At 52.3% G+C, this 114,582-nt stretch overlaps 9 protein-coding genes across 27 annotated transcripts; 6 read left to right on the top strand and 3 right to left on the bottom strand.

The window, feature by feature from the left end:
• The first annotated feature begins 2,120 nt into the window (after window positions 1-2,120).
• On the top strand, window positions 2,121-38,544 carry SEMA4B (semaphorin 4B). 3 transcript variants are annotated; one of them, XM_088657470.1, is made up of 16 exons: window positions 2,121-2,528; window positions 3,938-4,044; window positions 11,997-12,290; window positions 27,552-27,712; window positions 28,556-28,618; window positions 28,798-28,896; window positions 29,788-29,899; window positions 30,173-30,289; window positions 31,026-31,186; window positions 32,443-32,621; window positions 33,085-33,235; window positions 33,454-33,667; window positions 35,408-35,523; window positions 36,042-36,208; window positions 36,343-36,428; window positions 36,852-38,544. In XM_088657470.1, exons 3-16 carry the CDS (start codon window positions 12,197-12,199, stop codon window positions 37,637-37,639), a joined length of 2,508 nt encoding a protein of 835 aa, XP_088513596.1. In that variant the 5' UTR covers window positions 2,121-2,528; window positions 3,938-4,044; window positions 11,997-12,196; the 3' UTR covers window positions 37,640-38,544. The 3 variants fall into 3 exon arrangements, with proteins under 3 accessions (XP_088513596.1, XP_088513595.1, XP_034986343.3); XM_088657469.1 differs by lacking the exons at window positions 2,121-2,528; window positions 3,938-4,044 and adding an exon at window positions 11,388-11,610; XM_035130452.3 differs by lacking the exons at window positions 2,121-2,528; window positions 3,938-4,044 and adding an exon at window positions 11,542-11,649.
• Window positions 38,545-38,898: 354 nt separating this feature from the next.
• Window positions 38,899-43,369, bottom strand: CIB1 (calcium and integrin binding 1). Of its 2 annotated transcripts, none has more exons than XM_035130457.3 (7): window positions 43,305-43,369; window positions 42,996-43,030; window positions 42,257-42,359; window positions 41,314-41,467; window positions 40,185-40,303; window positions 39,949-40,037; window positions 38,899-39,753 (listed from the first exon to the last, which is right to left on the bottom strand). In XM_035130457.3, exons 1-7 carry the CDS (start codon window positions 43,353-43,355, stop codon window positions 39,732-39,734), a joined length of 573 nt encoding a protein of 190 aa, XP_034986348.1. In that variant the 5' UTR covers window positions 43,356-43,369; the 3' UTR covers window positions 38,899-39,731. The 2 variants fall into 2 exon arrangements, with proteins under 2 accessions (XP_034986348.1, XP_088513608.1); XM_088657482.1 differs by having other exon boundaries at window positions 40,185-40,393.
• Window positions 43,370-43,475: 106 nt separating this feature from the next.
• GDPGP1 (GDP-D-glucose phosphorylase 1) lies at window positions 43,476-47,031 on the top strand. Of its 3 annotated transcripts, none has more exons than XM_035130455.3 (3): window positions 43,499-43,638; window positions 43,730-43,897; window positions 45,681-47,031. In XM_035130455.3, exon 3 carries the CDS (start codon window positions 45,729-45,731, stop codon window positions 46,890-46,892), a length of 1,164 nt encoding a protein of 387 aa, XP_034986346.1. In that variant the 5' UTR covers window positions 43,499-43,638; window positions 43,730-43,897; window positions 45,681-45,728; the 3' UTR covers window positions 46,893-47,031. The 3 variants fall into 3 exon arrangements, with proteins under 3 accessions (XP_034986344.1, XP_034986346.1, XP_088513605.1); XM_088657479.1 differs by having other exon boundaries at window positions 43,730-43,842; XM_035130453.3 differs by lacking the exon at window positions 43,730-43,897 and having other exon boundaries at window positions 43,476-43,638.
• A 1,983-nt stretch (window positions 47,032-49,014) lies between these two features.
• On the top strand, window positions 49,015-60,060 carry TTLL13 (tubulin tyrosine ligase like 13). 7 transcript variants are annotated; one of them, XM_035130458.3, is made up of 16 exons: window positions 49,015-49,211; window positions 51,206-51,505; window positions 51,768-51,808; window positions 52,174-52,292; window positions 53,148-53,278; window positions 53,492-53,648; window positions 53,829-53,972; window positions 54,329-54,414; window positions 54,878-55,103; window positions 56,016-56,200; window positions 56,704-56,892; window positions 57,011-57,182; window positions 57,880-58,080; window positions 58,521-58,887; window positions 59,259-59,496; window positions 59,604-60,060. In XM_035130458.3, the coding sequence occupies exons 2-16, from the start codon at window positions 51,219-51,221 to the stop codon at window positions 59,614-59,616; spliced, it is 2,556 nt and encodes an 851-aa protein (XP_034986349.3). In that variant the 5' UTR covers window positions 49,015-49,211; window positions 51,206-51,218; the 3' UTR covers window positions 59,617-60,060. The 7 variants fall into 7 exon arrangements, 6 of the variants coding, with proteins under 6 accessions (XP_034986349.3, XP_060138468.2, XP_088513597.1 ...); XR_015946940.1 differs by having other exon boundaries at window positions 49,069-49,211; window positions 58,597-58,887; XM_060282487.2 differs by having other exon boundaries at window positions 49,133-49,211; window positions 51,737-51,808.
• A 1,471-nt stretch (window positions 60,061-61,531) lies between these two features.
• On the top strand, window positions 61,532-64,587 carry NGRN (neugrin, neurite outgrowth associated). The gene is made up of 3 exons (XM_035130463.3): window positions 61,532-61,779; window positions 61,869-61,979; window positions 62,167-64,587. The coding sequence occupies exons 1-3, from the start codon at window positions 61,664-61,666 to the stop codon at window positions 62,669-62,671; spliced, it is 732 nt and encodes a 243-aa protein (XP_034986354.1). The 5' UTR covers window positions 61,532-61,663; the 3' UTR covers window positions 62,672-64,587.
• Window positions 64,588-65,984: 1,397 nt separating this feature from the next.
• Window positions 65,985-77,979, top strand: LOC118092444 (vacuolar protein sorting-associated protein 33B). 3 transcript variants are annotated; one of them, XM_088657478.1, is made up of 25 exons: window positions 65,985-66,215; window positions 66,436-66,491; window positions 66,716-66,811; window positions 69,105-69,185; window positions 69,605-69,666; window positions 69,875-69,924; window positions 70,600-70,667; window positions 71,218-71,263; window positions 71,811-71,905; window positions 72,069-72,173; window positions 72,501-72,597; window positions 73,068-73,145; window positions 73,329-73,402; window positions 73,596-73,682; window positions 73,770-73,860; window positions 74,240-74,314; window positions 74,977-75,041; window positions 75,254-75,308; window positions 75,401-75,447; window positions 75,642-75,774; window positions 75,945-76,018; window positions 76,103-76,204; window positions 76,333-76,408; window positions 76,954-77,070; window positions 77,472-77,979. In XM_088657478.1, the coding sequence occupies exons 1-25, from the start codon at window positions 66,101-66,103 to the stop codon at window positions 77,549-77,551; spliced, it is 2,025 nt and encodes a 674-aa protein (XP_088513604.1). In that variant the 5' UTR covers window positions 65,985-66,100; the 3' UTR covers window positions 77,552-77,979. The 3 variants fall into 3 exon arrangements, with proteins under 3 accessions (XP_088513604.1, XP_034986355.3, XP_034986352.2); XM_035130461.3 differs by lacking the exons at window positions 65,985-66,215; window positions 66,436-66,491; window positions 66,716-66,811 and adding an exon at window positions 68,867-69,010; XM_035130464.3 differs by lacking the exons at window positions 69,105-69,185; window positions 69,605-69,666; window positions 69,875-69,924; ... (17 more) ...; window positions 76,954-77,070; window positions 77,472-77,979 and adding an exon at window positions 67,487-68,265 and having other exon boundaries at window positions 66,716-66,956.
• A 4,050-nt stretch (window positions 77,980-82,029) lies between these two features.
• On the top strand, window positions 82,030-90,646 carry PRC1 (protein regulator of cytokinesis 1). Of its 4 annotated transcripts, none has more exons than XM_035131262.3 (14): window positions 82,030-82,280; window positions 82,500-82,632; window positions 84,499-84,621; window positions 84,709-84,942; window positions 85,029-85,199; window positions 85,304-85,453; window positions 85,708-85,855; window positions 85,954-86,090; window positions 86,220-86,315; window positions 86,428-86,574; window positions 87,113-87,226; window positions 88,049-88,147; window positions 88,575-88,817; window positions 89,499-90,646. In XM_035131262.3, exons 1-14 carry the CDS (start codon window positions 82,270-82,272, stop codon window positions 89,574-89,576), a joined length of 1,884 nt encoding a protein of 627 aa, XP_034987153.3. In that variant the 5' UTR covers window positions 82,030-82,269; the 3' UTR covers window positions 89,577-90,646. The 4 variants fall into 4 exon arrangements, with proteins under 4 accessions (XP_034987153.3, XP_034987154.3, XP_060138471.2 ...); XM_035131263.3 differs by having other exon boundaries at window positions 88,575-88,740; XM_060282488.2 differs by having other exon boundaries at window positions 88,638-88,817.
• Window positions 90,548-94,352, bottom strand: RCCD1 (RCC1 domain containing 1). Of its 2 annotated transcripts, XM_060282490.2 has the most exons (8): window positions 93,966-94,352; window positions 93,333-93,533; window positions 93,070-93,223; window positions 92,538-92,659; window positions 91,919-92,023; window positions 91,619-91,777; window positions 91,159-91,188; window positions 90,548-91,050 (listed from the first exon to the last, which is right to left on the bottom strand). In XM_060282490.2, exons 1-8 carry the CDS (start codon window positions 94,138-94,140, stop codon window positions 90,908-90,910), a joined length of 1,089 nt encoding a protein of 362 aa, XP_060138473.2. In that variant the 5' UTR covers window positions 94,141-94,352; the 3' UTR covers window positions 90,548-90,907. The 2 variants fall into 2 exon arrangements, with proteins under 2 accessions (XP_060138473.2, XP_088513606.1); XM_088657480.1 differs by lacking the exon at window positions 91,919-92,023 and having other exon boundaries at window positions 93,966-94,258.
• A 2,320-nt stretch (window positions 94,353-96,672) lies between these two features.
• UNC45A (unc-45 myosin chaperone A) lies at window positions 96,673-109,721 on the bottom strand. Of its 2 annotated transcripts, XM_088657465.1 has the most exons (22): window positions 109,622-109,721; window positions 108,467-108,686; window positions 108,181-108,352; window positions 107,772-107,939; window positions 107,076-107,112; window positions 106,797-106,972; window positions 106,545-106,637; window positions 105,748-105,915; window positions 104,621-104,789; window positions 104,295-104,465; window positions 104,040-104,211; window positions 102,819-103,119; window positions 102,569-102,663; window positions 102,142-102,283; window positions 100,524-100,664; window positions 100,118-100,245; window positions 98,635-98,701; window positions 98,407-98,520; window positions 98,189-98,304; window positions 97,937-98,054; window positions 97,702-97,857; window positions 96,673-97,563 (listed from the first exon to the last, which is right to left on the bottom strand). In XM_088657465.1, the coding sequence occupies exons 1-22, from the start codon at window positions 109,665-109,667 to the stop codon at window positions 97,285-97,287; spliced, it is 3,249 nt and encodes a 1,082-aa protein (XP_088513591.1). In that variant the 5' UTR covers window positions 109,668-109,721; the 3' UTR covers window positions 96,673-97,284. The 2 variants fall into 2 exon arrangements, with proteins under 2 accessions (XP_088513591.1, XP_034987152.3); XM_035131261.3 differs by lacking the exons at window positions 108,181-108,352; window positions 108,467-108,686; window positions 109,622-109,721 and adding an exon at window positions 108,019-108,125.
• Window positions 109,722-114,582: the final 4,861 nt, after the last annotated feature.

Here is a 114,582-nt window from a genome sequence, read left to right on the forward strand (position 1 = left end):
ACTTCATATATAGGGCTTTATACATCAAGAACAAGAAAGATAAGCTCAATATTTAAGGAAACAGTTTATCATCATCACCACCACCATCCACTTTGCATACAGAAGGTCCTAGGCTCAATTCTGGTGGCATTTCCAGGAAAGGATAGGAGCATCACTGTCAAGTTCTCCCTTTTTTTAAAAGGGAAATTCCCTTATGTTGAATAGGCTTCATCGCGAGAAAAGGGAAAACTTGACAGCTATGGATGGGAGATAACCCTGCCTGAAACCCTGGAGAGCTTCTGCCAGTCTGTGTAAGACAGTGCTGAGCTAGATGGAACAATAGCCTGGCTCCGGGAAGGACACTTCCTGTGTCTCTCTTACTTTCTCTCTCCCCATTCCGTGTTACATCTTTTGCTTCACAACCGGCCTGGAGAGGAGGCCTGGAGAACCTGGAAGCTTCCTCCCTCCCTCCTGCCCTTTCTCCTAGTGAAGGGGTTGCTCTCTTGTGGTTTGGAGGTGTTCTCTTCCCTGCATGAACCAATACAGCTCAGGACACATTTTGCTCTTTAACCTTCGTTTTATTTCGCTGGTTTTCTTGGCATACTTCTTAGTGGGTTTGAGCTGGAAGCCAAAGACAGTCAAAATCAATGTCGCTTTCCTTTCTTCAGCTGCTGGCATTTCGCCGAGGAACTTTGCTGGAACAGACACCTGTCCTTGTAGGACATGGGTCGGCAAACTAAGGCCCGCGGGCCGGATCAGGCCCAGTGGCCTTCAAGATCCGGCTCACGGACGGTCCTGGAATCCAGGCAGCCGGCACTGCGCATGCACATGGTGGTTTTTGCGACTCAGCCAGGCTTGGGGGTCAAAAGTGAGGTGAGCGGCTGCTCGAGACAAGCCCCTTCTTCATCTGTCGTGTGCACACAGCAATCTTTTCTTCCAGGGTGGGGAAGAGGGAAAAGGAGCCACAGTTCAGATTTCCACCATGGAGCTGCCGGTGACTTACCTCAGAAAGGGCAGTTGCAGCGGCAGGAGCTCAAGGCGCCTCTGAAGCGACGCCCGCTGGTTTCTGTGGCGGCGGGCATGGGTGCTCCCCGCCAAAGGAAGCGCGGAGCCCCTGGGTGGCTGCACTCCGAAGCAGTTCTGCGTTCTGCTGGGGAGGCCGCTCATTAGCTACACGGTGTGAGCCACCGCCACCACCGCCTTGTCTTCCCTCATGCGGGGGAAAGAACATTTTTGCTTCAGCGGTGCTGGCCTGACTTAGTGTGGCCAACGGCTTTTCGCTTCACCCACCCATGCACCCACGCTCTCCAGGGCTGACAGGAATGGCGCACTTACCTCAGCCCCCCACCCCGCCTTACGAGAGAAATAATAACTGTCAACACGTAAAACGCAAAGGAAGCAGCATGGGTTATGAGGGAACACCTCCCCCCCCCAAAAAAAAACATTTGGGCAACTTTGGGGTTGGTCCCAATAAGGGTTTTGGCCCAAAATGCGGGTCATAATCATGGCAACATATAGTCTGGCCCCCTACAAGGTCTGAGGGACAGTGGACTGGCCCCCTGCTGAAAACGTTTGTAGACCCCTGTTGTAGGGGTTTCCCTGGATGAACAAAGGCGCCCCTCCAGGTACCAACCGCCTTAAAGGGCTCCATGCGCAACCCGCCATTGCCCACGAGAGGGCGCTGCTCCCTCGCTCCGTGGCAGAGCCACTTGCTTTCACCTTTGGGAGTCCCTTCGCTTAATTCAGCATCCTGGAAAATCCTCCCTGCAGGAGCGCCCCCTGGAGGGCATTGGTCGAGTTGCATAAGGAAATGGAAGGGAGCGGTCTCTGCCCGCAAGCGGCTTACAATCATCCTAATAGGCAGCGCAGTGAATGCTATGGGCGGGGGAGGGGGAGGATTTGAACTCGACCCAACCTGGGAGCGGGGAGGAAGCCAAAGTCGGGGGGCGGGGCTCCTGCTGCTGTCCTCAGTGCAGCCCTGGGGCTGCCGCTGCTCCGCTGGTCTGAGCGGTGGTGAGAAGGGAATCCCGCTCCCCCGTGCCAAGAATCAGCCCCACACCACGCCCCACACCTCTCGATCTTCCACTTCCCTTGGCAGCGCGCCTTGCCCGTTTCCTCCACTTGCCCGTTGCCCGTTGACCAGGAACCAACAACCAACAATCCATGCTGTTTGAAAGGGACCTTCTTTTGCAGCATCTTCGGCTGACCGGGGTGAGGGTCGTGCTTACCTGGCATAGGGACAGAAGGCGATTCTGTCCAGGGGGGCTGGGTGACATTTCGGGGTCCCGCCCCCTCCTCAGCCTCCGACCAACCCGCCACACACCAACCTGCATTGTGTGGACCCCTCCCCAATTTCAGCCACCCCCCCATCTCCTCCCTTTCTTGATGTCACCAGTTGGTCTGGAAGCACCGCCCCGATCCCTCCCCCCACCCCGACGGCGCCCCGCGATTCCGGCACAGACAGGGAGAGACGCACCACAAAGAAAGGCGACGGCGGGCCACGGCAGGAGAGGCTGGGGCCGGGGAGAAGACTCGCGTCTGTGCTGGAGGTGAGAGAGAGAGGCGGGCGGGCGGGCGGGCGGTGTCTCTGTGTTAGCAGCCAAGACAGACAGTGCCTCTGCCCATGTGCCGAGTCTTTTTTCCCGGCAGAGGCAGGACAGGCGGAGGAAAGCCCCTCCCCCCTGGCACAATAGCGCGCCAGGAATCCCCCCCCCCAAGAGAAAGCCCCTGCAGTTATCAATTTAGCGTGGGAGGGGCAGAGGGATTTTATATTGCTAAAGGGCTTCCGAGATTTGGGGTGTGTGTATAGCTGTCTGAATGGCTCTTTTCAACATTAGAGGGGCGCAGGTGATGGCCCCTCTGGCGCACCCCCCCCCCCCAGCTTAGCATTGGCTGGGGATGTGACAACCAGCAGAGCTTGTAAGGGAGCTGGGACTGACCCCTCCTGAACTCTGGGGTTCAGCCGTGGCCCTTGGCAAGCAGAACAACCTGATGCCCACGTGCCCCACCCATCTCAGCAAGGCGCTGGACCAGACCTCGGTCACCACACAGCCAGTCCTCAAGGGCCACCCTGAGGCAAGGAGAGGAAGGCATCGCAAGTGGGGTTCTAATGGCCCCCGCACACTATCTCGCCTGCATTTGCAAAACCCTTCATCTGCTGTTCCCCCACACCAGGTTGTGCTGCCAATCTGGGCACCCAAATGTTTGTATCTGTCTTAGATAGAGCATGCTTGCCAACTCAGATTTTGCCACAGAAGCTGTGAACAAAAGTGTATTTCGGAAGGACTGTCTGCCACAGGGGGGCTGCGGAGAGAGAAAGAGAAAGGGAGGGAGGGAAAGAGAGAGTCTGTCCCCCCAGAACCCTAGGAGAGCACCTGCTTTATAGGAACATATTTTAAAATTGCTTTTATATTCAATCTTGTTCTCCAATGAGTTCAAGGTAGTGTATATGGTTCACTCCTCCTCAATTACGGTAATTCTCTCAAACTTGGGGCCCCATCTGTTGTTAAACTACAACTCCCATCATTCCTAGCTAGAGCACCTGTGGTCAGGGATGATGGAAGTTGTAGTCCAGCAACTGATAGGGACCCAAGTTTGAGAAACACTGGGTTAGTGTGTCAGACTAGGACCCAGGAAACCAGGGTTCAAATCCCCATGGAGCTCATTGGGCCAGGTACTGTCTCTCAGCACATGGTTGTTGTGGATCAGGGAGCCACATGCACACCACTTTGAGCTCCTTGGAGGAAAAACTGGGGTAGAAATGTAATAAACAAACACCAATCACCCCCAAAACCTATTTTCTGCTGCACCATGTTGCAGAGAACTTCCTGTCAGTGGACCATGACATCTTGAGAGCTTCAGGCTGGGGAAGGCTGAGATAGACCACATCTTTCAACTATTCCAACTTGGTTGGGAATTTTCATATTTAAAACCTTATTTCCTTCTCCCCCTCTCCTAGGTCCATTCTGAAAGCCCCAGCTGACCTCAGCATCGCTGGCCTCCCAGCCAGGTGAAACTAGTTCCTTGCATCTTAGCATCCACGCCAGCTGCTCAGAGCTGAAGAAGGTGAGTGTGAGGACCCTCAGCTTGTCAGCTCATGTGCTTCCTTTATGAGATGAAGCCTCGACAAATGGGCAAAGAAGTCGAAGCAGCTGCCAGCCGAGAGGGTATTTGGCATCTTCTGGGAAAGGCTGGGCAATCAGTGAGGGAACCTGCCTGCAAAAAAGGTTCCCCTCCAATGAATTTGGGTCCTTCCTTGGGCAAGTGCCATTCTATGAACCCCAGCCTACAATAGTGGGACCCACCAGGGTTATTGGGGAGGGCTTCCCCTGGTGTCATGTGGTGGGAGGCAGCTCATGGCCACATATCTTTCTTTCTGACAATATCCCGAGCTATTTAAGGGTAGAGTGTGTGTTGCGGGGGAGGGAGAAGGGATTGCCAGTCACCATGTTTTTAGGGTGGCAGACATTTCCTTCCTTCTCTCCAACCTCCCTACCAAAATGTTTGAGAACAACTCAATTTCCACCAGGGCATCAATGGAAATAAAGGAAGTAGCCTGGAACAGCCAGGTCAGAGTATGTTTCCCTTGGCTTTATTGGAAAGCTAGAAGCGGGGAGGAGTGTCTGTGGTGGTGGTGATTTATTAATTTACGTACTGCGTTACGTAGGTACCAAAATGGTTCCTAAGCAGTTTACAACGACAAAACCAATATGCAGAGTACACAGCAGCATCAGAACACCCTTAATTTGAGTTCACAATGAAACAATTCAGAAAGCAAGACAATTAAAGACAGTTTGAAAAAACGCAGCGAAAACAATAAAACCACAAGTTCAAGTTCAGGGAAAGGCTTACCTAAGCAGGTGTGTGACCAGGTGGTGGCAGAATGCCAACAGTAATGGGGTGTCTCGAATTTCATCAGGGAAGGCATTCCACAACACTGGTGCCACCAGCAAAATTTTTTAAATAAAACCCAACTTCTCTGTTGCCACAAGCCGATAATCATGAGATTGTGGGCCCTGCTGTGGTGCTGACGACCTGGCATTTGCCCAAGGGAGCTGCATTGCAGAATTGCTGTTTTGTTTTATGTGGCTGAATCTCTCCCTCCATCTGCCTTTGTTTTTGCCACCTTTGGTGCCCTACAGGAACTGGCAGCAGCCATGACTGCACACCCCTCTGTGGGAATGCTGTGGCCTTGAGGAGGCGGGGATTCCAACATCCGTTGCAGTTGCAAAAAGGGACAACCTCCCTGGCAGCCTGCTTGCACTCTTTGGAGTCATCAGTGGCCCTTGCTGGGTCTCTCTGCCATGGGAGGAGGGCACAGGGCATCTTGATTGAGTCAGCATGGCTTAGGACATGGCTCCTCTGAGCTGCTCCCCACATGCATGCTGGCAGTACTGGGCAAGGAAGAGGCAACCCAAGAAGGCACTCGCTCATGTCTATCCCAGCCAGCCTGGTTGACAGTGACTGGGGAGAGTTTTTTCTCCCAGGGAGGATAGGGGACACCTGAAGGTCTGCACTGGGTCATCCAACTGGACCAGTGGCTGGATCTTGCTTCAGCATTGGCAACAGGACAGCACCCAAGCGCTGCAGTGGGTCACACCCACCCCATACACATTGAAAGTGCACGGGTTTCCCCAAAGAATCCTGTAGTTTACTCCTCAGAGAGCTACAATTCTTGGCACCCTTAACAAACTGTAGGATTCTTTGGGGGGGAGTCATACACTTTAAATGTGGGAGAGTCCCTGAGGGCAGGCAGTGGTGGGGGGTGCAGCAGGTCATATGGCACATGGGGGTCTGTCTCCCAATACTTTGCAGGGGCTCCCTCTCCCCCCCCCAACACAGCACCTGGATCCTATAGGCAACAGGGCATAGGGTTGCCCTTCCCTTGTCTGAAGGCTGAAAGGGCCAGTGCTGAGCTCCTACAGGCTGGTCTCCCAGCTGCCTGGCCCTGCCTGCAACCAGATCTGGGCCCTGCCCTGAGCTAGGAGATCAAATGACACCATTGATTGTGTGGTTGATCAGGTGTGCTTCCCAACAGATCCCTTCCTCCCAAATCCCAGGGCACGACAATAGACCTGGGTCAAGCAAAGCTGGCTGGCTGCATTTTTCTCAGGCCCAGAGGTGTTCTGTGGGTGGGCAGACAGCCAGCTAGCCACCTAGGCAGCCACCTGGAATCTCAGCCTCCAGGCTTCCTTTCCTAATGTCCAGAAGAAGGCTCAGCAGGGGAATGCCTGCCTTTTTGATAGGGAAGGAGTGCATGCCACACTTCAACATTTGCCCTCCCGGACACCTCGTGAGGGAGCCCACCGTTCCCAACAGGAGGCTCCCCAAGCTGCTAGTCCACAACAAGCAAGGCACCCCAGCATGGGGGTGTGGTTGTGAGGTCTGTAGATGGAAGAAAGGGGCCCAAGCCCACAAGGGTGCCTCCTTACTCCAGGCATGGGCTGCCAGCCCCCTCCCCCATTTATCTATTGCCTCTGCCCGGTTGAATTGATGCATTTGTTTCAGTGGTGGGGTTGTGTAAGGATAGCGGTATTAGAAACCCACCTGCCGCTGGAGATGCCTGAGCACCTCTGCAGGCAAATTGCAGGATTGCAAAGGGAAGGGCAGAAGCGCTGGGCTGTTTGGTTTCGAGCGCTCTATGCCCCTTCTTTCTCCTAACCACTGGCTGCCCTTGGAGAGTTTTGCTCCCACATTCCATCTCTCTGCCCAGGAAAGGGGAGGCCTGGGGTGCAGTTGGCCTCTCTCCCAAGCTGCTTTTGTCCTGGCTGCCAGCCAGGGCTTTGCCTCCCTCCTTTTGCAATGGGTGCTGCTGCCGCTGCCACCGCCCTCTGCTTGGGACCAATCCAGAGCCACATCTTGGGCTTGGCCACCATCCCTCTGGGAAGATTGAAACAGCCACTGCCTTTCCTCCTCCCCCACTTCCTCCCCCGCCTCTCTCTCTCCCCCTACTTTGCTCCGCTGGGCCCCTGATCCTCCCCGTGCTGATGCCAATGCTCATTGACCCACCACCTCGACCCTTGCTAGTTCCCGGGGGCCATTCTCTCATGCTCCTCTGTTGCCATGGCAAACCAAGTGGCAGGCATTCATCACGGGTTGCCGTGGTTACTGCTGGACGGATGCAGTGAGAAGGTCCTCGAGGGGGCTCCTGAGCAGAGTCCCACCTGGACCCCCTTCATCCTCCTCTCCCTCCTGACAGCTGTGTTTGGGAGGAAAGAAGCCTGCTCAACCGTCCCAGCACCCTAAAGAAAGGGAAGCAGAGAGAATCCTTTTTGTTAAGCCTGTGCATTGAAACCCTCCCCCATCTCCTCGAGTGCTTGCTCCTCTTGCTGCACAGTTTGTTTTCCTAAAGTGAGGGGAGATGTGATGGTTCTGTGTACTCCCTTTTTGTGCAAAGACAGGGTGCGGGTGGGCCCCTGCCGGGGCTCCCGGAATCATCATTTCCATGGAAGAGTTGAGAGAGCAAATATCTGCACTGAGTTCAAGGCAAGAGTGGGAGATCTTCCTTTCTGAAAGTCACGGTTCCTGCCATGGTGCTCAGGAGCTGCTCCTCAATTATATGTGAACTGGAAGGCCGCAGGAGCCATGTTCTCTGCCACGAGCATGTCTCCCTCTCTGCTTCTCCCTTTAAGATGCAGAGGCCGAGTGCTGGGCATGAGCAAATGATTGCTTCGCCACCATCCTTGGTAGAGCTGCCACTACCCACTGGAAGGGGTGGTGGACTTAAATCCAGGCAATGCCAAAAGGTTTCTCCTTCACACAGAGCTCAGGGGGCTTCCCAGAGCTCAGGGGGCTTCTTAATTCTTAGAACCACCCCACAAGGGTGTTGTGGTTGCTGGATGTGGAAGGGAAGCAGAAAGAGAGAGGGGGGTAGAGTTCTGTGCATAGGTGACTTGGGGATTCTCTATTTGTTCAGAGTGATGGTATCCCACCCTTTGCTTCAGCTCTAAAACCTCTCAGGGCAACTGACTTGTGAAATGAAAGCTAATGGAGTATTATTATTTTTTGCTGTGACTGGGGATGCACACATCTCAGGCTCTGCTGGGTCAGCATCTGGAGCCTTGCAGGGTCTGCCATGACCATTTGGCTTTGTATCTTGCCGATGAAATTGCTCATACCTGTTCCAAGGTGCTCTGGGTGGGACTGTCTTTGGAGGTGGTTTTGAACCTGTAATGGTTATAGAAAGTGGCAGCCGAGGTTATATCACACCTATACTGGTTAAAGTGACTGCCTGTTCATTCCTGTGCCCAGTTCAAGGTGCTGGTTTTGATATTCAAGGTCTTAAACCGTTTAAGACCAGGTTACCTGAAGGGCTGTTTGCCCACCTGAACATTGAGATCAGCGCCTGAAGTCCTGAGGTCTGGCCTGCCAGCAGGAGGGATTAGATTGGTGGGCAGCAGGGACAGGGCCTTTTGAGTGGAGATCCCACATCTCTGGAAGCCTCTCTCCAGGGAAAGATGTATATCTTGGACACTGATAGCCTTTAAGGGAACTCTGAAGATGTTTCTGTTCCAGCCTGTGTTTGATTATTTCATATACTGTGCTTGAATTTCTTTTAAAAACCAGTGGTTCTATTGAAATTGCTGCTATCTTTATGAGCTTAAAACAGCTTGTGAACAACTTTTAGAAGGTGGTGGGTTATAAATATTTGAATAAATAAAAACCCAAAATACAGCACAACAATACAACACATACCGTCTGAATACAACACAATACTGCCCTGAAGAGGAAGCACACGCATAATGGAACAGCACTGCCAAATCATTACCCAGCTAGTTCTAGATTCTCCATCATTTGACTGCTATTCCTGAAGCAGGGAGCCTCCTGTGCTCATGGAGGCTCCCCACAAATGCTCCTCCAGTGCAGGAGGGTTCCTGCATCAGAAGGAAGGGACTAAATGGTGCCTGAAGAGGACTTCAGTTAAAACCAGCTCCAAAATACGTTGGGCAAGCAATAAGAGCATATTTGCCTGGCACCCAAAGGACATCAACACCAGATGAGAGTCTTGGTTGCAGATGCTGAGGTGGGCACTGCACTGGGTCTTCTCTCTCTCTCCACAGTTGCCTCCCACCGGACTTCAGAGGGCTTCTACTGGAGGGCTCAGGTGACAATCATAAAGTCCAGGTGGGCTTATCTGTGAGGAGGAGGAAAGATCCACAGCTGTGCCTGCCCGATATCGTAAAGCTGCTATTACATAAAAGCCCCCAGGGTGGCTTCCAACAGCATAATTGAAAACAGACACACGTAGCAATAAACATAAAACCAGCAATAATAAAAAAGAAAGCAGCAAAACTAAACAAAAACCCATAGCCAGTTTACAGCTTAAAGCCCAAGGAAATGCAGAAGTCCTTTGCCTGGCACTGAGATGACATCAGGCCTTTAATGGTGATGGGCAGCACTTTGAATTGTGCCCAGAAATGGATGGGCAGCAGCCTGGTGGCCAGGGGTCCTCTCTAGAGCCAGTCCCAGCCCAGCAGCTGCATTCTGTCCTGACATTTCTGGGGAACCTTCCAAGGCAGGCAAGCATGTGCACTGCAGATTGCAGCTGTGGTTTAAGCTAGGAAGTTTCAGCTCTCTAATTATTCTTGATGGACGGGTTGAGTTCTAGTCTGAAGAACATCAGAAGAGCCTGCCTGTAGCAGCTGGGTCACACCACAGACTCACCTAATTCTGTATCTTGTTCCCAACCAATGTGGAACTCATAAGCAAGCAGACCCTGAGCCCTCCTTTGCACTGGGCAGCACATGCTGTTTGGAAGCAGGGCAGAGTTGCCCACTGGCATCTTAAAGTTTATGTGATGCAGGATTAGGCTTCCCAAGTCACCTTCTGAAAGGTAGAGGGCTCAGCCCAAAAGTGCACCCAGGGCAGAGGCAGAAGAACCTTCAGAAACCATCAAGTCAATAGCGTATTAAAGAAAAGGGGGGGAAAACTGGCACAGAATTAAAGCATTAGGAATTAAAAATAAACACGTCCAAACAAGCTGACCAGGAAACTCAGCTCAGCACAGGGGTTGCCTTTTGCAAGTCAAGGCCCAGATAACTTTCTATTGCTTGTTACAGCTTTTGTACAGCCATAGAGAAGGAATTAATCCGTTTATTCTTTAGCTGAAACAACTTATATACAAAAAAAACCACTCCAAAATATTAGACCAGACAATTCAGCAACAGACAGAAGGCAGGAAACACATTAAGCCAATATTATAGTTGGCATTTTAATTTATTGTCTGTTGTTTGTTTAACAAATATAGACATATAGGATGCTCAGTTAGGTGGTCCCCCACCTCCACCCCTCTCCGAATCATGGGTCTTGGCATCAGGATCAGCATGGGAGAGTTCCTCAATAAATAGTTCCTGGGGAAACTGGAGGGGCAAGAAAGACTAGCGGGCATCAATGGAGCTGAATGTTGGGAGACTGAAGACAGATAAGAAAAAGCACTTCTTCATGCAGTGCATAGTCAAACTATGGAAATTGCTCCCACAGGAGGGAGTGATGGCCACCAACCCAGACTGCAGTAAAAGAGGATTAAACAATTGGATGGAAGAAAAGGCTATTATTGGTGACTACTAGCCATGATGGCTTTGCTCTGCACCCGCACTTAGAAGCAGCAATGCTGCTGAATGCCAGTTGCTGGAACCCACAAGAGGGAAGAGTTGCTCTGGTGCTTGGGTTCAGCTTGCCGGTTTCCCACAGGCGTCTGGTGAGAACAGGATGCTGAACTGGATGGGCCATTGGCCTAATCCAGTAGGCCAGGCATAAGCAAACTTGGCCCTCCAGGTGTTTTGGGACTGCAACTCCCATGATCCCTAGCTAACAGGACCAGTGGTCAGGGATGATGGGAACTGTAGTCCGAAAACATCTGGAGGCCCGAGTTTGCCTATGCCTGCAGTAGGCTTTCCTGATGTTCTTATGTTTTCAGAGAGAAAACAAGACACCCACTGGCACAGGGACATGATAATCTTCAAGGCTCCACTCTCCAAGGCAGATGCAGTCTGTGTTAAGAGATTCAGCACATTCAGGATAAGATTTTACATAAACAAAAACAAAATCAAGGAAAGGGGTGTGATCCCTGCTCAGGAATGTTGTAATGATGGTGTTGATATTTCACATTTTACTTCCACCCTGTTGGTTCAGTGGTCCCTGACCCAGGCAGCTGTTAGGGTGGACTCTCAGCCATTCACTGCTGATGCACCAGAGGGAGTTGCAACCCAGGAGGAGGAGGGTCAGACTGGGCAGAGCCAGGTGCCCAGGGCAGGCTCAGAGCAGCGGGCCAGTTGCCAGGGGAACAGGCAGGAGCCTGTTGCAGGCCTGCCTCTCTGAGGCTGCCCTGCTGGTTGGCCCCACAGCCTGTGCGTCTCTCCCTCTCTGTTTGCCAGCCCTGCCTAGGCGCTCTGCCAGGGCGGGGTGGGCACAGTGCCCAGGGGAGCATGGAGATTAGCCCAGAGTTCAACAATACCCACAGGGCAGAGGAGCTGCCAGGGAGGTCTGGCCCAGTGCGGGGGGCAGGGGGTATGCGGACACTCCCACCCTTTGCTTCTCCCCAGTGGGGTGTCCTTGAGATGCCCTCATTCAGCCTAGCTCCAGGGAGAAGCAGGCATGGAGCCCAAGGAAGAGTTGGAGGAGAGGGGCGCGGGGGTGGGGCTGTCTTTGTCATAATGCCCTGGAGGGAAAGAGGTTGCCTTGGGCCCAAGAGGCTCTTTTGTTTTGGGCTGCGGTTTTGGGGTTCGCGGGGGGGCACCCATGGGTGCTAAAGCTGCCGCGCGCCTTGGTTTGACGGCGCCGCCAGGCGAAGCCCCAGCGAGGGTAGCTGCCTAGCTCGGGATTGGGGCGTCAGTTTTGGAGGGCGGGAGGGAGGAGGAGGAGGAGGAACCGCTTGGGGGTGGTGCGGTTCTGGGAGAGATTAGCAAAGGGACGTTCAGGGCTGCTTTCAACGGCCGGGGGAAGGTGTTGGGGCGGGGACGGCTCTCGGAGCTTCCCCCACATCTCCTCCCTCTCCCTCTCTCTCTCTGTCTCTCTCTCAGGTCCGGACCTGTCTCTCCTCGAGGGAGGGGGCGGAGGCGCGGCCACTCCCGCCCCGACGGGGGAGGAGGAACCAGAAAGAGCAGCAGCCCGAGCAGCTCCGAAGTTTTGCAACTTGATCCGCCCGCCTGCCTGCCTGGTCGAGCGAGCAAAGCCTCCGCCGCTGCTGCCCAGGCCCCGTTCCCCTCGGACCTACTGCGCCATGGGGCTCCGGGAGTCGGCGCTGCTGCTGCTGGGAGCGCTCCTGGCCGCCGCTGCCGAAGAGGAGCCGGTGCCGCGCCTGAGCCTGCGCCTCGGTAAGCTTGAGAGGTCGGGGGCGGCCCAGCCACAGCGGAGGCCCCGTCGAGGGATGCTCCTGGCCGGGGAAGTGGCGGGGGACCAGACCGACGCTGCTCTCTCGGCTTGCCCCTTTGGGGTCTGGTTGGTGGGGGGCGGGCGCTGATATTTCATGCTGCTGGTGGGGAGAAGGAGATCTCCGCAGGCTGATGGGGCGCTTTAGTATCTTGCGGGGGCTCGAGGGCGCGGAGCCCAGGGTCTTTCCCTTCTGCTCTTTGTAAAGCACCTCGAATACTGACACACACACCCCGAATACCGTGAGAGGCCCCCTGCCCGTGAAGAGGCTTTACCTTTGGGCTTCTTCCTCGACGTGGCGAGGACTGCCCTGGCACTTTTGGTCTCCTCCTTGGAGTCGGAAGCCTTGAAAGAGGGCCGCCAAGACCATCACCCAACCTCTCGCCTTAGGAAAGGGTTTGTTGACTGGAGAGTAGTGCTGCTCCATGAAATCAGGAGCTGGGCCTGACTTGGCCCATGGCCGGACTCTGTGGCCAGCATCCATATGATAACTACACATGTCTTGCACCCTGGTGGGTGGGTGGCACCAAAAGCACCCTGGCCAGGGCTTTGTTACCCTTGTTTTCCAGCCCACCCAGTACCAATTCCCTTTGATCCAGTGGGGGGCTTTGGCCAGGGTCTCCTGAGCATCTCCCCGGGGAAACTGTGGCTTCGGACAACTGATGTCTGTGTGGATGGGGTCTTTTGGATTTGAAGGGGAGTCCAGCTGACCCTGCAGCAGTCCTGGGCTGAGCCTGAGAAGGGGGCTTCCTGTCCCCTGGGCACTGCCATTCATTGCGAGAGCAAAAGTAAGTTGCCAGCCTCTCACATTTCAGGGGGTCCTTCAGTGATTGCCCCAACATCTCTTGCCCCACAGGGCCTGGGCATTGAAGGAAATCCTTCCTCCCCTGGGAGGTCACTGCAACCACTCTTGTGGTCAGTCAAGGCCTCTGCTGCTACCCCACATCCACAGCAGTCCCCACTCTCCCTGGCCTGTGTTTTTGTTGCTCCCCAGACCAGCAGGGGGCAGGAGGAAGAGAAGGAGGGGCCTGAGCACCCTCCCTCCCTCAGGTTTGTTTGAAGGTGACGCGACCTGCCCCAACAAGCTTTTCTGGCAACTGCATTTTGCTTCAGTGGCGCTGTTCAAATGGAGGCTGGGTAGCTACTGGGGACCTCCAGAGATCCGGGGAGGGATTGGGGCCTCCTCCTGTGCATGTGCCAGCCAGGTGCCAGGTGCAGTGGGTGCCCCGAATGGCCCCAACAGACTCACCTGTGGCCCCCCTGAAATACTTTCTTTTGTGAAAACCATTAATTATCATATGGGGAGCTGGTTTATGGAGGGGATTAGTAGCAAAGAACTGCTTAGCAAAATTGGGTATAAGACAAAACACCCATCTAGTGGGCAGACTTTGGGGGTGGCTGCTATTTCCTCCGGCCTTGGTTGGGTGTGTGCGTGCAAGAGGCAACAAAGTGCTGTCTCGGCTTGTATGTTGCCTCTTCCAACACAGGGCCAGGTGTGCAGGTTGAGTGGGTTTGAGGAAGAGGCACCCGTCCTTCCGACAGCTGCCACATCAAGTGACAACTTGCCCATAGGAAGCGCTCATCACATGCCACAGGGCACAGCCCTATGTGACCTCAAAAACAATCCCTTCTGATAAGGGTGCTTCACAGGACTTTGTTTAGGAATAAGCCACTGGGAAATGAGATGGGCTCACCTGGGTGCCTCTACCTGGAAATGCCTCTTGCTGACCAGGAAGGGGTTGGAGTTTGGAAGACTGTGCTCCCTCTTACTCCCCTCACAGAAGCCAGTTGGACGCCCCAGCAGTAAGGAAGACCTGTCATGTCCTGGAGGACCCAAGCTGGAAGCACCTGCAGTCAGTTCAGACAAACTGTTGCATCTCCTTCCCTCCCTTCCCACAGTTTGCAAGGGAAAGAGGGGGCAGTTTTTTCTAGCGAAGCTTCACAGTTTGAGGTTCAGAGCAGGTGCATAGTTAAACTGTGGAACTTGCTCCCATGGGAGGCAGTGATGGCCACTAACTTTTCCAGTTTTTAATGGAGGTGGCTTGTCAATGGCTACTAGCCATGATGGCTGTGCTCTGCCACCACAGTTGGAGACAGCAATGCTTCTGAATGCGCGGGGGGAGGGTAGTCTTGTGTGCTCAAATCCTGCTGGTTCCCAAATCCCGCAGTCACCTGGTTGGTCACTGTGAGAAGAGGATCCTGGACTAGATGGGCCATTGGCCTGGTCTTACGTTCTTATGGAGGCTTTAAGAGATGATTAGACAATGGAGGAGGATACCAAATTCATGGTGCCAGTGGCTACCAGCCACAATGGCTATGCTCTCCCTCCACTGTTGGCAACAGAATGTTGCTCAATGCCATTTTGGGGAGAGTTGCTGCCGTTGCGCTCAGGTCCCATTGGGGCGTCTGGTTGGCCACTGGGGGAACTGGGTGCTGAGCTAGATGGACCCCCTTTGGCCTGATCCAGGGCCGGCCCTACGGCCAGGCTGGGTGGCGCAGGGTGCCAGGGGGGCGCCGTGCAGCAGCACCCGCCCGCCGCACTGGGAAACAGGGCGGGGCGGGGCGCCAGAGGGATCCGTCGCATCACGGCGCCAGATATGCTTAAGATGGCCCTGGCCTGATCCAGCAGCCACATTCTTTTTAGGGTCTCGTATTCAGTGTCCATGGGGATGTTGAACCCCACAGCACCATGTTCTGAATTCCTCTTGCTTGACCATAGGTGTAGTTCCCTAAAGGACTGTGCATCACAGCAAGTCCCTTTCATGGACACTGTTGTCTTTTGGTTGTGCCTTTGGACTCTCTTTTGCTGGTGTAGGAACTTGGCCAGCCCAGTCCTTCCCCTCATATTCACTCATTTCGTAGAGAGTTGCTGCAGCAACAGAGTTGTCTAATCCTGTATGATACTTTGCAGTCCAGATCAGGAAATTCCTGGATTGGATAGACTGGTGGGAGTGGCCCTCTGCCAGCCTCTGCCCCTTCTGGGTCACAAGCGAGGGCGAGACATTGCCCAACCCTGTGACGAGGCACAAAGTCACAGATGTGTGCTCTGCTGGTGCCCACGGATCACCATCCTGCGGAAGCTGGCTCATCCAGACTGCAGGCAGGTGCTTGTTCCTCGGGGAGAAGCAAGCCTCCCGTTCCCTGCTCAGCTGTTTCCCTCTTGCCTTTCCCATAGTTGGACCATCCATCCTCTGCTGGTGAATGGGAGCTGGAGCTTTTCTAAGGGATATTTGTAACTGCACAAGTGCTACATGATTGTGGTTTGCAACACACACCTCTGCATTTTCTCTGCGTGCGCACACACGCACACACACTGTTGCTTGGAGTCCTATTCCAATGGCATTTGGAGGACTACACAATAGTAGCCGAGAATCCTCAGAACTGGGAAATCTGGCAGTGCTAATGCAGAGATGTTTTATATTCAGGCTTATTTATTTAGTTAGTTCATTCAATTTATATAGTGCTTGATTGTAGAAAACCTCAAAGCGGTTTACAGAAAGAATGAAACAGCAAGGTCACTAGCAAAGCAGTTAAAACATTCAAAAAATTAGAAAGCAGCAATGAACTAACAAACACTTTAGCATTCTAACATGTCTGGGTAGGCCTGTCTGAACAAAAATGTTTTTAGCAGGCGCTGAAAAGAGTACAGATGTCAATAGGCAAGGAGTTCCAAAGTTGTAGGACTTGCGTTAGAGCAGGCATTCCCAAACTTCGACCCTCCAGATGTTTTGGACTACAATTCCCATCTTCCCCGACCACTGGTCCTGTTAGCTAGGGATCATGGGAGTTGTAGGCCAAAACATCTGGAGGGCCGCATTTTGGGGATGGCTGTTGTAGGTGCTGCCACCCTAAAAGATCAAATTACTACAAATGTGGAACAGATATTATGTGACGCCTGTAACAGTTCCTCAGATCAAAGTGGTCAAGAAGTCACATACATGGGGTAAGGCAAGCTCGCAGGTAGACTGGTACCAAGTTATTAAGGCCTTTATTTGAATACTAACAGTAACACCTTGAACCCGGCCCGGTAGCAAATCGAAAAACAATGCAGGTCTCTGAGCACATCTGTTATATGCTGGCCCAGTCTCACTGTCAGCAATTATGCTGCAGTATTCAGCTTCACACAAGAGATGTCATGGACTCAAACAAAACTATGTTTGGAATAAGAGATTTTTTAAAAGTGGAGGGATGCACAAACATCAGAACAACTGAGCCCAGCTCTCCCACTTCCCAGTACACAGACTATATTGGAACCAGGAAGTCAGCTCTTAGAGAAATAGTAATCTTGGGTATCACATATCCCATTCATCACCCAGAGACGAAAGTCTTAGTAACTTCCCAGGCACGTGGTCAGCTTTGTTAGCTAGTTTCTTCCTGCTTCTGGGAGGCCACAGGGCTGGAGAAGTGGGGCAACTGGGACAGGCTGGAGGAAAGCTCTTCTCTCTTGCCTTGAGAGGCACAGAATTGCCTTCTAGGGCAGTTGCAGGAACTCCCGGTGTTTACAGAGGAGCCTGCGTGAGCTGCTCTCTTGATTGGAGGACTTTGCTGTCGCTCTGTGTTGGAGTGGGGAGGTTCGGTCATGGTTCACTCTTGTTATATGTCAGGAGACCCAGATCATGTGTGAAGAGGGTGATTGCAAGAGTTTAGAACATCCTTCCCTGGGGCCTCCTTGAAGTCAGGATGTGGCTGGCTTCTCATTGCAGTGACAAATCTAGGCAGCAGATTTCTGTAAATTGAACATTGTTGTTCCTGAATGTTTATCGTCTTGTAGTATTTGGAGGAATCTTGGGGCGCTTCCAGATCATAGCTGCCAAGTTATCCCTTTTTAAAGGGATTTTCCCTTATGCTTAATAGGCTTCCTCGTGAGAAAAGGGAAAACTTGGCAGCTATGTTCCAGATGAGGGTGTCATGTTGCAAATGAGCCATTCAGATCCAGTTTCTTGGTACATTCTCTTCCATACACTGTTACACTGTTTGGGTGTTTGTTGCTGCACATTCTGGTGGGCAGAGATTGATAGATATATTTGTTCTATTCTGGACATGCACACAGGTTTTTATCTACCTGAGCACATGCAGGGTTTTTTTGTTTTTAAATAATTCACCAGAAGCACACAAGCAAATGTCAGCAGCTGTTAATTATCACATTTCACAACAGGCCAAATGAAGGGCTGTGCTTTTGTGAGGAGCAATATCCATTTCCATTTGAATTTTTTAAAAAATAATTCTGAGGTCTTGCACAAGAGTGATTTCAGGTGACAGGGAGAAGTGGAGCTGAGTGTCATCAGCATATCAATAGCACCTCACTGCAAATCTCCTGTTGACGCATCCAGCAGCTTTGTAAAGATAATAAAAAGCTGGAGGGAGAGGTAGGGGTAGGATGGAATATTGTGGGACCCTCAAAGCACAAATGCAACTGAGTTAAGTGGAAAACTACCACATTATCTTCTGAAACTGCCTCTGCAGATAGGAGCAGAACCTCCATGTCTCGTGAGTCCCCTATTCCCAATTACAGATTTGGTCCAGCAATACACTGTGGTCAGTAATATCAAACCTTTTCAGCAGGGGGGCGGCCCACTGTCCCTCAGACCTTGTGGGGGGCCGGACTATATTTTTTTGGGGGGGGAATGAACGAATTCTTATGCCCCACAAATAACCAGAGATGCATTTTAAATAAAAGCACACATTCTATTCATGTAAAAACACAAGGCAAGCCCCACAAATAACCCAGAGATGCGTTTTTAAATAAAAGCACACATTCTACTCATGTAAAAACACATGTAGGCAACCTAAGGCCCAGGGGCCGGATGCGGCCCAATCGCCTTCTCAATCCGGCCCATGGACGGTCCGGGAATCAGCGTGTTTTTACATGAGTAGAATGTGTGCTTTTATTTAAAATGCATCTCTGGGTTATTTGTGAGGCATAGGAATTTGTTCACCACCTACCCACCCAAAATATAGTCCCGGCCACCACATGGTCTGAGGGACAGTGGACCCACCCATGGCTGAAAAACGTTGCTGACCCCTGATTTAGCCAATGCCACTCATCCCCTGGCTAGCTGTCAATAGCCAAGACAGGCAAGGATCAAGGGTGTGGTCAGCCGCACCTTTGCCCGATGCTTTATCCACATCCTCAGGCATCCTCAGTTGAAACTGATCCCATTAAGAGGCTAGACACCTTCATAGGAGCTGCATCCAAGTTGGCCAGGTTCACAGTGAATACGAACCACTTTAAGACACAAATGTTTCACGTCGCTTCCCTTCAATAATTTCCCTGCTAAGACTGCTCTGTTTTCAGTCTTCCCCAGCTTGGAGCTGTCCAGAAGTTTTGGACTACAGCTCACATCAAGCCCAGCTGTAAAAAAAAAAAACAAATCTGGAAGGCACCAGGATATTATTATTATTATTATTATTATTATTATTATTATTATTTCATTTTGCTATAATCCTGGCACCACCACCCTCATAAAAACACTTGACACAGTTCAAGACTCTGTACTGGAAGGGATCCCTTCAACTTTGAAACGATGGGGTACCTCTTGAGGACTAGAGTAGTGTGGAGACTGCAGTGACTGTGTTTGAGGAGGGAAAGAGAGATGGGTGGTCTGATCAGGCTCTAGGGTTCTAGAAGAGCCCAGACTGCTCACTAGATGCCCTCACTTTTTACAGAACAAGCAGTAACATAATACAACTTCTGCATGACACTTGAATTTCAGAACTGCATAAATATTTGGAGGGGGGAGTGCACATCTCCCCTCCCCACAGAACATCACACTTTATGTCCAGCCCCCATTCGAAGGTAGGTTCCTGGTCCTCCCTGAACAGGTTATTATTATTATTATAATAATACTTAATATTACTTTGGCCAGCTTCCAACATACTGTATATAAAAACATAATAAATCATTACACAGTAAAATATGTTGGACTCTGCCTTTGTCTGCCCCATGGTGGTCCCCACGGACCACCTGAATGGGCAGCCCGAGACACTCCCCCTGTGTCTCTTGTTAAAAATTGTTCGCCATGCCTGCAGCAGCCCTCTGAGATGTTGGCTGTTTTCTGTGTAAACACAAGCTGGCTGTGTTATCAGCGGGTTTAGGAGGCGTTGATTTGTCCAGCTGCTGCTGTGGCCATTCAAGGGGCAGGAAGTCATGGGGCAGCCCAGCTCCAGCAGGCAAATTCTGGTAATTCTCCTTCACCTCTTCATGCCTGACCTTCCCACTAGCTACACTGTGCTTGGGCCTCTCAGCTGTTCTGTTGCACTGCCCCTCAAACTTGCTGTTATCCTGCTCTATGAGCACTTGCAGAAAAGCAGGGATTTCAACAGTCAGCTGTTTTTTCTCAGGGATGAGGAACATGTGCCCCCTCCCTAGAAATGGTTGCACTACAATTCCCATCATCCATGAGCCATGCTAGCTGCTGGGGCTGCTGGGATTTGAAGTCTAGCACCTGGAGGGCTTCAGTTCTTCCCCATCATAATTTTATTTCTATTTATTACAAAATTGCATTGCTTAATTTAATAAAAGGTAAAGGTACCCCTGACCATTAGGTCCTGTCGCAGATGACTCTGGGGTTGCACACTCATTTCGCTCTATAGGCCAAGGGAGCCGGCATTTGTCCGCAGACAGCTTCCAAGTCATGTGGCCAGCATGACTAAGCCGCTTCTGGCGAACCAGAGCAGCGCACGGAAACGCCCTTTACCTTCCCGCCGGAGCGGTCTCTATTTATCTACTTGCACTTGACGTGCTTTTGAACTGCTAGGTGGGCAGGAGCTGGGACCGAACAATGGGAACGCACCCCATCATGGGGATTCGACCACAGCGCCACCCGCGTCCCTTAATTTAATAAATTAATTTAATAAATGTTTCTAAATGGTTGACACAAAAACAATACAAATACCACCACCCAGAAAAATGTCCCAAAACTAGAGAATACTAAAACTAAAACGGAGTAATCTGCAAAACAGAGAACTTTGAGTCAGAGTTCAAGACAGCTTGGGTAAACAAAGTTTTAAAAGAGTTGTTTAAAGGTCATTCCTGTCTCCTTCTCACAAATTACCCAAGGGGAGGGCATTCCAGGGGTTGTGGCGGCTTAACAGACCTGCTTCCATGTTGTCACCATCAGCTGGTCATGAGATGACCAGGAAAGCATCCCGAGAGGATCTCATAGATACGATTTTAAAAGACATCTGAAGGCAGCCCTGGGTAGGGAATTTTTAAATATTTAATGCTGTGTTGTTTTTAACACTCGATTGGGAGCCGCCCAGAATGTCTGGGGAAACTCAGCCAGATGAGCGGGGTATAAATATATTATTATTATTATTATTATTATTGACTTTGGGGGTATGTATTGGTAAATTTCCTTCCCCATACTCTCAGGGTTGAGATTTTTAAATGCCCTAGATCAGGACTGGCTAATCCATGGGCCTTCCAGATGTTGGACTACAAAGCCCATCCTCCCTGACGCTTGGCCACCCTGACTGCAGCTAATAGAGGGCCACAGATATCCTCCACATGTGCTCTAGGTCTTTGGCCTGGGTCTTCCTGACACCCCAAGCTAGCTGCCTGAAGTGGCCGCCTCATACTTTGCCCTGCCCATCTACGCTAGCATCCTGTTTCCTGCAGTAGCCAAAGAGATGCCTTCAGCCCACAAGCAGGACACGAAAGCAACAACTTCTCTCCTGGTGCAGGGCGGGGAGGGGGAGTGCTGCTGCTCCCCAGCAACTGGCATTTAGGCACAGTTGTATATAGCCATTATGACGGATAACTACTGACTAATGATAAGACTTCTCCTCCTCTTCCTCTGTGAATATGTCCCTCTTTTCCGTAGCACTGATTTGGGACTTTCAGAATATTCTGAATTGAGGTTTTATTTTAGGGATTTGCCGGGGGGGGGGGGCTGCCCTGACTGAACTTTTCTTTAGGATGTAGATTTGACTTAGGTTTAGTAAACAAAACTTGTAATTTAATTTTACATTCGTAGATAGACAGACAGACACACTTCAAATGTGTTTTCAATAGCCAAAAGTAATTAAGCCGAAACATTTGATTGTGGTGGGGAGATCAGTAAAGGGCACAGTGTGGTTTATATTCAAATGAAATGAGAGCAATTCTTGGAAACTGATTTTATGGGAATACTGGTAAATGTCTTAAGTCAGAGATGTCAGCTCAACAGTTTGAACTTCCCTTTTATATTAAATTTGGATTTGAAGGGAATTTTAGCCTGCTTGAAGAACTGAGCAGAATAATATCTGCCCTTCCTACGGAGAGTCGCCTGAAAAAGTTAGTTGCAACGTTGACTTTAAGCTGCAGCCATCCACTGTGCTGCTGCACTCTGTCAATTCATTCGCTTGCTTTATGAAGCAAGGCATTTCTAAAGGTAAACTTTGCATGGAGAAATGCAGCAGTGGGGAAATCTCTGCCCCACTTCATTCAGGTTTGGTGCCATGGAGGAAGCCTAACTCTGAATTGTTGGTGGAAATTGTCAGAATCGGGGCCTCTCCGCCCTTCCCAGAATGCTGCTGTCTCACCCAGAAGGAATCCATGGTCTCTAGAAAGCAATGCAGCAGAGAACTCTAGCTAGCCCCTCTGTGATTTCATAGCCCTTATACTGTGTTCATCCTCTCCTCCTCTCAACCCATCTAAACTTGTTCTCCTGGGATAGAAGGGGCTTTGCTGAATCCCACCCCCTCATCCAGCCTGCCAAAAAGCGTTGTGCTGCCCTCAGCAAAACCCAGCTGGCTCTGTTTGTGCTCACAGATCTCTTGCCAGGCGCAGCTGGTTGGCCTAGTCTTTGAATCTTACGGAGAATCCCATAGGAGGAGCAACTGTTGAGCTGGAGGGAGATTCTGCCCAGTGCTTTGCTTGCATGGGCTGATGGACAGGCTGGGGCAGGGCAAAGCCTTGCTTTCTTCCCCCATAGGGGCCTACCTTTAGCCACTCTTGGGTCCCTTTGCTGATGCAGCTCTCTGTGCTGTCTGTAAGCCTGCTTCAAGCTTAGTCAAGGCTTCAGGGCACAGTGGCGAGAGGCAAAGTGTGTGTGAGGGGGGGGGGCAGAGAAGCCTGGCCCGTGACTTGCACCTCAGTCCCTGGCTTCCACAGTTGCATAACCTTTGCCAAGCTGGATCCTTTGGAATACAACTCCCATCTTCTGGCCATGGAGGCTGCGGCTGCTAGGAGCTGTAGTCCTAAACATCTGGAAGGCTATGGGTTGGTGAAGACTGCCAGAGGGGGGGGCAGGGGAGGGCATGACATCTTGCTTGTGAGAGTCAGCTGACAAACTAGGCATTCTTTGCGCCTAGTTGGGTATGAGAGGAGCCCCGGGGAATGCTGGTATCTAGTTGTGGGCCGGGGCCTCTCTGTGCTGCACAGAAGAGGTTGAGCCAGCTGTTCCTTCTCAGCCCAGAGTGGCCTTCCCGCTGACGGAGCCCCAGGACTTCCTGCAAAGTTTGCCTTAGGGGCGCCCAAACTTTTTTCAAAGAGGGCCAGATTTGATGAAGTGAACATGTGTGAGGGCCGACCAAAGCTGTTGACCTTTTTTTAGGATTGAAGTTGTTGAGCTTTTTTTTACGATTTTACCCCAGGAAATAAACTGCCACAGGGGCCGGATTCGGCAGGCCAGATTAGGCCCCCGAAACAGACTTTGGACATGCCTGCTTCTTGGGAATAAGGAAGAATAGCTTGAAGGACAGAGGGTGATGTGACTGGAAAAAGGGAAGAGAGGAGCTGGGCACAGCCTGGCTAGTGTCTTCTCCTGCCCCCCCCCCCGCTCCCTTGGTGGGATGCTCTACCCAGGGAGGACCACCTGACTCCGTCATGCTCAGTTTATAGTCCCTAAATTTAGATGCTTTTGTCCCCAGGTTCTGGCTCATAACATTGGACTGTTTCAAAATTTGATTTCTATTACAATTTTTATTTATGATTTTCAGTTGTATACATTTCAACAATAGCGTAACAGTGGTTCTAACATTTCAAACCTCGACTTCCTTCCTCCTCTTTCTGCGGTTCCTTAAATTTATTTTATCATTCCCTGCATATTTTAAGTTATCTTAATTCATTCTTTTATTCATCTACTTTGATATACATTTTTTGAAACTGCCAGTTATTGTAATAATCCTGCCAATGTTTATCTGTTTACAGTTTGCTTGTAAATATACAACAAACCATTTCCATTCCTTTAGGAAAAGTTTATTATCTTGATTTTTATTATCTTGAAATTAGATTTCTGACCTTTTCATGTGTATTGATGGATGGGCACTTTTTGGTATTTGTGTGTTTGGCTTGAGTGTTTCTTACACTATTCATATTTTATGAATTGCATGTTGCTCTGAGGCATCTTTTGTGAAAATTGATGAATAACTCCATTAATAGATGAATGTTGTAGCTTGCTGGGATTGGACAGAGCCAGCAGGATCTGCCCCCTGCTCAAATGGCTGCCCAGCCTCTGCATCAGAGAGAGATCCTCACCAACCCTCCAGGTCTCCATTGACGAGCCACACTTTTAATTCCAGAGTTTGTCCTATTGTGTTCCTTCTTCTGCCCATGAGATCTATAAAGGCCCAGAGGTATCCCCACAGGCAGAGTGCCCTGATACTCTGGCCAGCTGCTTCTTAGCACCGCCGGTTATCCAGGGACAGTCCCTCTTTCAGTCCTCTTCACCTTTTGGCACACATTCAAGGGGTGACTCAGCTGCAAGAGAGCAGGTCACCTGTGGGGAGCTCCTTTGGCCTCCTTCTCTTTCCTCTCATTTGCCTTTGATGAGTAATTAACGGGAGAGACAAGGCAAGACAGACTCTTGCTGTCCCTTTGCCCCTTTTGTATCACACTTATGCCACCTGTGGGGCTCAAGGCCATTAGTCATCCTTGGGGGATGGGCACCTACCAAAGCTCTCAGCTGGGAAGTCCTTGGGAAGAGGCACCGGTGCCTGAATGTCCTCCCAGGTGTTCTTTTGATCTCTCACTGTACCTGTGCGATGCTCACCCACAGAGCCTCACCAGCGAGACCAATTATCGTTGAATCTTTCTCCCACTCACCTGTGTGAGAACGTTTTGCTTACTCAGTTCATAGGGACACCAGTGCTCCATGTGTCACCTTTCAGGTTCTCAATCAGATTCAAGCATTTTCTCCTGGCTAGGGCTGGCTGGCAGGTTTTAGATGAGGCTTGTATTGTGGGAGAGCCAGGTGGAATGGGAAGAGTGTCACAAGGTGGATTGATGGAGGTGTGCAGGCAGTCAGGTGATTGATGCATGCATGGGGTGTTTGTGTAGCACTGCCTGTTTCAGTAGGCAGCTTCCAAACTTGAATGCAGTGAAATAAAAAAAAATTCCTTCAGTAGCACCTTAAAGACCAACTAAGTTTTTATTTTGGTATGAGCTTTCGTGTGCATTTAAACTAGCGTATGCACATTTTATGCAGATCTGTGCCTTTTTTCTTTCTTTGGGGTGATGCATTTACTTTCCTGTGTTTTGGTAACCCATAAGCGGACCACCTCTCTGTTATCCTTTAATTCAGTGTTTTACAAAGTGAGCATTACCACTCCCTGGGGGGGGGCATTGGAATGACCTAGGGGGACACCAAGAGGCAACGGGATGACAGTGGGGCCCTATTTGTCAGACTTCGAAAAGCTGGTATCACTGGATCAAGCTCATCAATTCTGTTGACTTAATTAAACGAGTTTAATTAAATTGAAATTAATTGAATTGAATTAAACTAGTAGTTTAATAAGATTTTGAATAAGTGTGAAATTGTTACTGTTCTGAATGTCATTGTGTTTACTACCTTCCTTAGTGGATCATGCAAACAGCTTTTCTTAATACGGGGTACCACTGTACTGCTTTTTATAGGGCATAGCTGCCAAGTTTTCCCTTTTCTCGCGAGGAAGCCTATTCAGCATAAGGGAAAATCCCTTAAAAAAGGGGATAACTTGGCAGCTATGTTATAGGGTAAGGTAGGAGGCACTGGGGATGAGTTTGTGGAACCAAGGGGGCAGCCTGAAAAGGTTTGGAAATCACTGCTCTAGTTTATTAAAGAGGAATTTACATTCCTGCACTGTGGGGGGGGGGTTTGAACTAGATGACTCTTGGGGTCCCTTCCAACTCTACAGTTCCATGATTCTATGAATTTCCAAACTCCCAGAGCCCCTCAGCTATCAAAGGAGCAGCAGAAGGGGACTGGAAGTTCCTCCTTTCTCCGCCACGGTCCACAGAGCTGCAGGGAGATGGCTGTTGCCCATGGCTGGCTGGGAACAAACAGTGTGGCTCTTTGAGCCACGTGTGGGCTGAAGTTGAGAAGCTGCTCCGGGTTCCCTTGGCAAGGCCGGAGCACCAGCCGCCCACACCTATGCCAGGCCTGTGTTGCCACCCAGGAGGAAGAGCAGGGCTGGGAGAACTTTTCAGCCTTTTAGTGAAGCAGGAGCAGGAACGGGCTGGAACTTGTCCAGTGGCAAACAATCAGGCACAGGCTTGCTTGAAACACACAGAACAGGCTGTGCTGCAGAGCTGGAGTCGTGCAACAGGGAAGGTCACCCAAGGTCACCTGGGTTGGGCTTTGCAATCCAGCGCAGAGGCTGTTCCCAGACTCTGCAGGCAGGCTCCCAGGGAGAGTCCCTGTGATGGGTGCCACACCCAGGTACTCTGCCCTTCCCTCCCTTCTGCTGAAGCTACACAGACCCCGCCAGCCTCCCCAGCCAGTCCTCTGGGCGTCCACAGCATGGTAACTCTGGCTTACGCTCCAAAATGAGAGGTCCTGGGGCTGAAAGCTGTGCCCTTGAGACCTCAGCTGTGTGCCAGTTCAAATAGGTAGGTGCCAGTGCCCCACAAGGAGTTGGGCCAAGAATGGCAATGGGTGACTCACAGGGTCCCCTCCCCCAACAACTCAATAGGGTCCCATCCTGCACTGCAGCTGAATCATCCAGCAGTTTCAGGTACCCTCAGGCAGAGGTGAGTCATTTCCTGTTAGCAAGAGCCCTGACTGGAAGCTACCAGGCCCTTGCAGGAGGGTCTTTCCCCCAGAGTCAGGTGTCACCTCTGCTCTGAAGCGGAAGGGGAAAGGAGCACAGGCAGAGTCATCCCAGGTGTGGAGGTGGAGGGGAATTTCGAGCAGCAGCCAGCTCTTCCTCAGGGAGTCCCTCACCTCACCCCCACCCCCCACCCCCAAATGCAAGAGGGAACCAGTAAGCCAGTTGTTGAGATTTTGGCGTGTGCCATACAACAGCCTCTGGGAATGTTGCCTTGCCCAAGGCTGTTATGGAGACAACGACACCATGAGCGCCACCAGTTACCATAGGTAAAAGGTAAAGGGGACCCCTGACCATTAGGTCCAGTCGTGACCGACTCTGGGGTTGCGCGCTCATCTCGCATTATTGGCCGAGGGAGCCGGCGTATAGCTTCCAGGTCATGTGGCCAGCATGACAAAGCCGCTTCTGGCAAACCAGAGCAGCACATGGAAACGCCGTTTACCTTCCCGCTGTAGCGGTTCCTATTTATCTACTTGCATTTTGACGTGCTTTCGAACTGCTAGGTTGGCAGGAGCTGGGACCAAGCAACGGGAGCTCACCCCGTCACAGGGATTCGAACCGCCGACCTTCTGATCAGCAAGCCCTAGGCTCAGTGGTTTAACCACAGCGCCACCTGGGTCCCTTACCATAGAACCATAGATTTGTAGAGTTGGAAGGGGCCCTGAGCATCATCTAGTCCAAACCTCTGCAGTGCAGGAATATGCAGCTGTCCCATATGGGGATCAACCCTGCAACCTTGCCATTATCAGCACAGAGGTGGACATGAGAGAAAAGTAACTGCAAAACCTGTAATGGATAGAAAAAACTGGGAGCAAATAATTGCTTTTGATAATCTGAAAAGGCTGGACTCCTGTCTTCCGCCTTCTGCTCGGGTGGATTATTGAAACTCATTCACCTTTTCTGTATTTGTGTGTGGCCAGTTCCCTGAGCAAAATGCTGCTCTTGGGCATTCTGCAATACTGAATGTTGTTTGCAACACTCAAATGCCTTTTTGGAGAGTTCTGACCTGTTATGTCTACCTTGAGCTTTGTTTTGACAAATGAAGGTGCATTTGAGACACGCTTGATAAGTTGTTAAAATGTGGCAGCGCCTTTGTTCTCTGCTTGGTGAGGGGGCAGGACTGCTTGGGACACTGGGGTTCAACCTGCCTCTCATAGGCCATCTCTCTTTTCTTACCTTCTCTCCCCCCCCCCCAGGCTCCCCCCTCCGGCTCTTGACCCGCTTTGAAGAGCCTGGAATCACCAACTACACCACGATGCTGCTGAGCCCAGATGGGGGCACCTTGTACGCAGGTGCCCGTGAGAGGCTCCTTGCCCTCAACACCAGCTCCTTCTCTCCTGGGCCACAGCACCAAAAAGTAAGTGCAGGGTGCCCACCGGCCACTTTAGAGCCCCACAGTTCAGATGGGCAGTGGAAATATGCAGGAAGGACACCGCTAGTTGACGGGCTGGCTGGTATTTCCATTGTACTGTACCTCTCAGTCTGATGGGACCAGCAAGTCCCTACTCATCCTGGAAGCAGTTTGGGCAGCAGTCAAGGAGCCAGTCCTCAACACTGGCAGCAGAGGCTGCCTCTCCTTCCCCCTCTGAGGGTTCCTAGCCTGGGAGGGTTTCCTAACCATTGCCACACACAACTGCACTCTTTGGGTTCAGGCACAGAAACTGGCAACCTGAGGATCTTGGAGCCTGTTGTCTTTCTAAAAGCATGCTGCTTCAGCATTTGATTGAGGAGGATAGCTTGGAAATGCTGGTCAGCACCCCATAGCCTCCCAGGTGCCAAAGGAGGGCTGGGCAGCTGCTGCTGCTTCCCTTGGCCCTGCCCCATGGCAGTTACTCTAGATGCCCCGGTCATCCTCTTGGCATAGTATTTGGGCCACTTTAGGGGAATGCTGGGGTTTTCCATTTAATGCATCTGCAGCCCTGGCACTGGACATCACTGGGCTGGCCCCCCTTGCAGCAGGTGAGCTGTCCTTTGGGGCTGGAGACTGCCACAGGCACAGATGAGGTTCACTGAGAGGCCCCAGAAAGTACCAGTGGGAAAATCAAGGAAGATTGGGAAATCAAGGGTCCAACTGGGAATGGGGCAAGAGGGGCACTGCTGGGGCTCACAGCCTGCCAAGGATGGCTCTGAAATGCCATTCTAGAAACCGCCCTAGAGGGAGGCAAGCCCCCTGGTCACTTCCTCTCTTCCTGTCCTGCAGCTGCTGTGGGGGGCTGAGGAGGAGAAGAAGCGCCAGTGTGTCTTCAAGGGCAAAGACCCCCAGGTGAGTGCTAGGGACGTGACTCCCCCCTCCCTACCAGAAGTGGGTCTGCCATTCCTGTGCCATGGGGGCTCCTTCTGCCCCTTGGATTGGGCTGTGACCTGCTCAAGGCATCCCCTCCATTGCTGGGGGGCATTCTGAGTTAGGCGGAGCTCAAAGCTTTCCTTTTCTGTCCTGTGCAGAGAGACTGTCACAATTACATCAAGATCTTGCTGCAGCTGAATAGTACCCACCTGTACACCTGTGGGACCAGCGCCTTCAGCCCCACCTGCACCTACATTGTGAGTAAGCTTGTGGGGGGAGGCACACCTTGCTGCCAGTATGGGACCCCTCACCTTGGAGAAGCAGATCTATCGGGTTCTACAAATACAACTCCCAGCAGCCCAGCCAGTGCGGCAGTTCCCCCATCGACCCCTGTGTCACATGCAAGCTGGGGCTGGTGGTGGTGGTACCGGCAGTCCAAAGCATGTGGAGGACACCAGGTTGGCAGAGGCTGAGCTATCTCAAGAGATTATCCCATGCATCCTTCAGCAGGATCCAAGAAATGCCCTTTGGAGTTGTTTGTCTTGCCAGGAGTTTCCACCACCTCCCTGGGCAGCCTGGCCCAGTCCTGTATGGACCTTCTCGCACAGGATCAAGCCCCATTCATTAGGAAGCCTCCAGCTGCCAGTTGTGGGCAGACCCTGGATGGAGTCCTGTTTTCTGGGAAGGACCCACTGCTGTTGACTGCTGTAGTGTTGAAAACACAGCTCAGTGCTCTCACAGGCCAAGACCCTGGCAGGATTTGCACCTGGAGGCTGTGCAAGGGTCTTATTGATGGCCCTATAGTTAGAGTCTACATCAGGCACTCCCAAACTCGGCCCTCCAGATGTTTTGGGACTACAGTTCCCATCATCCCTGACCACTGGTCCTGTTAGCTAGGGATGGTGGGAATTGTAGTCCCAAAACATCTGGAGGGCCGAGTTTGGGGGTGCCTGGTCTACATGTTCAGGGAGCCCCAGCCCCTTCTATTTGGGGTTAGTGGGAAGGGTTAGGCTAGGTCTTGTCTCCTGGCCTATTTGAGCTCCCAGACCTTTTTTTAAAAAAAACAGAAATCAAACGTTTTTGTTGCAACACCACCCCCAAATACATACTTCCAGGCATCTTCCTGACTGCACCATCCTCCCCTTTAGAACATTCCAGAATTCAGCCTGAAGCGAGAGGCCTCTGGGAAGCTGTTGCTGGAGGACGGGAAAGGGCGCTGCCCCTTTGATCCTGCATACAGGTCCACGGCCATCATGGTTGGTAAGGAGATCCTGGATTATAGCCAGTGGCTGCCTCCCTTCATTCCATGGAACCAAGGAGGGAAGGGCCTGGGCCACCCCAGGACTGGAAGAGTCATAGAATCATAGGTGGTGGGACGGGGACCCAAAGGGTCAACTAGTCTGGTCCCCTGCAATGCAGCAGGGAGAGGGGAGCCAGCCAAGTCTTTCTAAAGCACTGAAGAAGAGGAGACTGTCCCTGGGTGTCTGGTAAAGGGCTCTGAGGGTCTTCCCTGATGGGCATACTTTCTGGCAGATGGAGAACTGTACGCGGGGACTGTGAGCAACTTCCAAGGCAACGAGCCGACCATCCTGCGGAGTCATGGCAATCGCTCAGCCATCAAGACCGAGAACTCGCTCAACTGGCTGCAAGGTGTGTGGGGTAGTGTAAGAACATGAGAAGAGCCTTCTGGATCAGGCCCATCTAGTCAATCATCCAACCAAAGGCCCCAAAGGGAAACCCTGAAAGCAGGATCCAAGCACAAGAGCCCTCTTCCCCTCCTGCGGTTTCCAGCAGCTGGTATTCATAATCATGGCTGCCTCTGACTGTGGATGCAGAGCTGAGCCTTGTGGCTAGTAGGCATCCATAGTCCTCTCCTTCATGATGCTGGAGGAGGTGGGTGAGCAGGGAAGCTCCGCTGCTCAGTGAGACGACTGGGGAGAATGCTTATTGCCTCAGATGGCTCAGACATCAAGACCTTCACTGGCCCTTCCCATGGCCTTGGGGGCAGGAGTGAATTCGCAAGAGCCTTCTTCAAGCCAAGGTGTTCTTCCACCAGCCAGACCCCCTGCAGCTCTGGTTTAGACTCCCCATAGGGATGGGGGACTCCAAGATTCTTCCTTGAATCCGGGTAAATGGGATGAGGGAGCAACTGCAGAAAGGCCTGCCTCTTTGCCATCAGGAGGGCTGCAGCTCAGCAGCAGAACATCTGCCTTGCATGTGGAAAGTCCCAGGTTCAGCCCCCCATGGCATCTCCAGGTAAGGGTCGGAGAGACTCCTGCCTGGAACCCTGGAGAGCTGCTGCCAGCCAGTGTAGGTAATGCTCAGCAAGATGGACCAATGGCCTGTCTCTGTATAAGGCAGCTTCCTATGTTCGTATGTGCCACAGATCCCTTCTTTGTGGGCTCGGCCTACCTGCGAGAGAGCCACCTGCCCAGCAGCCCCCAGGGGGGTGACGACGACAAGATCTACTTCTTCTTCAGCGAAAGTGGCAAGGAGTTTGACTTCTTTGAAGACACTGTTGTGTCGCGCATCGCCCGCGTGTGCAAGGTGAGGAAGGCTTCGTCTGTTTGGGGACCAGGATATTTGCCCCCCCCCTTCTGCTCTTTGCAAAAGTTTGGAGGAGGAGGCAACCTGCCTTTCTGCTGAGCCAGGGCCAGCCCAAGACATTTTGCTGCCTGAGCCAGAGCAGTAAATGGTCCTCCCCGCCCTCTTTAAGTCAAGGTTCATTGTGCCCAAGGCTGGCCGAGTTATTTTGGCGCCTGAGGCAGGAGTTTCTACAAGCGCTTCTCCCAGGGAGAAGAATGGTCATAAACTAATAAACTAGCAATATGCAGCTGCCCTTGCTGCCTTCTCTGGGCCTGCAGCGTCCCCTGGTGCCCACCTCTTGCTCTCTCATGCCTTCTCTCGGCACCAGCAGGAACAGCAAGTGGCAGCTGAAAGCTCCCAGCTGGGTTCAGCGTGGAAGGAGAGCTTAAAAAAATTTAAAAGCCACCTTTCTGTCCTAAGTGGGGAACTCGGTTTTTATATGCAACAGGTTTCGACCTGTTCCTCTCAAAGTTTTATTGAAGCATTTCTTATTTATTGCATTTAAATCCCACCTCTTTCTCCCTGGAGCTCAAGGTGGCTTACATGGTTCTCCTCCTCGTCATTTAATCCCCACAACCACCCTGTAAGGTTGGCTAGGCTGAGAGATGGTGATGGGTCCAAGGTTACCCAGTAAGCTTTGTGGCCAAGTGGAGATTTTGAACCCCGGTCTCCCAAGTCCCAGTCCAACATTCTAACCACTGTGCCACCTTTTGCTGCAAGGTTAATCCCATACTGTCTTAGAAATAAAAGTGAATCCAGTTACACCCTCAAAGGACTCTGTAATGTAATACAACTTGGGACCAAACTAGATGTGAGCATCTGGGATGCAGGAACTTGCCTCCCCCCCCCATTGGGTGGGTGGGTGGGGAGGGGAGGGAAGAATAATTTGCATCTAGCTACATGTTCGCCAGAAGCGGCTTTGTCATGCTGGCCACATGACCTGGAAGCTGTACGTCGGCTCCCTCGGCCAATAACGCGAGATGAGTGCCACAACCCCAGAGTCGGTCACGATTGGACCTAATGGTCAGGGGTCCCTTTATCTTTACCTTACATCTCATTTGGCCCCAAGTCTAACCATCTTCCACCAAGCCTGTCTCAAGTCCAAAATTAAACGCCCATTAGATGTCCTTCCTGCCACACTGTGCCTTTTCTAGGCCCGGCTCTTGCAACTTGGCATGACAGCACCACCCCTCACCACCTCTTTCTCTCCCTGCCAGGGCGACGTTGGGGGTGAGCGGGTTCTCCAGAGGCGGTGGACGACCTTCCTGAAGGCCCAGCTGCTGTGCTCACACCCCGAAGACGGCTTCCCCTTCAACGTGTTGCAGGACATGTTTGTGCTCACCCCAGGCGAGAGCTTGGCAGAGACCGTCTTCTACGGGGTCTTCACCTCTCAGTGGTGAGCAGCGAGAGGAGGCTGCCTCTGTGGGCTGCCAGGTTCTCTTGGCAGAGGGCACTTGGTGCATGCCCCATTACTTCTGCATGCCTGTGGGTTCCTGACTGCCCCATTTACTTATTTTTTTGTCAATTATTTTTTATTCAGTTTTCAAATTTATAACACATCAACGCCAAATTAAAACGAATACATCCCCCCCCCCAAAAAAACCTGGCTTCTTGCTCTCTCAGATATTTCAATTTCTTCCCCTTTTACATGCTGCTTAAGTAACAGATTTATCTCTAATTAACACCTATTTTTCTTTAGCAAATTCCTCATCCCTCAGCTGTGCCTTTACCAACTCCTGCATATAGATCAAACAAAATTATATCAAATGACAAGTGAGGTTATCGTAGTTTAAATCTTTCATTCTTATTTCTCGACTGTCCCATCCTTGACCCTCCTTCTCCTTCCTCCTCTCTCCCAGGGACAGGAAGGGCACTGGGGGCGCAGCAGTCTGTGCCTTCTCCAAGGCGCATGTGGAGGATGCCTTCAGTGGGCTCTACAAGGAAGTCAACCGGGAGACCCAACAGTGGTATACGGACACCCACCCTGTGCCGGAGCCCCGACCTGGAGCGGTATGTCCATCACCCAGCAACCAGCTCCATGGGCTTGGGGGTGGGAAGGCCTTGTGACTGATGCTGGTGGGTCTGCCTGCCCTCCACCTTGAAGGCTACCAGGCTGCTTTCGGCTTTTGCCTGAGGTTCTGCAGAGCATAGGGGCTGCCAGAGTCCATTGCTGGACAACCTTAGCTCACTTCAAGACAGCTCTTCCTTTCCAATCCCCCTGCCCACAGTGCATTAACAACCAGGCCCGGCGGATGAAGATCAACTCCTCACTCCAGATGCCCGACCGGGTGCTCAACTACCTCAAGGACCACTTCCTGATGAGCAGCCCCATCCGGAGCAAGCCACTCTTCCTCCTGCAGGGTCATGCCCGCTACCAGCAGATCAGCGTCCAGCGTGTCCAAGGCCTGCACCGGGCCTACGATGTCTTGTTCTTGGGCACAGGTGGGTGGTGATGATGGCGGTGGCGGTGGCTGGGAGGAGGGAGGCAGGGGGAGGCCCTCTGGCAATGGCTAGAATGTCAGGAGGAGGAAGAGATGGTTCATAGCTGGGCAAGGGGAAGGATGGACCCTCCAAGGTGCTGGCTGCCTTTTATCTGCGCTTCCTGGAGGAGAGGGTTATTATTAATAATAATTTACACACACACACCGCCCATCTGGCTGGGTTTCCCCAGCCACTCTGGGTAGCTTGCAGCACATAAAAATTGTAAAACATCAGACATTAACATTTCCCGATACAAGGCTGCCTTCAGATGTCTTCTAGAAGTCAGATAGTTGTTTATTTCTTTGGCATCTGATGGGAGGACATTCCACAGGGTGGGTGCCACTACCGAGAAGGCCCTCTGCCTTCCAGGGCTACCAGCCACGATGGGTATGTGCTGCTTCCACGGTCAAGAGGCAGCAATGCTTCTGCATGCCAGTGGCTGGAAACCGTAGGAGGGGAGAGGGCTCTTGTGCTCAGGTTCTCCTTGTGGGTTTCCCGCAATGGGCATCTGGTTGGCTGCTGTGAACACAGGAGGCCAGGCTAGATGGGCCATTGGCCTGATCCTGCAGGTCTCTTCTTACGTTCCTCCTCCCAAATGGCTTAGATCTTCTCCTGGAAACTTGCTCCAAGCATCCTTAGAGAGGAGGCATCCTTAGAGAGCAGGGCTGCATCCTGAGTACTCTTGGAGGTGCCCCGGGTTCTATCCTGCCTATCATGGAACCCAAGGGAGCAGGCTCTCAGGAGGTTCCCCACCCAGGCCCTGACCAGGCTTGGGCCTGCTTATCTTCAGCAAGGTGGTGATGGTGACCTCCTCCACCTTCTCCATTGCCTGGACTGCTGTAGCTGCCCTGTGGTGGCTGGGAGAGACCTGTTTAGGGAAGTTTTTAATGTTTGATGTTTTATTGTATTTTTAATATATTGTTGGAAGCCGCCCAGAGTGGCTGGGGAAACCCAGCCAGATGGGCGGGGTATAAATTATTATTATTATTATTATTATTATTATTATTATTATTATTACACTCCAAGTCTCTCATTCTACAGCTGGCTTCTTTGTTCTCGCTGCTGCCTTCAGAATTTCCCTGTTTCAATTTGCCGTGTGTGTTACGATTCTTTAAGACGCCTATTGAGGGGTCTGCATCAGGCCAAAGAAGCTGGGGGAGGAATTAGAGACTGCTGAATTTAAAGGTGGGAGAGGTCAGTGGGAGAGTGTTGCAGAGTGAGGCACATCTTGCCTTAAAGGCTGTTGATGGGATAGCCCAGGGTTCCCGAAACTTGGGTCTCCAACTGTTTTTTGGACTACATCTCCCATCTTCTCTAGCTAACAGGACCAACGGTCAGGGGTTATGGGAATTGTAGTCCAAGAGCAGCTGGAGACCCAAGTTTGGGAAACCTTGGTCTAGCCCAACCTAAGGCCAGCCTGGCCACAAAGGGGATTCTGTGTCGTTTCCACTTACTCAGAATAGCAGGCAGGAAAATGCCCAACAGCAGGAGAGACCAGGCTGTCGGGTGTCTGGGAAGGCTTTTGGCTTCTCTTGGTTGGGACCTCCAGACTTCAAACATGCAGGTTTTGGTTCTCTGTGGCTGGCCCTGGACAGGTGGGGAGGGAGAGAATGGAGCTCTGCCGTGTGGGACTGGCCGGCAGGGTGGGAGACAGCTGTTTGCCCTGGCCCTCATTGCTGGGTTCCCCTTTCTGCTTTGCAGATGACGGCTGGCTGCACAAGGCCGTGGTGACGGAGCAGCAGGTCCAAATCATTGAAGAGATCCAGCTCTTCCCTGCTGGGCAGCCTGTCCTCAAGCTGCTTCTGGACCCTGCCCAGGTAAGACAGAGGGGCATCCTGGGAAACTCCCACCAGCATCCTCATCAGAAGAGGGAAGTCGTCTCCACAAGAGAGAGAGAAGTGGTCAATCTAGAGGTTGTGTGCCTTTCAAGAGGACTCAGCCCTGAGCTTCAAAGCGAGGGTTCCCTCCTCAATGGCTGCTGTAGATCCACCCTTGCCTCGATCTGCGTGGGCACCTGGGGTCTCTGGAGGGAAAGGTGTGCCATATCTTGCCTCCACACCTTCCCAGAAACGTCACTCTGTGCTAGCCTGGACTCAGGCATATCCTGCTGAAGAAGCAGGGACCCCCTTAGCTAGGCACAGTGGGCAGGACTTGCTACAAGGGCTGGTTTTGAGAGCTTCTGTTGCCTGATGGCCAGCTGCTCTGCCCACAGGGGTCAGGTGCTGCAAGACTGGCTTGTGGCCACTGGAGACCCTCTGACAGGTGACCTACAGGGGGCACGGTGGGTCTGCTCTGTGGAACGAGCCTGACTTCGCTCCTCCTGTCCTCCCCGCAGGGCCTCCTTTATGCTGCCTCCTACAATGCGCTTGTCCAAGTGCCGCTCTCCAACTGCAGCATGTACCGGACCTGTGCCGAATGCATCCTGTCTCGGGACCCCTTCTGCATCTGGAGCGGAGGGGCCTGCCATCCACTTCTCCCAGACCGCTCATGGCCCCATGCAGGGTGAGTGCTTCTTCCACCAGGGTTAAGTGGGGGTGCCTATCTCCTTCCTCCCCTTCCCCCTCAACCCATGGGTGGCCTCTGCCCCCTCCCTCCTTGCCTCTCCCTTCACCATTACTGCCTCCATCTCTCACCAGGCCCGGCTGGCTTCAGGACATCGAAGGGGCTGATGCCACCCAGCTTTGCCAGGCGGACAATGGACAGCCCAGCCGCTCAGCCACAGGTAAAGACCAAAGCTGGGGTGGGGGCTTTGAGGACTCTGGGGACAAAGAGGGAAAATGAGATGAGGGGTTACAGGCACTCTCTTTCTGGCTCTGTCCTGCCTGCTGGCCTAGAGTCTCTCTGGCAACTTATTTATTTATCACATTTATATTCCACCTTTCCTTCAAGCAGCTCAAGGTGGCATACATTCTTCTGTTCCCCGCAATTTTATCCTCAGAACAACCCTGTGAGGTAGACTAGGCTGAGAGACAGTGACTGGCTCAAGGCCATGCCCAGTGAATTTGATGGGTGGGAGGGGATTTGAACGCTGGTCTCCCAGGCCCCAGTCTGACACTGCACTGGGTCTCCTGGGCTCAGCTGCCTGGCAGCCTCCCCGTGTTACCCAGGGCCTGACTGGTGGGTGCCCCTTCTCTCCCCTCTGCAGAAAAGTCCCAGTGCCAAGCGGTGGTGATCTTGGGCTCCAGCGCTGTGCAGACGCTCCCTTGCCCGCAGCTCTCCAACCTGGCTTCTCGGCACTGGCTGCACAATGGGGTTGCCATCAACACCTCGGCTGTCCTGGTGCTTCCCGAAGGGGAGCTGGTGCTTATGGGCAGCCCAACCCAGGCAGGACGCTATGACTGCTGGTCACAGGAAGGTGGCTTCTGGCAGCTGATGGCCAGTTACTGTGTGCGGGTTGAGCCCACTCTGGGAGCCCGGATTGTGCCCCTCCAGAACCCCCTGGAGACCATCAGCACCTCCAGGAGCGTCTCGGCGGCGGCCGCGGGGAGCAGCATGTCGGCTCTGCTGGAGGGCAAGACCTACTGGACGGAGTTCCTAGTGATGTGCGTGGCCTTTGCCGTCACAGTGACATTCCTGACCCTCTTTGTGCTGCACCGGCACCGCAACGCCGTGAAGACCTTCCTCAAGCAGGGCAAGTGCACCAGCGCCCATCCCAAGAAACCCCGCAAGATGGGGCTTCCCGCAGAGAACTTGCCCCTTAACGGGGCCCATACACCCAGTGCCATCCTAGACCACAAGGGCTACCAGGCCCTCCACGACAGCCATGCGGCCAACACGCCTCTGCATGCTGCTCCGGCGGCGCAGCCCAGCGTGGCCTTCTCGGAGTCCGACCGACGCCCGCTCAGCGTCCACGAAAGCGTCGTGGAGGTGTTGACTCCCACCCAGCGGCCACGTGTGCGCCTCGGCTCCGAGATCCGGGACTCTGTCGTATGAGCCGCATTGTTGCATCCATAGACTTGCTGCGCTGAGCCTTCCAAGGTACCAGGAGCTCCTGGTGCCCCCGCCCAAACCAGAACTGCCCTATGGACTGTGAATGGACAGAAGAGGCCCTGCGGGGTTGGGCACTTGGGCCACGTCCTCTCACCCTGCGCTGGGGCACCTGTGTGTTTCTGCGCTGCCCTGGACTCCTTGCAAACAATGGCCGGAACCTGCAGAGAACAGAGCGGGCACTCCTAAGCCTTGAGGTGCAGGGGTAGCCTGCTCTCCGGCTGCTGCAAGGATGCTCAGATGGGCAGAAGGGGAGACACTTTGGCCCAGGCTGTCGTCCTAGGTCAGAGGAGCCAGACCCAAACCCCACCGGGCTGCGGCAGAACAAGAGACTGCAAGGAGGCTGCAGAAGGAGGCCCTGTCTTTGCCTGCCCTTCCTTCCAAATAGAGCACCCTCTGGGCCAAGATGTGGCACCTGCAAGCTCTCTCAGTGGGTGGGTGTGTTGTGTTGTGTGCATGGGGTGGAGTCTGGCTTCTCGTGAACTCTGTGGGGTTAGGGGGAGAATCTGTTGAATGTTTAGGGTGTTTGCTTGGTGTGTGGAAGTGTGAGAGGGGGGCTCAGGTGCCATGTTGCGAGGGGGGGGGGACACACGCCCACCAAACACAGATACCAGGCCTGCCCTTCGGACTCTTGCACACTCTAAGTTTGGCTGTCTGCCACTGTGAATTCTGCCTGGGCTCCAGCACAGAGCTGCCTCCTGCCCAGGCCAGGTATGTGGAAGGGCAGGCCCTGGTTTGGCCACTCGCAACAGCAGCCCCAGCGCACCCCCCACACTTCCCACAAGTGCACTTGCACAAGCCTTGTGTGTTGGTTGTGTTTATTTTTACATAAAAGTTGACGTCTCCTTTGACAACGGCTTGGGCCTGACCTCTCTAATCGCTGCCCAGCCTTCTCACACCACCAAGGCTCCCTGATCCCTGCCTCTCAACCCTCTCTGGCAGCCCCGGTGGCACGGTGTGTGCTTTGGAGCCTCCAGGTCCCACCAGCATCCCTGTGTGCCCCTTGAGTGCTGGGAGCTGTGGCACATACCTATGGGCAAAGTCTCAGCCTCTACCACCAGGGGAATCTGGGCAGAATGGCTGCTGCTGCCCCTTTGGGCCATGTTGCAATCCTGCCCCCCCCCCTTTCTGGCTGCATGACTAGAAATGGTTCCGAATGGGGCAAAGATCAAAGGGTAGAAGGAAACAAAAGCAGGCCAGGGGACTTACAGGTGCTGAGTTTTATTAGTAGCAGACAAGATCACAACAGGTTTTGTAAAAAGAGGGTGGGTATTTAAGGCTTTTGGAAACAACCACCAGCCTCTGGATTGCAAGTGCATCCACAACCCCCCCCCCGCCAGCTCAAATAACTGGCCAGAAAATTCAGATCCAACCCCCCACCCCAACCTGCCAATATCACAAGTGGGCCAGAAGTGGTGACTGCACTTGTCTTTACACCAACTGCTCTCCTGACAGCTGATCTCCAAGTGGGGAAGGTGAGAAGCTGGAAAGAGTTTGCAAAGGAGTGGGCAATTGTTAGGAGCTGCTGTCCATTTGCCAGGGTGCGAAAGCCAGTCCAGGGCCCACAAAGAGACAGGCAGAGTTGGAGGCAGCCCTTGCTGCAGCAAAGGCACAGAGTCGGTGGGAATGTCAGTGTAGGTACAGCAGCACCGGGGAACAATGATCGTCATCGCCCAGGATAGAAACCTCCTTGGAGTGTGACTTTTCTGCTGCAGGTGAGAAGAGTCCAGTGCTCAGCACTCAGCCAAGGTCTTCCCTGTCCCAGGCTGCCATAAAGCAAGAATTCATACAGACCATGGCTCCCAGCATGCCTTGCTCCACACCCAACTCTCCAAGAACAGCAGTAGGGGGGATGAGGCTCAAAGACACCCCACCCTGTCAAGAGCCTGGTTGCTGTCCAGACCTAGAGCTTGGGTGGGGTTGCAAGGCAGGATCTTCCCCTTGGCACAGCTGTCCTCGGGCGGCTAGAAAGAGGTGGTTTGTTCCCTCTGTAGAGAGATGGAGGCATCTTCCAGCAGGAGGGAGAAGTAGGGAGGAATCAGAGCACAATTTTGAAGGAACTGCGAGAGAAAAGGGAAGAGGAGGAATAATGAGTTTGATTTTGCAAACTTGGGACTGCAGGAGCTCATAGGCAGAATACTCCCAAGGGAGGCTCCTGAAGCATTCACACATGCACACACCCCTGGCTGTGAGCTAGCTGGTCAACCAGGGAACAAGCCCAACCCCAAGTGAAGCAAGGGAAGGGCAGAAGGTACCTGGTGAAGTCTGGGGAGCGGGAAATTATGTGCTGGAACTCGGAGAGGTTGATGGTCCCATCTTTGTCAATATCGGACTCCTCCAAGATCTGATGGAAACAAAGGAGCCTTGTGGGGCAAGAGCAGCAGCAGTTCCCAGATTGGGCCCACCTTCCTCTTCACTCCACCCAGGGAGAGAGATGAGAACTCGAACCCAGCTCCCCAGCAGCAGTAGCCCCACCTTGGCTGGCACTCACGTTCTGAATGAGCTGGTCCATCTCCATGGCACTCAGCCTGCTGTCCTCGCCTTCCCCCGTCAGGCAATTCACCAGGTTCTCCAAATCCTTCTTGTCAAGAGTTCCATCATCATCAAAATCTGGGGGTGCGGAGGAGAACCGACCATTAGTTGGCGCTTGCTGAGCTTGCTGAAGTCCTTTTGTTTTGAGCGGGGAGGCCTGCTTTGCTTCTAAGAAAGAAGCAGGCCACTTTCAGCAAAGCTCTGAGGGGTTAGTCTAGATTTCTCCACTGCTTTTGAGAAGGGACAAATGGATACTGCAAGGGACTGCGAGGTGAGCCCTGCAGTCCTGGGGAACATGTGGCGCTCAATATGTTTCTGGGTAATCCCTCACCCACTGGCCATGCTGGGATTCCAACCAAGTCCGAAGGAACATGGATTCTCATATATCCTGGTGTGGGGGGGGTCAAAGAGGCAGAGACCACCTTCCTGCCTCCATGGCAACAGCCACCTAGGCATCAGGAGCCTAAGAACAACCCGCTGCATCAGGCCAATGGCCCATCTTGTCCAGCATTCTGTTCTCAGAGTGGCCAACCAGATGCCCCAAAGGAAAGCAGGATCTGAGCACAGCTACAGGCATTCAGAAGCATTACTCTGCCCGATCATGGAGACATAACATACCATAATAGCCTTCGTAGTGCTCCTTGGGGACTCAAAGGCCAGCCCAGGCTACTTCAAGAAGCCAGAAGGGTTTCCCATTGCTCATCAAGTCCAGCAGTGCCCAGGCAAGGGAGATAAAAGCCACTTCCCAACTGACCCCTTCCTAACATGGGGTAAGCAAGGAGATCTGCCACCTCCAGATGTTGAGAAGGTCCTTCACCCATGCCTGTTGGTAGCCATCAATCCTCAAATTTTTCTAATCCTTTGACCAAGCTGCTGGGAAGCCAGCGCCATCCTGTCTCGAGGCTAAGAATCCCATCAGCTCGTTTTGCACACTGTGTGCCAATCCGTATCCCCGCGCGGCTCTTGCATTTCAGCTCTTTCAAAGAGAGTGCGGCTGCACTCTTGGCTCAGCTCACAGAAAGTCTCCCAACAAAGTGCTCCCGCTCTCGCTCTCTCGCAGACTAAGCCCCAACCAGGCTGGAACTCACCAAAGATGCGGAAGGCATAATGCGATTTGATCTCTGGTGTTGCAGAGTCGCTGAAGACGCTCAGCATGTCCAGAAAGTCCTCAAAGGACAGGCCGCCTTCCCTGTCATCCGTGGTAGAGAAGACATGGCAAATGCGGTGCCGGAAGGGGTTTGCCTGGAAGCACAAAGAGGGGAGGGGGGACTGTAAGGAGCTTCCTCCAGTGTGTTTATCTAAAGCCAGTGCAGGTGGAAAGGAACAGAAGGCTTAACCCATACCAGCAAACTGGCCCTACAGATCTACCCCGTGGCAGGGATGGAGAAATGTGTTGGGCTCTCCAAGTGATGCTGGATGTCCCCTGCCCCCAGTGATCATCTCTAGCCAACATAGCCAATTATCAGAGATTAGATTTCTTTGCAATACCTATATCCCCACTTTCATTATAAATGATTTCAGGACAGGTCCCAACAGTAAAAACTATATAAATCCAATCAAAAGTTGGGACAAAAATCTGCAGCTTATGGTATAGTACAAAGATCACTCCCCTCGTGCTCCTCCTCCACTACACAGGCCTAAACTCAAAAGACCTAGAGGAAGGCACCGGCTTACTGGAGGATGTGATTGTTCCACAACCAGGGTGCCACCACTGAGAAGGCCCTATCCTGAGTCCCAGCACCCAGGACCTTGTTTGGTGATGGTACCACCAAGATGGCCATCCTGGCACATCTCAAGTCACAGGCTGGACAATACAGGGAGGGAGAAGACTGCCTTCAAAGGTGGGCTCTGGGCGCTTTAGGGCTCTACATATCAAAAACAAAACAATGAGTTGAGCTCACTAGCAAATAGATGGGATGTGCAGCCCAGCCACAGCTCTTGGATGCCACCCAGCTGCAGGTCACAGAACAATAAACATGCCCAGGGCCTCTCCTGAGAGGCAAACAGTGTTCCCCTCCCCTCCCAGCATACCCGCAGCTCAGGCAGCATCAAGATCTTGCTCTTGGGGATCCTTGTGGTGAAAGCCTGATCCCGGTCCTCCTTGGGCAGCAGTTCACTGAATCGCTTGTGGGCCCTGGAAGAGAAGACAGCGGGCAATGCCAGCCAAGTTCCTTCCCGCCTGGATGGGTGCCCTGCCCAGCTAGTGCCAGCTTTCCATCAACCCTGCGGCACCAGCTCCTCCTCTATGGCTGCTCTTTGTTACTGTGGGGAGGGTGTTTCCCCTGTGCTGCCCTATGCCTGGCAGTGCCCTCCTCCTCATCCCACTTATGTACCCACCCTCAGCTTGGAGAATTCCCACAGACATCCCCACAGGTGAAGCTGCAGGTGCCTCTGAACCCTTGAGCAAAGTCTTCCTGCCAACCCAGGGCTGAGGCCAGGGGGAGGGGACTGGACCTTGGCATTCCCAGGGGAGGGGGAGGGCCACAGCAGCTCCGTGATGGGACACCCAGTTCAACCCCTGCTTGTATCTCCAGCAGATACTTTTAGTACCCCTCCCTGCGCCAGTAGAAATAGCTTGGCTACCTTAAAATCATAGAACTGCAGAGCGGGAAGGGACCCCAAGGGTCATCTACTCCAACCCCCTGCAATGCTCTTGGGAGTCAGGCAAGCTTGCTCAGCGATGGCAGGGTCGTTGGGAAGCCTGTCTCCCCACTGCTCACACCCAGGCACCCTAGAAAGAGCCCCACGAAGGAGGGGGGAATGTACTCACAGCAGGATCTCTTGCTTAGTCAAGAAGGTCAGCTCCTAGGAAAGCAGGACCGGGAGGAAAGAGGGGAGAGAAGGTTAGTCTGCTGCCCCGCAACCTGGGGCTGCCCTCCAGACATGGCTGGACTGGACTCCTCCTCCCAGAAGCCTGCACCATCTATGGGCAACAGGGATGAGCTGGAGTTCCGCCACATCTGGAGGGAAGCCCCCTTGGGGGGGGGCAAACTGCCGCCCACGCACAACTTCTGTTGCTCCTCAGCTCCACCCCCACCCGCCCCCAAGCGGGAAAGGTTTAGAGAGCCCAGCAGCGTACCTGGTACTCCCCCAGGAGGTCTCGGGGTAGGCGGCTGCCAGAGGCCCCCATGGCGACGACGGTACAACTTGAGACAAACTACGGGAACTTCCTTGTCTCCTCCTCCCCACTCCCCTCGACGGGACGTCACTGTCGCCAGGCAACTCCCCCGTAGCCCCGCCCACTCCGAAAGAAGGCAGGCGGAGCCCGGCATGACCCGTTGCGGGGGTGGGGATGTCCCGGGATGCGTCGTTGCTGGGCTGGCAGACTCCGAGGCATCTCCTCCTCCGCTCACCGGCCGGCCGGTTAGGACAGGATGGATGGAGGCCCCCTCTCCCACCATTCTCCGCACCAGGTAAGCTCCGGCGGCCGGAGCCGTCGAGGGGGAATCAGAGGCGATGGCATCCCGCGCCGTGGCCAAGCCGATGATGGGCTTCCTTCCCCAGATCAGTCGACGCTGCTGCCAGTCCCGCCCGACTACCGCGACTAAGGAAGCGCCGCCCGGGACGTGGCCACGTGGCCCACCGGCAGTCCGACGTGAGCAGGACAGCGGCGGCAGGTGAGGAAGAGGAGAGAGGAATCCGGCCGGACTTCGACTGCGGGGCCCAGGAGTGGTACGGTAGGAGGCTAGGCAGGGGCGTACCCAGGATCAAAACTAGGGGGGGGCAAGGCACGGGAGGGGAGGGGCCACAACGTGGGAACGTGGGCGGGGCTACGGAGAATGATGATGATGGTGATGATGACGTAAGAATAAAAATGAAAATAATAAAAATAACGTATCCTCGCAGCGCCTGGCTCTCGTTCTAGATCCCAGCCCGGCCGCCGCCTCCTCCTCCTCCCTGCCCGGTGCCTTCCTCCTCAAGAGGAAGCCTTTCTGGGGGCGGCGGGCGGCCTTCTCCGCCGACAGAGGCGGCCTGGAAGTGAGCGCTGAGGCAACTCTCTCTTCTCCCTCCGCCGGGGCGTCAGGCTTGGGGCCTCTTCTTCCGTGGGTGCCAGCGATCGCTAAAGATCGCGGCGGCGGCAGCAGCACTCCTGGCGGGCGCGGCGACATCACACCTGGCAGCCGCGGGTGAACCACGCGGTGGAGGGCAGGCGCCCAGGAACACGGCCACTGGCAATAACAGACAGCGCTGCAGCGCCGACGGCCCCGCCAGCAAGCCCGGGGCGGAAGCAGCCGCGCTCCCTCCCAGCTCCTGCCGAGCTCCCAAGGAGTGCAGGAGCGCCGGCGGCGCACCTGGCGGCCGCAGGTGAACCATGCAGAGGAGGGAGGCCGAGGGCAGGCGCCCAGAAGCGCGGCCGCTGGCAACTATAGAGACGCCGCAGCGCCGACAGCCCTGACAGCAAGCCTGGGGCGGAAGCAGCCGCGCTCCCTCCCAGCTCCTGCCGAGCTCCCAAGGAGTGCAGGAGCACCGGCGGCGCACCTGGCGGCCGCAGGTGAAACATGCAGAGGAGGGAGGCCGAGGGCAGGCGCCCAGGAGCGCGGCCTCTGGCAACTACAGAGACGCCGCAGCGCCGACGGCCCCACCAGCAAGCCCGGGGCGGAAGCAGCCGCGCTCCCTCCCAGCTCCTGCCGAGCTCCCAAGGAGCGCGGCAGCGTCAGTGGCGCACCTGGCGGCCGCGGGGAAACCATGCGGTGGAGGGAGGCCGAGGGCAGGCTGTAGCACGGAGCTCGGCCACCTCTCGGGAAGCTGGAGGGCGCAGCGCGGCGGGCGGGAACGCCGAATCCGCGCTCCGCCGGGCTGTGCTCCGCCTCCGCCTCCACCTCTGCCCACCAACCCCGCTGGCCCTGCTTCTAGGTAAGGGCAGCTGCCCTCACTTGCCCCGTGCTGGGTACGCCCATGAGGCTAGGAGCGGGCCGGGCTGTGTTGCTTGTGAGGCAGCGGGGAGGCTGCAGTCTGGGCCCTGGGCGGCGTCCCCTTCGGGCTTTTTCGCCAACAGAGGCTGGGGCTGGCGAGTACCCTGTGCGTTAAGGAGCCCGAGGGGGACGCCATGGTCGAGGAGTGAAGGGCACCCACTGGCGCTGCCTGGACTCCCAGCATGAGGAGCTCCCTCAATTTCTTGTGCTTTCAGGAAATAGTACAGCCCAGCAGGGCCACAGAGCAGCAATGGGGCAGGGAGTTTCAGCCTTCGCACTGACCCAGCCTTTGCCATCCTGGTGCCTCCATATATTTTGGACTACAACTCCCATCAGCCCCCAAACATCTGGAGGGCACCAGGTTGGCGTTTGCAAAGGAAGGGCTGGTGGTGCCAGCCTCAGACTCCTCCTCCACATATGTTTGGCCGTCCAGTCCAAAGCTGAGTTACCCAGCCTAACTGCAGGCACCGAAAGCAACCAAGAACAGCTCTCTGGGGCTTCATTGTGGCTCTCTCTAATGCGGGCTCTTCTGCCTTTCTTAGTTCTATTTCAGAGCAGCAGAGGAGCCTCCGGTTGCCTCCACCCTAACCATGGAGCTTGGCCCCACCAGCCATGAACCTCCAAGACCCCCATCACAGAAGGGCTCTGATCTCTCCTTTGCAGAGGTTTTTGCTTATGACGAGAGGGACTTTGTGCTGAGTGGAGTAGAGTGGCAGGAAAACAGAGGTAATTGTGGACCCCCTGGCCACACCATGTCCCGCTTTGACAGAGTTCTTCAGTCAGGCTGGAAGGACAGACAGAACCGGGGACTCTTCCGCTACTACTTGGAGGAGCTGCAGACCAGGATCCTGCCAGGGATGGTAGGATTTGTGGCCCAGCTGAACATCCAGAGGGGGTCAGAGAGAAGGAGACCCCAGGAGATCCGAAGCATCCAGCAGAGATTTGACCCCCAGCAGTTCAACTTCAGCAAGATCCGGCCTGAGGAGATTCTCTTTGGCATGTCCAGGAGCCAGACTTCTTCCAGGCCCTGCTTGATGGATGCACAGATCCTGCCTGGCTCTGCCTTTGTGCTTGTAGTGATCAATGTCAGCCCTTTGGAGTTTGGGCACATCCTTCTCATCCCTGATCCCACACTCTCATTGCCACAGATCCTCACCCCACAGGTTGTCTGCTTTGGCCTGGATGCCGTCCTCCTCAGTGGCCATCCTGGCTTCCGTGTGGGTTTCAACAGCCTTGGGGCCTTTGCCTCGGTCAACCACTTGCACCTGCATGGCTTTTACTTGAACTGGGAGCTGCTGGTTGAATCAGCCCCCTGTGAGCCCCTCCTGCCCGAAGCAAACTTCTATCTGCTGCAGGAGGTCCCAGTTCCCTGCTTCGTCTTCTATAGCGAAGGGCAGCAGTTAGAGGAGCTGGCACAGCGTGTTTGCCAGGTCACCAACTATCTGGTAAAGAAGGAGATCGCTCACAACCTGTTCATAACCAGGGGTGCAAAACCAGAGGGGCCTGCCCACTCAGAAACCCGACCTGGAATCCGGATCATAGTCTGGGCCAGGAAATCCTATTTTGGTACCAAAGAAGAATCGGCATTCAATGTGGCACTCTGCGAGCTGGCAGGGCACCTGCCCATCAAAACTGCCCAGGATTTTGAGAGTCTCACAGAAGCACTGGCCATTCACACCCTTCAGAAATGTCTCCTCCCAGACTCTCTGTTTTCCCAGCTCCAGTGTGAGCTGGTGGCCCTCCTCAAAGAGTGACCTCACAGGGATGGTTGTGCTTCTGGAAATTCTGCTAATGTGTGCCTGTTCAGTGAGGAGGGAGATCTCGTTTACCCACAAATGCCATGGTAGGAGGACATGCAAGATTGCTGGTCAATAAAGCATAAATTCAACTGAATTCCCATCTTTGCTCTTTTGACTCACAAGCTGTAACACAATATTTGCTTTCCTTAAAGCGCTTACATGAAGTCAGACCATTTGGCTCAGTATTGTCCACCCCGGGAGTAGCCAACATAGCCAATTAAGGGAATCATAGCCCACATCTAGGTGGGCACCACTCTTGTTACCCCTGGTCTACAAGGCCAGGTGTGAGCTCTCTAAGGTATCAGGTAGGAATCTTTCGTGGCCCCACTGGGAGATACTGTCTGGACTTGGACTAGGAATCCTGCTCTGCACTGAGCTATAGCCCCCAAGCTTGTCTTGCATAGGCTGTTTAAAAGGGACTTGTGAGTTTAGTGCAGAGGTTTCTGCTGGAGCCAGGATGCTGGCACCTGCAGGCTTACTCCAAGAGATTACCAGTAGTTACAGTTAGGTAGCCGTGTTGCTCTGGCGTAGTCGAAACAAAATTTTAAAAATCCTTCCAGTAGCACCTTAGAGACCAGCTATGTTTGTCATTGGTATGAGCTTTCGTCTGCATGCACACTTCTTCAGATACACTGAATTTTTTTTAATTTTTTTTGTCCAAGAGACTCGTGCATCAAACATGAGTGCTAAACTGAATATTTGTGATCCCTAAGCATTCCCAGTTAGAGCCCCTGTCAGTGTAGACAATACTGAGCCAGATGGACCAAGGATCTAATTTGGCACATCCTTAATTTAACATCTTCCTATATAAACAAACTGTTGCAAAAAAGTAGGGTTGTATACAACGCCATGCTAGTGAAAGCCAGGGTGGGATAAGCATGAGCCTTGGGCACTGGTTGTAGAGATCCTGTCTTTAGACAAATGCCCTAGTATTGCCTGAGCCATCCCTGAATAACAACAGTCCTGCAGCTGTTGGTGATATTTATTTGCTCAGCACTCCTTCTCCAATTAAGAACATAAGAACCTACTGGATCAGGCCAATGGCCCATCTAGTCTAGCATCCTAGATGAACATCTGTCTGTGAGAAGCTGGCAAGTAGGATTTAAGCACAAGAACAGCACTACCCCTTCTTGCTTTCAGAAACTGGTATTCAGAAGCATTGCTTCCTCCGACTGTGAAGGCAGGGAAAAGCCATATTGGCTAGTAGCCATTAATGGTCTTTTTCATGCAAAACCATTTGCAGTCGTTTGCGGTCATCAACAGCTATCAGTCAGTCAATCACCCATTTCCACCACCCTTCTGAGTGATCCCCCCTCCCCATCCCCACCCCTCCCCACCCCTTCTCTACATAAGTGCCTGGAAACTTCCATTTCACTGTATCTGAAGAAGTGTGCATGCACACGAAAGCTCATACCAAAATAAAAACTTAGTTGGTCTTTAAGGTGCTACTGAAGGAATTTTTTTATTTTACTTCGATCCAGACCAACACGGCTACCTACCTGTAACAAGAGTTCTGGATAACTCTAAAGCTTGCACACTTTGGCATGATAAAGGTGATTTCGGCTTCTTTCAGGGCCAGCTTTTTATTTTACATCTATCTATTTATTTAATTTTATTTATTTATTTATTTAATTAATTTAATTTATTAATTAATAAATCTATTTATTTATTTATTTATTTAAAACAAGGTCAAGCAATGTCCAGATAAACACAAGGGAAGAAGAGAGGAGAGAGAATTGGCTTTCTAAAGCGATCACTGAAGAAGTGTGCATGCACACGAAAGCTCATACCAAAATAAAAAACTTAGTTGGTCTTTAAGGTGCTACTGAAGGAATTTTTTCTATTTTAAAGCGGTCACAGGCAGCGAGGACTGAACTGGAATCTTCCCGACCGGATATCCTCTTCCTCTCTCTCTCCCCACTGCCATGTCAGGGAAGAGACGTCCAATAGGAATGAGCAAATCCGAGACGCGCGGCTTGACGGTCCATGTAAATCGAATTACAACGCGGGCCAACGGCGAGCGAGATCCTGTTTTGCGTCACAAAGAGCAGGTCGCCAGGCGATGACGAAATGCGGAAGCGCAGTGGGAAGGAAGCGGCGCTCCATCCTTCGAACCACCCTTTATGGTTGTGGCGCTTCGCCCCACCCCTTCGTCCGCGTCCGCCCGAGGGGGCGGGGCCCGCTGTCGGCATGGTGACCGCGTCAGGGCCCGAGGCAGCCCGAGGCCCAGGCGCCGCCGCCGCCGCCGCCGCCCCAGGGAAAGCCGCGGGGCCGGTAAGGAGCCGCCAGGAGGAATGAGTGGCGGTGGGGCGAAAGAGCCCCCAGGCCCGCCGGTGGCGGCGCAGCCCTGGGGTTTCCCCCGGGCGGGCCCGGGAAGCCTCGAAGGTGCACCGCCGACCCCTCTCCCCCCCCCGGTGACGCCTCTCGTCCCAGCAGAAGAGGGCCGCCGAGGACCCGCCTCCTCGCAGGGTGAACCTGAGGCCGCTTTAGTGCTGTCCTACACGCCGAGTCAGTGTGTGGATGTGAATCGGTCTGGCCCCAAAGCAACCCCGGCCAGCCTGGCGCCTTGGAGCCCAGAACCGCAGCCAGAACTAATAAGTCCTCGTAGGCCCAAACACCTGGAAGGCGGCGTCAGGCTGGCTAAGGCTGCCAAAGATGGGGTCGCTGGTACCCTGCGGGTGTAGCTGGGAACAGCTCCCACCCGCCTACCCTTCCTGGCTCTTGGCTTACCTCCGCCTGCTGGTATTTGTGGAGCAGCATCTAGAGGGCTACATAAGATCCCCTGCCCCTCCTCTCCCCCAAGATCCGCTTCCCCAGAGCTTCTCCCTGTGGCACATCTCCCTTCCCCTTTTGCAGACATGCAGGTCACTTGCGTATGGGTTCCTCTCCCAGAGTCTGTCTTCCCCTATCTGGTGCCCTACAGACTGTTTTATGACTTCCATAATCCCTGACCATTGACCATACTGGTTGGAGCTGATGGGAGTTGTCATCCAAGACATTTTGGAGGGTGGCCAGTTGGAGAAGACTGCCTTAATGCCTTCTTTCTCTCCCCCCCCCCAGCTTTTGCAAGGAGAGCAAGTTGTGCTGAAATTGGAAGTGCAGAGTTGGCTACAGAAACAATATTTTAATTCTTTGGTTCTGTTCTTTTCGTTTTGTTACTATCATTTACTTTTGTTTAAGATGACTATTGTAAACAACCCTGTGATCCTGACAGCCTAGAAATATAGTAAATAAACAATGAATAATATACTAGTACAGTAGTGCTCAATCCGTGATCAATACTGCTAAGGCCAGCACAAATTTGTGCCACTCCCTGCCACACTTTGCTGTGGGGTCTGGCTGTCCAACCTCTCCAAGCTGCCCTCTCCCTGGCCCCTTTTCATTCAGTGTCTCTGGATGTCCCAGTCTTCAGGCAGGGCACCTCCTTTGTCTTTGGCTGCTAAACTGCATAATCCAAGCCTCTCCAGTAATTCGTGGGATATGTGCTCTGCTGGTAAACTCAATCAACTGCAAGTAAAATGAGGATTTAGAAAGGCTTCAGTTTTAGAATCTGGAGAGTTACTGCCAGTCAGAGCGTGTATTAATATGAAAGTGGACCTGCCATTCTGATTCATTATGAGGTATTTTTGCTGGAAGTTTTAGAGGAAGGGGAGATGTCCTAGGTGGCTGAAGAGACTTGGAAGAAACCCACAAAGATGGAGCTGCCATTTTAAAATTTACCTATACCCCACATTGGGACGCGGGTGGTGCTGTGGTATAAACCACAGAGCCTAGGGCTTGCCGATCAGAAGGTCTGGGATTCAAATCCCCGCAACGGGGTGAGCTCCCTAGCAGTTTGAAAGCATGTAAAAGTGCAAGTGGATAAATACGGTAGGTACTGCTCCAGTGGGAAGGTAAACAGAGTTTCCGTGCGCTGCTCTGGTTCGCCAGAAGTGGCTTAGTCATGCTGGGCACATGACCTGGAAGCTGTACACCGGCTCCCTCAGGCAATAAAGCGAGATGAGCGCCGCAACCCCTGAGTCGTCCACGACTGGACCTAACAGTCAAGGGTCCCTTTACTGTACCTTTATACCCCACATTCAGGAACATCCCTGGGCAGCTTACGAATAATTAACATTCCAGTAAAACAAAAGCATTAAAATACCACAATACAAAGGAGCATTATAAAGAAGATAAGTTTGCTTTGGATGTCATTATCAGTAGCTAGTAAGAAATGTCAGAGTGGCAGGATCTGCTGACAACCCTTCTTCTCTGTGCTCTTTTGTAAGAGTGTCTGAGAGAATGAAGATCAATACAGACGAAAGTAGTGAGTCTGAGAATGAAACTGATGAAGACGAAGATGAGGATGACGAAGGGGCCCTGTCAGATGAGTCTGCCAATGAATGCCTTAAGAGGCTTGATGCAGAAAACAAGGACAAGCAGCGAACCCAGGGCCAAGGGTACAAAGGCACTAGGCCACCAGGGGAGAAGAATGACCAGCCGAGTGTCTCCCTGATCGATTTGGAGGAGCAACTGGCAGAAGAATGTGAGCTGGAAGAGACAACGAGGAGGAAGAAGAAGAAACACAGGTGGGCCACTTCTGGGTTTCCCCCTTGTGAATCTCTTCAGGGCAAGCTGTGCAGTTTCCATTCACACTTAGGAGTGCAGACACCACCGCTGTTGGAATCCCACAGTTCTTTACTTTGGCCCCCCAAGTCATTGTGTTCTGTGCCCCAAGGGTCAAGGCCTGGTGGGTTGGCCCCATGTTTCCATAGGCATTTCCCCTCCCAGCTTGTCAGCTCAAGGTTTGCTCTCCCCAGCTGCTGAGCCACTGTTCCATCTCAATTCCAGGCTGCTGTCCATCAACCTCGCCAGCTGCAAATATGAGAGTGGTAAGTTAGGGTTGCTTCTTGGTGGCTTTCTCCTGTACCCTGAGAGCATCATCACATGGGCCCTGGTTATTGCTTGGTCTCCTGAATTGGCTTTATGCCACTCACGGGAAGGAACCAACAGCAGTCAGGGTGACTCCAGGCTGCTTCTGAATTGGTTGGGCTAGGGGATCTGTGAGGCACCTGCATTAGGATAGAAGTTCCCAGGGTCATTTTTGTTTTGGAGGGTTGCTTCCCCCCTCCCCCGCGCCCGCCAGAGGGGTGACTCCTGCTGTTCAGATGGTTGCTGCGCTCCCACTGCCACATGCAAGATCCAGAGGGGTTCCAGTGCCTCTTGGATCCATGTGGCACTCTTTCTTTTGCTGCAGTTAGGCGTGCTGCTCGACGCTGTGGTTTGAAAGAAGTGGGGGAGGACGAGGAGTGGACCGTTTGCTGGACTGACTGCTCGGTCTCCCTGGAGCGTGTCATGGAAATGAAGAGGTTTCAGGTAGCTGGAGCAGAGCCAGAAGGGAGGGAGCTGTGGCTGGCAGGCAGGTTGGAGTCGGGAAGGGAGATAGCTAGTCTCTGACATGTCACAGCACTTTTGATCTCAGGCAGTTCTGGGATTTGAGTGGCTTGTGCCCCTCTGCTGGGGCAAGCCCCTGGTGTCAATCAGCACATTTGTCCATGGACATAGCCAGGATGTTTGTTAGTGGGAGCAGAACTTCAGTTGGCTACTGATTTTTATTGATGGGGGGGGGCAACTGCCCATGCATCTGTCCGATTAAGCTCTGGCTCTTCCATGGCTTTGCCACTACCAGGAGGGCATGTCTGTGTGCACTCCACTGCCTTGCTCTGATCCAAATTATCACAAGGAGAGGGTGGTGGGCAAGGTCTGGCTGCAACCCCTTCTAGACAGACACTGCTTAGCCACAAATTAGACTACCAATGGCAAAGCATTGTTAGACGGGCTCCCTTTACTTGCAACCTTTGCTTGGTACAGCAGCTAGATTGTCAACATTTATGTTGTGAACTGTCCTGAGATCTTCAGATGGAGGGTGACATATAGATTTAATAAATAAATAAAAATAAACCAACCACTTGCAAAATATCCTGCCATCTGCATCTGCTGCACTGGTTCCTGTGTATTTCTGAGTTCAATTCAAAGTGTTGGTTTTTATGATTGATTGTACTCAGTTTTAATATGGAAGCTTTCTAGGGAATCCTACAAGAAAATTCCCCAGGCAGTTTCTACATTAAAATGGATATTGGAAGGTGGTGTAAAAAATACCCTAAATAAACAGCAACACTCCTTTCCAGAGGTGCTGGTGATTCTCTTCCTCTGTCCCTGCTCTATTTTCAGAAAATCAACCACTTCCCAGGCATGGCAGAGATCTGCCGCAAGGACCTGCTTGCCCGCAACCTCAACCGCATGCTTAAGCTCTTTCCCAAGGAGTACAGCATCTTCCCACGCACCTGGTGCCTGCCAGCTGAGTGAGTGAGGGGACTCTGATCCAAGTAGTGGTGCTGGGGGAAGGGCAAGCAGTGGGCCACTGTCGAGGAGGGGCTTCTATCACTTAGTCACCCTATGCCAGTTCTGGAGCACACACATGCACCCTCATGCACCAAGAACAATTCCTGCCACTGGCTTGAGGACACCCTTTATGGAATCTCCCATATGCCAGCTTTTGTGTTGTCCCTTTATAGCTATGGGGACTTCCAAGCCTATGGGCGCATGAGAAAGAACAGAACTTACATCTGCAAGCCAGATAGCGGCTGCCAAGGACGGGGCATCTTCATCACACGCAATCCCAAGGAGATCAAGCACGGCGAGCACATGATCTGCCAGCAGTACATTGCCAAGGTGGGCCTGGTGGACACCGAGAGAGAATTGCCTCCCTTTGCCTAAATGCACAACTCCTGCCCTCTTAGCATAGCTGGTTGAGAAAGCTGGCCTTGCCTGGGGATATTTGGTGCAAGACTCCTGAGCTTACTGGCTGTCTGCCCCTGACCATCAATCACAGACCCACCCCTCTCTCTGCAGCCCTTCCTCATTGATGGCTTCAAGTTTGACATGCGCATCTACGTCCTGGTCACCTCCTGCGACCCATTGAAGATCTTTGTCTATGAGGAGGGGCTCGCCCGCTTTGCCACCATGAGGTACATCGAGCCCAGCAGCAGCAACCTGGTAAAGAAGGGATGTTTCCCAGGAACTGGCATTTGCTTTGTAGAATAATAAGTTGTTGTGGTGCCTGATGTGATTTCTGGGAGCTCTCCAAGAGGGGGTGGATGGATGTAGTGTCCCTGTGGCACTTTGCAAGTGAAAGGTCAACCCAGATCAATGGAGTCTTGCTTGAGAGATGCTGTTAGGAAAATGAACTGCCCTCCTTGCATCCCATGACAGACAGCACTGAGACATGTGGGCAAGAGGGTTCTGGCGCTGCTCAGGCAGGACTGATGAATGCTGTTGGTCCAGGGAACCTAGGCAGGAAGGGAACAGCCTCCAGGTGCGGACAGTAAACCCTTCCACTTTCTCTCTTGCAGGAAGACATATGTATGCACCTGACCAACTACGCCATCAACAAGCATAACGAGAACTTTGTGCGTGATGACAATACAGGCAGCAAGAGGTATTTTCCTTGCCAAGCCCCCTGCAGGAGCAGAGCTGGGCCTTCTGCTTGGGGGCAGCTACCTTCTGCTAAAGTGACTGCTTAGATGGGCAGAGGCAGCTGGAAGCAATGCAAGCTGGAAGGACAGTGCAGGGTGGGGGACAATGTACGGGTTCAGGTTTCCTCTTAGCCAGAAACTTAATCCAAGACCATCAGTATTATGGAGGAGGAGTAGAGGGGACATATTTTTTATGGAGAAGATCCCATGTTCAATCTCTGGTAGCATCTCCAACTAAAAAAAATGGCTGAAAGCGGGAAGGGTCTTAATGCTTGTTTGGAAATATGCCCTGCCAAAAGGAGACTGTCCTGATATTCTTGCTAAGCCCCTTTCTTTGTGGTTGTGGGGATCAGGGTTTGGGGTTTGGCCACCCTCAGGAGCAGAGTCTGGCCTTGACATCCCTGCAGCCCATTTTCCTCCCCATAGGAAGCTGTCCACGCTGAACAGCTGGATGCGGGAGCACAGCTATGACACGGCCGAGCTGTGGCGGGACATTGAGGACATCATCATCAAGACCCTCATTGCTGCCCACCCAGTGCTGAAGCACAATTACCGCACCTGCTTCCCCAATCACATATCAGGCTGCGCTTGCTTTGAGATCCTAGGCTTCGACATCCTCCTGGACAGGAAGCTCAAGCCTTGGCTCTTGGAGGTACGTGGGGTGCTGTTGTCCTTCTGAAGCAGAATTCCCAATGGCAGCCTGCACTACTTCTCTTCAGCAAGACCCTTCAATCTCTGCAATTCAATGATTCTAATCCCAGGAACACTCTCAGACCTCTCTTCAACACTCTTTTGTTCTCGATCCCAACAAAGTCTGGGAAGAGTCTCAACCTCTTCCTCAATAGTTCCTTCTCCCCGATCCAGCTAGTCTCCAACACTCAGTGGTAGATGGTAGATACAAGTAAGTCCCAGGTTCAATCCAAGTAGGGTTGAGAGAGAGAGACTCCTCTCTCCTGTCTGAAACCCTGGAGAGCTGCTGCCAGTCAGTGTAGACAATATTGAGTTAGATGGACAAAGGGTCTGACTGGGTATAAGGCAGCTTCCTTTGTTCCTATGTCTACTCTTTTGTATCTTGAAAGAAGCAGGAAAGATGTCTAAATACCTTGGAAGTCAGAGGTGAGGTGGGGTGGGTATCTTCAGACAATAGTAACACAAACTGGCACATGAAACTGAGTCAGAATGCTTCCAGATCTGAATTAAAATTGTCAATCCTGATTGGCTGCAAATGTCAAACTTCTCCCCACACCCTCCAAGGTATGCCATCCTGTTGTTCATTCCCAGTCGAGCCACTTCAGGCCCCTGGGGAACACGTTCCGTCTCCCTGAAACACCCATGTGATCCTGACTGCTCCAGTGTTTTACTACACGCTACCTAACTAGCTGCAACTGTATACAAAAAACTGCAAACTCTTTCTTGAGAAAAACTAAGCATCAGAATAGATACCTCTGTCCTGAAGGAGTGGAGGTCCCGAAGTCTCATGGGCCAAACCAGATCCCAGAGTGGCTACCTTGTAAGAAGCTGCATGTAAAACCCAGGCCATTCTCCATTGCTCTTTCCCCTCCAGGTCAACCACTCCCCCAGCTTCACCACTGACTCCCGCCTGGACCGTGAAGTGAAGGATGCCCTGCTCTGCGATGCCATCAACCTTATCAACCTGCGTGCTTGTGACAAGAAGAAGGTGCTAGAAGAGGACAAGCGGCGGGTGAAGGAGCGCCTCCTCCAAGCCCACCAGCCGCCCCGAGAAGCCAGGTAACCCTGGGAGGGGCCCAGCCTGACTGTGGCTGTACTAAGTGCCTCCCTTGTCCTGGCCATGCTGCCTCCTTCTCCCCCAGAAGCAGCTTTTCCTGGCTTTGCCTTCAGAGACGCCCAACACCCAGTCCCCACAGCCTTGTCAGGTTGCATGTTAGCCTCCAACCACCATGAGGGAGGGGAGAAAATGGAGCAAGGTGCTAATCAGATGGGTTTGCGTTTATTTCTCTGGCCGTGTAATGGGCCATGAGGCAGTGCAGGAGTCCTGGGTCCTGGCATGTGGGTCATTGGTTGCCTTGGCAGAAGCTGTGCAACACCCCATGCAGACAAGGTGGGGGAGCAGGGGGGAAGAGAGGGAGGAAAATGGCTTGGGTACCAGTGACAGGGGAGGCCAAGGGGGGGGGGACTCAGAGGACAGCAGTGCCCATTAGTCTCTCCCTCCCCGGCAGAACCTAGGATTTCTCTACTGCCGGGGCCCCAGCCTGAACTCTCTCGATCTGCAGGCGGGAGCAGTTGGAGAGCAGTCAGGCCGCCTGGCTGGCCCAGGCCGAGAAGTACGAGAGCAGCCACCTGGGTGGCTACCGAAAGATCTTCCCATCGCGGGGCACAGAGAAGTACACCCCTTTCTTCAAGCACAGTGGATCCCTCTTCCAAGAGACCGTGGCCTCCAAGGCAAGGGAAGAGTGTGCCAGGTAGGGCAAGCGGAAGCCGTTCCTCACAGGGCAGGCTGAGCCAGGCCTAGTCCTTGCATGCAAAAGGACATGCAAAAGGATGACATACCGACACGCAGTGTCTTGTGTCTTCTGTCAGGCAACAGCTGGAGGAGATTCGCCAGAAGCAGGAGCAGAGGGAGAGCACAGCTGCGAAGAAGAAGAGGGACGTGAAGGAGAACTTGCAGGGGGAATCAGCAGGGGAGAAGGGGAAGGGCAAGCCAGCCCTCACTCGCATAGCCTACAGCCACAGCAAGACCTGGAACCCAAAGGTACCTCATGGGGGAGTGAGGAGCAGCTCTTGAGTCCCTCCCTCTTCTAACACCAGGGAGGAGGAAGGACTTTCAAGGCCAGCTGCTGCACCTCGAGACGGAACTATTCTACTTTAAGAGCCTGGTGAATGTTTCTTTTTAAAAACTTGGGTGGTTAAAATCTTCTGCCTGCCCCAGGGAGAGGTGAGGGATCTCATAGACCCACCCCAGCCTCCCTGCCCCTTTCCATAGCTATTGCCCACATATATTCAGCTATAAATGCAAGCAGCCTCTTTTTGCTGGAACTGAGTTTGCAGTTCTGAGGGAGCCAGTGGCTTTCCACATGCAATGCAATCGCAGAAGGGTCCTTTTTTGCCTTTTGGCAACTTGGAGCTTGAAAGAGCCTGAGTCCTGCCAGACCTGGTGATAAGGGTGGGCCTTGTGCTTTGTCTGGCATGGCTGCAGAGGAGCTGGCCAGAGGGCTCTGTGGGATACAAGCTGCAGGGCAAAACAATATCTGGGGGCTAAAGCTGGAACACAACATCATCAGTCTTGGCCTTACAGAATTAGATCTGGTTTTGCTTCTTATGTGGAGGAGCAGGTGTGTTGTTTTGTTTTCTGTAAGCTGCTTGTTGAGCTGTTAAGGATCTAAATGCCGGTATCTAAAATGAGCCCAGCTCCTCTTCTCAATTCTGACCCAGGCTGCCTTCTTCTCTAGATGTCCTCCATACCATATGACAGCATGACCCCCCAGGCCATCGTGGAGGAAGAGGAAGTGGAGAGGGTCAAAGCCCTCTTACGGAGGGAGAACCTCATCCGAGGGCTGGGCATTGTCGACCAGCTGACACGCCTGCTCCGCAACACGGAACCCAAGCCTGTGGAGGTCCAGAGGCCACATATTAACATCTCAGAAAGCCAGGTACGCAGGTGCTGTTTCCACACCCCAAGACCCACACTGGATGGAAAGTCTTGGAGGAGATTTCTCTCTAGCAAAGGAGGAGGGTTGGAACAAACATTGTTCCCTAGCTCTGGAGGGAGCTGGGTTCCTGCTCCTGCCATGCAATCAGCCTGCCTTGCTCTCCGGCTTTGTTCTCTGTCTGCAAAGCAGAAATCCTTCTGGCTAGTATCAAAGGGCCAACTGTTGTGCCTTACCAAGGCTACGGAAATGTTTAATGGCTGGTTTGGGGGAACATGACCAATGGGGAGTGGATGCCTGCCATTCCCTTTGGCTGTGCTATCTGGGTCTTTGTAAAGAAGCGGTCAGTGTGGGAGGGGGACACCTCAAAACCTGGCAGCAGCCACAGGTGACTCCTGTAAGGTCCCCTATCCAAGCCTCACCCTGCTGCTTTTTTCTTCCAGCCTCACTTTCTCCAGGATCTGTTTAATAACCGAGAGCCCCAGAATCTGATGACCCTCGTCCCCCTCTCCCTCCTAGGGGGCTCCGTCCAGGAGCTGGGCCAGCAGATCATGCAGCAGCATCCCACAACCCGTGTCCAACTACTGGGAAACCAAGGATTCATCCCAACCATTTTGGGCGCCCTGTCGGGCCTGGGCCAGTCTTCCCATGAGTCCTGCTCCACACACTTCAAGCCACAGCTCCACATCCAGCCCCCCAAGAACATGAACTGGTTGGGTACAGCCATGGTGGGCGAGCCGGGTTCTCTGGCCCGGATGCTGAAGGCAGGAGGGCGCCGGTTTGGCAGCGCCAAGAACAAGCTGGAAGTTGGTGAGTATTGCGGGTGAGAGCCTTGTGGTCCTCTGGTGCTGCCCCAGTTGCTCCATGACTACTGCCAGCAGCAGCAGGAGGGTTGAGACACCAGGAAATGTAACCTTTCCCTGTCTGCGTGCTCAGGAACCCCAAGACTCGGGAACAGGGGCAACATGAGGGCCACAGCCTGCAGTGGAGACAGGGCAAGCAAGTATCCTGGCAGGTGTGTCCAGCAGTGGTGCCAAGGGGCAGCCAGACCACTGAGGAGCAGGGAGCACAGGCGGTCTTCTTCAGCACCACCACCACCTCCTCCTCCCTCCCCCAGCATCTTGCTTGCCCTACGGGCATGGAGCCCGGCCACCCATGCCTCTCTCCTCCTCCTCTTTCAGGCAGCCCTGCAAGCAAGCGGCCCCTGTACATGAGCTCCGGTTCCCTGAGCTACCTGTCGCACGGTGGCAAAGCTACCAGCCACATGTACAGCAGCTTTCCCTTCCCCTCTGCGGCAGCTCCACTAAACCGCGCTGACCTGCACGGACTGGCCATCAATTCTGCGTCTGCCCCGCTCATCCGGCGCACCAGCCCACACCGCTCCAGCAACATGGCCACTCTGCATCTCAACCAGTCCAGGTAACCTCCTCATCCTAGGCCCGCTCAGGCAGCAGCAGGATGGACCCTGCTAAGAAGGTCCTCCAGCCAAACTTCCTCATGATCTCCTTGTCTTTCTCCTCCCCCAGGAAAGGCACTTGACTTGACCTCTTGGCAGAACAGCAATCCAGGAGCCAGAAGAGCTGGGGGACTTCGCTGCTGCGGCCTGTGCCAAGAGGGGCAGTAGAGGAGGTGAAGCCCCTGCCCTGTGGAGGCAGTGGCAGCAGCAGCAGCAGTGGCCTGGTGCCATGGCCCTGGGCATAACACATCCACCCCAGCCAGGCAGTCGTCCAGGAGCCCCTTGCCAACCTACTCCTCCATGCCAAAATCATTTCCCCCTTTCCCCACTCCAAAGCAGCAGCAACAAATTCTAAGAACAGTATTAGGCACCTTCGGCCATGCCCCCCTTCCTCCATGCCAACTCCCCTGTCACCAATGCCAGTCACCCTGCCAAAGGCCAGGTCCCAATCCTGAAGAGCACTATGGGCTGGGAACGGAGTTTCTTTTGTAGCCGACTTTGTATTAAAGTTTTATACGGTTATACAATATGGGGTCTCTCTCTCTCTCTCTCCTTTGACTTGCAAAGCACATCATCTTGTTCTCCCAGCAGCTACCCTCCTTGCTGGGAGCAGGAACAGGGATTTCTTTACCCCCAAAAGTTTTTATCCCTCTACCATAGCACTAGAGCTTGCAGACACCCAATGAAGCTGAATGTTGGAAGATTCAGGACAGATAAAAGGATGTCCAGCACACAGTGCAGAGTTAAAACTATGGAACTCCCTCCCACAGGAAGCACTGATGGCCACTGAGTTTGATGTTTAAAAGAGGATTAGACAAATTCATGGAGGAGAGGACTATCGATGGCTACTAGCCACAGTGCCTATGCTCGGCAGCCATAGTTGGAGGCAGCAATGCTTCTGAATAGCAACTGCTGAAACCACAGGAGGGGAGAGGGCTCTTGAGCTCAGATCCAGCTTGCAGGTTTACCATGAAGGCATCTATTTGGCCACTGTGGGAACAGGATGGTGGATAGATCCAGCAAGCTCTTCAAAGAGGCAGAGGAATACAAAGAGTTAATTGTTCTTTGCCCTTCATTATACTTGAATTTCAGTGAAAGGAATGCAAAGGGGGCCATGGGTATAGGCAGGGGAGCAGCTGCCCCCTAAATCAAGTAAATAAATAAAAATACTTAGCTAACTAACCAATCGTATCGCAGATAGCTCAGTTCTGCCCCCCCCCAAATAAATCCTGGCTATGTTCATGGATGGGGGCTCTACTATTTACTGCTAGGCAAACTGCGGCAGACCCTACCCCATCCAGGACTGGCCTCCTGAGTGGGATGAAAAGCGTATGCCTCCGGGTCCACAAAGTTTACAGGGGAAAATGGGATGGACCTTATTTTAGGGGTACAGTATCCAGTTTGCATGCAGCAAGTCCTAGGTATATTCAGTGAAAGACTCTCCTGAAGAGTACTGTGTCCAGTTCTGGGCACCACAGTTCAAGAAGGATAATGACAAGCTGGAAACGATGCCTTATGATGAGGAACGGCTTAGGGAGCTGGGTATGTTTAGCCTGGAGAAGAGAAGGTTAAGGGGTGATATGATAGCCATGTTAAAATATATAAAAGGATGTCACATAGAGGAGGGAGAAAGGTTGTTTTCTGCTGCTCCAGAGAAGCGGACACGGAGCAATGGATTCAAACTACAAGAAAAGATTCCACCTAAACATGAGGAAGAACTTCCTGACAATAAGAGCTGTTTGACAGTGGAATTTGCTACCAAGGAGTGTGGTGGAGTCTCCTTCTTTGGAGGTCTTTAAGCAGAGGCTTGACAGGCATATGTCAAGAATGCTTTGGTGGTGTTTCCTGCTTGGCAGGGGGTTGGACTGGATGGCCCTTGTGGTCTCTTCCAACTCTATGATTCTATGATTCTAACAGCCGCTGCCAGTCTGTGTAGACAACACTGAGCTACAGGGATTCCGCATCAGGCCATTACCTCCGAGGCGCGCTTTTCCTACTGAAACTGAGATGGGCTAAGCTCGGCCTCAGTCGCGCCGGTTCCGGATTGCGCCCTCCCTCCGGAAGTGCCCGCTCCGCCCCCATGTACTCCTGGGCGGCTCTGCCTCGCCAGTCTCTTTCCTCTGAGCGACAATGGCCGGGTCTGGGCGCTTCGTGGGTCTGCGGCGGGTGGCTGCTCGGCTGGCGGCGAGAGAGGCAGAAGGCAAACTGCCCGAGGAGCAGCCGGAGGTGGAGCAGGAGGTGGAGAGGTAGGGCCCGATCTCCCGAAAGCTTCCCTCCCTGGCCCAGGAGCCCCCCTGCCCGAGACGCTCATTCTCTCTCTCTCTTCCCCCGACAGGTTGCTGCAGCGCCAGGAGAAGGCGATCCGCCTGCGCAAAATCCAGAGGCTAATGGAACCGCGCGGCCCCCCCGAGCGCACCCTGACCCGCCAGGCCATGGAGCAGATCCGGTAAGAACGGAGGCAAGGGAGGTCGACCGCGGAGAAGGTGGCGGCGCCGGCGGCGGAGAAAGAGGAAGGGGAGCCCCGACGGCAGCTCGCGACGAGCCGCGTCTCTCTCTCTCTCCGCCCCAAGCGGGGCGCGGGCTACGCTTCTCCAACGCGCCTCTCTAACTTCTCTTTCTCCCTTTTGCGCCAGGTACCTGAGGCAGGAGCTGCCGGAGGAATGGCCCGTCTCCCGCCTGGCGCGGAGCTTCCAGGTGGAACCCGGGGTCATCCTTCGAGTCCTCCGGAGCAGCTTCTCTCCTCCACCGGAGCGGAGCGCCAAGCAAGACGCCAAGGTCGCCGCCAATGTGGCCTCCGCCCCCGAAAGCAGCGCCCGCCCCAGGATCGTCGTGGCCACTGAGGCCTCCGGCCATCTACTGCCCGCCCCCGGCGCTGCTACTGCGCTCTCCCGGCCAGTCGCCCCCAAGGCGGCACGTGCGGGCCCCTCTGCGCCGAAGAAGAAGCAGCAGCAACAGGAGGAAGAAGAAGACGAGGAGGGGGAAGGTCGAGGTTGGCGGGCCCCGAGCCCTGCGGAGCTGGAGGCGATGGTGGCTGAGGGCACCTGGGAATCCCAGCTGAAAGTCGTGCAGAAGGGCCGAGAGTTCTTCGACAGCGATGGGAACTTCCTCTACAGACTCCCCCAAACCCATCAGGCCTGAGGATATGGCAGTACTGGAAGGCAGGCTGGCCTCTTTTTGCATGTCAGCTAAAATGGCCACATCCAGGCCCTAAAAAGGGGGGGGGAGTCCTGTTGTGGTGGAAAGTGTTGTGGGGCCCCTCCTCATTAGAGTCAAAAGCTGGCCCTTCAGTGGACTTCCTGCTCAGATTCTGCTCCCAGGCAGCTAGGAGAACTCTGCTTCCTGCAGTACAAGGGACCACAGTTGCCTAGGCTGCTTCTTTGCTGTCTGCTCAGAGTAGAATCATCAAGCATTGAGAGGCAGACACCAGGCTTATATAAAGGGTCCTGCTGAGTTTTGCCTTTACAAGGTGCTGTGACGCAGGTGGTTAGAATTTCCCTTGGACACATGCAGGTGAGAGACTCAGAAAGAGCCATGTGGCCCTGCAGGGACTCAGTGGTAGTGACTGCAGCAACAGCAGCAAGGTCTCCCAGGCCTATGAAAACCAGTGCATGATGATAAGCCTCCATGCCTTTCTGAAAGCATTTTGGAAGGGATTAGTAGCTTGGGTTTCTTAAAGTTCCTCAGATGCCTGTTACCCCTTCTTGAGAGGAAGCCCCAGCCACCTACTATGAAAAGCATGTTGGGGAAGCTCACTTACCTTTTTAGTGTAGAAGTTGGTAGGTTGTTGTTTGGGGTTTTTTTGCAGGCATCAGAGAAGCGATTCTTAGCAAACGGCCCAGCTGTCACTCAGCCCCTCCTTACCTGCTGCCCTCCTGGTGTTCAGGACTATAATTCCCATGGCCCCAGCCAGCACAGCTGATCGGAGCTATTAGTCCAAAATATCTGTAGGGTACCAGGCTGGGCTAGCAAGGCCCTGCTTGAATGTCTGTCTCGTGGCTGATGCATGAAAGGGTGGCCCATAGGCCCAGTGCTTGGAAGTGCCTTGCCTGCCCTCTCCCTCCAATTTCTTGGAGCTGGGTGAAAGCTGTGCTTTGTCTTGAGGCCTCATTTGGGTGCCAGAATTCTCCTGCCCTGCTCCTTGGTGACAGTCTGGCCCTTCAGATCATGAAAAGAATGTTGCCTGGGCAGGATTGGTGGCAGGACACAGCACAAGGAATTAAAAGGATTTTGATGGATAAAATTCTTCTCAGCCTAATAGGAGGGATCCATATTCTGTGCTCCTATCCATGTCTGTCATGTCAAACAAGCCCAAACCATTTCATCCTGAGCATGAGGGAATTCCTGTGTGAGGAGCATGAAGTGCCTGCTGTCAGAGGGAAATGACTTTATGATCCTCTTATCAATGATTTGGGATGATCAATAAAAGTGCAAGATCTGTAGGGGAAGAGGAATGAGGAAGATGTGAGTGTATTCTTCCTTTAAAAACCTCAATTTTCTCTTTTTTGATTGTTTACAAAATGTAAAAGATTGTGCTACAGGCAGAGGGGTCTCCCGTTTGCTGGCTTGGTGGAATACTTTTAGGGGCTTCTAAAGTTGAGGTTTCAGATTTCCCATTCTAATCAATAGGAGGTGAAGCCAAGCTGGGGGGGGGTGCCCCACTACATGTCTCTTTGGTGAATGGGAAGACATGATGGTCTTTGCTTCCCTCTGCCCTCAGAGCAGAGAAGATGAGTGAGGCTGAAAACCCAGGAAAAGAAAGCAAGCATACTGGGCAAGGCTCACCTTTGTGGAATTGGCATTGCTCTTAGGAGGACTTAATGGGACTAGAAAAAATGGGATACCAATATGCTACATAAAAAGTATTTACTACTCCTGTGGCATGGAAGTGGAAGTAGGAAAATAAATTTACACTCTCCATAAGCAATAAAGATGTGAGACCCCTATTTGTAACAGTCTCAGCTCAAAAGTTTTTTCTGTTATCCTAGCGTTTCTTACAGCTTTTTCTACCCTCAAATCCTTATTTTGTAATAAAATGCTAAAATCTTTCAAGTTAATACTTCTGTTTCATTCTACAAACATGCAGTTAACTGCATTCTTATATAAAGCAGCAAGGAGGGTTCCTCCCCCTTTAATTGGGTGGGGGTTGAAGCTTTATTGCAGTCAGCCTGTGAAAGGGCTCTGCCCTTTTATTCATTTCAGTGAACTTGTGCTGCAGAACCTCCAGGTACCCTCATTGCTTTCAAGATGGGAAGGCCACCAGTTGGTAGCAGAACAGCAGCGGTTGCTTTGCATGCAGTCTCCTGTATCTCTAAAGGGAAAAGTGGCCGTCTGTTGGAGATGCTACCTGCTAGATCAGGGGTCAGCACGGTTTACCTTGCCTGGGCCAGTTCACTCCAGCGGAGATCCCTCTGCGGGTCGGATTGCGCGCTCAAATGAGCTCGCGTCTGCGATTTCCAGTGTCTGTGCAGACACGGTTTCCGGCACCGTGTAAGCGAGTCCCTGCACTGTGCCAGTTTAGTGCAGCGTGCGGGGTCTCGGACTCTCGCCAAGCGGGCTGCTCGGTTTGGGGGCTGGTTAAGCAACCCCTGTGGGCCGCTTGTGGCCCATGGGCCTTAGTTTCCCTGCCCCTGTGCTAGATGAACCTAGTCTGGTCAGTATCAGTCAGTCTTCTGTCCATCTGGTGAATAGCATGACCCAAACATACAAGCAGGGCTAGAGTTGCACACATTGCCCTGTTTCTGTGATGCCTTTGTTCGTTCTACACTTCGTAGAGAACAAAAGAACAGTGTGGCTGCAGGCTGAGTCAATAAAAGACCCATTACTGCAGATAGCCAAGACAGAGGTTTGGGGAAGACAAGCCTTTGGTGCTTTGGGGTCCAGGCCTTTTGCAGGGCATTCAAAACACCCTCAGCTGAAAGGGAATGTGGAGCAGTGGTTATGGTCCACCACAGCATTTTAAAGCCACATTTAACAACCCTGAGGCTCTAAGTATACCTGATGGTGATTGTGTTTAATGGAAATTCTGGTTTAATGTAAGTTGTGTACTTGAATTGCAATAGCAACATGGAGAGTAGGGTGATTCCCAGGTGCATAGAGAAACAGAGCTGCTTGAAGATAGGGGAACAGTTGGGGATGATTTTAATTGCAAAAATGGCCACGTGCTGCTGCAGTCAAGTTTGCACAACCCCCCTTCAATCTGCACGCCCCTTTTAAAACAACTATGCTTGGATTTCCCTGCCTAGGTCGAAGTACGTACAGTATTGGATTTAGTACTGTAGTCCCTTCCTGGCTGCTACCATTTGGTTGAGAGCCGTGGGGGAGATCAGTTTTCCAGCTGATGCCACTGTTTCCTCTGCGTCTCATTTCCACCCCTGCGGAGGGGACGGCGGTAAAAGAACCCGGAAGGGGCCTTTCCATCCCGTTGGCAGCTCTTTCCCTTCCCAGCCAAACCAGTCCATCGCCTTTGCAAAAGGGCTACCGGAGTGCCTGCCCGCCCCGCGTGCTCTTGGGCATTAGGCCGCCTGCGCTTTGCATCCGGGGAGAGCGACCGTTTCCCCGGCGGTGGCCATGAGTGCCCCGGACGCCGTACGCCTGCTGGACGCCGCCGACTTCGCGGCCCGGAAGCACGCGGCGCAGCGGCGCAAAGACCCGGAAGGCACGCCGTACATCAACCACCCCATCGGTGAGCAGTCTCCTGAGCATGTGCAGTGTGTGCTTTCTTCCGCAATGCAGTGGGTACGGGGGCTTCACTTCTAGCTCATCATCTGTCGTGGATGCATTAGTTGAGATTCCTGCATTGCAGGGGGTTGGACTAGATGGCCCTTGGGATCCCTTCCATTTCTACAATTCTATTATTCCTTTTAGAAGCTAAGTACTGCCCCTCTGTCTAACACCCTCTACAGGTGTAGCCCAGATACTGGCACAGGAAGCTGGAATAACAGAAATTGCAATACTGCAGGTAAGGGCACCCCCCTCTCCCTCGCTGATATTTTCTCTGTCCTAGTTTAAAGCTTCCAAGCACAGCCTCGCAAGGTTTAGCCTGGAAAACTCATATAATAAGTGTGCCATTAAGCATGTATGAATGGCCTTGCATTCATGCAGAGAAGCACTTCAAAGAAGAGGGCAGGGTGTTAGGGATCAAAGTCCTTTAGGAACTGAGCATCAAGAACCTCCTATTTCCAGGCTGCTCTCCTCCATGACACTGTTGAAGACACAGACACCACCTTCTCAGAGATCGAGGAGCACTTCGGGGAGGAAGTGAGGCGAATTGTGGAGGAAGTGACGGATGACAAGACTTTGGGCAAGAAGGAGCGCAAGCGGCTGCAGATTGAACATGCTGCTCAGAGCAGCCAAGAGGCCAAGCTGGTGAAACTGGCAGATAAGCTGTACAACCTGCGAGATCTCAACCGCTGCACACCCCAAGGTCCGTCTCTGGCCAGCCACGCTGGGTAGCCCTTCTGAAAAGAGGGGGAGTAGTTGGCATGGGATGGCAGGGTTCTTGCTGTCCTTTTCTGTGTTACAGAACAGGAGCTCAGTAACTAATTTATTAAGATTTCTGCTCTATATAATCTGGTGGCGGCAGGATCCAATACAGCATTTTAAAATACTGAGCTTGGACAAAACATAATACAAAACCTCCCTATGCTGCACACAGTTCTGGCCACACACAAAAATGAGTTCAAATATCAAAGCATGTAGCTTTTCCCAAATTAGTCTCTGGTGAGCATTGCTGTCAGCTGAAGAGGGGGTTTAGCTAGTAGACATCAATGCTGTTTTGGAACAGGTCAGGGAGATCACACAGTCTCCACCCCACTTATTGAGCGGCTCTGATCCCCTCCTCAAAGTAGCAAAGCAAGTCCAGCTGTCACAGTGTGTGGCAAAGCAGTAGTCAGGCTTGTGTATGGATGAGAGTATGAATTTCTGACTTGTGGGTTTCTCTCTCTCTTTGGCCAGGCTGGTCCGAGAAGCGGGTCCAGGAGTACTTCCACTGGGCTTCGAAGGTAGTGACGGGCTTGCGTGGGACAAGCCCGGTGTTGGAGGATAAATTGTGGCTGCTGTTTAAAGCCAGAGGGCTACCTGAGTGACATGGCTAAGCTGCAGCCAAATCCACTGGAAGGGAAAGCAGGCCACAAACCTTGCTGAGCTACTAGGTAAAAAATGGAGAAGACTTTCGCCAATTTGTCTTCGGTCCCACTTAACTCTTATCCTGCCTCAGGGTTTCTGCACTGCCCATTAGGTACACTCAGTGTAAAGTGATACCCTCTACATATATTTGGAATACTCTGAAAGTATTCTTGGAAACAAGGCAACCTCGCCAGATGCCTTTTCCATCCTCTGGAACAAGCGTATACATTAAGGCATACAAGGGGAGAGGATGAAAGTAGCTCACTTCCTTCTCTTTTCCCCCTGCCCCCGGTCCCTGCAAATAAAGAGGAAGCAACCTAAGGATACCACTTGGCCTACTCCTTTCCCCACATGACTTGGCTATTGCAGCACCTTTGGAGGGCAGGACTACAAAAAACTCTTGCACCTGCAGTTCAAGCACAGCATCCTCCTTCCCTCAGCTCATTACGGGCATATGCAGAAAATCACTTTGCAATATGGTTCCTGGAGCATAATGGAGTGTCTCCGTTCCCAGGATCTTACTTATCTCACCCACCCACCTTGCTTGGCTGGATAGCGAAAGCATGTATGTTGAGTGGTTCTCAATAAAAGCCTTGAGCAATTTGTGACTCCGCATTGGCATAAGTCTATAAAACTTGCAAGGAGGTGGGTTGATTCCCTGGCTATCTGAGGCGGAGAGGGAGGGTTTCCAGCTTCAAGGATGGGGTGGGTGGGAGTGCAGCCCCTGGTATAAATCATCAAAACAAAGTTTCTCCGGATGATAATGCTTTTCTCCTTGGGCTCATGGATCTGACCAGGCATTAATGAAGCAATTAAGTGGTTGCCCTGACAATGTTGGAAAAAGAAACTGCCCCAAGAGTGGTCACAGTTTGCTTTGGGACCAAGGAGGGGAGAGAACTCTGAGAGGTGAATGCTCGCCTAGGAAGGGAGCTGGCTGGGTTTTGGGGCCGGGCAGTATGCACCGAAGCAGCCTGCTGCGGGGGAGGCAAGCGGCGTTCCCTCTTAGCAGGGAAACAAATGCGGCCGCGGTTGGCTCTGCCCTCCCAGCATCATCGGGCAGCGAATGAGAAGTTTCCCCAGCACCTCAACGAGGAAATGGGGGAGTCGGAACAATAACAAGAGCGGACGTGGGCGCGAACGGAAGCCGGCTGAGCTGCGTTGTCATGGCAGCAGGTCCGCTTCCGGGCTGTCCCGGCAACAACAGCGTTCGCTGTGGAGAGTTCCGGGAAGGAAGGGCGACGTCTTACCCTGCCAGCCATGGCCTCCCCCGGCCACCGCGACGCCCCAGAGCTGCCGGACTTCGGTCTTCTGAAGCGCCTCGCGCGGGACCAGCTGGTCTACTTGCTGGAGCAGGTGGGATGGGCGGGTACCGGGGCGAAGGCGAAAGCTGCTCCCCTCGGCCCTTGCCTGGCAATGACGCTTCGCCTCATTCTCCCTCTCCCTGTAGCTCCCCGGCAAGAAAGATCTGTTCATCGAGGCCGACCTGATGAGCCCCCTCGACCGCATCGCCAACGTCTCCATCCTCAAGGTGCGCGAGGAGCTCCCCGCTTGCTCCCTCTTCCTGCTCCTTCAGGCAGGCAGAAATTCGGCAGGTGCAGCTTCTCGCTCCCGCCCCGTTTAGGGGTGTAGTAAGGACAGCGGCGGGGAGGCTTCCCATGTTGTGACTGCCCGGGCTTTCAGGCAGCTGCTGAAGGCACAAAAGCTCATCTAGCAGAAAAGGGCAAGGGGCGGGGAGACTGACATGAGGATGCTGGGATGAGGAATTGAACTTGGAGGATCCCAGTTGAGCTGTGCCTACTGGCAACTTCTGTCCAATTTCGTTGCTGCATAAATCAGAGGAAATGGGGAAAGAGGAATAGGGATTCATTCCCACCACCACCCTCAAGAAGCAGGGGCGCTGTGCAGGCTGTAGAGCTGATCACTCTCTGCTTCCATCTCTCTTTGCAGCAACATGAAGTGGACAAACTTTACAAAGTGGAGAATAAACCAGCCTACAGTACCAGTGATCAGTAAGTGTGTAGCAGAAGGCCTGCCTTGTTTGGCCAGTGCTGATTGAGCCTGCTGCATGGGGTTGCCTGCCTGCCTCTTTTCTACTTGCCAGGGAAAGGCTATGCTTCTCCATCCCTGAGCCGTGGGACAAGGTCACTCACAGGCAGGCAGAGCAGAGCTGTTTCCAAGACTACTCCTTTCATGTCTGTTTTGTTTCTTTCTCCCAAGATTGTGCTTTTTGGTCCGGCCACGGATCAGGAATATGAAGTACGTGGCAGGTGAGTTGTGGTTTGCATGTTGTGGCCTGAGGGAGGAGCAGTAATTGCAGTTGTCATTGGTAGATCTGCTTTACATGCCAAAAGTTCCAGGTTCAATCTCCAGGTAGGGCTGGGAATGTCTCCCTGCCTCAAACCTTGGAGAACTGCTGCCAGTCAGTGTAGAAAATACTGAATTAAATGGACCAAGAATCTGACTCAATATAAGGCTGCTTCCTAGCTCCCAGGCTTAGCAGGAGATCCCAGTATGGACAGTCTGTGCTGAGCACCTCTGAAAGGGATATGAACCGTGTAGTGGTCTGATTGTAGCAGTGCCCTGAGGAATTATAGAAAAAGGGTATCATGACTAGGTCAGAGCAGAAATCTTATCTACCCTGCCTATGGTGATGTTTCAGGCTGCTACTAGAATTCTGGGGGATGCTAGGTAATTGGGGAGTGGGTTTTAGCCTGTCTCTTCTCCTGGTTCTTGGCATCTTCTCCTGCCTCCCTGCATCTATCTCAAAGGGGTCTTTGTGAAAGTTCCTGGGATGTTCTGTATTATTACAATCTGTTGCAAAGCTGCCTTGATATTAAATTTAAAATATTCTAAATAAAAAAATGTGGACAGCCTTTTGCTGGGCTGCCTGGAAAGGGCTTGGCAAGCCTCGCCTGCTCCTTGACTCGTATTTTCCCCCCTAGACATAGTAAACGCTGATAAGGCAGCTGGCCGGACCCGCAAGTACAAGATTATCTTCAGTCCTCAGAAGGCGAGTCTCTTGTAGCTGGGAGTTGTGGGGTCGAGTTTATTGGGACTTACCTTCCAAGTAGTCCAGGGGTAGCTCAGCAATGATGTGATGTGTGGACCTTCTGAAGTGCTGCTGGCTGGCTGGTCCCTCTGGCTAGGTGGCATTTCCCAGTTTGGGCTGTGGCTGCTGCCTGGGCTACCCAGCGCTAAGATGCATTGATTTGTGGGCAATACTGAGCTAGATGAACAAATGTTCTGCTTTGTTTAAGACAGCTTCCTGTGTAGTCTGGGCAGTAGGTGGTATATGGGTGTAGAATTTGGGGGGGGGGGTTTCTTTTATCTCCCAAGCCCCCAAAGCATTTGGTTGGGCTTAACATGTTTCAATTTAGCCACCACCAATTTCACTCTCTGCAACAGTTTAGAGGCTAAAATTGGTTGTGCCTGTAAAACACCCTCATCTGCCCTTGGAGGAGTCTCTTCAGTTTTTCTCAGTAGAAGGGGGTTCTAGGGACACTCAGACTGTTTGTTCCCAAGGCTGCCTGGAGCTGATTGTCTTCTCCAACCCTTTCCAGTTCTACACATGTGAGATGGTGCTGGAAGAAGAGGGGATCTATGGGGGTGAGTTTCAGAGACGGAGAACAGAGATTTTGCTTGGCAGGACATCAGGATTAAAGTCAGGGGGTGGGGAGGGGGGCTGTACTTGAGGCGAGCAGCAGTTCAGCTGGCGATTGGCTCCCTGGCATCCCCTTCCCCAAGCTCAGAAACTAACCAATGCTGTCCTGTTCATGCCTAAAAGTAAGACACACTGTGTTTCATAAGGCTAACTTCCAGCATAAGATTGCAGTCTGAATATGCCAATGGTCATTGTTCCGTGTAAGGGATTGATTTGTGTTGTATTAATTTGTGGTTAGTTTTTCATCTTTTAAGGTATTTTGATCATGTTTTAAGATGATTGTTCACTATCCTGGGCAACACCAGGAGGAAGGGTTGGGTATAAGAAGAATGAATGAATAAATACAGTATATTGCTATGTTTAAAATAAAATTTAAAAAACACCTCTGGCCAGTCACCTGAGTAACTCCAAGCAGCTAATTTAAGGCAGTGGAGAGTTTGTATCATGGGTCAAAGGCCAAATTCGCCTTGTGTTGTCCTGGTTCCTCGGCAGATGTGACCTGGGATGAGTGGTCCTTCTACTTACTCCCTTTGGACGATGACATCATCAGCATGGAGCTTCCGGAATTCTTCCGTGACTATTTCCTGGTCAGTATTGACTCCTGTAATGTCCCTATCTATTCACACTGCCCTCCTGCCCCCTTGTTTGCTGCTGTTTCACACAGCAAGTACCAGCTCAAGAATTTTAGGCACAACTTCTGTTTCCAGCCTCTTGGGTCAATCATAGCTTCCTTCTCTTGTGCCCCAGTAGGAAGGAGACCAGCGCTGGATCAGCACCGTGGCCCAGGCCTTACAACTGATGAACTCTCTCTATGGACCATTCAGCAGGACCTACGGAATTGGCCGGTGTGCTAAGGTGGGGCCTTGTTGGTACAGGAAGATCAGCTGGATGGATGTGAGAGGGGCCTGGTCCAGAGAGCAGAAAGTCTCTGGGTAGGATGGGGTGGGCATGTATTGAGTATATAGCAGAAAGAGCTCTGAATACATATGTATTCAGAGGTCTCACTCCCACATTCCACAGAGTGGGTAGCAAAGTTAGTGCAGGACAAGTAAGCAGCTGGATTCTGCCAAGTCACTTAAACGGGGGCTGTTGGAAGTCGGAGGCAGGATTCCTGCCTCCTTGATGGGGCCCCCTCCCAGGTACACTGGTTGGGCTGACGGGCAGGGTCTGATCTTCTCCCAGATGGTCCATGAACTCTGGCGTGAAGTGGTGGAGGAAAGCGAAGTTGACAGTGTGGGCCGGAAGCCAGAGATTGGTCACGTATTCCTCGTGGACAGAGGTAAGGGCATGAGAAGTAGGTTCTGTTAGACGGGCAGATGGAGCCTGGTGTCCTGGCCCAAGATCATGACTAGAAGTTTCTGAAAGACCCTATGCATTCATCTGTGTAATTCAAGCAAGCGCAGCTATTTTTGCTAAGCTGAGATGCATGAAATGCTGTAAAACAAAACAGATCTCCTGGACATGGGACCCTGTCTTCAGTGAATCTTTGGTCCACCTAGCTCTAGGGGCAGCTATTCAGTATTTCAGGCAGAGTCTCTCTCCCAGCTCTTACCTGGAGATGCCATTGAACCTAAGACCCTCTGCATGCAAGGTAGTTTCTCTGCCTAGGATGGCCCTTCCCTCTTATAGGTGTGGGTGGGGAAGAAGCCCAGGGTGTACACCCCGTATGCTCCCAGGAGGTGTTCTCTTCTGTTCTGATACTCTTCCTACCACCTGCCCATCCCATTCCTCTCCTGGCTTTCTTTTCAGACGTGGATTATGTCACAGCCCTTTGTTCCCAGGTTGTGTACGAAGGCCTGGTGGACGATACCTTCCGCATCAAGTGTGGTAAGTTTCCATTCCGGGGGGGTGGGGGTGGGTGCTGCTTCCCCACCTGCTACCTCTCCAGAGGTCAGGAGGGCCTGCCTGCCTCCCAGAACGGTCATTGATCAGCTGACACTTGGGGGCAGAGGCTGCTTTCAGGCCAGGTGTCCTGTCAAGCGAGCTCCCTGGTGAATTCACTTTCTGCAGGGAGCGTTGACTTTGGCCCAGATGTCACCTCCTCCGATCGGAGCATCAAAGTCCTGCTAAATGCTCAGGACAAGGTGAGTGTCTGCCTTCCCTTCTCCTGAAGGCAGGCTTGGTCAGGGAATTTAAGCCCTCTTGATAGCAGCAGCAGGTGCTGCCCTGTTGTGAGGGCGAGTGGTGGGGGCACTGGTGCTGTGAGCTGAGGGTTGGCCTAAATGGGGGTGGGGGGAGCTGGGTGCTGTCTGGGCACCTACTTGCCTCTCCCCGCAGGTCTTCAGCCAGATCCGCAATGAGCACTTCTCCAGTGTCTTCGGTTTCCTGAGCCAGAAGGCCCGGAACCTGCAGGCACAGTATGACGTGAGTGGGATAAGCAGAGAGGGGCAGTGGGGGGGCAGATAGGATTCCTGGATGCCTCAGGATGCAAGAAGTGTTCTCCCTTTGCAGCGACGGCGAGGGATGGACATCAAGCAGATGAAGAACTTTGTCTCCCAGGAGCTGAAAGGCTTGAAGCAAGAGCATCGCCTGCTGAGTCTCCGTAGGTCTCCTTCTCTCCCTCCTGGGGCAACAGCATTAAATGGGGGAGGATCAGCTGGGAGCAACAGGGTGTCATCACTGACTTTGAGTGTACTTTGAGTAAAACTTAGTAGAAGTTTTCTACACACCTGGCCCAGTAGTCTCGTTCTAGGGTGGGGAACCTGTAGCCCATGAGCCACATGCTACCTTTTGCGCATGGAGAGCAGAAGAACAATGGGGTTGAAGCGGCACAAGGAGAGAGGATGGGAAGAGTGCTGTGCACCCCTGCAGTGCTGTAAACTCCATCCCCTGTCAGCAACAGCTTGTGATTTGTCTTTTCCTCTGGGTCAGTGCCTTTGATTAGTGCTGCCCTAGTTCAAGAGTCTTCTTTGTGTCTGCAGATATTGGTGCATGCGAGTCCATCATGAAGAAAAAAACCAAGCAAGATTTCCAGGAGCTGCTGAAGACAGAGCATGGTGAGATCCTGACCTTTCCCCCCTCAATCTAGCTTCCTGAGCCGTAAGAGCCTCATTTTCAGGCATGTAAAGATCCGGGTGCTCAATAGCTGTTGATGCCTCTGGCAATTGGCATCTGGATCACTGAAGAAGCCAGGAAGCTGGTTTTGCCTCTTTTCGGGTTTCTAGAATATCTCACTGCCTCCTGAGTTTTGGGGGGAAAACAAAAACCCTCAGTGCCTTAGATGTTCTTGTTGCTATTTCTCTCCCCACAACTGAAATTACATGCTTGCTACACCCAAGATTTGGACCACTACCAATCAAGAATTTATCTATTGCAGTTGAAGACCTATAGTAGTTGAACTTGATGATAATAGTCAGATGCTGAATTTGAGGAGTTAGACTGGAAGACAAGAGAGAGACACAATGGGATGACCAGGGGGGCGGCCATGCTTGCCAATCTCAGGGCTCCTTTCTGTTTCAAAACCGGTAAAGTTAAGAGGGTTCTCAGTCTCAATTGATGGATTCTTATGGAACAGTTTGTGCTTTCTAACCCAGAAGCTTTACAAGCACCTCTGAGCATGGCTGTTGCAAGATATGCTGCTGGGAAGCAAAGGGATTTTTTTGAGGGGAGGGGGAGAATACTGGAACTCTCTAGTAAAGTTGCCCACTTGCTTTTGCAGCCCTCCTGGAAGGGTTTGACATCCGTGACAGCATCAGCTTCATTGAAGAGCACATTGACCGACAGGTAAGGGAGAGGCCCGGGGTGGGGAGAGAATGCAAACACTGACCTCAATTGGCGTCCGGGTTCACCAGACCATGTAATCAGGAGCAGAAATCCACTCCCCTAAAAGGAAGTGTTTCAGTTTACTGTTATTCAGTAACATAGTCCCCACATAGTTAGCTTTTCAGAAGATATAATTGTACAAAAAGTTAAAATTTCGCTCTCCCTCCTTGCAGGTCTCCCCCCTTGAGAGTCTACGCATGCTGTGCCTGCTGTCCATCACAGAGAACGGTGGGTGCTCTGTTGCAGGAGGAGGGGAGCAATGGGAGCATGCAGGGGTGTACTGCAGCGCATTCACCTCTCCTTTCTTCTGGTTGCTCCAGGGTTCGCCCCCAAGGACTATCGCTCCCTGAAAACCCAGTACCTCCAGGTGAGGCGGGAAGGGAGCAGCCCTCCTTTGGGCAGGAGGAGAGTAGCTGTGCAGTTCCTCCTGGCTGGTGCTGGTCCTGCTGGCCTCCTGCTCCCCTTTGTTGTGATCCCCTGCGGTCCTCCTCTTCTTGGGACAGAGCATCCTCAGCAATGCCTCTGCCCTGATGCTCATCTCCCCCCACCCTTCCCTGCTAGAGCTACGGACCAGAGCACCTGCTGACCTTCCATAACCTGAAGCACCTGGGGCTTCTGACAGAGCAGGTCCCAGGGGAGACCCTGACAGCCGTAGAGAACAAAGTCAGCAAGCTGGTGACAGACAGAGCGGCAGGTACAGCATCCTGCAGCAGCAGTTTCCCTTTGGAGCCTCTGTGTGGCCTGTGGAGGGGCATCCTGATGAGCCAGGAAGCAGCAGCTCCTCAGCAGAGCAGACAAGAGCTCAGTGCTCTTTCAAACCTTGTTGGCCCCAATGACCTGCTTCCTTTTGCCCTCCTCTTCCAGGGAAGCTCTCGGATGCCTTCAACTCACTGGCCAGGAAGAGCAATTTCCGAGGCATCAGCAAGAAGCTGGGACTAGTGAGTGCCATGGGGGGGTGGAGCCGTGAGTTTGGTGTGGGGGAGCAGGGATCCTGATAAGACAAATCTCTCCCCCTGCTCCAGATCCCCCGTGTGGATGGGGAGTACAACCTGAAAGTGCCCCGGGACATGGCGTACGTCTTCAGCGGTGCCTACATCCCCCTGAGCTGCAAGTTGATAGAGCAGGTGCAAACCAGACTCCCCCCCCCCTCTTCCCTTGTGGCCCTGGCCAGCCTCCCAAGAGAGGCCCCAGTGCCCATGTCCCTTATTGTGGCTTCTGCTAACTCTGCTGTCATCTTGGCTGCCTCATGCAGGTGCTGGAACGCAAGAGCTGGCTAGGCCTGGAGGAGGTGGTGCGGCTCCTCGGGGGAAATGAATTTTCTGTTGCAGGTCAGTGGCTGGGAGCAAAGAGTGGGCAGCACCAACATGCTCTGTCAATGCTTTGTCACCCCGTGGGTTATCATTTCACCCACGTGTGATAACATACGTCCTCTAGGCATGGAGTGGCGTGGTGATTCGCCATAGCCTGAGCAGTACAGGAAGCTGTGGACGTTCCCTCTGTTGTATCTTTGGAGTGGTGGTTAGACATTACTGTATACTCATTATTTTTTAAAAATGCACCATGCCTTCTTGACTTTTTGAAAAAACTTACCAAGGTGGTTAACACATTTTTGTAAAACACGTTATCAAGCACCAGAGCTTGAAGCGAGGAAGGTGCTTCATACCATCTAGGACACTGACAGCAGCTCTCTGGGAATTGAGGCAGAGTTCCCCCCCCCCCAGCCCTCCCTGATATCACACACACACACACACACACACACACACACACACACACCCCTGCTTCAGTTGTGTGTTCATGCCTGCCTGGAGCTTAAGCATTTCCTTGGAATTAAACTGAGGGAGACCAGCTGCATCCTTCTCTGTTCTCCTTGCAGATACCACTGTGGAGGAGAATCCTGCCTGGGACTCCCAGCGCATAGTTCTGGCCATCTTCTTAGGTGGCTGCACCTTCTCTGAGATCTCAGCTCTTCGCTTCCTTGGCAGAGAAAGAGGTAAAAGCAATCCCTGAGCCAGAGGCAGCAGCGGCTTGGGAACTGGCAGTGGGCCTGCCCTGGTTTATGATCCCAGATAACTGTTTGTTTGGCATAATACATCTTTTTAAATAGTATTTTAAATGTAAGAGGAAAGCAAGAATCTAGCCCTTATGAAGTTTGAAAAAGGGATCAGAAGCTGGAGAGGCCTCTCTGTATAGCTCCTTGTAATACATTGCTTAATAAATCATGCAGATAAGCAAACACATGCAAGCTTCCTAAATTAACATATTTTCAAGGCTTTGAATTTAGCTATTTTTGCCTCTCTTAGAACAAGCCAGTGAAGGCTTTTGTTCTCACCAGACTCCAGGCAGCCTGTGTTTGCCTTTTGCAATTTCACTCTCTGGCTCCCCTTTTTGCAGGGATCAGGTTCATCTTCCTGACGACAGCCATCACCAACAGTGCCCGGCTGCTGGAATCAATGATAGAGACAAGGGCATGAGAGCTTCTGCAGCAAGGCATGGGTGATGGGCATACTTCAAGGAGCTGTGGCAGCCCTCGGATATTGCAGCAGTGCTACTTGGAAAGTCTCCCCACTGCTTCCTGTAGGCCGGCAGCTGGAGAGTTGTTTCTCTACCCAGCAAGAAATCTGGGCTTGGACGTCTCTTCCTTCTTGCTCAGCCCGCCCATGGCAGCCAACGGGGTGTTCTTTCAAGAGCTTGACTCTCCACTGCTTTGAACTTTGGGTTGCCTCCTGTCCGGTGAGAGGGCCTTTCCTTCACCCACCCTGGAGACACTTGGCCTTCCACTGCCCCCTTCCACTGCAACTCCTCCTGGCCTGCCATAGCACTGGGAGTATGCAGGGGGAGGTGGTCACCTGCAAATGTGACTCCTGCCAGTCTGAGCAGTGCAATAAAGATGTGTCTGGTAGCTGGTCTGAGCACCTGCTCTTTCTTCTTTCTCCCTCCATGTCAATATGGGGAAAGTGGGCTGGCAGGGAAACGGCTTCTTTTGTCATTGACTACCCGTTTTAAGGTGCTTTGGAGCTTCTGCCAACATATCAGCGAAGCCAACCAAGAAGCGGGTGGAGGGGAGGCAGGTGCTGTAGCTGTAGGGGAGTGGCACAAAGCCAGCTTTGAAGTGGGAGCAAGGAAGGGCCTTGGCCCCCAGGGAGACTACCTCAGCACACAGGAGAGAAGAGGAAGCCATTGCAGACCCTCTCCCCTCAACAAAGATGAGCCTTTTTCAGCCTCGGGGTCTGTGCAAGATCCAAAAGAAAACTGAGCTGCAGTTGTCAAAATGACAACTCTACACAAATATTTACATTTATTACTAAGGTTTTATATGCTGTTTTTTAGTAAAAGTGTTGGGGCTAGGGCAGGGGTCAGCAAACTTTTCCAGCAGGGGGCCAGTCCACTGTCCCTCAGACCTTGTGGGGGGCCGCCGGACTATATTTTGAAAAAAAAAATGAACAAATTCCTTTTTTTTCAAATTAAATATTTATTGATTTTCACAACAAAAAAGGGATTTACAGAAATTGAAAGGGGAAGGGACAAAAAACAAGAATACACAATACAAAAATCAAGAAAAACAGAAAAAACCACAAAAAGAGAAAGTGAAAAACTATATAACTTATTTTTATCACAATGCAAATTGGGACCTCCTCGGGTTCCCGTCCCTGTGTTTCTCAAACACACATCTGATTTAGCAAATTCTACCTCTAAATTTTCACTTTTAATACAAAATTTCTTATTTTCTAATCTAAAATAACCTCTTCACCTAATCCACAGATTTATTTACCACCAAATTTCTATTCTTAAAATATTACTTTAACATAATTTTTTAAATACAACTTAAAATCTTTCCACTCTTCTTCAATTGCTTGTTCTCCCTGGTTGCGGATTCGTCCGGTCATCTCTGCCAGTTCCATAAATTCCATCATCTTCATCTGCCATTCATCGATCGTTGGTAACGTTTGCTGCTTCCAGTATTTAGCAATCAAAAGTCTCGCTGCTGCAGTGGCATACATAAAAAAAGATACCTTTCTCTTGGGAATCTCCTTCCCTACAATGCCCACTAGGAATGCCTCTGGTTTCTTCATAAATGTGCCTTTTAGCACTTTCTTAAGTTCATTATAAATCTTATTCCAGAAGTCATTCACCAGTGGACATGTCCACCACATGTTGTAAAATGTACCTATTTCTTTCTTGCATTTCCAACATTTATTGTCATTGTTGTGGTAAATCTTTGCTAGCTTTTCTGGTGTAAGATACCATCTATACATCATTTTCATTATATTCTCCTTTAATAAACTACACGCAGTAAACTTAATATTTTCTTTCCACAACTTCTCCCAATCCTCTATCATAATATTATGTCCCACATCCTTTGCCCACAAAATCATAGCATTTTTAGTTTGTTCATCTTTTGTATGCCATTCTAGCAGCAATTTGTACATTCTCGAAAGTATTTTCGTCTTAGAATAATGAACAAATTCCTATGCCCCACAAATAACCCAGAGGTGCATTTTAAATGAAAGGACACATTCTACTCATGTAAAAACATGCTGATTCCCGGACCATCTGCAGGCTGGATTTAGAAGGCAATTGGGCCCAGGGCCTTAGTTTGGGGACCCTGGGCTGGGGATACATAAAAATAAAAACTCCAAATAAAATAGATCAAGACATAAAAGCATAAGAGTGAAAAAGCAACAGAGAAGGGAGGTTCCCAAATATCTGAAATTCCACCTCCTTCCCTACAGACCACCTTGGGGGCAGTGGAGGCTCTCTTGGTAGTTCCTCCACCCTCAAAGACGTGGGGGGGGCAGCCCAGATGTGGGCCTTCTCTGCAACAGTCCCTAAGCTGTAGAACTCCCTACAGAGGTGCATCCAGTGCCTTCATTGTACAGCTTTTGGATAATGCTGAAGATGCACTTCTTTGTCCTAGCTTTTGACATTTGAGGTGTGTTAATTTTATGGTTGTAAGTTGTTTTGTTTTTTTAATATTGTTAATGCTGTAACCTACGCTGTGACCTCAGGGTGAAAGACAGGTAAATAATAAAAGAGGAGGGAAAAGAGGAACCCCCCACACACACCCTCTTTAGAAGAGGCAGAAGGGATGAGAGGAACTGTCACTGTACGAAACAACTGTGCATAATGGTGCAAAGAAAGCTCATGTCTGCTGGTGTATTGCGGAAGATAAGAGTCAGAGGCCTTTTCAGACCTTTGGCCAAATGAGACCCTAGTACGGTATGAGAGCCCAGCCTTGTCAAAAAAATGCTTTCTGCTTCTGGAAAACACACAACAGCACTTTTCTCTATCTGCTTGTTTTCGCAACTTTCTTTGCTGCAGGAGAAGCTGCCTACTCAGACAAGGTGTGGATATTTTCCCCTTGGGAAGGAAAGTGAGTAATCCAATGCACAAGCTACAGCAAGGAGTGGAGAGAATGGCTGGCCGCCAGATCCTATAGTCATGGGGGTGGGGGACTCAGGCGGAAGAAACACAACCCTCGGAAGGAAATGTACCAAAAATAGAAAGGATAGCAAGACTGGCAGTGCCCACCAAGCATCAGCTGCCAGAGTCATGACACCCCATGGAGGGTGGCAGCCCCAGGACCATCTTCCCCCTTTGGCATACACAGCAATGGCACTCCAGCATTCCCTTCCTATGGCAACGGTATTAGTGCTTGCCACCCGCTGTGCAAGCAAACAGGAGTGCAGTTGCAAGTTACCCCATTTTTGGGAGGAACAGCACAACACAGCACAGACTTTGGTCCTTTGGCAGAAGAGATGCACAGCCTTGTGGACAAGCACTCAAGACCCCCTGAAGGGGAAAGAGTGCCTTTGTAAAAAATGCTGGGCAATGCAAAACGCTGGTCGTTGGTGCCCACTGGGACTGGCAGGAAGACCAAGACTAACCAGAGCCAATTTTTCTTTTATTCATTACATTTCTAACCCATCTTTCTTCCCCCAATGATATCAAGACAGTGCATGTGGTTCTACCCGCTTCTCCATTTTACCCTCAGAACAACCCTGCGAGGTAGGTTAGATCAGGCATCCCCAAACTTCGGCCCTCCAGATGTTTTGGACTACAATTCCCATCTTCCCTGACCACTGGTCCTCTTAGGTAGGGATCATGGGAGTTGTAGGCCAAAACATCTGAAGGGCCGCAGTTTGGGGGTGCCTGGGATAGATTGAGAGCAGTCATAGAATGGTGGGAGCAGCCTGAGATCACCTAGTGAGCTCCATGGCTGAGCCGAGACTTAACTTCTAATAAAGCACACTGGCGCTCTAGGACTGACAGGCTAGAACAGGCTTCCTTAACCTCGGCCCTGCAGATGTTATTGGTCTACAACTCCCATGATCCCAGCTAGCAGGAGCAGCGGTCAGGGATGATGGGAATTGTAGTCTGAAAACATCTGGAGGACCGAGATTGAGGAAGCCTGGGTTAGAACCACCCTCTGGTCATCAGGAAGGAGGCAGACAAGTGGGGGGGGGGTAGCCTGAGGGTGTGGGGCACTGCCCCATTTGCCTCCATGGCCCACAAAAGGGTTCCCGGGGCTATGGCAACTGCTCCCTCCGCGTTGGCTGCAATCGCCTGGCCGTTGCCGTTTTCCTCCCCTCCCCCTGGCCTGGGCAGAGACCAGGGGATGGCTGGGTGGCACCCCGTCCCTCCCCTCCAACAAAATCAGTGCGCATTCCGGGGAATCCCCGGGCCAGTTTTGCAGAGGGGGAACGCCCGGCCCCCACCCTATTTTAAAAGCAGGGGCTGGAAAAGCTGGTAGGCGGGTCCACACTCCAATCCATGATCCGCAGGACCGGGCCGGCTCCTCCTCAGCAGCGGAGATGCTTGACGCATTGAGATTCGCCCTCGCGCCTAGCACCAGACTTGGACAATTGTTACGTTCCTTCCTTCTACGTTGCTACCCTCCGATAGGCTACAGTGAAAACAGCGCTTCCATCTCATTGGGCAGAACGAACGCTCGGACGGAATAAACGCCAGGGAGGTGTCGTCCGTCTGGCAGTTGGGGGCGTGGCGGCGCCTTATACGGAAGCCAATCAGGGGGCGGCGGGGTAGAGTTTGAATCCTAGGCGGAGGCGCAACGGCTAGCGGAGTTGTGCGACGTGGAGCCGAATAAGCAGCGGCGGTGGCAGAAGCAGCGAGGAAAAGAGAGCAAGAGGGAGAGAAGTGGGCTGGCTGACCTTGGCGGATACCCGTGGCCATGAGGAAGAGGTGGGCATTTGGAGGACGAAGTAGGGGGCGCTCTCTGGTTCGCAGGCGGTTGCCCGTCCGGTGTAACTCCGCAGTCGCCTCGCTGCGAGCCAGGCTGGCCAGGGGCGGCCTCTGCCCCGGAGCGTCGCTCTCTTCCCACCAGGTGGCTGGTCGTTCATGGGGAGGGTTCCTTCCCCCCCCCCTCTCCGCCCCTGACGGACTACCTTCCCTCTCTCGCAGCGAGGTTTTGGCCAGCGAGTCGGTGGCCTGCCTGAACCAGGCGCTGTTCCAGCTGCGCGAAATCTGGGAGGAAATCGGCATCCCCGAGGACCAGCGCCTGCAGCGCACCGAAGTGGTGAAGAAGCATGTCAAGGTGAGCAGGGCCGAGAGATACTGCCAGCTGAGCAAGGGCGAGGCCATGGGATGCTTATGCTGACTCAGAGCAGTGGCCCATCTCCCCCAGCGTTGGCTGCACTGACTAGCAGCAATGGTTCTCCAGGGGTTCAGACAGGGTCTTCTCGCAGCCTGACCTGGGGGTTGGACTTTCTGCATACAAAAGCAGGTGCACTGTCCCTGAGCTGACATGGTCCTTTCCTACCAGGGCTGGCATAGATATTAGGCAGGGTGAGGCTGCTTCATAGCCCCCAGGGTGGCAGGGTGGGGCGCTGCAGTTGGAGGCAGCAGGGCAGGGTGGCATTTTCCATTTTGCCTCAAGTGACTAAATGAGACACGCCATTCCTGTTCCCCATTGCACTGCTCAATCAGGTGCTGCTGGGCTACAACTTACTCCCTCCCCAGTTAGCTTAGGTAGTGATCAGAGAGGTTGATGGCAGCTGTAGGTCCAACAATATCTGGAGACTGAAAATTGAAAAAATGCTGTTCTGGAGCAGGGGCCCCCAAACTGACTGAGGCTCTTCATTTAGATCACTGTGGCATGTCTACTTTAACTGTTCATATCGATTTTAACCATAATTTAATTGCTTGTTTCATTTGTGTTTTTCATGTTTTGTTGTATTGCTATCTATCTGTTTGTTTTATGATTTATATACCACCCTTCACCTCAGAGCAGAATACTGTAAACCGCGGAATAAAATCATACAGCATCTGACAATAGAGCATTACAATTGCTACAGCAGGTGGAAAAATCATTAAGCAGTCTGGGTGGGGGAAACAGAGAATAGGGGAGGCTCACCTGGCCTCACGGTTCAAGGTCAAGACCTGTAAGATGAGTGCCTTAGTACTTTGGTCCAGGAAAGTGCCTTACTACTTTGGTCCATCTAGCTCAGTATTATTCACAGGCAACAACTCTTCAAGGTTTCAACTTTCCCAGCCCTACCCGGAGATACCAAGGATTGAACACCTGCATGTAAAGCAGGTGTTCTACCAGAACTGTGGCCCTTCTCATCCTATAGTAGCCACTGAGGTGCCCGAATGGAAAGCCCATAAGCCAGGCAATAGCACAAGAGCTCTGTTGCCTGCCCCTGCTCCCCAGCAACTGGTGCACTGTCAAAGGCTTATTGCACCCAACACTGGAGGGTTAACTATAGTATACAGTGGTACCTCGGTTTATGAACACAATTGGTTCCGGAAGTCTGTTCATAAACTGAAGCGCTCATAAACTGAAGCGAACTTTCCCAATGAAAGTAATGGAAAGTGGATTAATCTGTTCCAGACGGTCCACGGAGTACTTAAACTGAAGCATTCATAAACTGAAGCGAACTTTCCCATTGAAAGTAATGGAAAGTGGATTAATCCGTTCCAGACGGGTCCGCGGAGTACTCAACCTAGTGTACTTAATCCGAAGCATGGGTGTAATTGGTTCTCGAAGTCTGTTCATAAACTGAAGCATTCATAAACTGAAGCGAACTTTCCCATTGAAAGTAATGGAAAGTGAATTAATCCGTTCCAGATGCGTTCTAAGATGCAGGAACCAAAACAACCTCACAGTCCAAGTTCAGCTGTGTGCCACATTTGTATGAAGATGTTACAATATAAGCAATTTTATTTTTAGCCCCTGTCCTAACAGTTTCTCTTTGGTGAAGGACTTGTGCATGATCTTCACGAAAAATAAGCCCAAACGTATGGCGCTTTATTGGGAATGATCAGCGGGGGCCTCTGACATGCTCTACTGATGTGGAGCTGCAAGCATCAGGGGAGGGGGTTTGTCTCAGACACTCTGCAGCTGCTGTAGTGTCCTTGCTTGCTCTGGGTTCAATGCTGCCTGCTCTTGTGCCACCAGGGCTTGCTGGACATGATGATTGCGGAGGAGGAGAACCTCAAAGAGCGTCTCCTGAAGAGCATTGCAGTGTGTCGCAAGGAATTGGTGGTCCTCTGCAAGGAGCTACAACTGGCTCCTTTTGAGGTGAGGCTGTGGGCTGGCGAATGTGGCTCAGATGCCATCTCTTAGAGGCTGGTCCTGCTGAGCTCAGGAGGACTGTTTTTCCCGCAGGAGGATGAGGAGACCACCATCCTGCAGCTAGAGAAGGACCTGCGCACCCGTGTGGAAGTAATGCTGAAGCAAAAGCGGGAGAGGAAGCAGGAGCTGAAGGTGCTGCAGGAGCGAGACCGGGAGATGTGTGACCTGCTCTGCACAGCTCCCTATGACATCAACACTGAGGCTGTGCCCAGCCTGGCGGAGCTGGACCACTTCCGGCGCCACTTGGCAGGACTAGCAACCGAAAAGGTGGGCACACTTTGTGTGTGCATGAGCAAAGGGGGGGTGAGGTTGGGGCTTGATGGGTAATGTCCTGCTTTGTCCTGCTCCTCCAGGAGCGCCGGCAGAAGGAGTTTCTCGACACCAAGAGGCAGATCATCCTGTGCATGGAGGAGCTGGAGCACACCCCGGACACCAGCTTTGAGCGAGATGTTGTGTGTGAGGAGGAGGAGGCCTTCTGTCTCTCGGAGGAGAACATTGCTGCCCTGAAGGATCTCTTGCAGCAGGTCAGAGGGTGGGGTCTGGGGGAAGGGTCTGGGGGGCTTTGCCTGTGACATCCCATCTCTTCTGCTGCCTTTAGTTTGTCTCAGGCTGGTCTTTCTGTCCCTAGCTCGAGAGCAGGAAAGCTCAGAAGGAAGCCTTGTGCCAAGAGCTGCGTTCCAGGATTCGGGTGCTGTGGGAGCGGCTGCAGGTGCCTGCGGAGGAAAGGGAAGCCTTTGCCCCCTACATGGTGGGAGCCAAAGCCGCCATCATGGATGCTGTAAGCAATACTAAAGGCCTGAGGCCTCGGACCAGCAGCAGTGGTCCCTGTGCCAAGCCAAGAGGGAGAAGGCGTGCTTCGTGCTGGGCTGTTGGGCTCAGGATCAAAGGGGAGCTGTATCAAACCTTCCTCTGCCTGCTCTGAATCCCAGTGCACCATGAGAGAGCCCCCCTCATGTTATGTGGTGCACGTAGGGGGGAGAGGGGGTCAGCGCCATCAGGGCATGTGTTGACCCTTTTCTCTTCCCCATCTAGCTGCAACTGGAAGTGGATCGCTTGCAAGAGCTGAAGTTTCAGAACATCAGAAATGTGGTGGAAGCCACCCGGGCCGAGCTGGCAGACTACTGGGACAAGTGTTTTTATGGGGATGAGCAGAGGCGAGCCTTCTGCCCCTACTATGAAGGTGAGCAAGTAGACCCCAAGCTGTTGCTGCTGGGTATAGATTGATTGGCTGTGGCCTCTTCCTACTGGGCATCCTGTTGTTTTCCTCCTCCTTCCCAGATGACTTCACTGAAGAGCTGCTGCAGCAGCATGAAGAGGAAGTTTCCCGGATAAAGCAGTGCTACGAAAGGCATCAAGAGCTGTTTGAATCCATCCAGAAGTGGGAGACGAACTGGCGCCTCTTCCAGGAGCTTGAGGTACAGCCAGAAGCCACACAGGTGGCCAGATGTCTGGTGCTGGGCCAGGTGGGAAGCCACTGAGGGCCAGCCTAGGGTGGCTTCCCAAGCACAAGAGGCCAGCCCATTTCCCAACTTCTCCTTTTTCAGAGGAAGGCAACGGACCCCAGCCGCTTCACCAACCGAGGGGGTAACCTTCTCAAAGAGGAGAAGCTGCGAGCGAAACTCCAGAAGACTCTTCCAAAGGCATGTGGCTCTTTCTGCCCTTGGGAGGGACTGAGGCAGAAGGCCAACCAGCCTGCTGTTGGCTTTGCACCCTGGTTGTGTAGCTTAGCTGAAGCAAGTTGTCTCATTGCAGCTGGAGGAGGAGCTAAAGGGGCGCGTGGAGCTCTGGGAGCAGGAGCAAGAGCAGGCCTTCCTGGTGAATGGGCAGCGCTTCATGGAGTACGTGGCAGAGCAATGGCAGCTCCACCACTTGGAGAAGGAGAAGGAAAAGCAGGAGCGAGTGAGTGAACCAGCTGAGAGCCCTCAAGCAGCTTCCATCTCCGCATCACTTAACAAGGATCCCCTTGTCCTCCTTGCTTTAGCCTGAAAAATGGCCTCTTTTTCTCTTCTCTGGCTGGAGATCACAGGCGGCTTGGCCAAGGTCTCCAAAGGATGGGAATGAGCTGAACCATCCACACTGGGTGTTTGAGGCCTTGCTTTGTGTGTATGAAGTACAGGGGAGAGGGGGGTATACTTTAGAGCAATGGTCCCAAAGTTGACACATGCTGCTGCAAGAACCACACAGTAATTTGAAGCTTAAAATTAGCTGCTGGGCTTTCTTGGGCAACCTGAGCAGGAGTCATCAGTACCCCTCTGGCAGCGGGTAGGTAGGCTGAAGAGAAGATGCCTGCAGAGGACTTCAGTCCTACCAGTCTTGTAGCCAGACATGAAGGACTTCTTGTTGCCTTCCCTTTTTGTGGCTAATCTAACTCACTTGCTCACCATCCCCTTCTGGGGCTTCTGTGGATACCAACCACCCCTATTCCTTTTTCTTCCAGCAACTCAAGAAGTCCCGCCAGATTGAGGAGGAGATGATGTATGGCAGCACCCCATCAAGGACCCCCAACAAGAGACGGGGGTTGGGCTGCATCACACCCAGCAAAGTGCGGAAGGTCCGTTTTGCCATGTGTTGCTTCATGCAGAAGAGGCACTTTGTTTGTTCCCTAGTACCACATGTGCAATGAATTACTGTATGAATTTTGGTGGGTTTTTTTAGTTATTCTTGAAATATGGGATGGCAGTGTGGCTTTTGTTGAGCATTTCGGTTGTAAACAGCCTCAAGTACAGTAATGTAGAAAAGTGGTGTACAAATTAGCAATGAAATATAAATGCTGGAAATGCAAGCATTAGTGCAATAAAACCAAATGATTTTCATTGACCAAGGAAAAATGCCCAAGGAGCCTGAGAATTGAGAATCCCTCACAGCGGCTGCAAGAACCTGTTTTTGCAAAATACTGGGTAGAAACACAAATTCCAGGAATAGCTGAGATAAAAAGCAAAGGTGTGTGAATCACAAAGCTCACACAAGAGGAAAGGAGGCAAACCTAATAAATTTATGCAGAGCTACAGTATGTTTACTGATTGATAGTCTAGCAAGGTATACTCCTCAGGAGATGATGTAATAATAAATAACATAGCTATAACCCTTTATTAATCCTGACCTTTTGCACAATATTTTCTTTTATTAAAAAAACAACAAATCCTATGGTGCAGCCACATCCAGAGCATTATGCACGGTTCTGCTTGCTCTTAATATGCATCCATATACCCTTCCAATATTTGATAGGGTTGGAGATGGTATATATATAAAGCACTGCACCTCCACTGTGAAGAGATGTTTTATTGCTAGGTGCTTGGGGTGGGAAAAAAGAGTGTTTTTGCCACATGGAGTTAAGGAGAGCACACTTGTGTTAACTCATGGCTTTTTCTTGCAGCTTAACACCACAGCTACCCCGAACAGCACCATCCGTTCAGCATTTGGGGGCTCTCTGTTCCACTCCCCAACACCCCACCCAGCACTCTCTGGAGCAAAAGTAAGCAGCAGCAGCAGCTGGTATCTATTTCCAACATTAAGTCCTGGGTGCAAATCTTTTTTATAGCTACACATGGACCCAAGAGGGAAATTATCAGCAAGTGCTGGGGGCAACCTCATGGTTTACTGAAGTGCAAGAAAACTTTTTATTTTTAAAAAAGTGTTAATGTTTATTACTTGCTTTGTAACACATTATTTGGCAACATACATTTCTTCCTCCCAACTATCCTCTTAAGCGACGGGTATTGCAAGTAGAAAAGAGGCCATCTTCCTAAGACTTCAGCAAAAGTTCTGTTGCCACATTTATGCCCAGTCAGAAGAATGCAGTGCCCTCGTAGAATGTTGTTCTCTGTTGTCCCCCACCCACCCCTGTGGCTTACTGAGCAACCAAGAACTAGTGTCTCCTTTTCTGTGCTGCTTCTCTGCAGGGCTCCCGAAAGCTTGCTGTCAAAAGCTCTAACCTCCAGTGCTACTCCCCTCTGCCTCCGCAGCCTGTCCGGACTGCCAGCCGCATGGCCCCCAAGTCCCCTCGCCCAGGACCCATGGAGCACAACAAGGAGAACGTCACTCAGCTCAACAGAACAGCTCTGAGCGGTGGGTGCATCCCTGCAGCCCCTGCCCAGAGCACCTGCAGCATTAACTCTGTTGCCAGCACCTATTCAGAGTTTGCGGTAATTTCCCTCTTCTCTCAACGCCTCTAACCTGACAGCCACCACTCTCAGCAACTGGGCTGCCAACCACCCTTGCCTGCCTCACTCATTCCCTTGGGGAGCCACAGGCCACCCAGTATGCTGTGAGCCACCCTTGAACTGTAATGGAGCATGCAGTACAATGGTAATCATTTCACATTTTCCTTCCCAAGAGCACCCCCTCCCTAGCTGAGCCAACCTCCTAATGCAACGAGCCAGCTGTCTCTATCACTGGCCACTCTCCTCTGCTTGGTTGGTCTCAAACATGGATGGCACCTGGCCCCACACCTGGCTTCCGGTGGCACTTTATGGATAAATTCAGGTTGCATGTGAGCCTATGTAATAAAGCCCTAGCCCCATGTATGTGTTTTCTAGAATGGAAAGTAGCTCAAGGGAGGGGGATGAACAGTGTACCAGGAGACTGGGAGGGGGACATTTGGAAAGGGGTTAAGCACCTCTTTATTCCCCTTGCATGTGTTTGCCTGCAATATACCTGCACGGAGCTTGGTGTCAGTGGGTAAGGTGCCCTTGGTTGTGTAGTGTTGGTACACCTTCCCTTCCCTTCTGCCCTGGGCTGGGACTTCCACACTCACAAGAGGGTCTCCACTGCTCTTTGATCCAGCTTGCTCAGTTACTTCACATATAATTTTTATCTCTTCACAGCAAGAACTTTCAAAGGCTTCCAGATCTGACTTCAAATCCCGCATACTTAACTCCACGGTTTCCAATGCTGAGAGCTGACAGAGAGCTTGTACACAGCGGCAAAGGAAGGTAGCCAAAGGAGCTGGCACCACTGGACTTCCCTTCCGGGGTTAGGCAAAGCCGTGTGCCTCCCTGCCTGGCCCTGTTGCCTGTGGCAATGGAGGCAGGGCCACTTTTAACTATTTGTTCCTTGTTTTTACCACAATTTTTTAAAACCATTTTTTTTGTATATTAAAAAGAATAAAATGTAAATGTTGCAAAGGGATTCTATAAGTAAGCCTACTCTAGTGCACAACTTGCTGTCTAGTCTAGGGTTCCAGCAGCAAGGGAAGAGGGATCATTGCCCACCCCAAACTATACTCTTGCAAACCTCTGGAACATTTGCTCCTGCCCTCTGCTAGGCAAAGGGTGGAAAAGAGCCCACAGTGGCAGCACTCCGTCCATCCTGTTTATGGGGGCAGAATCTTTACTGCCCTCCTTGGTGCTCATGCGGTTGCTTTTGGGGGAGGGAGTAGTTGCAACAGAAGTGGGGAGGGAAAGCAGGCAGCCCCTAAACTTGCTTGCAGTAGAAAAAGTGATCAGGTCATGGGGCTTTTTAGGATGCTTCCCCATGCTTGCTTCAGGGGTCTTCCACTGGAGAGAAGCACAGCTTACCTTTAGTTATGACAAATGGGGCGGGGCTGACTTCTTGAGCTGGGCTAGTCCTGGTTTCCTCTTGGGATGGGGAAGGAGGAGGAGAGGCTTCTGCCAACCACCCCCCACCCTCCCCATCATCGTGGCTAGATTTGCACCTTGTTTTCACTACAGTGTCCTTTTATTATTTATTTGTATGGCAGAATGTTCACATCTTGTTTATCTGCTGTTCTGTATAATGACTAATCAATTGTATTGTTCTGATGAGGGCTCTTAGCTGAGGAGAGCAGTCTAACTACTCCACTTCTACCACAATGTCCTGCTGCCTGGCATCTGGCTTCTTGCCCGAAGAACCATGACTGTGTTGCTAATAAGGATGACGGTGGAAGCAACAGCTTTATTCACAAAATGACTGTTCCAACATCTGTTTTGTCTGTCATGGCAATTTAGTGCTACATAAAATATGCTCTGTATAACTCTGCCTCTGTGGTGTTCTTGGAGGTGCTAAAACAGCTCCCTCTTTTATCTAAAGATGCCCTTGTGTTGTCCATTGAAGTAGTTGTTACTGGAAGGCAGGTGGAGGGAGGATTAGATGGAGCCACTACCCCTGATCTGGGACTTGGATAAAGTCAGATTGAGCCTCAACTCAGACAGTTGGACTAGAGCGGCAGTAGGAGTAGGTCCTGTTCATGCTGTCTTCCCAAAGGTTTCTGGCTTCTTGCCCTCCATCTCAGCTGTTATTGGGCCACAGCATGTACATAGGTAGTCCATGGTCCACATACCACGTCCACTACACGTAGACCCCAGTCCACAAAGCAGGACACCCTCTTTGCCTCATCAGAGCTCGCTGTCTGCCCATGCCCTAGCTGGCCATATTTACCTGCAACCAAGAAGAGCTATTGGCACCAGTTTGCCCTTGGAGCAGGAAGAGGAGAAGACAGAGTACTAACCCTAAGGGCAGCTATAATCCTCCCCCCAGCTTACTTACCCCAGCCCCAGGTGTAGAGCTCTCCTGCACCTGAAATACAAGGATGACCTGTGTTTAACTGAGGTTGAAGGATAACAGTTGAGCACCTCTTTGGGGGAATGGGGCAGATCCAAGAAGCAATCGAAAAGGAGAAACCTTCAGGACCCTTTTACGCTATGTTGTGATTTCCCAACCATGCAAAAACCAAAGAGCTTGCGCTGTTTAGGAACTCCATTTTAAAGTGCAGCAATTTTGACAGCAGTTTTGGGAGGGCTGCTGGACATCCTTACACATAAACTGTGTTAGGAGTCACACATTTTATGCACATTTGTCTTTCACTCTTGGATGTTTCCCCTTCCACAAATGAGGCTCAGGCGGACAGCAACAGCCCCAGGATATTTTTCAGGTACTGGGCAGTGAAGCCTTCATCCTGCTGTCCCTGTGCTCCCCTCACTGAAAGACAAACCCAGCGTCCTCTTACATGTCACAGCAGCGGTGTGTCGTGAACCACAGCTGATCTTACAGACATCTTCCCCATCTGGCATATCCAGCAAAGCAGGGAAGGCTTGGATCGAAATGAATGCAGCCTTGCAGGGTCCTTGTGCTCCCTCCTGCTCTGCCAAGCTCAACTCTGTGTCCCCTAGAAAAAACCCAGTATAAATAAAACTGCCAAAGTCAACCCATATCCCAGCAACAGCTGTGGGGGTATAGTGTATGGTATGTTTGCCCTGGGCCAAGTTTGCCAACAGAACATCTAGCTCTGTCCCCGAAGTGGCCTCACCTCTCTTCACCTCTGTCGTGGTGACTCTACTCTCAGCCACAGATTTGGAAGGTAGGGCCAGCTGTCCCGTCTCGTTCCAGCCCCAGACGTACAAATCACCTGCTTCTGGCAGAGAGCAAGAAAGAAAGGAACTAGGAGCTCAGTCCAGGACCAACGTGGCCTTTTTCCCAAGGAAGAGGCCTCATAGGGCTGGCGAAATCTATTCTCCAGCGAAAGCTGGTTCTGGCCCATGAACTATTTAAGCAGTGGCAATGGCTGATTGGTTGCCTTAAGTCAGCTCTGGCCATTGAAGGAGGAGGTCCAACAAAAATATTTGGCCGGCCACAGGGTCACTGCCTCTGTTCAAGGAGCAGGAGCCCAGTTAACCAACCCCTGACACCACATCAACAATGAGGGAAATGGCCAGGTGCAAATGAAAAGGAGGTTCCCTGCAGCAGGTTTGTTCTTGCCAGCCTCAAAAAGTTGGCATGAACAATTCCGTTGATGTTTTTGTTGCTATTGTTATTATCAATGTAAAAAAGCAACACACAAACTACAGCAAGTCTATTTTGGGGTGCAGGAATTAGCTAGTCATTGCTTAAGATGGACCACTATAGACCATGCCCTCCTGCCCCCTTACCACTAATGCCAGCTGAATGCCATCCTCCAGCCGCCACATCCACCAGGGGCACCCCGTGCAAGGCTTCCACCAGCTGGGGCTCTGTCCTGCTCTCCAGCTCCCCATGGCCCAACTGCCCATGCCTGGGAAGAAAAGACAGGAGGAGGAGAAGCCACCATGATTCCCCTCCACCCAATGCAGAAGCCCACCTGGCACTAGGTAAGAACCTAAGAAGAGACTTGCAGGATTTGGCCAATGACCATTCTAGTCCAACATCCTGTTCTCATATTGGCCAACCAGATGCCTGTGGAAACCCACAAGCAGGATCTGAGCCTAAGAGCACCTCTCCCTTCCTCTACTGGCTTCCAGTAACTATGGAGGCATAACATAGCCATCATGGCTAGTAGTCATTGAGAGCCCTCTCCTCCATGAAGTTGCCCAACCCTCCTTTAAAGTTGCCAGCCATCACTGCCTCCTGCAGGAGGTTGGTCGCTAGTTTTAACTATAGCCCTGCCAGGAGGGCAAGGCTAGTCCTCACCTGTGCCAGACTCACCTGCCGCCTCCCCACGAGAAGAGGGCCCCCTCTGTGTTCAGCAGCACCGCATGCTCGTAGCCCAGGGCCAGCTTGCGAGCCTGCAAGGTGGAGGGCAGAGGGGTGAAGAAAGGGGGCCGAGGGGCCACGTACCCGCCAGGCACCAGGGGCAGCTCTGGGGCAGAAGAGAAAGAGGGTTAGGGGCATAAGGGATGAGCCTCCTGGGGTGCAGCAACAGCGTCCTCTTCTTTCAGGGCGGCGCTTCTGCCCGCGCACCTACCTACCTACAGTCGCAGCTTCCTCAGGGAGGATCTCGCACCTCCACGCCGGCTCCCCTTCCAGGACCAGGGCCGAGCCCTCCACCGGCCAGCTCTCCATCGCCGCCTCCCGCAGTACCAGCACGTGGGTCTCCGACGGCAGCACGTCCCGGCAGTCCTCGGGCAGCGCCGCGCATACCGCGCCTTGCAACAGCACCGGGGGGGACCCTGCGGGAGGCAGAAGGCAAGACGGGGCGAGGGGGGCGGATTGGAGCTAAGTCCAAGCGGAGCAGGAGGCAAAGAAAGAATATCGGGGCCACAGAAAAGGAGGTCACCCCCCCCCGCCGCCGCCGCCAGGGACGATCAGGCAGCAACCTAGAAAGGCGGCTTGGGGCCATCATCAAGGCTCATGGAAAAACGGGATGGGGTTCCTGTGACCTGTCTAGCGTCGTGGGGTTGCATCTCCCACAGCCCCAGCAAGCAGGGGAGCGGAGTTTGGGTGTGCTGATGGGGGGTGCAGAGCAGCATCTTCCCCACGGCCGGGATCCCTTAGTGTGTCCCTTTTATATGCCTTGGAGCGCGCGGTTCCCCGCTCCTGCTCAGCCTAAGAAAAAGTGGTGAGGAAGCATGAACCCCGGGACTCTGGTGGGCGCCTCTCACCGCCGGCGCGGACGATCCCAGAGAAGCTCCAGCTCGGCCTCACGCAGCGCACTGGCCCGGCCTCGCCCCCGACCAGCAGCGGCGCCACTTCCAGCCCGGCCTCCGTCGCCTTCCCGAAGCAGAATCCGAACTGGAACCAGCCACCGTCGCCGCCTCCCCGAGCTCCCTCCGCCATCTCAGCCGCCCGGAAGGCGAGCGCCTCTTGCGGCGGGACGGGAACAAGACGCGCCTCGGTCGGCTGTTTCCACCCTTTCCCTGGCTCTGGCGGAGGCTGCCTTGGGTCGCCCTGGTGTCCCGCTACCCTCCCCCCCACGCCCGAAAACAACTTGCTCTTTCCGCTCAAAGTTGATGGCTATTGCCATTCAAATAGTGTGCGTGCGCTGCATCATGTGATCGATTGTGTGGGGCGGGGCTTACCTGGCCCGCCCAATATTTTATTCAAGTTGGCACCCCTGCTCTGAGGAATCAACTGGAGGTGTCCCCCTTGCTTCCCACCCCCGAAAACAGAAGGAACAGCTTAGCCTCGTAGGTGCCTGAGGCAGTGAACTGGGGCAGTACTGGACTTACAGTGCTTCTTAGAAGGTAATGGTTGTTCCTTCACATCTGTCATAAGCTACAAGCAACCCAGGTTGCCCCAAGAGCAAGTCCCATGCAGTTCAGTGGGATACTTCTGAGCAGACACACAGGAGCACAGTACCTGCCTCCCCCTCCCCCCTGTACAATGAAGCTGAGAGAGACAGTGGTAGAAGGAATGCCTCAACATATGCTATAATTACGTGGGTTAAGTCCCTTTGGGCTTCCTGCTCAGTAGGCAAGCCTAAGAGTGCACATTAACTCTGCTTTTAAAATCGCTTAAGGCTTTTCTTCCCTGCCCCTTACCAGAGAAACAGCTTGATGCTTGTGTTACATGTGCTGTTATCCTGAATGAAGCTGTGGAGAGAATATCCTAAATAATTGAAACCAGGAGCAGAGAGGAACTATTATGATGCCCCTACTACTGCCAAGCAGCTGGTGGAGAAGCTGGACCACAGAAAACCAGGGCAAGCCTGAAACCTTTCCCTGGTTGGCAAAAGGTGCTGCTTTGGCAGGAGAGGGGGTGGGGGCTGAAGTACCTCTGCCCAGCTACTGATGGTGGTATTGCTAGTGAAGAAAACAGCCAGTGGAGAGAACCAGGAGCACTTCTGTGGCTTTCTTTGCAAAGGAGTTTGAAGGACTCTTCATTCTTCTGCAATTTCAAAAACCTCTGTGGGATGGCAGACCCCCCCAAATCACCTGAGAAACTTAACCTGACACCACCCCTTGTTGCACCCATATCAAATAGTCCATGGCTCTCTTGAGGGTTGAAAACTAAAATCTCATTTTTTCTTTCCCCAACGCATGAGGTGATATGAAGACTTTATCTTATTCTTTCCTGCAAATGACAGTTCATTCCATGACACCTACAGTAGAACCAGCTCCAGGCCCAGTTTTAAAGGCAGCTGGCCTGGATTATGGCCTGGATTCAAAGGCAGCTGGCCTGGATTATGAAAGTGGCAGGGGGTGCCCCAGTGGCAGGGGGTGCTCTGAGGGGAGGGGGAGGGGTAAAAGGAAACCCAGACACAAAAATGGAACCTTTAGAGTGCTGAGCCCCTCGGGTACCCTAGTGGCAGGAGGGGACTCGGAGGAGGAGGAGCATGAAGAAGGAGAAGGACTAAGTTAATATGATAAGAATAAGATTTTGAATTAGAATAGAAAATCCGCCATAATCAATTAAAGAAGTTAGGGAAACCAGGAGGAAGAGAATCGAGGAAGCCACAAACAAAATGTTAAGAAAATAAGATTGGGGAATTTATATTTTTTCTTTTTTTTCTTTTTCCTTGTTTTTCCTTTTTCCTTTTCTATTTGCTGTTTTATTGTTAAGTAAATTGGTATGTTGAAGAATTAGCTGGGGGAAAAACCAAACCTCAGAGATCCTCCGCTTCTGTCCTCTCAGTGGCAGGGGGGGGGAGGAGGAGGGAGGGGGGAGGCCAAACCCAGCTTAAAAAGGACCCCTTTGTTTCCCAATGCCCATGGGTATCACTGGTGGCAGAAGTGGTCTTGGGGGTGGAGGGAAAATGAAGGGACAGAATTTATTTTGTGTGTTTTGTTTGTCTTGTTTCTATAAAAACTAATAAAAATTATTTAAAAAAAAGAAAGTGCTGCAAAGCCTCTGCCACGCCCCCACTTGGTTTTTTAAAGTAAAATGGGGAGGGAGAGTTTAAAACCCTCATAAGTATGCCATCTGTTAGTACAGGCATCCCCAAACTGTGGCCCTCCAGATGTTTTGGCCTACAACTCCCATGATCCCTAGTTTACAGGACCAGTGGTCGGGGTAGATGGGAATTGTAGTCCAAAACATCTGGAGGGCCGAAGTTTGGGGATGCCTGTGTTAGTACATGGCAAGTGATTGGTTGCTTGCAAGAGTTTAATGTAAAGCAGGACGGAGGGGGCTTCAGCCTTTGCTCCTGGGCCTAGCAACACCATAGGACACTGGCTTGGTTGTTCATCCTTGTGGGAGGTTGGACCAAGTGGGAAGGGGTCCGATCATCTTCTCCCTCTGCCTGAGTCACTCTGGAGGTCAGACATATCCCTAAATGGTGATGGGTCCCGTCCCCCCAATTTACATACAGCCTAGTACAGTTCTCTCCCCATTCGATCATTGCAATATTGAGAAACACAAGAAATCAGATTTACCGAAAAAGTCATCTGTATAGTTTCCCATAATCTTTTCATACAGTTTATATTCTTTCCACATCATCTTTGCTTACAATAAACTGTGGTCCTGTCTGCCAAAGAGGGCAAGAGGAATGGATTGTCAGTAAGGCAGTTTCTTCCTACCCCAAGGGAGGGGAGGAGGCCTCTGGAGCTGCAGCCTCAGACCATGAAGGAGCAGCTCCAGAGGGACAAGAAGGCTGTGACTTCCAGCAGCAGGAAATTTTAAAAAGGCAGCCATGCAGCACAAGCAGCTCCATGACCCCAAGCCTTGGGGTAGTTGGGGAGCCCACCACCCGTCACCACCAGCACTGCCAAGGTGTGTGGCAGCAGCAGCCCAGCGAGACCCTCCTCCAGGTGAGAGGCAGCTAAGAGCACCAAGAGGCTGCAAAACAGGCCCTGGAGCTGCCTTCTGTGCCTCAAAATGGTGGCACCAGCCCCTGTGGCTCTGATGGGTTCTAGCGGCAATTGCTGTGGCTCACTCCCCTGGTCCCAGCAGCCCCAAGCCCCCTCCCTCCTGTGCCCTGGTGCCTGTGCCCAGCAGCAGCGACAGTGCAGTGTGCCCAAGCAGGTTGGAAGGGGGAAGCTCTCACTCCTCCTCCTTCTCGGCAGCTGCAGGAGGGTTGGGCTTGATCAAGCCATAAGCCACAGCCTGCGCCAGGCACTCCTGGGCCACTTGGGCAATTTGGGGCTTGTCCCTGGCCTTGGCCATAACAGACAGGATCTCCATCGTCTCACTCTCCATCAGCTTCTTGGCCACCTCCTTGTCAGCAGCCACCATGTTCCTCACTACCACCACCCCGCGGTGCTGGAGCTCAGTGCCAGGGCTGAGGAGCAGGGCCTGCAGGATCTCCAGCCAGTGAGTTGTCTGGGGAAAGAGGGTGAGAGGTCAGCTAGCAAGCAGGAAGGAAACCCTGCCTCCACCCAGTTCCTGGAGACCCCCCACAGGCCTGCCATGCCAAGTGGGCAGCTGCTGGGCTCAGCCCACCCTCCAGGCAGTACTCACCACTTGAGGGATGCGGGAGCAGATCTGGGGCAGCAATGAGGTCAAGACGGCCAGCGTCCCTGAAGCTGCCCGCTGGAGCCTCTCGTTGTCCTCCCCGCTGTACAGGACCAGCAGCTTGAGCCGGTCACTGCCCTCCACCAGGAACAGCTCCCCAACCTGCCCGAAAGAGAGATATGAGTGGAGATAAACCTCCTGAGGCCCCTGCACAGCCAGGTGGCCCAGTACCCCCACTCACCTCTGGGCTCAGTGCCATGTTGCACATGCACTCAGTGGCTGCCAAGCGGATCATTTCGTGCTCCTCAAACATGTAGCCCTCGATCATGGGCACGGCCTTCTCCTTCACAATCTTCTGCCTGCAGAAGGAGAAGCCAGCAGGAGAAGATAATGCCCCCTGCCTCCAAGGAACGTAACCGTCCCAGAGGACATGGCTGGGACCCCGGGAGATGGCCAGCCTGCCTGCCTCCCTGGCCTCCCTCTTCAGCCTTACCGGAGCCGCTCACTGGTCCCCGCCAGGTTGGTGAGAGCCATCAGCCCCTCGAAATTCTGCAGGGCATTGCGGTTCAAGTGCAGGAGGCCCACCAGGGGCCGGACCACCTCGTAGATCTGCAGGAGGAGAGAAAAAAGGCTCAGGGCGGTGAGGAGAGGTAAGGGGAACCCGACCCCATCCACTGCCTTGCTGTGATACTGCCCTGATTCCACACTGACCCGTTCTCCTGGAAAAGCCATCTCAGGGGCGGTGGTGATTGTGATCTTTGCCAGGGCCTGCGCAGCCTTCGTCTGCCCTATTTCAGTGCCTTCCAGGGCCAGAGGGATGAGTGCCTAGTGGTGGAATAAAATCCATATTCTGCTTGACTGTGAAAAAGCCTTGATGCCCCAGTGCTGCTGCAGGGAAAGCCAAACAGGAGAGGGTGTATATGCATGTGTGAGGCTCACCTTCCCGCCTCCAGCAGCCACCACAGCCCCTCGGTCCTCAGGGTCTTCCACGACAGCCAGGAACACCCTGTAGCACACAATAGCAGGCACTGAATGTGGTACCCAGAACTCTCTCCACACAGACAACACACAGCAACTTGAGATCACAGGAAGGCGTCATCTTGGCTCAACTGAATTTTCTGAGCTCCTTGGCTAAGCAGAAACCCACAGGTAAGAAGGCCAGCATGTCTCCTCTGTGTAGCAGGTCTGGAGGACTTGCCTTTGAATAGCAACTTCAGAGGGGCCAGCAGGGCAGCGAGGAGTGAAAAGGCACCCAGGGCTCAGGGAAAAGGGCAGGCTCAGGCCAGACTCTTCTATTCTACTGCTTCAAGTGGGATATTTACAATGCAGTCAAAACCAACAGTTCATTATTGCTAGGTAGGCACTTGCTAAGAGCTGAAACTCACAAGTGTTTTCCTGTAAGTTTGCTAGAGTGAACTCTCTGAGAGACACTCCCACTGTGCTGTGACAGGGGAAGGGCATAGCTATATATATTCTTTTACCTGTTTGGGCAAATCCTCTTTTTTCATCACTTTCCATCAAACCAAAAATGTGAAGAATATCTGCTGTGTCTGAGCTCCAATGCTCAGACACCATTTTAAACTAGACTAAAGTATGTCTTTGTAACTGAATTACCATTATAAGCCTGCCTGAACAAGGCTGCTACTCTTCAACAAATATTCTGAGTGAGCAAATGTTATTTTGACCTTTTACAAGACTTTTTGTGTGATGGTTATTTTAAGGGGGAGAAAATGGAGAAAGACCACGAGAAATCCAGTCTGCCTTAAAGCACCTTGGATTATTTAAACTAAAAGGTTAAAACTAGCTTATCTAAGCTTCCCTTTCAAGTTGCAAAGGGATGGCACTCTGCTGAACTCACAAACATGAGCAAGGAAGAATAATGTCTAATAAATCTATCCCCTCCTAGCATCTATTCATATCCTTACACTTCTATTTTACTGTTCTCTCAAAGAGCCCACTGGGGATACCCTCTCCTCTCAGGGGTGTATGGTCCAAGGGCAGCTCTTAGAAGCAGAGAAGTTGCCTTGCAATGTCAACAGTAGGTATGTGACAGGACCAGCTCCCAGCTGCCATGTTTAGCTTCTGCTTGATCAATGATGTTTCGGGCAAGACAACCAGAGGTATGAAGTCACCTTTCCCCCCCAACCTGGGCACCCCACAGCAGATTCAAATGACAAGAAAGGAGATTCTGACTACACATTACTAAGAGCTTTGGGACAGCAGAACGGACTCCCTTAGAAGGTAGCAGATGCTCCTTTATTGGAGGTTTTAAAGCAGGGATTGCATGGCCATCCGTCAGGGATTTTTTAACGGCGATACCTGCATTGCATGGGGTTGAGCATGATCACCCTGTGGGTCCCTTCCCTTCTATGATTCTATGAAAGCTCTGCAGGGGTCAAGGCCTGTGGCCTGCTGGCCTCACCTGGAGATCAGCTCCCGGCAGGCAGGGCTCAGGGAGGGGCTTTCAGTCTTCACCATGCAGGTGAGTGCTGACACCACACCGGCGGCCAGCAGCTTCCTCACACGTTGGCGCACAAACTCTGGCTTGTCCTGGGCAGGAAGAGATGGAGAGAGAGGATGAGAACAGGCCGTGGGATGCCTCTCCTCCTCCTCCTCTCGCCCTCCTTGCTCCATCCACCAGCATCTCACACAAGAATTCTGGTCTTTGCATCACAAACTTCTAAAAGCTCCCTACTCCAGCCTCAACTCCCCATTACCCAAAAAACCATCCCTGTGGAGGGCAGGGGAGCCAGGCCCAGCCACACACACCCCAGCCTGCTAGAAGGCTTCCATCGGCCCCCTCAGGGCACTCCTCTCCCCACTCTCACCTTTGGGTGCTTCTCAGGGATGTGTTGCTTGGCGTACTTCGCCAACTCCACCATCTGGGGGTCAGGCTCCTCTTGGTCATAGCTGCTGGTGCAATTCACCAGCGTGGAGGCCACTGCAAAGAGGACGCTCCGGTTCTCTGACTGAGGGGAGCAGATCGGTGGCAGGAACAAAGACAAAGAAGCAGAAGAAGGTGGTCAGTCAGGATCTTCATGATTCCTTCGGACCAGGGACCACCACTTGTGCATTTGTTACCTCAAGACTAGGCTATTACCAGGCAAAGTAAAGTGTGCCCGCCCTTGAGTACTATTCAGAAGCGTCAGCTGATGCAGAACAAGACAGCCCAGCCATCGAACACCAGAAGCTGATCAGAAGTGATCTCTTAATATCCTTGCACCCCTGATGAACCGAGTTGGGCAGGTAGGTTGGGCCACACACCTGTCAATCGCCAGATGTAATGGTGATGCTGCACTTTAAAGCCTCAGTTGCCCAGACTTCAAAGCACAGCATGGCGCTGTGTGAAAGGCTTTTTAGAAGCTGCCCTGCCCTGCTGGGAGGAGCAGTTTTTCCTGAATGGAATCCACTTTCCCGCCAACTTGAGCAAGGCTAATCAGCTGATGAGAGACTGGGAACAAGCCTTGCCTCAGCAAAGGAGCAACCCCCTTTAAGCTCTCAAGTGTTCCTTTGAAGCCCCCCTTACCCCCCCCACCTAACATCAGGTGGCCGGGCATGGCTTCCCCAAAATGGTGGACCAAGTTTGGCCCACAGGCCGGAAGTTGCCAACCCCTGCTCCAGAGCATGGTCTGGATTTGAAAGCCCTAAAGGGGCCGGGTGGGCCAACTCTACCCCTCTGGGCTGGTCCTCCTGGGGGCAACCAGCATGTCTCTGGGCTGTACAGAGCCCACTGCGGGGAGATATAATCAAAATGCTTCCACACAAACAAAATATTTGCATACAGAGAAGAGGCATGTTGTTGCAAGGGTCCTCCAAAACACTCATTTACTATGCAGAGAAATCCTTTTCTTCTTGGGTGTTGAAGTGGGGGAATAATTTCATCATGCGAAGCTCCAGCTATGGATCTTAAGTGGTACAGCGGAGACACTTCACTGAGATTCGGGAAATTTTGCCACAGAACAGCATTTTACATCTTCAAATATATGAAGGACTATCACATAGAAGACAGAGCGAGGTGGTTTTCTTCTGCTCCAGTGATAGGAACCCAAACCAATGTATTCAAATGACAAGAAATAAGTTTCCCACTAAAGCTAAACATTAGGAAGAACCTTCTGATGGTAGTTGTTTGACAACGGAACAGACTCTCTTAGAAAGTGGTGGGCTCCCCCTTCACTGAAAGTTTTTAGCAGAGGCTGTATGGTCATCTGTCAGGGATTTTAAGCTTTAAATCCTGCATTGCAGGGGTTGGACTAGATGACCCTTGGGACCTCTTCCAATTCTACAATTCTAAAAATTACTGCGTACCATATACTACAGCTGGGCTGCTATTCCTAAGCAAGGGAAATTCAACATAAACAAGGCAGAGGCAAAAAGAACCTCTGGACATGCCCTCCCACAGATACCCCACCCACCCACTTTGCCCTCCCTCTTGGAAGAGGACCTCACCCTGGCCAGCCAGAAGAGAGCCTGCAGGGCAGCCTTGTCCTCCAGGAGCTCCTCCTTAACATCCGCATCCAAGGAAAGGAAAGCCAGTCCCTCAGCTGCCCAGTAGCGGGTGCCGGCATCGATGGCCTCATTGCACAGCCACCTGGAAGCAGGAGAAGGAGAATCAGGATCCCTCCCTAGTGCCTCTACCAGCTGAGCGGGAAAGGGGCATAGGAAGCCCCACCACCCCATGCTTCAGTGGGGCATGGTCTGTTGCTCAGCCGCCAGAAGGACTCATTCTTGTCATCCGTCAGCTCCCACCAGCCCCCAAGATTTTGAGCAGAAGGGGACAGGCAGCCTGACATCCTTCTAAAGGGGAAGGTAGTCATGTGGCACAGAAGAGGCTAAAGCGCCTGGGACATGGGGGAAGAAAGCAGCGCTCACTCACTTCCGGCACTGCTTGGCCAGCTTCAGGGTAGAGCCTTCCGCAAACTGCTTCATGCTGAAATCTGTGCCCCCTGCCGAGCCCAATTTGCAGAGGCCCTGGAAAGAGAAACTGTGATGTGCCACAGCCACCACCTGACCCTAGAACTTCCTTCAATCTGGGAAGATGGAGGAGGAACAGTGTTGGGTCTTGTTGCAGCCAGAAAATGGCTTTTCCCCCACCTCCTCTCCAAGATCTGCTGCCTTTTGCTCACCACCAGGGCCCGGATGCGAATGCTGTCGCGCTCACTGTGCTTGTAGATCTCCTTGAGTAGTGTCACCCCATTGGCAGTGATGAAGGTGGCCCGCTTGGCCTTGTCGGCAGCATGGATCAGGGCCTCCACAGCCACGAGCTGGTCGGCCTCCCGTGATGAGGCGCACAAGGCCAGAATGCTCTCCATGATGCCACTCATCTCCAGCACCCTGTTCCCAGCCTCAGAGGGGCCTTGCAGGAGACAGGAGGCCGTCTGGATGGCCCGCAATTTCCCAGGGACGCCATGGTCCTGGAACCAGCCCCTGGGAGGTGAAGGAAAGGCGGCCCGTCAGGAGCAGCCAGGAAGCTGCCACAGACATTCCAAAGCTGAAACCCCAAGCTCTGCACCAGAAAGAAGGCTGGAGTCTCAAATCCGAGATTAACCAACGGCATCTCCTGGCAACAAAAGTCCTCCTCCCACCCCCATTATGTATTTATTTCATAACATCTATATATCACATGACTGTAGAAAACCTCAAAGTGGTTTATAAAAAGAATAAGACAGTAAGATTATTAGTACAAACAACACATTCTAAAAATTAAAACCAGCAATAAACTAAAAACACACCAGCCTTTTAAATATATGGGTAGGCTTGGCTACACAAAAATGTTTTCAGCAGACACCAAAAAGAGTAGAATGAAGGTGCCTGCCTGATATCACCACACTAGAAGATCCATTTATTATAAATGCAGAACAGATATTATATGGCACTTGGAACAGTGCCAATTCTGCAGATGGAAGTGGTTGAGTGAGCATATCTGGGTTAAGGCAATCTCACAGGTAAATTATTAAGGGCTTTTCATACTAATAGTAACCTTTTGAACCTGTCTCGGTAGCAAATCAGCAACCAGTACAGATTTCTGAGGACGGGTGCTATATGCTGACAAGTTTTTGCTCCTTTCAGCAATCAAGCTGCAGCATTCTGTGCTAGCTTCAGCTTCCAGATCAGGTGCAAGGGAAGCCCCATATAGAGTGCACTGCAGTAATCCAGTCTTGAAGCAACCAGTACCTGAACAACAGTAACTGGGTGTCTCTGGCCAAGCTGATGGGCTGTTGTGACGCTTTCAATGTCTGTCAGCAACTAAGCGCTGAGCAGCACTCTCCGCCACCTCTGCACTACTTCATTTGCCCCCCATGCCTTCCCAGCACCCCCTACCAGAAGCAGCAGGGGGTCAGGCCTACCTGACATAGTCCTCGCAGAGCCGGTGAAAATTCTCCCGTTCCCCGTCACACTTCAGGTCCCCGAAGAGCTTGCTGAGGAGGACGGCTGCGCTCATGTGAGTATTCTCTGTCACCCGCAGGCCCCCAGGACTGTGGCTCACTGTGCCCCCCACCTCCAGGATCTGCTTGAGACCTAGCAAGGACAGACATGCTCACTGGCGCTGGCGAGGGACCCAGGCCAGGAAGAGGAGGAGCTCAGGAATGGGCTAGACGTACCCTGGTCAATGACCCAGAGGGTCAGGCAATTGTTTGGGTCCTTCAGCGACTTCCGGGGCACCACACTGATCAGCAGGTTGAGGATGCTGTCCCGGCCATAGGAGGAAATGTTCTCCCGTGTCAGGGCTTCCAGCAGCTGCTTGAGGAGCAATTTCAGCTCTTTGGATGTATCTACAGGAGCAGAATCAAGTTGAGGAGGTCTGAACCTCCTCTGCTCCAGGCCAGCATTCGCAGCCCAGTCCCACCCAAGGCATCAGCACAAAGATGAGCTTGGCACGACACAAAGTGGATGCTGAGCCCAGCAGGGAGGTACCCAAGAGACTCACCCAAGACCACAGCTTCCTCCTTGCCACGCACGTCCCTCTGCAGCCCCTCCTTGAGGGCATCAAACATAACCTGCAGCAGGTTGTAGGATGCCAGCGAGACTTGCTCGTCCTCCATCTCTAGGATAGCAAAGAGGCGCTGCGGCCCCAGCTCAGCCAGGATCACTGCAGTCTGAAAGAAGGGCAGCATCCACTGAGACTTGGGGAGGAATCCAGGCCTGTCTCTCAAGAACCAGTTACCTCCCCAACAATGCTCAGAGCAGAGCTGGATACCTGCCTAGTAGGCAACTCCACAAGTGCAACTGTGGTTTGTCAGTAGGAACTCTGGGGACCCATAAACTTACCCAAGGAGACAGAGTTCAGGTTTTTTTAAAAAAATATTAGAGGAATATCTATCTTATCTTGCAGCATGTATTACTTGAGGATTCAACAGTTGCTAGCCCCCCATCCCCTGACTTCCAGTTCAACCCCCTGAAATGCAGGAATCACAGCTAAAGTATCCCTGACAGGTGGCCATTCAAACTCTGCTTTAAAACCTCCAATGAAGGAGAGTCCACCACCTGGAGGGTGTCCATTCCAAGAGGTTGAACAACACCAGCCTCAGGACAGAACCCTGCAGTACCCCGCTTGTCACTGGACAAGGAACTGTTGGGGAGCACTCTTAGGGAATCACTGGTGGTTAGCCAGACTCCAGTAAATAGGAAGCCAGAGATTTCCTCTCAACACTGGAGCAGCAGAGAGGGAGGGGTGAATCCATCCCCTTCCCCAGGCTAAAAAATGGGTGAAAACTCAACTCTGTGCCTGCCAGGTGGATGGGGTTGCAACCTATAAGCAGGTGCAGAGGCAGAGAAAGCCCAAGTGCCTCTGCAGCCCCTCCCTGGCTCTGTGCTGGAGGGGGACAGAAGAGACCACTTGGGTTTGCCTCTGACCTCCTTAGGCATTTCAAAGACGCAGTACGAGGTCAGGGACAAGTTCCAGGCACACACACCCTCAGAGAAGTGGCATGCCCTTGAAGCAACAGGTTTTGGAGAGAGTTTTATGCATAACCTGTCAGCAAACGGACTGAACCTGTTAACCCCCCCCCCAAAAAAAAAGAGTGAAGAAGCTTTCATCTTAAAAAGTGAACATACCCGAGAACGATGCCCACTGCAAAGGCCAGTGAGGGTTCGCACAGCTGCTAGCACCGTGTCCACCCGACCTGTATCTAGCAGCTGTAGCAAGAGGCGCACCCCGTCATTCTGGAAAATCTTCTCAGCACCAGGCTCCTCACGAGCCAAAACAATCAAATTCTGAGCTGCCTAGACAGGAGAAGAGCCAGTTAGCTAGACAAAGGGGCTCACTTTAACCGCTCCCCATCAGGCCACACAGCTGATGGAGGGGCACAGCCAGAAGTTAGGGCTATAGAGGTTTGGAGATCCTGGCCCATAATTCCATTGTCCTTGCTTCTCTAAGAGCCATGGGGGTGAGGATCTCCTCCTTGGGCAGAGTTCCAGGTGCTGCTGCATTGTAAATCCCATCATTTTATGTTATGAACCACCCTGTGATTGTTGGATGAAGGGTGGTATACAAATCCCATGAGACAGAATGAATCACTCTACACTGAGACTGATAGTATTAAAATAAGCACCACCCTAATATATTCTGGTTTTGTCAGTCACGGAAAAGGAAGTTACGGTACAATGACTCAAAGTCCTCCTCCCTTCCTCAGGTATCCTGATCCAGGCATCAGAATCAAAAGCCCTCTGGCTTTTGCCTACAGGCAACTTTGGAAATGCAAAACCTGTACTGTATTTTGAAATAGAAAACAGAATTGAAGACTGCCTAATTCTACAACTACATCCCACATATGTATAGTTGCAGCACCCCCAAAGTTGCTCTTCATCAGGGCACATCACACCTCCCACTAGCTTGCTGGTTAGAGGGGTACCTTTTGTTTCTTGTCCAGATCTTTTTCTTCAGGGTCGAGCAGCAACTTAAACATCTGCTCCACTTTGGAGTCTGTGCGGGACATGGCTGTCATCTGAGGCAAACAGGCAGTTGGTGAGAAACCCCACAGTCATACTTCAGAAGCCCAGTACACACCTAAAGCCCAGAATCTTTCCTGGGTGGAGAGCTAGGCTGCCCCGCAAGGGAGGCACCTACCCTCACAATGCCCCTACTCCCCCGATGCTTCTCCTACCTTCTCATGCATGCTGCTGCCAAGGTTGCGCAGAGCCTCCTGGAAGGCCTTGTTCTTGGGCTCCAGGCTCACACACCTCTGCAGGTCCATGAGGGCCTGGTCAAGGCGGCCCAGTTTCTGCAGGGCTTGGCTGCGCCGGAAGAGGCTCTTCACGTCATGCCCATCAGCTTCTATGGCTGTGAACAGGCAAGAAAGTATTAAGAGGCAGCAAAGAGGCTTCTGCAGAAAAAGAGACTTTGGAAGGAGAGTAGTCCCCACCCCCCACCCCTTGCAGCTCACCTTTAGAAGCATCCAGTTCTGCCTGGACATAGTCCTCCTGCAAAAGAAGCAGAATGCCAGAGAGGCATTGGTGAAAGGAGATGTAACGGGGGGGGTGAGGGGAGAAGAGGGGGAACAGATCCTGCCCCCTCCCAGAAATACTCGAGGAGCTCAGGCTGAATGACAGCCCTGACTATCTTTCCGGGGGACATCTGTCGAATCCTAAATTCTCTGGAGGTTACAGGAGGAGGAGGAGGCAAGGGATCAGGCTGGCCTCTCACTATATGGCCTCTGTCTTCCCGGTACCTCATAGCCAGACAGCCATGCCCAAGGGCTCCCCTTGACTGCGCATAAAGACATATCAGCTTCTAAGGAGCAGTAGGGTGAGAAGAAGCCCACCTAAAGGGGCTCAGCATAGTTAGAATGAGAAATGCACAGAACTGTTGACACTGGGGGCACAGGGAAGCTCTGTGACCATTTAGGGGAAAACGGACACACACACAATGCCTGCTACCTTCTGATGTGTGTTACGTTCACTTGAGAGCTTTGAGAACAAAAGACACGTGGGAATAAACACTTAAAATTTTCCCCCAAGAGTGTCCCCAAGAGTTTCTCCTCCTGCAGAAGTGAGCGGCAGGTAGGCAGGCTGGCAATGCCCCCCGGGGGGGCCTCCTGTAACTCAGGCAACTTTCCCGCTTTCCCCCCTTCCCCCCTCACCAGCTTGAGGTGGCAGGCGGCGCGGTTGCGGTGGAGGACAGCGCGGTGCGGGTCGGTCTCCTCGCCATCTCCAGGGCAGAGGCTGAGGGCCCGGGTGTAGGCGGCCAGCGCCTCCTCATAGCGGCCTGCCTGGAAGAGCTCGTTGCCCTCCCGGCGGAGCTCCGGGACCTGCGGAGATAAGAGGGGCGGGGTGGATGAGCGATTCAGTTTGGGGGTCAGCTGGGCTCCCACCGTCCACCCCACTCACCGCCGTCTCCTCCATGGCGCGCTCTAGTGACGTCACGCGAGCGCGACAGCCGCTCCCCAGCTGACCCACGTGCCGCCAGCGCCTTCCTTGGAGCGCCCAGCGGAGAAGAGAGCGGGAGGCTCGCGAGCGGAGCTGCTCCACCTCCCGCCCCGCCCCGCGTACCTTCTTGCCGCCTTCCTGTTTCTTGCAGGGGCACCTCCTGAGGATTCGTCGGTGGAGGAGGCGGTGAAAGCTGCGCTGGTGGAGGCGGTAGAAGTGTAGGAAGTCGACCACCATGAGGGCCAGGACGAGGCAGCCGTAGAGCCCCACGCCCAGCAGCGGCCCCAACAGGCTCCTGTGGAGGGAAAGCGGGCTCAGACGGACGGGCGGGAGGAAGAGGGGCAGAGGGGAACCCCCCAACACCCCTCTCGCCGCCCCGTCCGTCCTTCCCCCTACAAGGGCATCTCACCGGGGCGCGGCTGGCGGAGCAGAAGCCGAGGCATTGCCGCGGAGCCTCTCAAATTCGGACCGTGGGCAGCAGGACTTGAAGCGGCGAGAGGCGGCAGCGGCAGGCAGGCAGCAGTAGACGTGGGTCGGGGGGTCGGTTAGGCGTGGGCAGTAGAAGCCTGCGTGCTGGAGCCCGGCGGGGTCCAGGTAGCCCTCGCAAAGGTGCACGTTTTGGGTACCAGCTGGAAAGAGGAAGCGATTGGAGCAAGCTGGGTGCTCCGTGGGCTGCCCTCCCTGCCTGGGCTCGCGGGGAGGGGGGAGGATACTGCCGCTCCAGCCCCGCTGAAAGCCCACACAGGAGAACCCCGGGGAGGGGGCAGGCAGGCCCAGGGACTGCAGTTTCAGCGTCTCTTTGGTCGCATGGCTATAGAGTGGTTGGCAGTCCTGTGGAAGAGGGCTGAACAGCGAGGGAAAGTATCCTAATAAATAAGGCTGCAAAGTCGTGGCCACTTATGCTAGAGGAGAACCACTTCCTGCCCTGAGCCAGATCAGACCTCAAACAACCAGCACCCAGGTTCCGGGGACATTTGTTTCCCATAAAGAGTAAAGCCAAACCCAGTAAAGACTGAAGGTGACTGGTTCTGTGCTAAGGGATTTGAGGGTACCTAGTTCCGATCAGACAGATCTGCATTGGCAAGGCACAAAAGTCTGGTGAAGTTGTCCTTGAGTTGGAAGATGCAAGGAGCTGGGAAAGGTTTTCCTCATACTGACTGGAAAACTGAGCAGAGCACCTGAAGGCAAACTGGCCTATGAACACAAGCTTAACTCTCTGTTTCAAACACATTCACACATGTACTCCAATTGTCATGCACACAAACACAGACCCATCATTCCTTGTCAACATACTTGGATCCTGGGTTGATTCCTTCCTCCAGCTGATGGGACATCCCAGAGCAAGTGGCACCCTGCAAACAGGGCTTTTACTTAGCTCTAGGATGGCCCTGGAGCCCCTGAGAGTAAGAGTCTTGCTCGAAGCAGGTCTGCACATGGGCTGAGAAGCCCCTGGGAGGCTATAGAAACTGCAATTTCAAAGTGAGGGTTTGACACGCAAGTTGGAGCTCCTGGGGGGCTACTGGGCTGGTGGGAAAGGGAGAGAAGGGAGACCAGATGCAGGTACCTGTCCTGAGAAAGGCCAGCAGCAGCAGGCAGGGCAAGAGCAGCATCTTCCCGGCAGCAGCAGCAGTGTTGAGGGCTGAGGCAGCTCTGACTGTCTCCTCCTAGGGAGGGAAAGCAGAGAAACCACACTGAGCTGCCTGGCTCCCGCATCCATTACCGGGTACCATCAAGCACCTCCCTGCGCCATTAGGCCAGGCTGCACTTAACAGCTTGCCTCTGCAGGGACCTTGCCAAGCTGGGGGCAGGGAAGATCCATTAGGGAAGCGACCTGGCTAATGGGAGGGGCCAGAGTTTGGCCTAGTAGTGGGGGGAAACGATGTGGTCAGGAGCCTCCCCAGCGGGGTCTTCAGCTCAGGAGAAAGGACCAGGGGGCTTTTTACGCCAAGTCAGGCCTCCACTCAGAATCCAGGAGAGACAGACAAGCGCTTTATGGGCAGCATCCCATATTGGCGGGGGTGGGGGGCAGGCTTCAACAGAACAAACAGCCAATAATCCAGGAGCACTTCTTTGGAGTATGGGTTTTACTGGGCTAGATAATATGCATCTACTATAAGAATGTAAGAAGAGCCTACTGGATCTAGCCAGCATCCTGTTTTCATAGTGGCCAACAAGGTGCTGAACCCTAACCCTGTGGGAAATCCCCAAGCTGTAGGCAACAAAAGTTTGCATTTGGCTTCCTAATAGTGTCACTAGTGTTCTTGGTTGCATTTGTAACACTCAGTGGTTTTGACATTATCTAGATCTACGCCTTTTGATGAGGGTAACTGATGGGTCTCTAACCCTCAGTGAGTTAGGGACTTCCCCTGCATGCGAAGGCAGACTCCAGCAGAATGAGTGGACGAGACCAATAGTGGGTCCAACAGTCAAGAGGCGGTTTCTGCACATGCTGTAGAGGGAAGTGGAAGTGGGCAGATGGGACTCGTCAATCTGGGAAGGTAGCCTATCTAGGAGAAGGAAGACTCCTTGTGGGATACCTTCAGGACAAGAAAAGACTAAGGAGTAAACCCTTTAAAAATCTGAAGTGGGGTCCCCAAGACGGATGAATGGCACCTCATACACCTGCTTCTGGAATCACCTGCAGCCAAGCTGATGCCCAATGTATTGTATTGTTTTGCTTTCCTTTGGACCACATCAAAGAAGGGTCAGTTTCACCTAGTGGGCTTTGAAGTCCCGTCTCGTCCCCCGTCCTTGAGAGATCTTGAGGTGTCCTGCCCTTTCTAGGAAAGTCACAACTGTTACTGAAACGTTCCAAATCTTTTCTGACTTGCAGAATGTTCTGTTGAATTTATGAAGCTGCCATACATTGAGTTCCCTCTAGGGATTCACCTGGTCCAGTATTGTTTATTTGGACTGGCAGTGGCTCTCTTAAGTTGTTGAGAAAAACCTTTTGGGGGAGATGCCACCAGGGATCGAGCCTGGGACCTTCTGTGTGCAAAGCCTGATCTCCACCCCCTGAGCGGTGGTCCTCCATTGCCTTCTCAGCTTAATCAGAGCAGGGGAGGTCCCTCTACAACCCACATCTGTAATAGGCAACAGGTAGATAATTCACACTTAAATGCAGTCATCAGTTTTGCAACTCTCTCTACAACTTTCAAATAACAGAATCAAGAATGAGTCTAAAAGGATTCTATATCCAGTCACTTCTTCAGTTTGACCCAATGTTTCACCTCCCAAAATTTCACAATATTGGATTATTATTTTTAATGGACACAATATATGTTTGATTCTATGGGGCATCATCCAGCAAAGTAGTTTCATTAGTGTGAGGATCTCTGGTTATATCACAGGGCTCCTTCCTTTCTTCTCCCCATGCACCCCTTAAATCTGTTCCAGAAGGGGACAACACAGGCAGAGTAAGGAGAAGTTCCACAAACAGAACAATGGAACCAGACATAATCTCTCTTCGTGTCAAAGTCCAGCTTTGGGCTATGTTGCCATAACCACTCCATATTTCATTTCCAGGAGTTCTGCTCAGAACCTCATTTTTCATTGTCCCCAGTCAGAATTAGATTGCATTAATCATTCATAAAGCTAGCACAAGTCCTTTCAGAATTGATTGCAATTAGGGCTTCAGTTTTTCACTTAATTGGCCATACATATTTCTTTTAAGGGTGGGGTCTGTGCACGCTTGCCTATGTCCTGTCATATTTCCAGCTAATGATTCAAATGACTTTGCAGTTCTACTTTTTCCACTGCCTGCCTTTTTGTTTTCTTCCTTATGCTTGAACTGCTCCCAGGGATTGAATCTGGGACCTTTCAATGTGCAAAGGCAGTTGCTTTGCCCACAGGTTCCATTCCTTCCTTCTGGAGATGCATAAAACCCCATGAGGCACATCCTGAGAACTCCCTTACTACTTTCACTGCCAGTGACCTAACCCCTCTGAGCTCCCAGGATGATTTTTCTATAAGGGTTGCCCCTCCACACTTCCTGCAGGATTGGCCCTTCACTCAGTGAGCTCCTGCCTTCTGTTTATACTAGGAGTTTAAGGAATAAAGGATGGGATGGGTGCTATTTCTCTCACCTTTTGAGCACATTTGCAAGGAGAGATGAGTCCTCTTGCCTGTCTACTGACTATGGGGCAGGGGGCAGGCAGGCTTGAGGCCAAGAAGCTGCTAGCTTGCCAGGCATTGCTCCTTGCAATGAGAGATTGGCTGCTTGACAGGTGCTCCAGTCAACCTTTGCCCTGCCACCCCTCCTGAATCCCCACTTGAGACCCTGCACCACGGGTAAGGACAGGGCCTGGGAAACTACACCTGTGACCTCTTGTTCCTTCACCCATCCTCAGAGGGCTGCCACCCACCCCACAATGCCTGAGCTCAGAGGTGCCATTCCCCTCTCAAGCATCAAAAAGCAGCCGCAGCACATGGAACCAGCCTACCTATCACTTCAGCCCAAGCCTCTCCGCAGCTGGTGTCCACATCAGTTTGCTCTCCTCCTGGCCAGGGTCTCTACGAACCCAGGTACAATCTGGTTTGGGCTGCCTTGATGCCTGCCCTATGAGACACGAATCATTTCCCTCACAAAGGGAAGCCACCTTTTCTGGTTCCTATCCTGGTGTCAATGCAGCTGTTCTTTCCACTGTCCCGTTGTGCAGCAAGAAGCAACAATCCAGGAGCCACCAGAGACCATCCAGCTTGTCCAAAGCATGCCCAGGTGCTGGCTCAGTGCTGCAGATGGAATGTGGCTCTGCAGTGACCAGCATCCCCACTGGCCAGAGAGAGCGGGCGCTGCCTCTGTCCCTTCCTGGGGAGTTGCCTGAGCTTTGGTGATGTTGGTCCCCATGACAACCAGAGGTGCCCTAGAGGCAGGCGCCGCCAAGAGGGGAGGGAACTGGTGCCTGAGATGCCTAGCAAGGGCTGCTGTCTTGGAAAGTATCTGAAGAAATGTGCATGCACACGTAAGCTCATACCAATGACCAACTTGGTCTCTAATGTGCTACTGGAAGGAATTTTTTAATTTTTATTTTGTTTTGACTATGCCAGACCAACACGGCTGCCTACCTGTAACCATAATAATCATAATAATTTATTATTTATACCCCGCCTATCTGGCTGGGTTTCCCCAGCCACTCTGGGCAGCTTCCAACATAATACAGGACCTTCAGGTCCTGTATACCTGAAGGAGGTTCTCCACCCCCATCGTCCAGCCCGGACACTGAGGTCCAGCTCTGAGGACCTTCTGGCGGTTCGCTCGCTGTGAGGTTACAGGGAACCAGGCAGAGGGCTTCTCTGTAGTGGCGCCTGCCCTGTGGAACGCCCTCCCAGCAGATGTCAAGGCAACAAGCAACTATTTTACTTTTAAAAGACAACTGAAGGCGGCCCTGTTTAGGGAAGTTTTAAATGTTTGATGCTGTATTGTTTTTAATATTCAGTTTGAAGCCGCCCAGAGTGGGCGGGGTATAAATTATTTATTATTATTATTACTAAAATACAGTAGTCTGTCAAACATTAAAAGCTTCCTTAAATTGGGGGGGGGGAGGGAGTGACCAGGGAGAGATCCTTCCCACACCTCTCTCCCCCACCCCAAGCAAACCTCACCTTTGTGGGAGTAAAATTAAAAAAAATCCTTCAGTAGCACTTTAAAGACCAACTAAGTTTTTATTTTGGTATGAGCTTTCGTGTGCACGCGCACTTCATCAGATACACTGAAACAGAAGTAGCCAGACCCTTATGTATATTCAGAGGGTGGGGGGGTGGGGTGATGGGAATGGGTGATGGGCTGATAGGAGTGGTAAATCTGTTGATGACTTTGTGGGAGTAATTAGCCAGTTATTCAAGTGAACATCCCATGCACTGCTTGGAGTTACAGGATCTCATTTGGGATTCCCTCATATTGAGCCATAATGGCTAGAGGCGGGAAAGGGGTGGCAGTACTGGAACCCACACACTGGACAGAGTGGCTTGGGCAAATCGCAGTGAGTTTTTCCACCTGTAAAATGGGAATGCTGGCACCTGTTTGACAAATTGTTAAAAAGCAGCCGAGAGAGATTTTAAACCACCTGGCTGTACAGACAGCAGTAGACACAGTCTGTCTCTGTCTTGCTTATTCTCCCTCCCACCCCCCCAAACCCCCACCCAGCCACCATTTTCTTCGGACAGAGAGAAGGGGAGCAAAAAGAAGCAGATGGGGGTTCCCCTTCCCCATCCAATTTGAAATGGCTGTTCTGGGCTGTGGTAACACTAGCATTTTGCCCTGAAAAAAGCATCGAGTGTCCAGCATGCCTTTGCATTCTGAATCCTCCTACTGCAAACTTGAATCAGGAGATGGGAAGGGAAATTGTCAGCCAAAGTTGCTCTGGATCCATTCACAGCAGGAACATTGACACTCAATGAGAAGGTCTTCCTGATAAGGCAATGGTACTCATACACTTTTCATTTTGGAAATTAAGCAGGGATAGGGGATTGGGCATAGCAAGAATTTTTGTTGGGAGAGGACAACCTTTTTTTGCTATGTTTTATTGA

Source organism: Zootoca vivipara, chromosome 13, assembly GCF_965207765.1.
Source record: "Zootoca vivipara chromosome 13, rZooViv2.hap1.1, whole genome shotgun sequence".
In the NCBI taxonomy this organism is placed as follows: Eukaryota; Metazoa; Chordata; class Lepidosauria; order Squamata; family Lacertidae; genus Zootoca; species Zootoca vivipara.

What these genes read in the sequence shown, in the direction of transcription:
- SEMA4B (XM_088657469.1), top strand. Translation starts at nt 11,403, where the DNA reads ATGGAGATTAGCCCAGAGTTCAACAATACCCACAGGGCAGAGGAGCTG. An exon ending in TGGAGGAGAGGGGCGCGGGG is followed by an intron (nt 11,611 to 11,996) that starts GTGGGGCTGTCT and finishes TCTCTCTCTCAG; the next exon opens with GTCCGGACCTGTCTCTCCTC. An exon ending in GCCCCACCTGCACCTACATT is followed by an intron (nt 28,897 to 29,787) that starts GTGAGTAAGCTT and finishes CCTCCCCTTTAG; the next exon opens with AACATTCCAGAATTCAGCCT.
- RCCD1 (XM_060282490.2), bottom strand. Translation starts at nt 94,140, where the DNA reads ATGGCGGAGGGAGCTCGGGGAGGCGGCGACGGTGGCTGGTTCCAGTTC. An exon ending in GCATTCAGCTGGCATTAGTG is followed by an intron (nt 92,024 to 92,537) that starts GTAAGGGGGCAG and finishes GCTCTCTGCCAG; the next exon opens with AAGCAGGTGATTTGTACGTC. An exon ending in ACACACCGCTGCTGTGACAT is followed by an intron (nt 91,189 to 91,618) that starts GTAAGAGGACGC and finishes CTTGTATTTCAG; the next exon opens with GTGCAGGAGAGCTCTACACC.
- LOC118092444 (XM_088657478.1), top strand. Translation starts at nt 66,101, where the DNA reads ATGAGTGCCCCGGACGCCGTACGCCTGCTGGACGCCGCCGACTTCGCG. An exon ending in CGTATTCCTCGTGGACAGAG is followed by an intron (nt 72,598 to 73,067) that starts GTAAGGGCATGA and finishes CTTTCTTTTCAG; the next exon opens with ACGTGGATTATGTCACAGCC. An exon ending in TACCTTCCGCATCAAGTGTG is followed by an intron (nt 73,146 to 73,328) that starts GTAAGTTTCCAT and finishes CACTTTCTGCAG; the next exon opens with GGAGCGTTGACTTTGGCCCA.
- GDPGP1 (XM_035130453.3), top strand. Translation starts at nt 43,600, where the DNA reads ATGGATGGAGGCCCCCTCTCCCACCATTCTCCGCACCAG. An exon ending in CCCACCATTCTCCGCACCAG is followed by an intron (nt 43,639 to 45,680) that starts GTAAGCTCCGGC and finishes TGCCTTTCTTAG; the next exon opens with TTCTATTTCAGAGCAGCAGA.
- PRC1 (XM_035131262.3), top strand. An exon ending in GCCTCTTCCAGGAGCTTGAG is followed by an intron (nt 86,091 to 86,219) that starts GTACAGCCAGAA and finishes CTCCTTTTTCAG; the next exon opens with AGGAAGGCAACGGACCCCAG. An exon ending in CACCCAGCAAAGTGCGGAAG is followed by an intron (nt 87,227 to 88,048) that starts GTCCGTTTTGCC and finishes TTTTTCTTGCAG; the next exon opens with CTTAACACCACAGCTACCCC.
- CIB1 (XM_088657482.1), bottom strand. Translation starts at nt 43,355, where the DNA reads ATGGGGGCCTCTGGCAGCCGCCTACCCCGAGACCTCCTGGGGGAGTAC. An exon ending in TGATGCTGCCTGAGCTGCGG is followed by an intron (nt 41,468 to 42,256) that starts GTATGCTGGGAG and finishes TTGTGCTTCCAG; the next exon opens with GCAAACCCCTTCCGGCACCG. An exon ending in TTATGCCTTCCGCATCTTTG is followed by an intron (nt 40,394 to 41,313) that starts GTGAGTTCCAGC and finishes CTTCTTTCTTAG; the next exon opens with AAGCAAAGCAGGCCTCCCCG.
- UNC45A (XM_088657465.1), bottom strand. Translation starts at nt 109,667, where the DNA reads ATGCTGCTCTTGCCCTGCCTGCTGCTGCTGGCCTTTCTCAGGACAG. An exon ending in GCTCCGCCAGCCGCGCCCCG is followed by an intron (nt 108,353 to 108,466) that starts GTGAGATGCCCT and finishes TTCCCTCCACAG; the next exon opens with GAGCCTGTTGGGGCCGCTGC. An exon ending in GCTCCCGCATCCCTCAAGTG is followed by an intron (nt 97,564 to 97,701) that starts GTGAGTACTGCC and finishes CTCTTTCCCCAG; the next exon opens with ACAACTCACTGGCTGGAGAT.
- NGRN (XM_035130463.3), top strand. Translation starts at nt 61,664, where the DNA reads ATGGCCGGGTCTGGGCGCTTCGTGGGTCTGCGGCGGGTGGCTGCTCGG. An exon ending in GTGGAGCAGGAGGTGGAGAG is followed by an intron (nt 61,780 to 61,868) that starts GTAGGGCCCGAT and finishes TTCCCCCGACAG; the next exon opens with GTTGCTGCAGCGCCAGGAGA. An exon ending in CAGGCCATGGAGCAGATCCG is followed by an intron (nt 61,980 to 62,166) that starts GTAAGAACGGAG and finishes CTTTTGCGCCAG; the next exon opens with GTACCTGAGGCAGGAGCTGC.
- TTLL13 (XM_035130458.3), top strand. Translation starts at nt 51,219, where the DNA reads ATGAAGATCAATACAGACGAAAGTAGTGAGTCTGAGAATGAAACTGAT. An exon ending in TGGAAATGAAGAGGTTTCAG is followed by an intron (nt 52,293 to 53,147) that starts GTAGCTGGAGCA and finishes CTCTATTTTCAG; the next exon opens with AAAATCAACCACTTCCCAGG. An exon ending in GCCAGCAGTACATTGCCAAG is followed by an intron (nt 53,649 to 53,828) that starts GTGGGCCTGGTG and finishes CTCTCTCTGCAG; the next exon opens with CCCTTCCTCATTGATGGCTT.